Source organism: Leptosomus discolor, chromosome 2 (assembly GCF_034619465.1).
Source record: "Leptosomus discolor isolate bLepDis1 chromosome 2, bLepDis1.hap2, whole genome shotgun sequence".
Classification (NCBI taxonomy): Eukaryota; Metazoa; Chordata; class Aves; order Leptosomiformes; family Leptosomidae; genus Leptosomus; species Leptosomus discolor.
Window position 1 is genome coordinate 65,661,906 of NC_141392.1, and position 121,896 is coordinate 65,783,801.

Genomic DNA, 121,896 nt, shown 5'->3' on the forward strand with positions numbered 1-121,896 from the left:
TTTTACAGACATTTAGTATCAAAGTGCTTCTGATAAACATTATCAAGGTTCTTCAGGTAACATGTTTAATAAAAATATTAATTAAAAAATATTCTCTTTTGAACACGATAAAATAAGAATTGAAACTTCTTTTTGCAAAGTTTTGCTTTCCAGACAGCTATCACAAACACTTTCACTTCAGAGTACAGAGCAGTTAAATCTGTTTATTCAAGAGTCTGAATTAGGGTATTTTCACCCATCCCATCTTTTTAAGTTTAACCGTACATATAAGTTTTAAAGCTTTCATATGAAGTGGACCAATTACAGAAGCCCCTTGGAAGCGAAGTTATGCCTGTACTAGGCATGGCTCCAATGCTGAGCCCAACCGAGTGAATGCAGGAGCATTTTTAATTACAGCACTACCCTATGCATTTATGACTACTTAAGTGCACTTGATCCCACCAGTTGTCTAATCCTTCCTTTTAACTTCTCCACGGTCTATTAAACATCCCCATTTACAAGACTCTCTGCTGGAATCAGACCCTTGGTGGTTGCAATGTCTGCCTTTCCCGCGTACAGTGTTCTGACAGCCCTTAACATATTCCAGGCCAGATTTGACCTCTCAATGGTACGTGTCTAAATTGAGTTGATCTCACTGACAAAGATCAAACTGCTACTTAAAGTGTCTCGTGGCTGGATTTCCTTCCCAGCAGACCCACAACTCCAAGTCGAAGTAGACATGAAAGACTGCATGCAGCTGCAAGTGGTATTAGGTAGGAGAACAGTGCAAGCCTCACATGATCTGAGCAGCAAGTGCTCCTCTGGCAGCGGTACGGGGAGAAAGGAAGGGAAATGGGCGACAGGCTCCTGGCCCTAGGGTAAAGCCGTGCCTAGAAAGCATGATGATGATACTCAGGCATGCACGATGGTGATACTCACTCGCCGCACTACTCATGCACAAGATGATACAGTCAGCAGTAGATAAACAGGTTCTCTGAATGGAAACGAAAGATTTAATGCTATTTCCCTTCTTGGCGGTGTTGCTTGATTCATTTGTATTTGTGGCTCAGAACTCTTTACAAATACCACCCGGAAAACCAACTTCCCTACAAATCCAGGAGACCCAACAGCACAACATGCAGTATAGATCTTCTGCATGGAAAAAAGATTTGCTGCTTTCAAGTACATAGAGTAATTAATGAACACTGTCCTGAAGGTGATTGCCAGCTGATATTATAATAGAATAGAGAATACAATTCCTATTTTCCACAGAAAAGTCTCAAACAATGTAGACAAAACCACTGCTTCTGTGGGGTGATGAAGAGGCTGAGCAAAGGTCTATCTCATCCACAGTTTTATCTGTGTTTTCATTATTGACTTACAATGATGCATTTAATTTTCCCTTCAAGTTATACCCTCTTCTTTATGAGAAGTATTCTACCAGGGAGAGAGGAGAAAGCTCTTGATTTCACTTTCTTGAAAAGGCTATTTTGCCTTTAACATACTGGAAAACAGCCAACAGCTATCTTCTCACCGGGCCTACAGAAACAGAACAGAAAAAAAAGTCTTTGAACTAATTCTTGCAATACCAACATAACATAAAATTGTGTACTTGCCAGACAAGTTCTTTAGGTCTAACACAGCCAGAATATGTACTTTGAAAAAGAGAAGCGGTTTCCCAGATAATAATGTTCTTTGGAAACCATTCCATGATCCTAGAAATTAATCTGTGAAGTTTATTTTCTGGCTACGTGGGTGGGGGAACACAGATCCAGGAAATACACTCATCATTCACAGTGGATTAGAAAAGTTAATGCCTGTCTCATACAACTCTTTTAACCTTCCTTGTTCCTCTCCTTATTTTCCTAGCCATCATTTTTCCACTCAGTTCTAGAGTGACTCTGATCTCTTTGAATGCAAACTTGTCACTCCTGGATTTCTTTATCTATGTCCCATTCCTGAAGAAATTCATGGAGCTGTTATTCAAAACCTTCTTCTAGTGAGTCCAAGCACTAAGGAAAACAAAACCAGAGGCTTTATAAGATCTCACTGGGTGATAGTGAGGGGTTGGCACACCTAAGGTTTTCTCAGGTTCAGGTGCTAAGAAAAGATACCTTTTATTGTTCTGGTAATGGAAGGGAGAAAATTAAATTGAGGGTTTCAGAAAGCAACCCAAACAAATTACTGTGGATTTTGTTCTTATAAAGCAAAAATGAAACCAAAAAATTAGTGAGATCACAACTATCCCGAAGTAAATAGGTGAATAATTGCTCTGTACTATATCCTAGCAGTGGAAAAACCACTACCTCATTTCAAGAAATATAGATGTAGGTATATATGGCAACTACTGATACAATATATCCCCTAAGAAATGTTTCCTTCTTCACGTATTACACAATGGACTGAAGAGTTTTAATTATACCCTCCCAGACTTGTATTAGCTCTCCTCCCTGCCAGGATGAAAAACCCTGTGGCATTTCAATTCCACTCTGCAGCTAAGCATTTTCAGTACATATGGTATGTTTCTTGCCGCAGATAACAAAATCAATTTGTTAATTCAGTGGCTAATTCAGGGGGAGACGAGTGCCCTTTCATGGCTTCTGTGTAATTTTCCATTCCTTAGCTATGTCTGGTTTTCTTCCAAATATTATGTGGGGTTTGGAATTTGTAGTAAAAATGAGAAACTATTCTAGGATTTGCTTTTCCTTTCAAAAGGTATCTAAATTGAGGTGTCTGTCTAGTACTTAATAAAATTTCTTGCTAAATCCCATGTTACACCTGGCGCTATACCCTCAGTCACTGTGCTAAAGGAAAATGAGGGTGTTTCTGGGGATTCCACTAGAGATGTGCGAAGACTTAAAATTTCAACACACACCATATAACCAGTTCCTATTGTTTCTGAACTCCACATTTCGACAATACCATTGTCTTTCCTGCCCGCTATAAAATGACACAGGGTATAATGACAGTTAGCACTTCCCCTTCTCACATGATAAAAGGTGACGGCATCTGTCTGTAAGCACACACATAAATCTGCTGGAATTGTGTATTATGAAACATTTGAGGCAAGATGTCCAATATCTCTAGTATGAGAAAATTACGCTGTAGAAATAAAATGTAGAATAGGATTAACAGTATCTAAGATATTTAACAGCTCAGAACCTAGGCAGAGATGAACTAGCATACAGATTCCTTTGCACTCAGTATGACTAAGTCTTTTACTAATTTAAGCATTTTAAAAGCATTTCATGTGTATCTCATAATTCCAGGAACACAGCAAGCCTTCTGTTGCATTGCTGTTTGGATGTTTTAAGTGGTAAATCATGTATGCCATGTAAGCATCTGCTTCCATGACGTTTGTTCTGGTTCCCAAGAAGCAAAACCCTTTGCTTTCAAAGGCTTCCTCTAGTTTCTTTCCAATTCTTTTAATAACACTTATGGAATACATTTCATTTGCATAGAATTACCACATACATTTTTCATGTGACTTCTTCCTGGGAGCATTAGTTTTGACTGCGCAAAAGCAAAACATTTGTACATTACATTGTACATACAAAACATTACAGTATTAAACTCAACATAAACTGTCAACTTACCAGTTGATCTCTGACCTGACCTTCTTCTGTCAAAAACACGACCACGATAATGTACAACTCAACTACTGAGCTGTTCTTCAGGGACTTAATTAATTCTTTGCTGGACTCCTGGATAGGACAGAAATAATTATTAATACATATCACAAAAGCTGCTGTGATAGTTTTGACAGTTAGACCCACTGAAGGTGGAGTTTTCTGACTTGAACTTACACATTTTATCTGAGCTAGCTTTCTTGACTTTAGCAAGGCTTTTGACACTGTCTCCCACCACATCCTCACAGGTAAGCTTAGGAAGTGTGGGACAGACGAGTGGACAGTGAGGTGGACTGGCAACTGGCTGAAGGACAGAGTTCAGAGAGTTCTGATCAGTGGTGCTGAGTCTAGTTGGAGGCCTGTAACTAGTGGTGTTCCCCAGGGGTCAGTACTGGGTCCGGTCTTGTTCAACATACTCATCAACAACCTGGATGAAGGGACAGAGTGCACCCTCAGCAAGTTTGCTGGTGATACTAAACTGGAAGGAGTGGCTGACACACCAGAAGGCTGTGCTGCCACTCAGTCAGACCTGCACAGGCTGGAGAGAGCAGCTCTACGGAGAAGGACCTGGGAGTTGTGGTAGACAACGAGTGGACCATGAGCCAGCACTGTGCCCTTGTGGCCAAGAAGGCCAATGGTGTCCTGGGGTGCATTAAGAAGAATGTGGCCAGCAGGTCGAGGGAGGTTATCCTCCCCCTCTGCTCTGCCTTGGTGAGGCCACTTCTGGAGTCCTGTGTCCAGTTGTGGGCCCCCCAGTTCCAGAGGGACAGGGAACTACTGGAGAGAGTCCAGCGGAGGGCTACGAAGATGATGAGGGGACAGAAGCATCACCCCTACGAGGAAAGGCTGAGATACCTCGGGCTCTTTAGCCTGGAGAAGAGAAGGCTGAGAGGGGACCTCATCAACACTTGTAAATATCTAAAGGGTGGGTGTCAAGAGGATGGGGCTAGGCTCTTTTCAGTGGTGCCCAGCGACAGGACAAGGGGCAACGGACACCAATTGGAGAACAGGAAGTTCTGCCTCAGCATGAGGAAAAACTTCTTTACATTAGGGGTGACAGAGCCCTGGAACAGGCTGCCCAGGGAGGTTGTGGAGTCTCCTTCCCTGGAGACTTTCAAAACCCGCCTGGATGCAGTCCTGTGCAACCTGCTCTAGCTGAACCTGCTTGAGCAGGGGGGTTGGACTAGATGACCTCCAGAGGTCCCATCCAACCCCTGCCACTCTGTCATTCTGTGATTCTCCCATCTGAAGACAGAAGAACATTCATGAATCTATGAGGCAAGGCCTTCGTTGGTACGGATTTTCATAGTTCCTCCTTTTAGCTCTCACTTCCTATAATAAAGTGTTCATCAAAAGCTCTAGTCAAACCCTGTCTGTTCTTCTCAATAAATGAGCATTCAAGTAGCTGATTGTATTGGAAAAATGGGAATTACATAGAACCATGCAAAAATGTACTACTTTCTATATGGATAAATACTACACATCTATTCCTTGGAAAAAAAATACTGTAAAATTTCCAGGTTCTTTGGCTGGCCAGTTCAATTTGCTGTCACTGGACTCTAGTGATATTTTTTGCCTGAGTCTTTTTCTCCTTCCAGCCATTTTGTTCTGTTTTGAGAGCTGTGCTGCTTTGTTCAGTTAATGCTCTCATCTGAGGAACCCATATTTATTGCAGCTGATGAAATACAAAACAAGGGAAACAAAAAGTTGTCTTGGTTCCTTCATATTTTTCTGCCACTCTTCTCATTTTCTCCTCAAGAGTCTTTGTCCATGCCAAGGCAACAGAACTATTCTCTTTCCCATGTCATGGATCCCAAGAAGCCCTTTTTCTTCCAACACCCCTTCTCCTTGTCCCTAAATCCCTTTGTCCTTTTGGGACAATATTCCCCTTTGATTCTCCTGTCTATTTGCTTGGCAGGGAGACTGGCACACAAAAGCTGCCTCCTGCTCACATATGCAGTGTCTCCTGCCCCACCACAGCTCCTCTTCAGGTCAGTGCTACTTCCTCCCACAAAACTGGTCATTTTAACTGGTTGGCTAGTGAAGAAAACTGCCATATTACCTGCAAGGTGCAGTTTTAGCACAACAAAAGGACAAGGTAATCATTGGTCCTGCCTGAAGGAGGAACCTTCAATATCCACATTTTCATAGGAACTTCCTTGCATTTTGTAAGACCTTTTTATACATGTTCCCTATTTTCATTTCTGTCTAGGTCTCAAGTTTAGGATTCATCTGAAATAAATTAGATCAAATCAATGAACAATTTGCTTCTATGTGTTTCACAGCCACTTTCAAAAAAAAAAAAAACAACAACAAAAAAAACCCAAAGTTTTTTCAGTGTGTTTCCTGCAGACATAAGAAAGCAATTTGGCCTAGGTGAGTCATTGTCTATTCCTTTCCAGATTTGGTGCTTACTGTGAAAAAAATAAAGATTTTTTTTTAAATGCCCTGTAAAACAACAGTAGCTGTTTTCACAGACTAAGTATTGTACTCCTAAAGAAATATTGGTACAGGAATTGAATTGTTGAGACTTTCCTGTTTCCTGTATCACACACAAAACTTTAGCAAGTTCAAAACACACCATTTAAATACAGAACATTATTTAAAATTGAGCACATGCAGGAAGGAGCTCAACTGACTTGAGTCTGCAGAAGCACAGCTTCGAAGAATCCTGTCTCTCTCTCTCCTAATGGTAAGGCATTAATCACTGCAGCTTGCAAGGGCAAAGCAGAACATTAAGGCAAAACATGATCATATTACATTTACAAACTCAGGTCCACCCTGACTTTCTTATTTCTGCTTCCACAGGATCATGACGCTCTTTGTTAATCCTGAATATATCTATAACTGACTTCAGAAGTGGGCCTAACTGGGACTACTTCTCACAGTGGACCTTGGCAGTAAGAATAAGAGCAAAACCTCCAAAAAGACGTTTCTCACTGCATGGGGGTTGTTACGTGAGACTTTCTTCTAAGATGGGATACAGATCTAAAGCAGTCTGGTTCTTAATATCCAGGCTAAATCATCGACAACAGTACAAACCATGGTATTTCAATGGAGAAGAGTAAACAGTAATTTTCAGTCATGTTGATGCTCTGTTCTAACATGCTGTATGCTGTGGCTGAACCATCTAACATCTGGACTGTGAATATGATACTGCCAAAGCTGTACTTGGTGGCTGCCAAACTGCCGAGCCCACGTGTGGCTTCACAGCTTGATATCCAGGGAGCTCAACTATGATTCAAATTCTGAAAAATCACCAGGTCTATGGTTGCAATATGATTCAGCAGTTTGGAGGACAGCCTTCTTCAGGAAAAAAAGAAAACAGCAGCAAAAAAACCCACAACTGACCATATACGGCAATACAACTCTTAAGAAAGAAGAAAACTCCTTGAACACCTTCACTTCACAGCAGAGCTCCATAACTTCACCGGTTGGTAAAAAATATGGCTTATCACAAGCATGTGGGGCTAAATTCTGCTCCCTTAACAACTGTGCAAACTCAGATGAACTCCACTAATTTCAGTGGTACATAGTCTTTTCAAAGATGAATATATAGAAGCTCCTCAACATGTCTCTTGCTGGTGCTATTTGAGGTAAGCTTGAAATCATTAGCCTGGTAGAGAGCAGCCTCCTTACCAAAGAAAGCCCCTGGTGGTATCCCAGGAATGTAGTTAGAGAGATGGACTAAGTCCCTACCACACAAAGATACTTGATTTGTAAATGAATTAGCTTGTGAACTGACAAGGAACAAACCCAGGGTTCTGCACACACACAGAATGCACTGGGAACCTCAGTCTTACTCTTAATTGCTCTGTGTGCTCCAGGGATGTTTACACACACATAAAAAGTGACCACAGCTTGCCAAAATGAGGTGGCTACTGGCCTGGTACATGGAAGAAGAGTTCAGCTGCTAACTCACATTGCAAGGCCTATTCCTCAAACCTGGCTCCTTGCCTTCTTGAAGATAAAAATAGTCAAACCATGATTTTTTCTTCATTTATTGATCACTCAGGTGGGCCAACACTCTACCAAGCCATGAGAGCGCTCAGGCCTCATGCCGTGGTGCTCAGCCGTGCCTGGTCAGACAGGTCAGACACTGCCCATCCATCTGTACCGCCCTCATTCTTCTGGTGACGATGCCTATGCTTCCTTTGCCAAGCAGAGTGGCTTAATGAACATTCTCTAGTCCTTACAAAATACGTGCTCGGTCATTCGGGAAATAAAAAAAAAAAAAGTGGAATAAATGCCGCTCCAGTTCAAGTTGAACAATTTGTTCAGCACCACAAAACGTTGCTTTAGGAAAGCTCCCTTTTAATATAGTACATGAGACAAACGGAGTCCTTTTTTCTTATTCCCTTCTCTTTAACAGTAATTGAATGAAGTGGAGATTGTGAGGTAAAATCAAGCACATCTGGGTCAATTAGCATGGAAAGTCAATTCTTTAAAACCTGACGGATGTCTCTGGGAATCGCGCACTTCACAGCACGAATCTCAGCGCAGTGCCGCACTCTCAGCAACTCAACTCAATTAAGCCATTACGTGGTTCTTTAAATCTGGGGATCCGGGGGAATTGGTTAATTGTCTGCTTGTCATGGTTCCTCCTCAGGGAGCATGTAAATGTCTTCTGTTTCTCCTATAGATGTGCAGTGCACATAAGAAAATCCATTTTAGCTGACTTATTCAAAGCTTATTTCTCCCGTGGGAAAATTAATCTTTCTCCTCAAACACTGCCCAGAAGAACAAAACTCACCAGTGGAAACAAACCATGCCATCAATACGGAATAGGTTTTCAATAACTACAGTCAAGTTTATATTTCCTGTTCCTTGCAAGACTCGAGTATTTCTTCCCGCTTTCACTTGTTCATAGCTTTCACAACCAAACTTCTCAGGCCTGCAATGGGGTTTCACTGTTCTCTGCTGCCATGAGCAGCTCTACCACACTCTTGGATTTACCTACTCTTGGACTTACCTAATGCACTGTAAGTCACCCACTGACTTTAAAATCACCAGAGCCCAAGCAAGCCATCTAAGCATTTATGAAGCACTTTGTGGACAGAGATGAGTGTCTCTGGAGGATAACACATCATACATCCGGATAAGTGGGTAGGATGACACATCAGGGGATGCTCATCTGTGCCCTCCGAGAACTGCTCCAGATCCATTGAACCAAAGGGTCCACTAAAGAGATCTTGAACAACCAGCTGAAGGCAGACATCCCACTTTTAGACAGTAAAATTAGTGAGATTAATCCCACCCACATCTCCCCACTGCTGTGTCTGTGACAACCACCTAGGAAAGACAGACTGCTCTCCCTGTCTCACCACACCACATCAGTGAGCTCCTCCTCATGTGCACACAAGCGGCTGCTTTCACTCTGCTTTTGCTTCATGTTTCAGACTGCTGAACACCCAAATCTCTAGCTGGCCTCAGTGGGAGACAGCTACTGGGTGCTCAGGATTGTGGAAAACAAGTCGCTCCATTTAGCCCCTAAATATGGATTTGGAAGGCTAACTTTAGCTTCAGATTTTTTTTAAAACTTGGCATGGTATTAAATTCCATCCATGAGGCGAGTTAATTTTTTACCATCAAAGAGAAGTAAAACAACTTCTCCAAGGTCATACAGCAGGACGACTAGGATTAGAATGCCACAAATTCCATGTGCTATAACCAGAAAATTATTCTGTTTCCTAAATGTAACATAATTGGGACATAGTCTGATAAATGGAGACTGAGTAAGCCACACTAAATCTACTGATGTGTTCTGCAATGTCTGGATGCATCCCCAAACCTAGCTATGAAAGGAAATGTAATTATGGTAATGGGAAAGTGCAGTCCACCCATCATTTGGGTTACCACACACATACGTAACTGATCCCAAATATAGAACTGCAGTAATGTCTCCTACACTCTTATCTCCTTTAGACACCTTTTCCTTAAATTATAAGCTTGCCATCTTTTCCTCTGATAGGAGAAACAATCTATTTTGGTGCATGCGCACCAGCTAAGGGGCTGTCTCATCCTTCAGGCCATGGGGAACAGCTGCTTGATGGTCACCAGAGAGCTGCCATTGGTGGCAGACACCTTCACTTGCCCACATGGACGTAACCAGTGTTTACTCAGGCACAAAGCTGGGGGGTGAAGGAGGGAAGTTAAGCCTGAGTAAGAAAGTTCAACGAGGAGAGGAAGATCAGGAAGCCAGAAAATTTTATAAAGCACTCTTGTGTTTCGGAACATATGCCAGTTTTAAAAATGAGGCATATGCCTCTTAGTGCAGTCTCAGCCATGATGCAGGGCAGCAAAGAGATTCACAAGCCTTATTTGAACAGCCCAGTTGGATCTGGAGAAGCAGAATAGCATAGCACACAGTCCAGGCTTACTTACACTGCTTCTGCAACAGCAGTTTAGACCAGTCATCTCCTCGGGTGTAAAAAGGTAAATTTACATTGGTGTCCTTAGCACGTATCACTCACTTGGTTTACATCATCTGGAGGACCTGTCTTCAGAAATTATGCAATACGTGTGAGTAACTTAAAAATTGCAGCTGCAGCCCCAGAGTACGTGCAAGGGATCCTGACGACAAACTCTCTGGCTCTCCTGTCTGTCTGCAATCCAGGGACACAATGCCAGACACTTTTCCTCCCACAGTGGACTGGCATGCAATTATTTCTGTGCACCTCAGCTTGCCTCGGTTACAGAAGAGAGGAAATATTTTATTAACTTTCATGTCCTAAACCAGAGTGTGGTAGATAGCTAGACTTCCAGTTTCACCAAGTTTCTGTGGGCAAAGGAGAAATGGCTTATTGCCAGGTGTCTATAAAGTCATTCAGAGGTATCTAAAGTTGAAAAAGAGTTCTGACTCTAACTTCAAAATGTTAGTATCTTTAGGCTGTCATGCCTAGATGTTTACCATGAGTTACAAGAGTATAATCAGAGGCAGCAGTGAGAAGAATTAGAGAATGGGACTGTGACCTGCACATCCCCACACAAGGTGATCTTCTTGAAAGCACCTTGTTCTTGCACTGAGCAACAACGTGTCGCAGCAAAGTAATCCCAGCCATGGCAGGGGCAGCCGGTCCCAGCGCATTGGTGGCAGCTCCTTCAGCGTTCGGTGCTTCTGGACACAGTCACAAATCAGAGCTCCACTTTGAAGGGACTCTCTGTTCGTTTTCCACCCACAATGAAAACAACACGATGGTTCTGTTCTCAGTGAAAATAACACTTGATGCTCATGTACACGCATCTGGACCAGTCATCAAGCTGTTGTAGATTCAAGATACGTTAATTTCCTTTTTAGAAAAAAAAAAAAAAAAAAAGAAAGAAAAAATAATCAGCAAACTATCTCTTCTGCCTTCTGCTTTTCTTATTGCTTGGCAAGATGGTGCCTGACCAACCATGACTGGAAGAAGAAACATAGGGAAGGACTAGAGTAATCACAGTAAATTCGATCCAACCAACAACGGCTTGAAGGCTTTCTGGATGCTTTGCAATCCACATGCAAGGAGTTCCCCCAGTCCACTTTCTGCTAAAACTGTACTTGCATCCCAAAGTTAATGCAGACAGAGGTCAGCAGCAGCTGAATTGCCTCCTGACCATAAGGTACAGTAGTCCCTACAGTTGAACATACATTATATAGATGTTGAGGAAGGGACAGACCATTGTATGGCAATTGCATGTAGCTAGCCAGTTCCTGACTGCCCTGCATATTCTGTGCTGTAGTCTTCCATCCTGGTTCAGAGATTGCGTAAAATGCTGCTACCGTGTTTACACTGGCTTCGCTTTGATGTGAGGGACTACATGAAATGTCACACGTACACAAAATAAAGACAGGCCTCCATCCACAGCTGTTGGCAGCACTTTTGAAACATTGTATATATACACCTTAAAAAAAAAAGAAAAAAGAAAAAAGAAAAGAAAAATAAAAAGCAAAAAGCAAAAAGGAATCATAGTAAGAGCTTGCTTTTCTGATCTTTCTTTTGAAACAGCTCAGGACCTTCCAACACCCAGGGTAGCACAAAACCTGGTATGTTTATGGCATTACAAATACATACACACACATGAACATACATACACATACCTACACAGACCCAAAACCCTCTCCCCAGGAATGTGGCCTTCCCCTTTTCAGGTACATACCAGCAGTGCATACACTGAAGAAACAGAGGCGGAAAACAGTCATGTTTTTTTCACACAGTCGTTTTTTATTCTGCTTGCAGCAGTTCCTTCCTTTTCCAGCCACAGGCAAGGGTTGAATCCAGATGAGCCAAAGGCAGTCTAGGCGGGATGTAAATGAGACCACACCTTCCAAACACCCTCCAATCGGAAGGGAAGAGCATGGATGTAAATAAAACCACACCTTTGCTGGACCAGCCTCCTCTTCTTACGTAAAACAGTTTCCATGTAAATAAGACCACTCCCTCGGATGGCCTGCCTATTTCCATTCGTGATGAGAGGCATGTAAGCAACGACAATCCTTTTTAGAAACCCTTAAGCAAAACTGAAAAGAGTGTAAGTAACTTTTACTCTTCTCTTGCTCAGAGAAAAGCTAGTTCTTCCTTTGGAAAACACTTTCTTGCTGTGCGTGGAACACATGAGCCAGCACAAATCTTTCCTCAGCCTTCCTGTCAGGCACTGAAGACTGCTTTATGAACAAATTGTGTGCCTATAGGACATGGATACACATTTTAAGATGTAACTTTTACCTTGCACTGACAAACCTTCTCAGTCTTTACATGGACATTAGATGGGTGCCTTCCTCCCAACCGTGCAGAATTAAAAAAAATACAACAACGGAAACACTGAGATCCTCCTGCATTTTCTTATATCCTTCTTTCCACATGCATATCCAAAGCTGATTTTGAGATTTCCAACCCAGACCAAATGCAAGAGGCTTGTCCCAAAAGGTAAAGAACTAAACCGCAGCCAAGCTTCAGTGTAACTTTTTCCAGATGTCAGAGCTCACTACAATCATCTCTAAAATCGATTCTGGTTTAGGCCAACAACCAACATAATTATCAGTAAAACATTACTGTCACCGGAGAGTCACTTAACTACTCGGAAACACTTAAGATGTCTAGGTTAGAAAGGCAAACAACTTGAAGGTATTCTGAGAGGAAAAACACATCATCTATGCTCCTCACAGTAAGAAAGTCCTTGAGAATCGAAATAGGCAGACTTCAACTTCCTAGAACAAGATATATGAGACATAATGGAAATGCTTGCAATGGCACATGTTTTAGCCAAAAAGGTGGTTTTTAATAAAATTGGAAAAGGGTGTACTGCATTCCCACAGAAATGGTGGAAACACAGATGTTGTCCAAGTTTAGGGAAACAAAATTGCCCACATTTTTGATGTTTGCACCAAAGGAAAAACTACCACTTTGAACATTTGATGGAAGGCTATTGAAGGAAAACATTATTATTATCGTGGCTCCCACCAGTGATACAAGAGGCCAGGATCTGTCAACATTTTCCTTATAAATCCATCTTTCATAGAGTCTAAATTGGCCTGAAATAGCTAGTTGGGACCAAAATCTGAATTGTGTGATCTCTGGAAGCAAAACTGCATCTGGCTGTTTACAAAATTCTAGTCTAAAGAGACCGTGAGAGCGGAAGAAGGAGCTTTTTTAGTGGTTAAAGCTATCTATCTTGCTTGTATCACTTTACAGTGCTAATCAGCAATCAGTAACCGAAAAGGCAGTTCGGAGTCAGTGCTGATGAGCAGCCAGAAGTCTGCATGCACATGCAGCCATATCCTCTAGCATCTTCTTCTGAAATATGCAGCTGCCACATAACACAGGCTGTCTTATGATGTATCTGGAGCTCGTATTTCCAAGGATATCCTGGACAAAACCCAGCAAGGACCACAGCAGGAAAAGAAAGATTCCCAAACATTCTTGATTTTCAGCAAAGAATCATTTCATGCCTAGGCTTAAAACTAGACCATGTCTAAAGCACAATTATTATACTAATTAAGAAACCCGTTTATTAGGCTTAAAGGGTAGCACTCAAACCAAAGTGCCTACCCCAAAGCTGGACACTTTAACAGAAGACAGAGAGGAAGTAAAATGAGAAATGTAGTTATGCAGCAAGTCTGATCTGGTAGACATTTCATTTTGTAGACTGAGAATACTGATTCCCATCCCCTGCTGCTGCATCATTGCACTGTTCAATGGCCCAGGCCTCTCTCACATACATGGAGCATATCCCAGCTTTCCATTTGCTTCTACAGCTTCCTTCCACATTTCAACTTCCATAGCTGTAAAAAGGAAGAGTCAATTGTGAAGTCCACTAACGTTTCCCTGGACCAACCTAATTAGGTATTGGGCAAAACAGCAATGGGCCTTGGTACGAAACCTGCCACGGGCTACTCTTTCAGTCATCTGCCCCTATGTTTTTCCACTTCGCAATTTGTTGATCTTCCCCTCAGCATTTTCCTTTCTTGCCATTTCTGCTCCAGTTTATGCCAGACAACTCCTCTTCCTCAGTCTTCCTTCTTCATAATGCGCAGCCCCTTCCCAGTCTCCATGCTCCAGCTACCATGATCTTGCACTTAACCTCCACTCTCCTTTCAGCTGCAACACCCCCTAAAGTCAAACCACCTTACCTGCACTCTCATGAAATATCCATCCCGGATTATTGGTTCTCCCCTATTTTACCAGATTTCACAAGCTCTTTTATACAAACATGCTCTTAATCTGTGCAGCATAACTGGCAAAATCGGGACTGAAGTGTGGTCTTTTCAACACAGAAGCTGTGTTTTACTGTGCACTCCTGCAATATGCTGAACAATTGAATTCCTTATAATTTAATTAACTGATTAGTTAGATCCTTTAGGGAGACTGTCACTTAAACTCCTAGGCTTACAACAGAATTATTTTGTGAACAGAATCCATATAACAGTATCTGAGACAAACTCTGAAACAAAATATTACAACAGAGAAACTGCAGTTGGTGAGAGACCAATAAACACACTGTAAATTCTGAGGGTTTGCACAAGAAACACTGAGTCGTGAATGACTATTCCAGAAATGGAAAAATAAAGAGTCTCTTGACATCCAAATAGGGTGAGCAGGCAGTGCTCCAACAAACAAATCAGAAGTGGAAAGAGAAAAAAAATGTCTTCTCTGATCCAAATAGTTTCGAAAATGAAAACAGAGATTAAAAAAGAAGAATTAAAACATGGGAAGCTAGAGCGTATTCCCATATTTTATTGCGCCACTTGAAAGAAAGCGAAATGCAGGCTCTGTCCTGATGAGAAGCAACATTCTTTGTTTTTCTACCAGTGTTAGATAAGACTCACTGACAAAGACGGGGTTTAAAATAGGATGAGATTTAAATCAGTGCACAGAAAGAGAGGTCACGCCGCTTCCTCTTCTTTTTTTTAAATGCAAGGATGACTTTTCTTAACCTGTGCGCTTAGGAGGTGGCAGATCAGGTAGATTAGGCTCCCACACCAGCTCTTCCCTGTGCCAGTCTGCAAGAGCAACTGCTGGTAACAGTGACAAGTGCTGAATGCTACTGCCCTTTGCTATGAAAGGCAGGAAAACCCCTGAAGAAATAACTTGCACCAACTCTCAGACCTGCAGGCACCAGCAACACAGTCCACACTCAAACCCTCTGAAAACGCCCCTGGCACATCACCCTCCTGGAAGATGTTTGAAGGGTTATGGCAGAAACCCAACTATGACTACTTTGGAGAGCTGTTTGGTGTTAGATCCTTTCTGGAGGGGGACTTAGATCAAACTTGATAGATACAAAATGGTCATGAAGCAGCTGTGAGGGGAGGTAAGACCCTTGCGTGCACGTGCCATTAGAGGACAGTTTTGTACACTCAGGTCTCCAACGGAGCTCTCACTAGGCTCAATCCCTCCAGTTCTGTGTCTCAGGAACTCCCCCTGCAACCCCAGCAATGAAGAAGCATGACATACAACTACCGTTTCTTTACAAGTGGTGAAGATTTAGCCAACACTCCCAACTGTAATGCATACTCAAGCATGGGACACAAGTAAAAGCACAGAAGATGTAGAATGATGGCTGAAGGTCTCCAAAGAAGTCACCAGTGATAGATCCTGTTGTATTCACTGGCCTGGTATCCTTTGAACTACCCAATCCAAGGCTCTGTACTGCAGACATTCAAAACAATGGGATCTGTTTTAGAAACAACTACAGGAATAGAAAACAGTAAACCTGCATTACTAAATCTGCTTTTACACAATAGGCTTTAATGACTCTAAACGAATCACAGAATATTTTTAAAGTACTATCTGATGTGGGCCAGAAAATGGATTTTCTGCTCCTCAAAGAACACTAGGTTTCCAAACGTCTATTCAGCCCCACTTACAGTGATAGACATTAAAAAATGTCCTTCAAAGTGAAAATTTTAGAAGTGTTTCCCAGGCCAATCAAGACCAGTAGGTCATTGACACAAAGTGAATTTTGAAATAAACTCCCTCAATGTTTCTCCCTTCCAAAATCAAACCAGACCATTGACATGTTTAAAACCAAAAGAATTCCAAGTTTTTTCTGAGCTTCATTTTGCTGAAAATTAATGCAAGCAATGCACAGGGTCTATTTCATCAGGATGCCTCTTTCTAATGAAAATAAACTTTGAATAAAGCTTCTCAGTTGCCCTACAAATTTAAGGAGAAAAGACTACAAATGTTCCTGGTGACTCTTTCTCTCAGTTGAGAAAATGATAGGCTGTATAAATGCATAAGACAGTCGAATAGATAAGCAGGCAGACATCCCCAACTTTAAACACACACCAAAAAAAAAGTCCCAGAGATCTGAAGGGGATTTTTGTAGCCTGTCTGTAGTTCTAACTGCTTCCCTAAGAGGAAAACATGTATCTGACTGCCTTATATACTCTTGAAAAAAAAAATCCTGTCACCATTTTTAAGTGTGTTGATCATAGTTTATTTTTAGATCTGACAAAGCACAGAAACATCTCAAAAAATATTCTAAAGAAACATAGTGACCTTTCCAGCTTGGAAAGCAGAGAAGTTTTAACAAATTCATCCAAGCTATTGTACAGGCTGAACAAATCTCTAAGACCCCTCGATGGCCTACCAAAAAGCCCCCCACATTCACTTATACGCTGTCCCATAAAAACTTCTCCCCTAGGCTAGCAAAGGTAGTCTTAACTACTAACTCATATTCAGAAGCAGATCAAGGAGCCATCTATCAAAGAGGGGAGCATTGCTCTGAAGACAGAAAAAAAGGTTCGTGGGAACCCGAGCTGAAGGCGATGAGGGGCAACGGCTACCTTCACCTCTGTGCTGGAGAGGAGGCAATTCACTTACGACCCAAGTGAAATGGGAAAAGATGGTGAAAAGGAACTGAGACTCAGGCTGCTGTAGGAACGAGAAAATAATGGTCAGGAAAAGAAGAAATCTTAAAAAATTAACAGGGATTTGTTAAACAAATGATGTGAAGGTAAGTGAATAGTTTGCAAGACGCAAAGGGCAGAGGTGGGCAGGGAAGAAAGTTTTACCTCTCATGCTCTGGTGACCCCATGTTACAGCTGGTCAGGCAGTGTCACCACTGTCCTATGGTCAATCTGCTGAAGCTGTCTATAGCTGGGTATTGCATTAATGTCTGACAGTTATCTCAGCCCCTATGCTTGCTGACTGATTCAAAACTTCCTTCCAAGCAAGAGGATCACAGACCTTGGGCCTATTTTCACCAGAAGTCTCCCAGCATTGATACTGTGGCCCCGTATCACACAAATTATGGGTGCTCTACTGTCTTTGGAATTTTTTTTCTCTCCACCTCCGCTGTTATTCACATCTTAGTTCTCCCCAAAACTTTAATGCATTGGTTCACTTAGTCTAGGACTATCAAATATGCTCAATGTGCTGCAACTGTGTTCTTGCTTGGCTTTCTTGGTAAGTATCTGCGGGACAGAACTTCTTGTTACCTTGACTTTTTCTTGTTACCTTGACTTTTTCTTGTTGCATATTATTTTTTTTAATATAAAGTAAATGATGAGAATGTACTGCTTTGTGTGGGTCTGCAGGAAAAGCAGGAAAAATGAAGGAACTATGAGCAAAAACATAACTTTGGCAGGATTTGCTCTGATGGCCTTCAAGAAAGAAAAATTAGGCACCTCATCCATTCATCAAATAATTTGGCTTGAAATACAGCATGTGTGGTTTTCTTGCTGGAATTATATTATAATAAAATAAACTTTTTCAAATGTCAAAAGTGCATTATGAATCAGCTCTAGGCATAACATAAAATGAAGTCTCTGCAGGAATTAACCTGTGACCTCTAGCACCAGAAACACGCATCTATACCTTTTCAACTAAAAGAATGATTCAATTACACTTACGGTAACTATTCTGTCCATTCATTCTAAACCATGATGAAAAGCAGAAATAGAAGGGCTAACATTATCTAGTCATTGTCAGATGTCTTAAACCCTCAGAAAGGATTGCTCTAATTTCCCTGAAGCTTCAAAATATCTTTTTTTTCCTGAAAAGAATAAACTGATGAAAATGGAAAAGCCATAGACAGGGTTCTGGAATTACAAAACACATAATGCTGGTTTTGCTGGTTTTGTCTTTGTACATGTACTGATTTTTCAAATGCTACAAAACACACACCATGTCCAGAATTAATATCTCAATACTGTACTTTGCAAAAGCACTCTAAAACCAGGGTCTAGGTTTTTACATTGTTATCTGCCTGCCTTTTTATTCTCTGCTTTTACATATTCACACTTCGTTGCAAATTTCCTCAGCAAATGTTCTAGGAAAAAAGCTTTGACAAACCAAGCTGAAAGTGCTTATGGGACAGAAGTGTAGGTATCTTTAAGAGTGATTTATGTGGCACTGTGACACTGACTCAGTTCAGTGTTCTCCAGGTTTTTATTACTGCAAGAGTCCAGGTGAGTGCAATAAACTGTGGTACAACCCTCAGTATATTTCTGATTTCTATTCCTTCTATAACTCATAAATAATTAGAACTAAGGGAAAATTTTAAAGTTGCTCTGAATTTATTTAACTTTATCTTTTCCTGTTTGCATTTTTATCTCTAGTTAACTCCCCGAATTTGTAACAATCATCTCTAAGAAAAAAAAAACAAGAAACATTAGGTTTAGATACAAGCTTGCCAAATGTGTAAGTGTTCTTGTTATCTTAGATGTTTATTGTTGAACAAAACCAGCTTTTCATTCCTTGAGATTTTCAATATACTTAACATAGTTCCGTTCAAACCTAGATACACTACGTCCCAAAAGCATAAACAAATTCTGTATGTCTTATTTGGAAACTGGACCACTAATTCTCTTTTTCTGCGTATGTTAGGCACAAGGCTGTGGAACAGGAACAGAATTTATCAATATATTACACCAAAGAATGTGGGTTTCTCCCAGGTACCTTTTGATGATAGTTCAACAGCCCAGGAATCACAGACATAGAAAAAGCATAGAAAAATGTTACCCAAAGAATTGTTTTCTACTTTCACCATTAAAATCAAAAACAAAGACCTGCTTGCCATATTTTTCTCCGCACTCTAAACTAACACATTTAGCAAATAATACACAGCATTGTTATTTCCCAGGACAGGTTACAGAAACATAAATGTGACTTTTGCATTTCTCCTTTAATTCTTCCTTTTTCCTTGCTTACTCTATCTCATTACATATACGCGCACTCAGATCTGGAGGATTTATAAAAGAAAATGTGCCTGATCCCCCCCTTTTGGTGGCTTTCCTGCTCATTAAGTAGTTACTGAAAATTACTTCATTCTTTCCCCAAACTTGTTGACTAGGTTGTCCAGTGTTAAAACTCCCTAACAAAGACCCAAAAGGCAAGAAACACATAGTGAATCCACCGTGCCCCTCAACGCAGCCTGCTCCTGAATGCAGCAGGGCAAGTTAAAACAGAGACTGGCATCCAAAGGTGCTCAGAACAGGAGCACCCAGACTTCACTGTAGACACATCTCCTCTCTCCTTCTGGCAAACGAGTCCGCCCGTGGCTGAACAGACCTGAACACTGTTTCTCGGTGGTAAAATGCTGCGAAGGCGTTGGGAAGGAGGCTGCCAAGACCACCTCATCCTTGGCTGGTTCATTTACACCGCTCTCCTCATACACCATTTCCTCCACTTCATTCTGTGTCCTCCCCCCAACCCTTCCCACACAAACACAAACGTGCACCTCTCTCTTCAGCCTTGTTTACCCTTTCCCACTCAGCACCATGTCTGGTTTTCTCTGGGTACAGGCTCAACCCCGGCATGTGGGCAGGAAGCTGACAGGAAGGATAAGCCCCTTTCCACCCTCTCGTCATGCTGCACTACTCCAAAATCCCAGCCCACTCCTTCCACCCTCACACCTACATCCCCATCTCTGCCCACATCCCTCCACCTCAAAACTGCACCGGGCCCACTGGCAGGGCAGGACGGCGGCTGACAGCCACGCTGCTACCGCAGACCACACGCTGCAAGAGCAGCTGTGGTCTGACACGGGACGAGAGAGTAACCCCGCACCCGTGGCCAAGGGATGAGGAACGCATCCCCCTTCCCCATCCTCGTTGCACAAGACCCCCAGAGAGTCCAGCTTCTCATGCATTAAGCACCGACACTAGCAGTCCCACAAGAACAACCCTTTTCTGTCAAGTTGGCAAAACTTTCCTCGCCGTGTCCTCTGCCTTGCAAAGATGCCTTGTCTCTGCCTAGCATTTTTATTTCATTAGCAAATAGTCCTAATGTCGGAAAAGCCTTTCATCAGAACGACAGGGATTTTGCAAGTACTGTACAACTCCCACATGTCATCTTCCCTCCTGAGGCAGGAAAACAATTCAGTCACATTCCCTTTACATCTGGACAGAAAAGCTGGTTGGAATGAGTAAGAAAAACAGCGTGATTTTGCGATGCAGTGAACCATTCAGCGTGTCTCAGCTGCAGAAACCCTCCAGCTCTTTCGCCCAACCGACCATTTCATTCCTAGCACATCCACTCTTCTTTTTCAGCCCTTCTTCTTCTCGTAAGGGACTGGCCAGGGTACACACATGGAATATAACACTTGCCTCGGTGGCTTCTTGGGCAGCACAGTCCTTTCCAAACTTCTACTCCCCCCTGTGGCAGCTTGATGGCAAAAAAAGAAACACAAAGCATGCTTCCCAAGTCATGTCCTCTACCGTCACTCTTTTCAAGCCATTTATGAAGGAAAAAAAGATGTGTGGAGGCCTAGGCGAGGTCTCACTGAATTTAAGACAGTAAAATAAGAAAGCTGGTCCCGAGAAATTTGAAAATCAACTCTCTATAACTTGCGACCGACAGAAGGAGAAAGAAAAAGATGGGGCTAGTACATACATGTTTTTAAAACTCTCCTGCAATTTTTGTATTACAAAGTTCCTTACTCACAGGGTGAACACTGGTTAGGACAGTTTTAGGATTTTCAAATATCTTGCAAATCTTAGGTAATGAAAAAAGGCAATCGATGAACTGTCTTTTCATCCCATGTCATAACTGAAACTTAAACGATCATACAGATCTACCATGCTATTAAGGTTAGACTTTTCCACAAGATCCATCACGGGTAACTTCCTCACAAGAAATGCTCCACAAATAACTTCATAGACTCAATCTTCATAAAGTCTCCATTATCCAAAATGGTCAAAACAAACACCTAAGTACAGTAAAAACCTAGCCTTGACTTCTATTTAAAACCCTTTAATAAAAGGGTTATAAACGGAGTAACATGCTCAGAAACACTTGCTGTTAGTGTGAGTCCTACCACTTTTACAACTTCATGCTTATTACTTAAAAGCCACTCATCACCAAGACATTTGTAGTAACATGGTTGTAAACTCTAGACCTGGGAGCACTGCATTTACAACAACTACATTTCCTTGATTAGTTCCTGCAGGAAATTAAAATATCTTAGAAATGTCCCCACTTCCCTAACAATGCACATTTCTTGGAGTATCTGCTTTTCTCGGCTTCACGTGAAAAACGCTCTGACAGAGAATTTCCCACCAACACCAGAGAGATTAGCATTGTAAGATGGTTTTCAGACCTGGTCCGGTAGTTGCTAAATTTCACACACATCCGTGGGTCAATAAGGAAGCCACCCTGGCTGTTGTAGGTTACATCCTAGTTTCCCCGTCTGCGTCACTTGTACAGATGTATTTACACAGGTCACATACCACACATCACTTGCTGAAAAAACAGCCAGCCAAGCTGGCAGATGAACCATGGGGGACCATTTCCCTGAAAATCAAGCAGTCTCTAAAATCCTATGTTAATACGTTGAGGACATTACGTTCCTTTGCAGGTCAGCTGGTGCAGTGTGCTTATCAAGTCCTCCAGAGGCATTATAGACCTATACAGTAACCCAACTCCTTCATTTTTTCAGGAAGGCCTGTGTAAACAGAAACACCCATGCTACGCTATACCAAGGCCAGTGAACTGGTCAGCGAGCTGCATCAAAAAGGGGGCAAATTTTACAGACAGTGATGTCTCTTCTTCTCCCCAGAGAAAACACTCTATTCATCATCCCCAAATATACAAACATTGATCCTGCCCTACTGGACAACATGGACAAATGTATCCCACAGGATTCTCCACAGGCCTCTGCTTGTCTGCAGCAGCTACAATATAAATTAAGAGATCCCACCGTAGAGCAAACTGTATTTGTTAAGCGAAGTCCCTAATCTGGTCAAGTCTTAATTAAACATCAATGTCTCTCAGCTTTGGGGAAAAGCCCACAAAACCTCAGAATTTACACTGACAGCTCCTGAGAGAAGCAGGTTGGAAAAAAACGAAAATAAAATGACACGCATTTTAGAATAAGCAGATCTGACTCATTCCTGCCCACATAAGACATGACAGAGTCGGAGGAAGTGTTCCTCCAGCTGTTTTCCACGTGATTCCTCTAAAAGACAGATCCCAAAGGATTTCTGGCAGATGTTCTGAATCAAGTCACTGGCCACGTTTCTTCTCCAGCCACTAGCTCTTACCTTTTATGGATTGTTAACCATTTATAGGACAATTGTCAAAGGAGTGGTTAGTGACTCACTGCAGTCCTATACTAGTTGACTTACTACTGCAAGAGGTTGCAAACCTCAGTCAAATCTGAGAAATAAACAACTGAAAGTCTCTTCCCTCCTTACTCACCTTTGTGAGCTGTGGAAGGGCTCTGGGCTTCCCCACAAAAACCTAGGACACAGCCAACCTCTGTATATATGTAGTGAACACCGGTTCCTACAGTGCTGATAAGATCTACGGCAAATTTTTCAGAATAAAATCAGATAAACTGAACCTAAGGCTCGGTAAGTAAAGGACCTTTGGCTTCATGCTACTTATAATCTCTCTTTTGTAACAATACAAAACAAACAGTTTTACATGTGCTTTAAATACTCATTTAGATTATTCTACTTCCAGTAATCACTTTGCTGCTTTAAGACCACACACATTCACAAAAAATCCAGTTACTTTTTAAGAAAGAAGCCAAGAGCTTAAAGCAGCATTCTCAGTGACTCTAGAAGTAATAAAATATTACATGTTAGAACGCAAAGAACACAAGTTTAAACAACACGATTATGGAAAACAACTCAGAGCTGCTAATGGGAATCACATCTGATGGTTTTGCTTTGCCCATACTGCTGACCAGCTTTAGCACAATGGACTTGGACTTCTCAAGTCCAAGTATTTCAATGGCCAACAGTGCATCCAGTGAATCTGCCCAACTGACGCTAACCGAGAATCTGACCCAGTATCTCGAGGAACTTGGACTAGGTCCACTGGTTCAGCAGCGAACATTTCCATAGGCCCTATGCCATCCACTGCACTGACCAGCCTTCTCATTCTGGTTCACTCCGGAGAAGAGCTAATGCCTCTCATTGGTAAGATTAGCTGACGTGAACTGTCACGGCTCCCAAGCGGAAGGCTTGCACCGCGTGCCGCGCTCTAACAAAGCAATACAAATGGCACAACATGGATAACTTGCTTGACAGCTCCTGGGAAATGTAGTTTTCTATTTTGCTTTGCCTTTGTTGATTCATGAGCTCACGCATCCCTCTGGAAAAGGATCAGTAAAAGTCCAGCAAGCAGTCTACTTCAGAGCACTTTATATGCCTACAGATACATAGAATAAGTTACCAGATGACTTCTAAGAAAGACAAATACCAGGCAACCACATTCACGATGGAACAAATCTCTTTATTTTTATTCTGTGTCTATTTCTGAGCTAGCAGAGTAAGTCGTGCTTGGAATCTGCGTTTTAAGCAAAAGCCTACTAACATAACTTTAACTGGACCTCTCAGGATTTTGAGATATATTTGTTGCAATTTTTAAGACGTATCCTGGTGAGCATTTTGGGAAAGGAACTAATTGGCTTACTAAACTTGAGGCAAGCCAGAAACATCTGAGGCCAGCTACAAGCCTATCATGACGATAAACAGCGCAGGGTCCAGATGTCCATATATGGCAAGACTTCCTATAAGACTGACAGTACTGTATGTGCATTGCGTATGGTTGTTGGATCAGATTCACATTCCTTGGGTATGTTTCTCTGGGAGCTTTTGATTTCCGCTTTGAGGGCTGGCTCAGACCTCCAATTGCTCTTATAAAAAAATATCTGTGACTGAAAGTTGAAAATGTGCAAGATTCTTTCTTTAAGTACACAAACACTCCAAGTCTAGCCACTTTCCTGTAGTCTTGCCAGGTTTTCAGTATGTCTGATACCTGATCAAGTGACTTTTTTGGGGGGGGAAGGATGAAAAAAAAGAAGGAAAAACACAAGAGAGGAATGTAGCATATCCACACCTGTACGTTTTACAAGACTTCACCAAAGGACCTATACCAACTGAAGCTGATGTAGACACACACATACCGTATATAGCTGTGTAAACAAGTCTGCAAGGCTGGTGTAGTGAATTCCTTGTTTCAGCAGAAAAAATATACTATCTTAAAAGCATGTGCTGTATAAACACCTGCATGGAAGTCAAAATTAGTGCATTTTAACCATTTTATGCACCAATGCCAAGACGCACTTCTCCAACCCATGACATACTGTCATCAGAAAGGATAAGTTGAAGTCTCTGAAAGACCTACCTTTGCTTCCAGGTTCCCTTCACCCCTGTGCACGCATACACATCCACAAACAGGGTACCCAATGAGTCATATCTAACGACACAGAAACCATAGTAACAAAAAAGCAAACCTGATGGACCCTGATTCTTACCCATGTTCATGGGCTGGTACAACTTTCATTCAGTGGGCTAATGCCCGATTCACAAGGGTGCAAGACACGAATTAGTTTTGAAATCCAAATGCCTACTTCAGTCTTTTTTCTCTGGGCAGCATATGGATGGAGCTTGCTGTACTTGGCCCGTCGTGTGAGGACTTAGGACAGATTTATCCTTTAATTTTGGATTTCCTGGCTTTCTGGTGGTTTGTTACTTTTAAGCATACTTTTTCTGTCAGTGAGATTCTTAGGTTTTGTTTAATAAAATTGTTTCTCTGAAAAAACCTCTTACATGGAAAGTTATAAAACATGTCTAGAACCTCTCTCCCTCTCTGATGTTCTCCTACCATATTTAGGTATTTAAAAAAGGCATTCTGTTTACCTGGTTACATTTGCATTTTGGTATGCATGTCATACATAGTTCGGGACACATTATTTACCCAGCACTGAGGCCATTGGAGTCCTTCAAGTAAATACAGATTTCGGGAGGCCTCATAGGTTTGGGAACATACATTATTTATCATAACTGTTCCTCTGGGATTTTATTTTTTCTTTCAGAGCCAATCTCATTTCTTTTAACGGAGAATTTCAAGTAGAAAAAATTACATCCAAATTACTTTACCAGCCAAGGTACAGCACTGGCAGAATATAAATAACAGTTTTAAGACACAATATATCCTACCGGGGATTTACGCGAAAAAAATTCCTTTTTCCCTCAAGAATCCTGTGCATACATATTGCTGCATCACAGTGTGGAAGTACGGAGGGATGGAAAGAACATGGGGTATGGCAGTAGGAGAAAGCCTACATGCAAAAGATGGTATCTTGTAAGATATCCATCAGATTTCAATTTGCCTAAGAAGATGCACTAAGCTGGTCTCTCTCATTAAACACTAACATACTTCTACAGGTCAAAAGCCAAAACTCTGGCATTCCTTGTGTTAAAGCGGAGGTCAAACAACATGACATCACTGAATATTCAAATGATACACGGGGAGGTGGGGATAGAACCATCCCCCTCGTTAAAAAAATGAAAGAAGAAAACCATAACAGTTATCTGCAGTGATTTAATACAAACCACAATGCTTGGGTCTTGGGTTCGGTCAAATACAAACCACAACACTGAGGTTTTGGCTGAGTGCGGTGGCACGCCAGTCTCCTCTTGTAATCCTGGGCTGGACCATCAGCAAGGTTGGGAAGCAGGGATGTGCGAGGAACGTGTTGCTCAGAGATGACAGCTGCACACAGGCAGTGGGAAAATAATAGCCACTTCTTCCACGCTTCAGACTCCGTCCGCTGTGCCAAATATTTCAGAGTAAATAGGCACTCTCTCTATTCATAGAGAGCATCTATTAGGGAAGGAACACATTACAAATATTCAGTATGATTCAGTGGTACACAGAGCCAATTTATACCCGTTAGGGTAATTATACCTTTTTTTGGAGGTACCAAAGCTCCGGGACCGTTCGCCGCCGGGCACCCCGAGGCGAGGTCCCCGACGGCCGGCCGCCCCCCCCCCCCCCCTCGGGGCGCTCGGGCCACCCCCAAACCACCCGCCTCCCGTCCCCTCTGCCCGGGGGAGCGACGAGGGGCGAGCGGGGAGAACAGAGGACGGGAAATAACGGATTCCCCCGGCCGCCCCTGGCAACCGGCCCGCCGCCCCCCTCGCCCCTTCCAGCCCGATCCGCCGCCCCGCCTCGAAATAACGCGCTGCCGGGGGTGTGCGTGTGAAGGGGGGGTTGTGGAAAGGGGGGTGGGGGGGTGCCCGAGGGCCGCTGGCAGCGGAGGTGACTCACACTTAAAAAACATCAAGATGAAAAATAAAAAGACGGGGGGCGATGGAAGGGGGTGGGGGGGGCGCAGACGGAGGAATGCGGGAGTCAGGGGTCAGGGCCGCTCCGGGGCGGCGGCGGCGGCGCGGGGCGGGGCGGTCGGCGCGGCGCGGCGCGCAGGAATGCGCGGAATGTCGCTGTTTGTCCGCGGCCCCATTCAGCCCATTGGCGAGGCCGCGCCGCCGCCGCCTATAAAGGGGCGGCCGCCCCAGCACTCCGCAGTCACACAGCCGCTCTCCCGCCGCACTCGGAAGGAGCAGAGAGGAGCAGCAGCAGCAGCACCAGCACCGAGCAGCCACTGCCGGCCCAGCGCCCACCGCCCAGACAGCCCCGTCCGCGCAGCGCCGCTGAGGAGAACCGCCCGGCGGGAAGCTCTCCTCTCCTCACCTCCCCTCACCTCACCTCACCGCTCCACCGAGCAGCCCGACGCCGCCGCGCCGCCCACAAGCCGACGACCGCCGCGGGATGGCCCCTGTCAGCTTCGCTGTAGCCCTTCTTCTCGCCCTCCTCTGCCTGGTAAGTGCCGCCGCCCGCAGCGCCGCCATCCCTGCCCCGGCCGGCGCGGTCCCGGCGGCGGCCCTGACGCCCTCCCTTCTCTCTCCCCGCCGCTTTGCAGGAGACGCAGGGCCAGGAGTGCAGCGGGCAGTGCCAGTGCGGCCCGGGGCCCGGCCCCACCTGCCCCGCCGGCGTCTCCCTGGTGCTCGACGGCTGCGGCTGCTGCCGCGTCTGCGCCAAACAGCTGGGCGAGCTCTGCACCGAGCGCGACCCCTGCGACCACCACAAGGGGCTCTTCTGCGACTTCGGGTCCCCCGCCAACCGCAGGATCGGCGTCTGCACCGGTGAGTGGGGGCCGGGGCTGCCGCCAGCCGAGGGGACGGACAGGGACGGGGTCCCGCTGGGGTGGGGTGGCGGGGGGCGTCTAAGGGAAGGGGGAAGCCGGGGCTGCGGCCCGGCCTCGCTGCGCCTCCCGCCTCACCCTCCGCCTCCTGCCCCTCGCAGCTCGGGACGGCGCCCCGTGCGTCTTCGGCGGCATGGTGTACCGGAGCGGCGAGTCCTTCCAGAGCAGCTGCAAGTACCAGTGCACCTGCCTGGACGGGGCGGTGGGCTGCGTGCCCCTCTGCAGCATGGACGTCCGCCTGCCCAGCCCCGACTGCCCCTACCCGCGCCGGGTGAAGCTCCCTGGGAAGTGCTGCGAGGAGTGGGTCTGCGACAAGGCCAAGGAGCAGACCGCTGTGGGACCTGCTCTCGCTGGTGAGTGGGGGTCCCTCTGCGGATGAGAGCCTGGGGGGAAGGGGCACCTGCATGGAGGTTGAAGGCAGTGGGACAGGTTGACATAAGGCACCCCAGCAGCTGGAGAGCCGCGTTAAGTGGTGTCACCCCACAGATTAAGTGTGGCTGCCCGAATTTCTCAGGAAGGGGAAGAGAGCCTTTAGCAGGGTGTCAGGTCAGGCCCTGGTCTCATCTTGGTTGTCTGTCTCCTGCAGCTTACAGACTGGAAGACACTTATGGTCCAGACCCAACAATGATGCGGGACAACTGCCTTGTGCAGACCACAGAATGGAGTGCTTGCTCCAAGACCTGTGGCATGGGCATCTCCACTAGGGTCACCAATGATAATGCGTTCTGCAGACTGGAGAAACAGAGTAGACTCTGCATGGTCAGACCTTGCGAAGCAGACCTGGAGGAGAACATCAAGGTAAGTAGTCTCATCTTTATGTATGATCTACTAGGATGCTTCCATCCACTAGCAAAAACCTAGTGTCTTATCAAAAAACTGTGCAGTTCTGACAGATATTCAGCTTCAAGTGGCTCACCTTTGTAACTTGAGTTTTGCCCCAGTGGCGAATAGTTTAAATTTAATGTCCTTAACTTTCTCTCATGTTGTATTATGGCACTATATAAGACACTCTTGCCTAATGGAAATATAATAAGGATTAGCGTGTGTGCTTGCCTTTAGCTTGCAAGCTTGGTGCTGTGTGAAAGCCTGCCTTCTGAACATTTTGTGTTTGCTTATATCCTAACAGAAAGGCAAAAAGTGCATTCGCACCCCCAAGATCTCCAAGCCCATCAAGTTTGAGCTGTCTGGCTGCACCAGCGTGAAGACGTACAGAGCTAAGTTCTGTGGCGTCTGCACTGACGGGCGCTGCTGCACACCCCACAGAACAGCCACCCTCCCCGTGGAGTTCAAGTGCCCTGATGGGGAGATCATGAAAAGGAAAATGATGTTCATCAAGACCTGCGCGTGCCACTACAACTGCCCTGGAGACAATGACATCTTTGAGTCTCTGTACTACAGAAAGATGTATGGAGACATGGCATAAAGCCAGAAGGAGACGATAACTAGATTCTCAACTTGAACTGATTTGCATCTCATTTTGTAAACATGATTCAATAGCACAAGGTATTTAAATCAGTTTTTTTTTTAATTTCAACAAACTGCTCCATGTGACTTAAGACAGTTTTTCTACTGACCCCAAATGGTGGTTTGAAGAAGAAAGTAAAACGGAGAGCGGGACCACGGCAAGACACAGCTTCAGAACACGTTGTTCGTGAGGTGGTGTGAAGGGCTTAAGGGAAATAGGCAGGAAAAGGCAGATTCAAGCAAAAGCTCCCTTCATGTGGTATAGCGTGCTTCATCTAGTAGTGCAATTGAGAAGGAGACCGTTAGCATGTTTGCTGGCACTGGTTTAGTGACAGCAACAGCTGGAATGCAAACCCTCACCCAGCGAAGTGCTAAGTAAAAGGTGTTCTGTTAGTCAGGACAGTAAGTTTCAGCTCTGACACTGATTCGTATGGCTTGGTCAACAAGAATCAGAATCATGTCTATTAGACTGGACAGCTTGTGGCAGTTAGTTTACCTGTAACAAGCTACTTTTTATTAATATTGTAAATACTGTGTGTGTATATATATTTGTACAGTTATCTAAATTAATTTAAAGTTTTGTGCCTTTGTTTAATGCTTTGAAATTTCAATGATAGCCTTCTTCTTTGGAACAAGATAGGTAGGATTTAAAGCTTGTTTGACAATGCATTCAAAGCATGAAATAGATACTCTAGTGGAAATTGTTCAGATAGGGCCAAATGGTGAGTCGAGATCAAGACGGAGGTTGTTGGAATTGAGGTGCCTGTATCCTTACAAAACATTCATCTGACAAAATACACTTACTTTCACTTTATTGGACAAGAGGCTTTAAGGAGAATGGCTCTTCTGTAGCTCACCAGTCTCTCCACTTGAGCATTTGTTTCTTTCTTTGACTATGGCTCTTTTGGGACAGTTTGTTTGTTGAGAAGTGTGACCAAAAGTTACATGTTTGCACCTTTTTAGTTGAAAATAAAGTATTTATATTTTTTATATAAATGGCTTGGTATTTCATTTACCTTTAGTCTTCACTATCCTCTTGCGTATTCTTAAAAGGGCTTGGTTCTGCACTAGATGAAAATCAAGTAGTGGGGGGGTGGGGGGGGGTGTTTGTCCAGAAGCACATACACTTACAAATAAGCTAATGATTTATGGTTACTTATTCTTTCACTAGTGAACCAACTGTAGTTTGTTACTCTTCTGAATTTAGAATGGAGGGCAGGGCCAGGCTTGCCTTGCCAAGTTCTGTGTTGCATTGGAAAGTGCAGCAGGTTCCTCGTGCATCACGTGTGGTGGCTTTTAAATGAGCCAGCTGGTCACCATAGCATTCAACTCCTGCTGTAACACACTATGCAATGTACTTAATTTCACTGAAGTGTTCCACAGGTTAAGACTTATTTTCAACTGAGGCAAGAAAAATGTTTTAAAAGGATCTTCATGGAAGTGGCTCCTGACTCTTACGAGTCAAATCTGGAAGTCCAAAATTTGGTAAAATTTGCAGTAAGGAGTTAGTGAGTTGTACCATAAAAATCACAGGTTGGAAGGGGTCTCTTAAGATCTTCTGATGCAGAGCAGAGCTAACTTAGATGTGGTTTTACTTGAATTAAGACCTTAGCATGGTATGGTAGACAGAGCACTGAGCTCACATGGCGAATACCTGAGTTACCTTCCTGTTTGATGACTGGGGGCAAATCATTTTACGTGACAGTTCTGTCTGTAAAATGCCCATTGATTCAAACTCTTGGGCCCACAGATGAGAAGTGGTGCAAGAGCTACACATTTTGATAATGGTCCAAACATTCTTCTCAGATAAGCAAAAGACAGTCTAAGGACAGTTCTGAGTCACTATCTCCCTAAAGCTAAAAGGAAAGCTTCAGTCCTGTGCTGGGTCCTACATTAATAACAGACTTTTTTTTGTCCCTTTATTAAGATGAGGGGATTCTTTGAATTTAAAATTAACCTTTGCACTAGAAGCATTAGTTCTTGTTTTCAAAAAAAGCACGTACTCTCCAACAAGAATCCTTTTCAGGCAAACAAGTTCAATCTGGAATTTCCTGGTGGTGAAAGAGTGTTAGCTTACAAAAATGTCCATCCTTCCTGAGCACTTTCCAATCCCATTGATTTCAGCTAGCATTAGCGGCAGATCAGTGTAACACCAGCTTTGACTAATGATGGACAACAGAGCCCAAAACTAATGGGAAGTCAATGGGAGTCTTGCCAGTGACCTCACCAGGCTTTGCACAAGGCCATAGAAGCATTTCCTCTTCCTCTAAAAAATACGAGGAATTCTCCTGGCATGAGGAAGTGGCTTTCTGTATCCATATGAAATAGTTTTGGGTAGCCTCTGGCTTTTATACTCCCTGAGACTCTCCAGCATTTTTTTTTTTTTTTTTTTTTCAGATTATGAATATGATGCAGCCGTTCGGTTCACCCTGGAAACACTTCAGACGCTCGCACAACCACAAGGACCGGTTGTCCCACTGCTACCGTGGCTCCACCCCCAAATAACAAGAAAACTGTCATTTCTAGTTCCAGCGAGGACAGGACGTACGTGGACTTCATTCACAGCCATCACTATAGAAGCTCTCAGGATCAGAAGAACAGAAAGAAGCACAAGATACCTGGCAGGTTGGGATTAATGCCCTTAAGAGATGAGGTGTTTATGAGGGGATATTTATGATGCTGCTCAAGCCCGTTCGTTAACAACCCTGCCCTGCGTTCTTTTAGAAATTAGTATTGGGCATGATAAGGAACAGCCATGCCGTACAACATCGACCTCTTGAGCCTCTAGACCAGCTCATGAGGTTCGCTCAGGTTCTGCTCCCAGTCCTCTCCAGTGTGGGCTGTACTTCAGCCACCTGAGCTGCACAGTGCTGTGGCTTCCCCTGGCACTGGCCACCGGCTGTGCCCAGCGTGCAAGGCTGCAGGGCCAGAGAACGGCAGCAGTGCTCTGGTTCAGGAAGGGCCATCTCTAATTAAGGGGCTCCCCCAAACAGTTCGGGACCATGACCTGTGCTCTGCCAGGTAATGCAATGATGCAGCTGCTTTGCCTGCCATCTGACAAATTATCACACCGCTTCCCAGGCCAAGCAGGGGAGGACGGAAGAAGCCCCCTGTCAGAATAGTTTAATGGCGGTTTGCCGTTGCCACTGCGAATTAAAATAAGGAAGTATGCTGCATATGCAAATCTGTTTAGCGAGTTGTTGCTCTCCCCTGATCATATCAAGGATCATAACTCTCAGCTATCACTGCATTATAATGATTTGCACTCTTTTTTTTTTTTTTTTTTTTCCCCAGGAACACATGTAGTCTCCTGACAGAAGCATGCATTTTACACAACTCTGCAGGTGTTAGACCTCTGACAGTTTTACCTCTGAAGGTAAAGGAATTTAAATACTTTGTTGTTGTAAGGTCTCCTAGAGGTGTAGGTAAGCGTCATACTGTTTGTAAGACTGTCTTTCAAAGGTATCCTGGGAAAAAGGAACCCTTGTGTGGAATTCATGGCATCTTAAATGACAGTTAAAATGTGGGCCTTTCAACCGTAAAGATGTTTCCTGATTTCATTCTTTGTGCCTAAGATGCGTATATGCAAGAATAAAAACTTGAGTTCAAAAGTCCAAAGTCACTTACATGGGAGAAAAGATTGGTTCATGTTCCTTCCAAAATGCCTTGTTTTGGAAGTTTGCTTTTGGAAGTTCGCGTCCTCAGAAAACCCTGTTGTGCAGGTTTACAACTGTAGTTTTTAAGTATTTTATTCATATATGAAAGTATATTCATTCAAATGACTGGCTCCTTAAAATGGATCTCCAGCAATACTAATAATACAGTCGGTAAAGGACTACCGTAAAGTCAATACACATTTAATAAATGGTACTCAATTAATCATTAAATAAGAATTGAAGGTGGCTGGAGACCAGAGTATCAAATAATTTGCAAAATAACTCTAAGCCATCGTATTTCAGATTTTTGTACCATAACACTTTGGCATGGATTTGCAGCTTAGCTTTCTAACACAATACAGATGTGAACAACAGACACGGATTATAGCCCTTTCATATGAAATAGGCTCTACTCTCCAGATGGAAATTTGTCAGATTCCTCAGAGTTAAGAAACATCCAAAAGACACTAGTTAAGAAACTCTTCAAGAATGAGCCAGTTTTAATGATCCATAACCACACAGGAAGAAATAAATCTTTGAACAGTGTCCAGTTGTTTGTCTCACAAAGCTGGGGACTCAGCTGAGAAAACTGACTTTTTGGACACCACTAGAAATAGCATACTCTTAACTAGATCATTTGCATTTTTTTTTCATGTAGCACGGCTTTTTCAAACATCGCACTTGCAGGAAGCACTCATAACATTACACTGAAAAGGACACGAAATGTAAGAAGGTACAGTAACATTCTTACCTAAACATACAGTAATTCAGCCATTCTGACTTTGCATCCTACTACCAAAACCCTAACTTATTTAAAAACAGTGCTTAAACGTAGCTTTAACTGATGTTACACTATGCCTACATATGGAAGTAGTTAGCAAGAAGTTGGGATGAAATACCAGTGTAAGGCTTTGCCCAAAACCCAAGAAGAATCTGAGAGAGGAAGTAGTTCAGTTAACTTATTTTTCCTCTCATTTTCCACTTTTTTTCCTCCCTGCAGTTCCTTTGATTCATGCCCATAAATGGACATACTGAAAGCCGACACATTCTCACAGTGTTTTTCAGCCTGCCTGGAACCAGGAAATACCAGGAATTTCTTCAAGGAACCTGTTCCCAAACTGTACTAAAGCCTTCAACACATTTAGCGTTTGAACAGAGCTTAGAAGCATGACTAAGGTCCCATCTCCACCGCACGACCCAGCGGTGCTCCTGTATCAGAGAACAGCTGCTTGCAGTCATTGCTGCCAGCCCCGGCCGTTTCAGCTCTCCTCTGTGCCAGCCTGAGCCCACAGCCCCACAGCAGCGATTACAGGACAATTGCGGAGAGTCCCCCCAGAAACCTCTGACTGTGTATTGTGGCAGCATTCCTCAGCTCCTGTCTGTTATTGGGGCAGTGCCAAATGCACAAGTATTTATGTTTGCTTAATGGTAAGTAAATCCAACCCGAACAGTAGTATAATAGTGTTTATGCGGTGAGGAACAAAGCACTTTACAGCCTTGTGAGCAGCACCAAAAGGTTGCTTACAGGGTAGTGCAGTATAAACACAATCCAGTGGTGCCTCCATTCATTACTCAGCCCCGTTAATTGGGCCACTGAAAGAAATGCACAATCCAAATAAAAGTTTGTTGTTTTAAATTAGTCCTATTAAAAGCAGGTATTTAACAGCTTTCAGCAGCTATGAAATATGTTTTCCTGCTCCTGAGTTAAATGCTAAGAACCAGCCTCTCAGTCAGTTTTCAGGACTTAGGTCAGCCTAGCTAATTGACACAACTGCAGTCCCACAGGTTTAGACCACCTGTGGCCAGAAGTCCCGAGGCTGTATGGAGTTAGAGGAATTGCGCAGGGCTGCGTGCCTGGGAGGGCTCCCAGGAGGACACAGGCTGGCTCCTGTGGCATATGCCTGGCAATAAGCACTTGCAGGAGCACAAGTTGCACAAGAAAGTGTTCTGTGGACATCTAAAAGTACAACCTACTTGCGAAGTGTTAAGCCAGTGTATCTGGTAAATGAACGTGATGGACAAGGATTCAAAACAGATCTGAAATGCTCTTCAAGCTTTAGCCAATGTAACACCTGGGAAGATATTAGTTATAATCTTAAAACCCTGTGGTATGCTATGGTGTTAATTTTGCTTTCTTAATTACATATTTCTTATATCATGCAATTAAAAACAAGTCTTTATTCTTAACCAAAGAAGATATTTGATGTCTTCTGATGAGAGATCATCTCATCATGGACTTTGTGATTTCACACAACACCATGTTCTGAAGGAACTTACTTTGCTCTAACTCTCAGGCTTTGGTTACACGACATGCACTGAGCCATTCGCCTGTAACCGTGCTCTGCTCTCACACAGCTCCAGCCCCGGGTGGAAGCCTGGCAGGAGGAGAGGACTGGTAAAACAACAGAAAACAGATCAGCTAAACAGACGACCATCCCTCTGGGGTTCAGCTTCACAACCAACAAGAGCAAGACAGAAAGATAATACTGTGCAAAATTAGCACCTTCTTATCTGTGAATCAAGAGCACGAAAGAAATGCACATTTGGTGAAAAGCATGAGAATAGTTGAGGACCCCTACACGCTGTAAAGCCAGGGAGTAAAAGTACATGATCTTGCTGAGAAAATACTTATTTTCACAAATTTCCAATTTCTGCCACCCTGAGGAAGGTCAGTGTTGGAGTTTATTGATCTCAGTGGAAAAGAGTATTTGTTTTAACTTAATTCTCAAGAACACCATGTATGCAAGAGAGCAAACATGCACAGCAACAGAAATACATAAAAAGTCACATTTGGCCTTTTCCATTTATACATATTGTTCTCATTCTGGGCTTGTTCTGAGGTCAAAATTCCAAGGTTAATAAGTTGATCAAGCTTCTGAAATCTAACGTGGTAGGAGTTAATGAAGAAGGCCAGCTCATCTTATCTTGGGAACTGCCACGAATGTCTCTCAATGGGTTTTCCCATCAGCATCGTAGCTGTAGTTGCCCATCTCGGGGAATCTGCTCAACCAAGGTTTTTCTTCCGGTGGTGACTCCAAAGATTTTTATAAGATGGCATAGAAATGAAATGTTTCTTTCCTGCAATTGATCCTTCCAGCCACAGCTCCATAGCCGCTAAGTATCCACTTTGGAAAGTACTACATAGATCAGAACATGCCCCAGCCAGTGATCCCGAACAGATCCCAGCATTGCTAATGCCTACGAGAAGCCACCTGGGATCAGCATTGCAAGGGAAGGCAACATTTAGCTTTGCTTGCTGTGTTAGAGGCTCAGCATTGCTGCTCATCCTTATGTTCCATAGCAGCAATAAACAGCGCTGTAGAAGTGCCATTTTATTTTACAGGTGTTTGATTAGATACCCAACAAAATGCTGTTAGAGAAGAATTGGCAATGTTACCCACCTTCACCCAACAGCCAGAGTACCTGACTCAGAACTAGTCAACATCAGATACAGCTAGCGTGAGGATATCCTGTAAAGTCTAACCTTATGCACATGCACGCACACATCTCCATTGTAGCTTTCTGTATTATGTCATTATTCTCTCAAGGATGCAGTTATAATATAAATGTGTCATCTTATGCCGTGTTCCGCTCTACAAATGTGAGTATGCTCATCGTACCCTTTGGAAAACCATATACAACTGGGATTTTTAGCTCTGGCTGTTCTGGCTTCTGCAAGTATATAATGAGCACGGCAAAGCTTGGAAGCACAGCCAGCCTTCAGAGTGCAAGGGCTCTTTGGGTAAAAACTTGTTTTCTATATGAAGAATTCATAGACTTTCTACATGCAGAAATCAAGCAAGACTCTTCTATCCTTAAAAGTGCTTTCAAGTCATACAGTTAAAAAGCAAATTAGAGATTACTTATGTAATGTTTTCTTTGGCTTCTTTGGCATGGCATCCTCCACAGATCTTATCACAGAACAACTTAGAAACAGCATGTATATTTGCTAGCAACCTCACACGGACATCTATGATGGCCCTCTCAACAAAAATCACAGCCGAACAAGCAACCATAATGCTGGCTGATAAAAATCTCCTTGTACTGTATGGTGACTGCTGATTGTGAGACACAACAGGTTCTTGTTCCAAACAGTTAACAATTTTGTCTAAGATCTCTAAGATTATTTATTAGAGTTCATTAAACCAGTCTTTGAATTTGTTTGTGGTCTGTATATCCACACCAGGACAACCTGTGGGCTAGTAGGATTGCACTGAAAGAGCCTGTCCTTCAGTCAGAAAATAAAGGATTGTGCACTGGCACCTGCATTTTGTCTGGCTGCCTTTCTGAAACAAGGAGAAGGAAAAAGCCAGTCTGTCCCTTTATTTCAAGAGTGCGTTTAGATAAAAATTGCTTTTATAATGAGGCAAATTTGAAGCATGTAATTTGTGTTGTATGATGCTGCTAATTGATGATGCAGGAAGTACAGCAATATACTCTATTATTTAACCTCGCTAGCACATCACCTGAACCAGTATTAGACTAACAACTCCTGAAAGAGCAAGTACATCCTATGCTGGGAACTACCCAGGCCCGGTGGGGTCCCAGTGGGCATCCGGCTCTGCTGCTGGGGGCGGCCAGGCTCTGAGCCGGGTCCCAGGGAGGAGACCGAGCTCTTTTTCTGCATCACACTGACACCGTGTGGCTGGCCTGCAGCTGCAGCTGCCTTGTGCTCCAGGGATGAGCTTTGCCTCTGTATAAATGAAGATAAACAAGTTCATTATGCTCTTTTTGGTGCCTGGTATTTAATTTCTCACTTGAAACAGTTTATGCTGTTTTGTTAAGAAGGATGGTGTGAGCTAAGCGTAGACTTGTTTGGAATATAGGAAATCTTTCCCATTTTCTCATAAAATATTAAAGTACTATCTACACAGGTCTGAGCACTATGCATTACTTAGACATACAGTTATACAATCTCCATGTCATTGTTACCTATATTAAAGATGCAGAAAATAAAACACTCAAGTGTGCTGTTAAGATTCCTCTGGAACGAGCTGCAAGTCACAGGATGAGATCTCACTGATCCCCTTCCTCTCCTGCTTTGGGCTGCTGCCATGCTTTGAATGGACAGCAGAACAGGACCCCCTTGCAGACCCTCCTCTGACTTCCCAACAGCACTCAGCCTGTTGACACAACATCACAATATATCACAATTGTCACTAGCAGGTGAAAATTGTCATTAGCAGAAAAATCATCCGAAAGATAAGAGAGGTTTATTTATTAAAGGTAGTAATAAAAAAGGGTGTATTTTAAATGTCTTGCTTTTTATCTTGCATGCCTCTTAAAAATTAATCAGCCCTATGAGGTCCAAGTTTTAGGATGAGCAAGTCTTGCTTCTCCTCCTTAGGTGGGTACAGAGTCACACGTAGGCGTTGGGGATCTGTCAGAAATCCATGAAATTATCTTATATAATTGCACCTCTTTTTCCAGTTGACTAATTACGTTACAATAAACCTTTGAGTTAAATTGTTGAAAGGGAAACTCATTTCCCTCCTGACTTCTTCAACATGCATAGACAATGAGTCGCGTCCATTTCGTGTAGGCTTGGCCTGATGAATAGGACTTTGGGTCTGATGCTCTGGGTCTAACCCAAGCCTACTGTAAAAAAACCTCTGATCCAGCTCTTTACTTGAGACTCAGTTCTTTGAAATGCATTTGGACATAACAATGGGCAAGAGGGCTGCTGTGCCTCCTCCTCTCGATCCTCCCTGCTGCAGCTACAGCCCCCCCCAGCCAAAGTGCGGAGCAGAGCCTGGTACATGGACACCTACATTACTTAGACTCAAAAAAGTGGTAAGAAATGTCAAGTGTTTGTTAGGTGCATATACTTCCAAACAAACAAACACTTCTGAAGATTTTTTTTATAAAAACTGGTTTGAATGACACCTTTATTCAATAGTAATACTGAAGGACTGGGTGTTCTTAGTCACTCAGAACCAGAGATTCGCCTGATATTTGCTTTCAATACTTTGCTCTTTAAAATCACTGTGCACCTCATGTTCTACATAAGCAAAGAAAAGAGGCTTTTAGAGAAATGTTTCCTCACATTGCCTTTCTCAGGTGAACAACTTTTAACAAGGGGACTTCCCAGAACTTCAGACCTTTGCCACCGACTTCTTAGCTAACCTGGCTGGAATGCTCAGTAAGCCTCAGACCTGGTGCAGGACCCAGAGGCCTTGAGATATCAGTACCACTGGGTCAGGCAGGGGTCAGAAAAAACACTCCACTCTCCTAGTGCCAGCCTTCTTCTTGGAAAGGCGTGTGGACAGCCCAGCGTTGTGCTCACCATCAGCCCAGTCCTAACTGCCCAAATTCTTCGGCTTCTAAATCTCTCCCAAGAGTTATATCCCATAACTACTACACAAGAGGTGCTCTCAAGTTGCTGGTTTGAGAGTCCAGATGAGGCAAACATTTCCTTACATGGTTTGCTTTACACAGAAATCCCTCTACCCCCTTGTTTTCCTGTTAAAGGTGGTGGCTCAGCCAAGCAGGTCTAAGAACACATTCAGGTTAGCTTCTCTCCTGAGCACTGTATTCCCCTAGTAAGTATTTTGTGCTGTGATTCAGACTTAGCAGAGCTGTCCTGTTTTCAGAGGGCTTTGAAATTCTTACCAGCCACACACCCCAACAAAACCATCACCTACATAAAGTGCCATCTCTTATACCATCAAATTCTGTCGTATTATATTATGTGTCTGAGAAAACCATCTTCCAAAGAGAAGGCTCAATTCAATGTATGTTCTGTTTTCAACGATGGGGCTTTAGGAAGGTGTTTGCCATCTACCAAGTCCCCAAATCTATCTTCTTTTTAGTAGTGGAAAATACTTCCTTTTTACACATTTGTCCAAGTCTTTCGGGCTAAAACAGCTGGTTAACTGCTTTTTCTTTTTAAGAAAGTCATGTGATTGTTCTCAACTAATAGATTAATTTCCTCCAATTCCCAAAGCACTGCCCCTGTTTTGATGCCCTTTCAGTAATGGAACAGTTACTGTCTTGCTGAAACATCTACAACTCAGTGATACTTGGGGACTCCAATATTAAGCTCCACATGCCATTTTCTTGTAGGTAGGTCTTTTTCTTGTAATACTTCGGATTGACCATCTTGTCTTTGATGCCAAAAACATCCATCTTTCATATCCTTTGTTTTGGCATGGATGACACTTGGACAAATTGTCATTGCTTTGCAAAGTATTTATTCTGGATGTTGCAGGAATCTCTACACTTTCTGTATTCAAGGAGCTACATGTCAAGAAGCTGTGTGTTGAACACAACTTTCATCAGATGCTGAATCTGAATGGCTGTCACCAACAGTTTTCTCAGAGCTACAGCTATCTATGCCCTCAGACAACAAAACTATGAAGCCTGCAAGTCATTTTAACAGATACTCCTGATAAGGACATAGAGCCAGCTAGTTGGTATCACATACACACGCAGAATCACACAGAACATTAGGGGTTAGAAGGGACCTTGAAAGATCATCTCGTCCAACCCCCCGCCAGAGCAGGACCACCTTGTCCTGTCATTGGCCATCACCGAGAAGAGCCCGGCTCCATCCTCCTGACACTCACCCTTTACGTATTTATAAACATTAATGAGGAGACCCCTCAGTCTCCTCCAAGCTAAAGAGACCCAGCTCCCTCTGCCTTTCATCATAAGGGAGATGTTCCACCTCCTTCATCACCTTTGTGGCTCTGGGCTGGACTCTTTTAAGCAGTTCCCTGTCCTTCTTGAACTGAGGGGCCCAGAACTGGACACGACATTCCAGATGTGGTCTCCCCAGGGCAGAGTAGAGGGCGAGGAGAACCTCTCTAAACATACCATGTCGAACAGTTGGTGCCTTCTTCCTCAATGTGTTGTCTGATCTTCCCAAGGTTGTTTGCTTTGCCCTTTATACACACTGAGAAGTGTCCAATCAAGATAAAACTCCTCAATGTGAAGAGTGTATCAGTCCAAATCCTGTCCTCTGGAACTTGAGATCTGCAGCCAAATTTGTTGACTTTATCAAAATACAGTCTTTACCACCCAATCCATTAGTTGACTTTCCTCTGAAGTCACAAATGCTCATTGTCATAACAGCACATCTCTCCCATTTGAATCAGGGTATTTTATTTGCAATGTGTTCTGATCTTGCAGTATATGGGACCAAGGGACCTGGGTTCATGCTTTTGCTGGTTTTGTTTTTCCTTTTTTGCAGAAAGCTACGGACAACCTGTTTTATATTGTGTAAGCTCCAATATGACATCAATTTCTGCAAGATATCCCAAGAACAGTCATGCTGCATTTCTGCTCTGTTGAAGCCAACTGAGGGAGTTAGTGAGGCACATTTTATGTGATTTTAGCTCATTTGCACAAGGAAAGAGAAGTGTTAACATCTGCAGTGTAATTAGTTTTGCTGGCATGTCTGATACACAGGATATACAATTAATTTATATGAAAAAAAAAAAACCTTCCTCAGTCATTGGAAGTCATAGCACAAACTTCCTCTCCAGAATTAAATTAAAAATTGTAGTAGGAATGTTAGCTAATTATAAGAATGTGAAGTATTTCATTAAAAGCCTATGAAAGCCCGTTCTTTTCCAGGTGGTTTGCCTGGATTTCTGTTGTCCTGGGGCCGTATTTCCTTAGAAATCCTTTCCCCTGAGCAAAACAGATCTTTTCCCAGTTATCTCAGATCAGACCAGAAGAGGGCCAGGTATCATCAGCAAATGTAACTGCATTCACTATTTGTTTAAAACATATCAATACAGGACTATCAAACTTTGCACCTTCCTAAACAATTTATTTTGAACAGCAGAACCAAGTGTACGTCATTCTTTTCTCCAGTGTAAAGAGGCTAGGTACAGTTTTATACTCTGTTACAGTGCTGTAGTGGATTGTGCCATCTTATGCAGGCAGTGGGTACAAGAGTTAAAAGCAAATTCATCGTCCTCAAGCAGTGCACTTTCTGCCACCTAGAAATTCAGAGCTCCAGTATAGATTCAGGATGGCAAAGGCAAGGCCTCCAGCACAGAGTGGTATGAAGAGACATAAACAAATTCCCTATCAAGACCAGATGGAAGCTGGTGCTGAAGCGCAGTTTTGCCAGAGCGATGCGAGCACAGAGTCACATATCACCTAGACTGACTTTCAGCCATGCATATGTGCCTTATGGACATGACCAAAGGGCACTTCCTCTGTCTTCTCATCGGGGGAGATCAGCCGGCAGCTTTGGGGTGACTGAAAATTTTTCCTTCCCACTGTATATATTTCACCAGAGAAACTGAAAATAGAAAGGTCTAAACATGCAATAAAGGACAACACAAATTTAACACATGTTGCGGCTGAGGAAGAATATGATAATTTGCAACAGCATCTTCTAAAATCTGTTGCCAGGCTTCCGTAATTATTGCAAGTTTGTCCGTGGTCTCCTTAGCAGCGTTTCCTGAGGTTCGAGGCTGGTGTTGTGACTCACAGTGGCTCACTGAGGGACTCTACTCCTTTCCAAGGGAGTCTGAGTCACAGGATGCCAAACCTGGAGTGGTTTCCTGTAATATAGAGGTTCCCAAACTATGGTAGACGTACCACTCATGGTACACAAGGCACCTCAGTGTGGTGCTCCAACACCTCCCGGACATTGCCACAGGGTGTACAAGGATAAGCAGGAGACAGTGCTGCTGCTGCTGCCACTGGCAGTGGTGGTACCTGAACAAAAATATTTGGAAACTTCTGCTTTGGTAAGTTGCTGGGCTGACACTAAGTCTGTCCCTGAACTCCTCGGAAGGGTGAAACAAGCACACCACAGCACAGCAGTGAAAGAGCCGAGTATAGCCCTTGTCATGAGCCCTGGGATGGTTTCCTGGCCTCATTAGTGGTGCCGCTGTGGGCACAGAACATTACAGCAGCGGCCCTGCGACCTTACAGCAGGAGAGGTCCCTCACAGTGCTGTCACCCCTGAGCACACGCTCCGGAGTGGTACAATGGGCAGCTCGTCCTGGCACAGGTGCCTCCTCAGCAACAGGCTTGAGCTTTGCAGCAGATCTTGGAAGAAGGGAGGTCAGAAACGAGATCTTTCCTCCCAGCTGAGTGCCCTAACCACAGAGCCACAGATTTAGGCTTTCCTTTATATTCCTTTTTGCCTTCTAGTCCCCATGATTTCCTTTTCCTGGAAAAGTGAGTGCCCTCCCATGCAGCAGAGGGGTAGCTCCTCCCAGCTTGCTGAGCCTGGTCTATAACCTTGTATTTAAAGGGATAATTTTGTACTTTGAATCTCCTTAGACTAAGAAGAGGTCCAGGCCACCCACTCGCTGGTTGAGACAGGGCAGCTTCTGGCAGGTGCTGTTGGCGGACGGCTGTTGTGCACTGGGCTGGGCACCGTGGTTTAGTGGCTGCTGGATGCGTCAAGAACAGATTGTTCAGAACCGGCAAGTCTCAAATACAGGCAGTTAGATATTGCTTCATTATTTTTAAAACGCAGTGGTTCCTGATGTAAATAAGAGCAAGAAACCTGTAACACATCAGTCAAGCAAATTACCTTGTGGTTACTGATGGGAGCAGCTGGTGATTTAAGTCTGTACCACCCGAATACCTCTGAAGGCACAACTCCATGTACATTTTTTCATCAGCAGAACCACCCTGAGATGTCCTCTGCCCCACTGCTCATTCCTGCCTCACCATCCCAGAGCCATCAGCTTCTCAGGTATGTTAAGTCTTGCCTGCCCCAAATCATTCCACAACCCATTTCATTCCTTAAGTAACCAGCCCACCCCACTGCTTAACTCCTCCCACAGTTAGACAGCCCATGCCTAAACCAAATGTCCCCTGTTGCAACTTCATGCCTTTCTTCCTGAGCGTAACAGACACAAGGACTAAATTAGCTCTGCCTACCCTGGAACAATCTTTAATGTCTGCGAAGGCTCCTACAACGCCCTCCCTCAGCCATCCTTTACTTGCCCTAAGCAAAGATCACTGCTTTGGAGATGGAGACTGGTCAGCACCGCCCCTGTATCGGTGGGCACCAACTGCAGCCCTCAGCATCTGCTGGTGCCTTCCCTGAGAAGGCCTGGTGACATACGATGCCGCCAGGCACATCCAGACCGATGACCTTTACTCTGCCCTGCCACTGCCTCTTTTGCCTGCAAGGCAGCCAGGCTACACAGCAGCTGACGTTAAGCAGCAGTGACATTGGACAGTGCCGACAGTAATGTCACAACAGTAGTACTATGACACCTTCCAGCTTCACCTACCGAGAACGCTCAGTGGTGCTCTGATACCATACATCAGCTGAAACTGAAAATATTTTACATCCAGATAGACAAAGCTGTAGGTTTTTTGCAGAATTAGGAGTTTGATGGTGGCTGTAGCATACTCCTTGGGGCCCATAGGGCTTCAGAAACACAAGCCAGTACCTGTCATCCTGGGGTACTGCCAGCCACTCGATACCATGACTGGCAGCAGCATTTATTCACAATGTTCTGACACCACCATTACAAGTGTTCCTAAGAAGCAAAGACGAAGAAGTAAAATGAAGCAAAACTATTTCTGCTAAGATTAAATCAGGATAGCTCTCTTCCATGTCAAGGTAACTTGTCAATTTCTGGCAAAGCCACAACTCAAACCCCTCTTAGCCACTACCTTCCCTTGATAATCATAACAGCTTTCACAGCTGCTCTCCCTTCCAAAATCCTCACTAGGTCAAAGCAGCAGTCAGCTGCTTGAAACTTATCCTCTTCCATCTTTACCCAGGAGCTAGGCTAGGGCATGAACTGGCATTGCTTCTGTCATTTGCATTCAAGAAGCAGTACCAGTTCTAAAAAAAAAAAAATTAAATAAAATTAATAACATCATCTTGTCCATCTGTCTTCCTACCTTCCCCTTCCAATTATGATCATAACATCAAGATTCCAGTTGGAGGAGAAGTTATCTTCAACCCAAAGAGCAGGGATTCAGGCAACCCCCTCCCAACCCCCAAAACCAACATGAAATAGTGCACCAGTGTTTAACTAGCCAGTAGAATTTGGTACAGAAAGCATCATGAGCAGAGCATGCTACTTCTGATGTTTTTATTGGTCACAGGCAACGTTACAAAGCAGTTACACTGAATAATGCTGTCACAGTCATATCATGATGTGAGGTTGCTACAACACATTTAAATTTCACACAGTGAAACTACTTTAGGGAAAAAAAAATCATGCTTGTAACAGAAGATCAAGAAAATACATTTGGTTAAAATAAAATTGGTCCCAGGACTTCAGCCTACTCAAACTGAAGTTAATGGAAAAGCTTACACTGACTTCAGCAGGCTTTGAACCCAGTCTCCAATATCCCCTGGCCAAGCTGTAAGGTAAAATGCCTCTCTGCTCAGTCACAGGCTCTTCATTCTTCTAACATACTTGTGCGTTGACACATTTTCTTCTTTTTAAACGAGAAGAACACAAACATGTCATTGACTATGCCAAACTTTATATATAAACAGAGCCAATTTTGGCTCATCAGCTTTAGAGAGAGTGGGAGAATTACAAAGATGATAGCATGTGTAGTACTGGAAAAGGAGGGAGCTCCTACACTCCTGAGTGCCTGTAGCAGCCGTTTGTGTAACCTAAAAGCTTTCATGAAAACTTGTTACATGCTTCTTCAGAATTTGCATCTGGCAGTGCCTGCGTTCAAGATGGTAACTTACGTGAGCTGGAATTTGGACGATGTAGCGCTAAGAACAGCTACAAATGCAGCGAGATCTGGTCATTTGCTGCCAACAGGTAACTGAATGGCCTGTGGGCATTTACTGTAGTGATGAGATGTGCCATTAGAGAAGATGATCTTACCAGTCTAAGGCAACAACCTCAGTGCAAAATTACCTTTTCTTAACAGAAATGGGATTTCAAAGCCTCAGCTGACAATCATGCATCAAATTGAGAAAGACCTCTTTGCTTCAAGAAAGCAAGCTTTTTTTTCATCAAATATAAGTTTAATTTGAAGCAAGATAATTATTTCTGGGAGCTCAGAGATATTTCTGAATTAGTTTCTTTGATCTGCAGATGACTTGATGTTACACCTGCTCATTCTGAGCACACATATACCACATGCAAATTGTGCATCAAATTCTCCTTCAGCGTTAGAGACACCAGAGGGCAGCAACATACCAAGGCTTCCCAGCTAACAGAACTCCTTTAGCCAGGCGTCTTGTCCATGCCGGGGCAGTTTCAGTTACCAGTCTTACTAATCTCAGTATAGCTTCTTGAACCATAACGCTGCACTATTTTACAAGACCCAAAGCTCAGAATGTAATTCATGCCTCAAGGACAAGTGGAATGAGAGGTGTTATTATTTACATTTCAACAGTCACCAAGGACATAGTTATTTCCCAGAACTGTATGTGCTAATTATCTATAAAGTAGAATATTGATCACAACCCATGCTTTATAAACTTCTCCCTCTCCAGTGCATAAAAAAAAGATAACATTTTTGTTCGTGTCTCAGACTATGATGATCAAATGCTGTAAGCATTTAATAATGGACATGGTTCTACCACGTTCAAGTGGGAATGACAGCAGCTGCCATCCTGTGTTACATACATAGTCCATCGGGGTCCCTGAGATACAAATATGGCACCCACTCTCCTCCCTACTGGCATTTTGGTCAAGAGTTCTCAATAAATGTTCCAGCTTATTTAAAACAAAACAAAACCACACAAAAAAAAAAGGTTTCATTAATTAAAAACAGTCTATTTACAGATCAGTTGTGAAATGGGTAACAACATTCCATAGGAAAAGATCAGGCTGTTTCAAAAGTCGGTAAATATGTTTTTAACTGTAAAATCTCAGATACTGGCTGTTTTCTGTTTTGATAGAAGCTGAGTCCAGTAAGTAATTCTATATCTCTGATCCGAGCTGTGTGAAACTTCATTCTCTCTTCCACCCACATGGACTCAGACTTGCCATCCTATTGGGACAGAGGAGGAAAAAAAGGGTTTGAATAACGTCTTTTTCTCCTGACATACACTTAGTTGAAATGTCTTTTGCTAATTGATGTTTTATAAAGACAGAAAGCAGTAACTATTGGCAAAAAAAAAAAAATCTAACAGAGAGCACTGGATTATAAAGAGTTATAAGCTTGCGTGAATTTAGTACTTGCTATTACAAGTTCTGTGTACATGTGTACACGAGGAAGTAGCTGCACCAGTGGAAACTGGTGATGATGGGGAATGGCAGGCAAGGTTCAATATCTATCCACCATCTCCATGATAAAGCTATTTCCAAGAGCTGTGCCTGGCTTGGGTAGTGACTTGTGCAGTTCTTCGCTGTAGACAGAGGTCTACACACTTTCCATGCTTTGTTCTGGCTCACATGGAGTGTAGCTGTGTGCATTCCCACCACAGTGCCAAGGTACCTGAACCTGGTAGAAGCGACCAGTGCTCTTCAGCAACATCTGTGTCTTCTCCTTTTGGGTATGCATTTGGCCTAGCACTGACCCTTCTTTGCGGATGACTCCACTTCTCCTAGAAGCTCTTCATCCTTCTCAGCTGTTGCCTGAACATTTGCGCTACAGAAGTCTATGTATGTATTGCACTGATGGTCTCAAAGCACTCTGACTCTACCCCGCTAGCTCTAAGTTTTGCTCTTTGAACAGTGAACTTCTATTTTTGCGTTTGAGCATACATACAGACTTCAACATAATTCTGTTTATGAAAATATTGTCTTGTAACTCACGATGATCATGACAGACAGCACCATTTTTACAGTCTTTAACTAGTTAATCACTGATATCCAGGCAAAACAAGCTCAAGCCTGACTTCAGATGCATACGGGGAGTGAAGAGGCTACTTACTGCACAGCTTTCACTGTTGTCTTCTCTGTGAGGTACAACAAAAGACAAGGCGTCTAGAGACCCTTCACACTCCAAAGGAGTTTCAGAAGTATTTTTACAACTAGTCAGTACAATGAAGTAGTGAGTTGGAACTGGAACTTCTGAATTACTTTGTCTGAAACACAAAAAAACCCCCCACCTTTCTGTAAATCCACCAAGTCATGCTTGCGCAAAGAACAAGTGACAGCTATCAGCTATATTCTGGCATATCAATTTTAGCAAGCCACCTATTTAGCCGAAAGCAAGCTTAGGCCTGGAATGAAAATTCCAGATTACTATTTTGCAAGTCAGTTTTGGCTTGTAGGCTGATCTAAGCAACAAATTTGATGAGGTATAACACAAACTGATTTATCATAAAAATGTTAAGAAGCCAGAGTAGATGGGAGAGTTCAGCCTGAGCTCAGAAAACCATCTGCCTGCTGGCTTGAACCAATTTTGCTAACTGGTGTATTTGTACTCACAACTTTGTAGTGGAGCACTGCCAGCTCAGAAAGTATCAACCAAGACACCAGGGACAAGCCCCTGCCTCGTCCACTCCTAGAGGCAATGTCATAACATTTCAGGCTAGCAGATATTCTTCTGCATGCAACACCTTCTCTTACACTTCACCTTCAGGTTTTCAGTTGACACATTTTGAGGGTGCATTTTCTCTTTGTGCTCATTGCTTATTTCTTAGCTTCACACTTCTGTATCTGCTTAGGGCCATTTGACTGTGTCTCTGAACTGATATAACCTGCCAAGGGCCCATCTCCACAAAATGCTTTCCTTGATAACAAGGATCAAAATTACTTTTTGAATACTAATGGAGAAAAGAAACAAAGGATTAGAATGTGAAAGGTTCCCACCTTTTCACCTTTTCTGGGATATCGTAGAGCCCATTGGAGTCATAATCAAACACAGGACCACTGACTACATTGACACCGTTCCTGGCTGCAGCATATTCAGGTAGCAGGTACTGATGGAAGTAGTTCCATAACACTGAAACAGAGTAATGGAAGTGGGAAACATACTCTCCAAGGCAGAAGCTGTTAATACAACTCTACAGAATTTTCAGTGGAGTATAAACAGACATAATAAGCTAGGAAAATAATAAGCAATACAGGTGTTTACAGGTTTTAAAGGTTGCATCTAACTGAGCAGCAGCATGCAACTGCAGTATCTCCTGGCGTTGTGGTTTCACAGTCACCCTAACCACAAAGCTGACTGAGGCACAGTGGGGATGCTCCCTTGTGGCCTTGGGTTTCTTCCCTTGGAAACCAAATCACGGAGAGGCAAGAGGAGGGAAGGTGAGAGAAGACCATGCCTGCCTGTGTCTTGCCCCATTATCAACTTGGCCTGGCTAGCACGTACACCCACACCTATGAGCTCAGAAATACCTTACCAATATGGTATTTTTAATTACAGTTAAGAGTTGACCACTATTCCATTACAAAACAGGACACTTCTTCTGTCCAGAGGAAGTGCCATAGCTAACCACCTTTTTCACGAGGAACATGCTTAGTGTCCCTCAGCCAACGATCTCATGTTCCCTCTCACCCAGGAAAGCCCGGGTCTTCACAGCTTCTCTACTAGAAACATGACTATTTTCCTGCTTCCTTAGTGATTGAGACCCTAGATGCCTGCCTGAGAACTCATCTGAGTTTAGAAGACATTCCTAAACTGGAAATGAATTTCTCACACACACACACACGTTATCTGGGTTCTCTAGGAGATACTCAATATAAAACCCTATTTAGGTAGGTAGGAAAATGCAAACAAAAGCGTCAGACACGGAGACATACTATGCTCCCATATAATGAGCCAGTCGATTAGGAATCATAAGCTCACAATGGCAGGCCTTTTTCACAAGACTGATAATCCTACTTCAAGGAACTTTTCATTGAGGTAAGAATCCCACAGTTGAGGGAGGCCTTACTTTACAGAGGCAGTTGAACCAGGAATCATTTGTATGGTTTGGAAGCAAGCAAAAAGTCAGTCTTCCTTATGTTCAACTGTGCACACAAAATACACATATAAATAAAATACCTTTAAATGCAGGATACATTGGCACAATGTTGCTGGTAAGCAAGGCATCATAGTGAGGTTTCTTTTCATCTGTCATAAAATCTAAAACAAAAAACCAATTCATTACCTGGATTTGTTACTTTAAACCTGCATTTTCATACTTTTAAAGATCAGTGTAATAATGATAAGGTGGAAGTGGCATAACTTCACTTCCCAAAGCTGATGTGGGTTTAAATGCTAACTTCAGTACATGCTGGATCCCATCCAAAATAAATAATCTTATAAGCAGCAGCAGTAATTGCACTTGTTAGATATACAGTGGACAAGTTTTTGTGAGATGTAAAAATATTGCAACAGGCTTTTGAATTGTGAGGAAGGGAATAAATTCACTTCATGAGTGTCAGACCAACTTGTTCTGACTGCAGAATCCAGGCATAAAAACAGGAGCTCCACTGGAACTTTGCAAATTACACTTGATGTGGATGTTTAAACAAACTCCTACTCAGTCCTTTACGCAGCAAAGTCAATGTAAAATGCTTCCAAATCAGGTCAGGAACAGTTCACAAACAGTTTAACCACTTGTAAACTGCTAAGTGTTCTGTAATATGCTTGAGAATCAGAGCTATGTTCTTCAGATCAATGCTGAATTGCTTTACTAAAACCCACATACAGCACACAACACTATTTCAAATAAAAAATAAAACTTATCAGGGCAGCTTTTTTACTTAATGAAACATCCCTGAATTTTACTTTGGGTAGTTTCAACTAACGCCTGTCATACAAAGCAAATTTGCAATTTACTAGCTTGCCAGACTTGAGTCAAGGTTTATGTGTTCCTTTCAGTTTCTTCTACGTGATGCCACTTTAGAAACCTGACAAATTCCAAAGCTTTCAGGAAGTACTAAATGACTCTGGACAACCCACCAACTGCTGAAGTGCCTAAAACGTTTTTTTCTCATATGCTGAACTGTAACAATTCAGCATTTACAGCTTCATACTTTCATTAGTTACCAAAAACACCTATAAAAGACTACACCTACTACGTTACCAATTATTTAAATCAGATATGCTGTACAATGAAGGCAATGTACTTACTTGGAGGAGAAAGGAAGCCGTAAGTTAGGCGAGGATGATTGTTGTAAAACAAACATGTCTGGTTATGATTAAAAGAAATACGAACATCCTTGTGTAAACAGCTAGAGGTATCTTCTGTAGCAGAAACCCATTTGTCCTGTTGAACGAGAAGAAAGTATCATTGGTAAAACAGCTGACTTACACTAATTCTCTCAGTGTAGGGGACTGCAGAACTCTAAAAATTTAGCTGCAACTGTCTTTAATGGTTTGACGGCACTTAACTAAGATGCAAGAACTGCTGTTCTTTTGTCAGCAGAAAACAAGCTCTCCCATCCATTTCATATATTTTTGAAATAAAGTTAACAGAACTGCAGCATTTCAGTTGAGAATAACATCTTCCAAAAGAGAACCCAGAGGTGCCCATTAAAGATAACCTGACCTACTGTAAATATAGTAGTTTGTTCAGGCTAGGAATCAGAGGCAGTCAGATGTGGGTTAGCCATCTCTCTCCACTAGGCCACTTGTTACAGTAACCAGTTCCTTTGTACCACTACCCTCAAAATATTTAGGATCAAGTAAACCTCGCCAGAGTTTAGCTAAATTTAATTGTAACAGTCATTATTTAAAGCTTATTGATTCTCAGATAATCAGACTAAAAAGCATCCTCTACTGTCCTAATTCCTTTTAAGCGTGATGTGGCTTCTAAGTTTTCTCTGAACGGAAAAGGCCAACTTGAGAAAACTTTTCATTCGCCAGATCAGCGCTCTGCATGAACACGTGCATCTTAGCATAGGGTTCAAGACAGCAAAGACCAGATTTATCACCACCAGTCTTTTTCCCTGATCAGGATGATATTCCAAGAAGGACTGGATCAGGGCATGAACAGTTCAAGACAGTCCAAAGATTATTTTTTCAAAAGGATCCTGACACATTACAAACACTGCTTTAAGACCATGAAACCAGTGTTGAGACCAGACTTCAAGGACAGCACTGGCAGACTGCTATAGCAGCCCTACACCGCCAAGCAGTAAGCCAGTGCAGACTCACAGGGCTTCTGTATTAATGGCAATGGGCTCCTCACTTCCTTGTGGATCTGCTCGCTCTGGAAGCAAAACTTCAGTTCACTTCAAGAAACAGGAAAGAGTCAGAGCCAGTCCTTGTTAATACAGGAAAATGGTTCTACTTAGTTCCCTGGGAGATAATATCATGTGCAGATCTAAGAAGCATTCAGGAATAACTGACAATCAAGCTTTTTATCATTCAAACTTGCTTCTAACCTTTTTTCATATACTTACATCTTTATTAACAGTGTATGCGCTCCACAAAGACATTCTGTAGTCCTTGCTGTACCCACTCACGTAGCGGTAATGGTAAAGGAGGCAGTAATTATGTCTCTTCTGCAGAACCCTAGGCCGTCCATAGGGCAAATTAAGTTTCTCTGTCTTCTTAACTGCAGCAGAAATAGTGCTTGTTACATTTCAACCAATACTGATTGTTAAGCATCGTCCTCTTTTATACACATAAGCTTGCCTCAGTTTCCAATGGCCAAACAGAGAAGTCAGTGACAGAACAAAGAAAAAAAAAATTAAGAAAATGTTCATTCTTATATCAAAGGTATAGTTTCTATCCAAAGCAAAGCCAACATAAAGCAATCATTTAAACCTATACTGCACAAATTAATTTTATATTTAAATCAAAACCTTTTGCCATTTAAAGCAGGAGATGGATCCAAGTTGCAGAGTTAAAGTCTTGGTTAACTTTGTGTTTCAATTTAAATACACAATGTGGGATCTACTTCTACCTAAAATTTAGGTGGGACAGTAAACAACTGTGGTGCTTTGAAACCTGCTGAGGGAACTATTTTAGCAGAAACCAAAATCATATGTAAAAGTGACAATTAAAGGACTAAGAAATATAGAGATCTAAACGAACAACACAGTGAAGTACTGGTTGGATTTTCAGATGTGCGAGGACTCGCTTTATAACGAAAGCGACAGTCATAAAACCTTCCTTGTCCCTCTCTCTCATGGACCACACCTCTTCAGAAAGTTTGTATACAGAGAAAGCTACCTCTAAATGTTTTACGTATGATACTGCACTGGGTTTTTGGCAGACCCTTTCCTAAGGCATTGCCTCTTTACAACTATTGCATCCAATGGAAGACTGTTCCTTTAAAACTGTATCAGAAAGAAGCTATGTGAGATCAGCAGAGGGTAAGTCATAGACAGAAGCTTAAAAGTAAAGCAGAGCTAGCAAGTACTTCACAGTCAACACCATTTATCTTAAAAAAAAAAGTAGAAACAAAACAGTGTTGCAAGAAAAACATGGTCTTGCAATAATCTGCTGCAGTCAAATGTCAGCAGAAAGTTTCCATTTTTAACCCCTAAGGTAGTCTTCAATTTCATCCAAACACTGAATATCCAAATTTTTACAACTGGAAAGAAACAAAAATGAGGTTTTCAAGTTTTGAGTTCTCTGTCATAAAATAAAAAGTGATGAAAACTAGCACATCATGGAAATATTTGAAAGTAACAAGAATATTACTTTGCTGTTGAAAATGCAAGTATTTTCAATCATTACACGGCTGGAATTAAGGAAGGCGCCAAAGTATATTTTCCATTAAACAGGTCACTACCATCCACAAATTACAAAGAACTACAATTTCAAGGCAACTGTTTTAAATGGGAAAGAAAACGAGCAATGAATGCTGCAGGCTTTTTCCACAGTAATTCCACAACACAAAAAAGCGTCAAGATTATGACATTTATTTCTCCACCCCTGAGGGAAAAGGCAAACAATTCACAATTCTTCCATAAAACTAAAGACACAGTTAATATTTTGTTGTTCTTACAAGCTGTCAAGTTATGACACTCAATGACAGAATATGCAAACTGAGGTAACTAATGAACTCTAAATTGTCTTAAGGAGCACCTAAGCTGGTTACTAGGATTCTTCCATCTGCGATAATGCTTTTTATACCTAATCAGTAAGTGCTTAATTCATACAATTTATAAGGAAATTACTGCTATTAAGACCAGTGCTAAGACAGGTCTCACTGATAATGCAAGCCAAAATCCTACTGTTTCAAAAACGTAGGTTTAGAGCCTTAGGTTCCTATTTCTACAATTCAGAATTGAAATCGGTTATGGGCCTGGCCTTGCCATATTTCTTCAAAGCCGGGTACAGCAAGGCACTCTGGCGTCCGCCTACGCATTAGCAAGAGTGTTTCAGTGAAACCACTTACATGCTTAGGGGAAAGCACACTGCATCGTACTAACTGGATTTCATGTTGTCGCTCTCATGAGCATTACAATACCGAAAGACTTATTCTGAAAGGGTTCTGGGACACATTTTAAAAACGTGTCCATTGTTAGTGGAAAAGATTCAAGAAAGCTCTATCTGCTCTTTGTGCCGGGACAAACTACACAAATCAATAGAAGCCTTAAATTAGCCCTGAATAAGCAGCAAGTACTGGATCCTGCCTGCAACTGGCATTTAAGACCAGTTCTTAACAGTGAGCTACAGTGGGGTGTCGCCAAATGCAGTTTATTTACGTCAGAAACAAGGGTTCATGAACACACACGTGGCAAGGTCTCTATCAGCCTATTTCTCTTTCTGACAGTCTAATCACCTTGACTTCATCTTTTAAGGCATTACCATCAAGGGCTACATTCCATTTTGACTTATGGTTTTCAGGATTTACTTATGGCCTCACCTGCTTCATGCTCAAAATAGCTTATTTTGTTTTATGAGTCACAAGCACGTTTACAGCCTTGCAAACTGCACCTCAAACATGGCATGCGTATGTCCAAAGAACAGAAACAAAGTGTAAGTAAAACACGCAGCACCTTAAGACCATGTAACATACCCCTTACGCTTAATTAAAAGTATGCTGCCATTATAACGTTGGTATTTGCAGGGATTTCTTATCAGATACTTCCTCATACACTGCTTTTGCTTCCCATTCTGGAAGGCTCATTACTTCAGTGCTAGAAAACTGAAAAATATCACGTAATACATGTGCCATAAAGACACACATATAAGGATATACATTTATTTGAGAACAAATGGCTCAGTATGTCTGTATTTCAAAACCTCAGAACCCAGCAAGTATTTCAAAGAATTTTTACCTCATGTGCTTTAGAGTTCCTGAGAAGTTTAGACATCCAACATTTTATACTTTTAATAATTATCATTTTGTTATAATTTTATATTACTGTCTAAAGTTCTTACCTTCTGTTTCGGTGAGATTTAAACGCTGATGAAAATCCCTTATCGGCAAGCCCTATAAGGCAAGAACAAGGAGATTCTAATAAGTTTTCTACAAAGCATATTACAAGCCACTATGACATGTAAAGTACCAAATGTAACATCTGCCTTGCAAGTTATCCCTATACAGAACTCGCTGACATCTACTGAATTTGCAGAAACAAATTGGTTTTGCCGCAAGCAAATCTACAGCCTTGAGAAATTACAGCCCAAACACACAACATTCACAGAAGGGAAATTTCGACATCATTAAGTGAAGCAAGCAAGAATCTGTGGCATCTTCCACAGTCTTCAAAGCAGAGTATGACTTCACATAAGCAAACTGCAAAAGGGAATACAGAAACACAGGCTAGTACCCACTAACCCCAGGCAAGATCTGACTTTGAAACCAGTAGCAGGGGACTGCAAAACTAGCAGGTAAAAATAAACACTGCAGAATTCAGAGTTTCACTTCTTGAATACCACACCACAGACATCTGCCTCTACACCTTTAACCATGTCAGTACTTACCCCTGTCCTGCAGGAGCAGCCAAGGCTCACTGAAAAGGTTCTTTGTCCCACTGCAGAGCACTCAGAAGGATGGCTTGTTTCTTTGGGATGGTGGGGGGTGTAAACTGGGTTCCTTAAAAGATGGTTTAGGCGTCCATGAGTTCCGTTGTTTGGGGCTGGTTTCAAATCAAGCAAATCTATGAAAGAATTCAAGTGATATTAGCAGGATGAGAAAGACTGTAACACACTGCTGCTTGTATTGTGATTACAAGTATGGGTGAGTCAACAAAGCCACACTGCTTGCTGCTCATGACACCCAAGACAGAAAGCAATGTAACCCCTTTAAAAGAGAGAACAGTCTTAGCTAGGGCTCAGCATGGTATTAGTCTACTCGTAAAGAGGGACAGAACAAACTCAAAAAAAATGCCAGAGGCTTACATCTGAGGGGAAGTGAACTTGCAGCATCCATACTTGCAGTGGGGGACAGAATAGGAATCTCAAACACACGAAGCTAATGACTATGTCACACTGAAGCTTTGCAGAATAAACTCGGGGGCTTTTTGTGTTTGGTTTTTTGTGCATGTGTGTGTGGTTTTGTTTTGTTTGATTGGTTGGTTGGTTATCTGGAAATTAACTACATAACCTTCAGTTCATAAGCAATACTAAAGGGTAAAGCCGTAAGAGAACCTAGACAGAACATAGGTTTCAGCTTATTGCTTAAGTCTAAAAATGTTAAACTTCAAAATTCTCACCAAAGTATTCTAACCACAAAACCACCTAAATCTCTGCCATTAAAGTAACTCAGACAACTAAAAGCTGCCTACCACCTATGCTCAGAGACACTTCAGACACCTTCAAAACACTGAATAGATCAAGCCCTATTTCATGCTTAATCCTCACTAGCATTCATAGATTTGTTGTTCCTGCACTTAACCCATAGTGAACCTATGAAATAAGATGTTTTCAAAACATAGCAGGTGATGAGACACATTTGCATCCAAAAGTTTCATGTCTAGATCACTCATCTAGAGTGATTACAAGAGTTAGGAGCTGAATTTCCCTTCCTACAGGGGGAACCGAACACATTTCTCCCTACACTGTGCCACTCAGAAATGTTAATGTCATTCCCTCCAGATGAAGCTGGTTTGCTTTGGAAAGAAGAATAAAACAATCTTTCTAATCCTAGCAGTCCCTGCTCCAATGAATACATTACACAAAGCAGCAAAAAAACGCAAATCGGAACCAGTCCCAGAACTTGGGTCCTCACTTCAACAGCTAAATTACATTGCTATGTTCCTATTATTTTAAGGGGAGTATCCAGGAATTCACAAGGCCCCAGAAATCCCCAAGTCTGGCAATCTGAACACCTTGGAAAACAAGTTTAAATCCCCCAATTCAGACAAGACAGTTGTACATATCTGGTGTTCATACTTTAAGCACTAAGATGTTGGACAAAAGGGAAACTCTTCTCCAGCTGCACTTTGCAATAAGGTATAGTCAGGCACCTCCAAGAGAAATGCTAAAGCCCCAAACAAGTGAAAGATTATGCCCTTCCACAGTCCAGAAGGGACCTAAGCCCTGGGCAAGAAAAAGGTTGAGTAAATTGCCTCACTTCATTTTTTATTTTTTTTTTTTTTAATCTGAAAGTTAGTGTGCTGGCTTTTGCACATCCCATTCTAATTCTTTCTATACTGGATGGAGGAAATCTAGACCTCTATGAATGCACTTAAACCATCTGATCTTTCACTGAACTTGCTTCACTGAGATGTCAGTAAGGACTCTACCCCTCCCAGGCAGCAGACACAGAACAGATCATGGTGGCACGAGAAGGTGGCTCAAGACCAACCACAACATGAGAAGACAGCAAAGCATACAAGCCCAAGAGACAGGCTTCCTGACAACGGCCTGTTTCCTACTCCAGTAAAGAATTTAAACATATGGTTTAAATATGATATACCTGAATATTGCCACTGACTTCAAGCATGTGCAGTGCTCCCGTTAAGTGTTTTCTGGATCAAACCCTTTGGTAATGCTTTCTCTTTCTCACAGATGCAGATGTTAGAGCAAGTATAGGTCCTGGCAAGAGAGAGAAGCAAGCAGGAAACAATGGAAAACAGGTTAAGACCTCAAGGGGAATGAATGAGCAGAAAGTGGTAGAACTAGTGGCAGACTTTTGGAGAAACCATGAAATACAGAACGAAGAAGGGACAAAGGAACAAGGAGTCACAGTAACATTATGTTTGAAAGGGGAGGGAAAAAAAAGGGCCACAAGGTGTCTAATTTTCAGAAAGAAACACCACTTCTCTGGTGCAGTGTATGGTACGGTGTCAGAAAATAAAGTGAAGAATACTGTATACAGAGTGGGCTGTCTGTGATCAAGATACAGAAGTGGACTGCATGGAATAGAAATCAGCCATGAATTCTACAGTGACACCATAGAGAGGTGAGAAAAGGAAAGCCTGACTATTGCAGAGCCAGCTAGCTCTAGAGTGAGACTCCAAAGCAATGGGACTACAGACTAACAAGACAGTTGCAGTCTATCAAAAGACCAAAAAAAATAAAAAGCATATTTGATACACCTGCTGTATTAGAAAATGAGAATAGACAAGGAAACATCCAAATCTAGTAGTAAAAGATACAATACATAAATTGAACAACTGAGACACACAATGATGAATTTGGGAAGAGGTTCATTATATGAATTAAGTAAACAAAAATAGAAAAATCTAAATTTTATCTAAATTAAAAACCTATCTATATTAAGTAACTAAAATTAAAGATATGGTAAAACCAACAACAAATAAGGTAACATATGACAAAATATAAGGAATTGTTCAAATGCATAAAAAAAGAGGAGGTGACTGACTCGGGCTTTCTGGAAATGAGCTGCCTAGCAGCTGTACCCTCATCCATTACTATGCTTGTTATTTATTCTTCTGCCTGAATAAAGTCACCTGAGAGATTAATCTGATAGAGCCTCCAGTTAGATATGAGAGAAAAATATCTCCTTGATGGCAGAGAGATTGCGAAGCTGTCAGTTTTAGTAGTGGTGAGTCAAAACACGAGCTCTGGAGCAGCCAGAGGAACAGAGTGATCAGTGGAAAGGAGAGATACAAGGTGGCCTGACCAGGAGATCCTAAACAGCCATCAGTCATTTAGAAGCTGTACCTTTCTCAGAAAAAACAAACAGCTTTTTATTTATTAAAATCAGCAGCAAGTCTTGAGGACTAATTTCTAAGGATACTTAAAAATCTGTCATTAGAAGATTTACAACGCCCAAAAGATATTAGATTTTACTGAACAAAGATGATCCCATCAATTGTACTTACCACACATTAAATTATATACTTCAATGTTTTCAAATGGATCAACTTGAGTATGAGACTTGAATCCTGGTCCAAAACCAATAAAGATAGCCTAGGATTTACAGAGAAAAGTAAAGTGGAAGTCTGTTTAAGACAAGTTGAAATGGAAAATATTTTCACACTCAGATGGCATTTCCAAGAACTTAATCTTCACTTTACCAACAGTATGGATCAAGTAAAGCTTTTTTTTTTTCCTTAGAAAAAAAAGAAAATGTGCAAGAAAAATTTTTAAAAGTAGTAAAAGAGTATTAGGAAACCAAATTCGGTCTCATTGTTGTCTTTAAAAGGTTGCCTTCAGCCTTTTATGAAGCCCCTTAAAATAATTTTCTTAAGTATTTCAAGAGATTTAATTTAATGGAAATGTTGAGCCAAAATAACCATCACATTTCATGCCCTGTAAACAAACTGGAAGCTTTTAACTTAAGGCTATAAAAACATCTGTTGGTAGCACTGTTTTAAATGGTTTAAGCAATGGCAAGATCCTGGGCTTCTACGCCTGGTTTGCAGCTGTTCTCTCTTCTTCTTGCACCACTTCCTGAGCTGTACTGGCACAAGCTATTGCGTAGCCATACAGTGAACCTGATGAAGGACTGCAGCCAGCTCAGAAAGCTTTTTATTCCTGATGGCTCTTTTCCTTCTGGTTCAGTCCCCTGACCTACTTAACACTGCAGCCACCCAAAGCTTACACTAGCAGAGAGCAGGGTTTGCTGCAGGAATAAGAACAAGGAGGCAAGGGCAGCAAATGCTCCGACTCAACTACTGCCAAAAAGATTGTTTTTAAACTTGTCCCAAGATAGCCAGCTTATTTTTAATTAAGTGAAAGAGATTGCACCCATCTGTGCTATCAAGATACATGATTAAGTGATGGATGCTTTGCACTCTACAGCATCTTCCTGGGTAAGATCTCAAAGCCCTTTGCAAACAATGCAATGGTCTTGCAATGATCTCAGACTTCATAGCTGTGTGGCAGAGAGGCTAAAAGCTCAACTCTCAACTTTTTTTTTTTTTGAGATTAAAGCATAATGCAGGCTGTGATTCTGAAACTGTTGATATTAAAATCTGTAGGCTAATAATCTACTCAACAAACCTAACTTGAACCAGGAAGACACAACCTCCTTTCTGTTGAACTAGGTAATTACAGAGTATGAACTTTATGCTGCTGTAATGTTAGCCACAAAAGGGTAAGTTTTATCTGTTTTAAGACCAATTAGGGATGCTATTAAGTGACAATCCAAAGTCTGGCAAGAAGTTTGAATAAAGTCAACCTACTAAAAAATTTACACAGTCAAAACTTAGCAGAGAGAGAATATACTAAGCTGGCATTCGGCATCACGTGGCCTTCCTGGTTGTAACCCATTATTAGGTACCCCATGAACAAGTTTTCCATTGTCAAATTGGGGAAGAAGAGTAGGCCTGGAAGGGTAAACCAATACAAAATTAACACAAGTTTTGGCTAACAGGTTTTAAAAAAAAAAACCAACAGTTTGATGCCAACACTGCATAATTCCACAAGACGTGAAAAATAAGGCTTTTAAGGAAATCATGCTTTACATGTGGACTATGTAGGTCTTTTCACGAAACTTGTTTTCAGTAATTTTTTTAATACAGGGTTCTCTCTTCATAGATCAGTTTACACATATTCACTGTAACAGTACCAAGTATCTCACAACTCTTAGTGGATTTTATCCTGAAAACAGCTTTTTGACATGAAGATTACTGCCTTTCATTTTATTGATAGCAGAAACTAAAGCAAAGGATAGGTTATGTGACTTCCCCAAACTAGATGGGAGCTGACAAAGGATCCGATTTCGTGTTTCCCTACGATCCCTTCCCGTTTCTCATTAGAGAGAAGAATTTTGTGACTCCTTATTTTAAACATGACCAAAGTGCTCTATCCTGAACAGTCTACCTCAAAACAGCGATAGATAATCCATCATGACACAGCAGAATTACACTGTTGGCAGATCATTTAGTCAACTTTGCAAGAGACAGAATTAAAAGTAATTATGTTATTTCTGAAAGATTCTGACCAGTCGCTAGGTAATTCCGGTGGTGGACAGACTTCCAGGGCAAACTGTTGTACTCATTAACGGTCCAAAAAAAAAGTTTCCTAATACTCAAATCCACTCGTCTTTATTACAGTATAAGCCTGTTACTTCTGCTCTTAGGCAACCCAGAAAAAGAACAGATGAGCCTTACAGACCAGGGGACTGGCTGGTTAGGGAATAACTTTGTTTGCAAGGACCTGGGTGACATAGCAGACAGCAAGCTGAACACGAGCCAGCGGCACACCCTGGCAGCAAAAGGCAGCCAACAGCATCCCATGCTGTATAAGCAGAAGCTCAGTCAGCAGGTTGAGGGAAGGCATTATTCCTCTCAGCATTTCTTTAGGCTGCATCGAGATACTGCACCTCCAACGTAAGAATGACATCAATAAGCAGTCATTGCAAATTCAGTGGAGGGCCCCCCAGGTGGTTGGGGGCTGAAGCTCTTGCCCTGTGAAGAGGAACAGGCCTTGTTCAGCATGGAGAAGAGACTGCTTCAGGTGGACCTAACAGCAGTGCCCCAGTACCTACAATGAGGTCATCAAGGAGATGCAGCCACACTCTTCAGTGCTACGCAGGAGGAGGCAGAGAGACAACAGGCATAAATTGAAGTAAGAAAGGTCCTGGCTGGCTGTAACTAAATAAACTTACACCACGAGGACAGTCAGGCAGTGGAAGGGATTGGTTCGAAGCTGTGGAGCTTCTGCCCTTGGCAGTTTGAAAATGTAACTGTACAAAGCCCTGACTAGCCTGCTCTGATCTCACAGCTGTTTTGAGTTGGAAGTGGGACTACAGACCTCCTAAGGTCCCTTCTAATCTGAATTCTCTTAAGATCTACAATTACTGTATTTGAGGATTTGTTGAGATAAGTTTTCTCTTTTCCTGCTTTTAACATTACAACAAAACAGCTTGGCACAACTTTATATTCTTACCAGCACAGCAAAATCTCTGGGCTAAGTCCTGTTGCATTTTTGCTCAACTCTTACAACGCAATCCCACCCAGCATGTCACAACAGCTATCAAACAAATGCTTGATTTCTTTAATTGCAGATGGAATAGTGTCATAAATCTTAAAAAAAAACCCTCAACACACCCAGCACACACAACATTCAGAAACAGAAGGAGCAAAAAAGAAGAGCTAGCGTAAGTCTCACCTGCATACTGGGGAAGCGATTGTCTGAGCCATGGAACCCACCTGTGCAGCTTTTAATCTCAAGCGGTTTCCTATTAAAGGATCACAGTTTATATAGCTCACACTTTCCAAATCATATCAGTATAAAATATATTCAGTGATGTATTGTTTACTTGTCTATTTAAAGATTCTTAGAGGCTTGTCCATAGGAAATAGAAAGTCTTTAAGCTCTGGAAGAGAATGCCTTTAAAATCAGAACGACAGTTTTCTCTACAAATGTTATCCCTTTGGAATACTCAAGTGTCCAGAGTCATTTAAAGTCAAATATCAGATGACATGAACAAACTGGACTTTTTTCTCAGGATAAAAGATTTTTCACTTCACTGTCATTTGGGTAACAGAACTTTACAGTAACTTATAAGTAGCGTCTCAAGATTTTTTTGTTTGTTGTTTAATAAAAACTGTAATGTAGTTTTAGAGCATTCAGCTGGTCAAAAACAAAATCTCCAACATAAGCCAGGTCCACACATATTATCTAAACATTTACAGGTCTAGTAGCCCAAACCTGATTTACATGACTTGTACACGTTTAACGGCGTTACACAACAGGACTTAGTGAATACATGGACTGAAAAACTTTCATGATGAAAGCTCTGAAGTGTCACAGAGGTGTCAAAAGATTACATTATTGTAGCAGATACCATTATTCTGGGAGTTGAAAATTCATTGGTCAGAAGATGTAAGGTAATTAACGATAGTGGGCTCAGTAAGTTCAACCTATGCCAGTGGATCACGCACAAGACTGATTCAACCAAGCAGTTATTCATGTGCTTAGCTTTGACGACTCGCTTTGGAAATTCCTAAAGCATGGTAAGATATGCTCAAGTATTTGATAAAGGGAACCTTAGCTGCTTTGTGTCAAAGCCTGCCACTACCTGCGTACTCAGCAGGGAGAGTTCTACAGCTGCCAGTTTAGAACCGAGCCTCCTCAGGCCAGCAAAAACTGTAGAGAAAAGCATGCCTTGTTTCTTTGCCATGTCCCTTTGCTATGACAAACACAAATGCCACACTCCAATAGCTGTCATTGAAATCAAGCATCTGGAAGAGAAAAAGCTATGAGAAAACAAGAAATTATTTTATAATCAAGTACTGAAAACTGCAACTTACCTAGCAAGCTGCCATTGGGAGTCCAAATAAAAGTGCAATGGTTCAATCCGGTCGTTAAAGGAATAATGGAAACGCTTGGGTAGCAGCTGCTTCATGTAAGCTTTGAAAGGCTGATTTGGTTCTATGCACTGAAATGTTTAAATCAAAATATAAAATGTACATTTCACCCAACTTTTGCTTACAAAAAGTTCTTACAAAGCAATTCAATTGCAAAGGTCTGCAATAACTTCCCCTAAGGACAACAGGACTCCAGCAGGTCTGGAGTCATGTGGTTTGGGATAGAAATATTAAAACTATTTAAATTACAAATGCCGACTGGTTTTGCATTCAATAGATAGTAGAATAATATTCATATTGGATTATGGACATAACTTACTCTTTTTTTTTCCCTTACAGCCTACAATTGTACAGAACCAAACCCTACTGCTTAGAATTAATAATTACATTGAGACATAACATCATACTTTCAAAAGTGGTAGGACACTATCCAGTGAAATAATTATACAGCTCTGTAATACAGAAAGTAATAAATATTTAAAGGGTTTTTAAATTGGTCACTCAGGTACAAACAGATTTTTCCACCAACTAAGATCCATTAGTGATTTAAAAAAAAAAAACCACACAACAAAAACCACAAACACAACAACAAAACCAACCAACCAAAATAAAACCAAACAAAAAACCCTCTACTGTAATATTGGAATTTTTGAATAGTGAAGTCATCTATACAAACAGCATAGCTCTCACTGACAGTGGTGCCTGCACAACTGAGAGGCAAACAGACTGTGGTGTAGGGATGAGAATGTAAGCCAGGCATAAAGCAGAAAAGCAAATTCTTTAAGCTGGAACTGACAAAAAAAAAAAAAACAAAAAAAAAAAACAAAAAAAAAACAAAGAAAATCAATATCCTCTCTTAAAGCTGTTTATCAAAAAGGTGTGAGCAAGAAAATCTTCTGCTTGTTCAGGAAATGCAGCTAAGCTTTACACTGACTTGGTCCTCAGCCAGTATGGTCCAGATACACAAGCGCTCCAGTTTGAAGAGCAACATGATACAGTGCTAGGTAAGAGTTAGCGAAAAGAAACGAACACAAAACCTCGGTTAAAGCACAACCACAGACAGACGTAGGACACCCTACTGAACTTCAACCTTTGCTGTCCCTTTGTGGAACTACTGTTGTTGTTAACTGCATAGCATATGGGAGGTCAGTGATTCAAAGTCCAGATGCTATGTACGGAGCCCAGCAAACATCTGATGCTATAAAATACCTATAAATGTCAGTGGAAATTAAGCTAGAAGAACAGATAAGACTACACTTACTGTGAGGTTTCTGACAATGCCTTCATAATTAACTGGAAGAATCATAGGTAAGAATTAGTCACCTAAGTTAGAAAAAAAATCAGATGTAAAATGAAAGCATTCCCACCATGTAATACAATTAGCTTAGTTTCAAAAAAAGCTTCTGGACGTAAGAAATTATTTTTCCAGAATGAAAACCATATAGAGCAAAACCATATAGAGCAAAACAACCATTAAATTGTCAAGCTATTGTTTTTATGACATTTTAGTTTATAGCCTCTCCTCCCTTGGCTTACTTATTTACAGCTTTAAAATTTTAAACTATTTTAGCCACAGTCAGAAAATAAATCCAAATGGTAAATTTTCACAAAAGAGACAACTAAATGCTGTTCTAATCAAGCTGGATTTTTCCTGCTTGCTAATAAACTTCTAAGAAAACAGAAACAAATACAATTATCAGGCCCATTACATTTCACAGTTACTCTGTCCTGAGTCTAATATCCAATGCTTGACTAAAGTACATAAAGGATTACACTGGCAAGGGAACCATTAATCTGTAGCACTGCATACATCTATGCAGACAGCTATACTACTTCATGAAAACAGTACATATGTCAAAAGCAGGAGATACTCTGCTTTTCTTCCTTAAATTGTTTCTCCAGGGAGAACTGGGAACTACATTTGACTCCCACATTTTCCAAGAAATATTTAAAAACCCTGTAGTTTAGAATAGCATCAAGCAATGAAGTAAACAGCACGTAAAGTCACTGGGCTTGAGGCCTACAAGTTTTAAAGGGCATGGAGAACAATAATCTAAATAGAAAAAAGAAAGCCTACGAAATATGAAGGAATTGTATGCATGCAACACTAAGAAGTACCAAAACCAGCTGGCATTAAAAGTTCATCTAAAATGCAACTGCATAATGAATCAAAGTTTAAAATTTGTAAGCATTCATTGATTTCTACCCAGGTTTATTAACTTATTTATGTTTATTTGCAGTTTACTCAACTGGCATCAGGCCATTTTTTAATAACTAGGAAATATGACAGTCAAAATAACATGTAAAAGACTATAACAATCTAACATTCCTTTAAGACAGAAATATAGCAAGTCTATACATAAACTGGTAGATCAAGAAATGAAGTGACACATAAGGGGAGGTGGGATTTTTGGGCTGTCTTGAGTACTGAAAATATGATTCAAAGGAATGTCATTCACAAAGCAAGAACATTTGCATTTGGTCACTCTAAGGCAGTCTGCAAAAGCAATCTCTAGGATTCAAATACACTTTCAGACCTGCAAAGTCAAAGGGTCTTTAAAAACGCAGGTGTGCTACCCAGTATTTCCTCTTCATCATTATCCAGGCTGTCCCTACTTGACCTTCACTTAGGTTTACCAATGGGGTATGTGGATCCTAGGTTTATTTTCATGAAGTACAAGAATATATAATCTGAGTAACAAAAATTAGTTTAGCAATTACATACAAGAGAAATACTCATCTGGAACATTATTAGGTCTTAGGCGAGCTGCAGGACCAGGTACTACTAAGAAATCTTGAACATCGTCCAGATAGCTGTTTAAATATGCTGTTTTTCTGCAGCTCCCTGCTTCCATCCCTGCATAAAGAAAGTAAGTTTTATTTTAAAATGGGAATATCAATGTAGAGTAGCCTTGCTGACGAGACAAGTAACGTAAGTTGTACAAGTAGAAATGTAATTTCTCAGGTCTTTTTATCAGCAACCCCAAGATCCAAGGAGACCACAATACCCATGTACAGACAAAAATAAAACATTACATAGATAGACACAATCAGCCATTTCCTTGGCCAAGAAAGGCACTACAATTGAATGAATAGACAAATTTTCTTCTCTGAAGGGAGAGAAATCTTACAAGCCTAAGAACAGTTGTAACGGTCAGATCAAATAGCCGACCTAATAGTGTTCAGTTCCATGTCTGGGGAAATACCCAGTAAACATGGTAATTATGGACTGATCCTTCTCTCAGTGTTCCTTATCAGTTTCCAGAAGTCACAGGGACTTCACTTGCATATTGCATTTGAACTCTTTTAATAATTCTTGACAGGTTTACTTTCCATTAATTTTTAAAATATGTTTTTAAACCTGTGTAGCTGTTTGGCTTGGATTATGCCTGGTGGCAATGAGTTCTGCAAGTCAATTTTGTGCTGCATGGAAGACTGCTTATGTATTGTTTTGGCAGAAAAAGAAGCAGAAAAAGTTTATTGATAAAACTTACTATAGAAATAATTCCAGAAATATAGAAAAGCTATCAGAGAAATAAGTCAAAGTTTCATATTCACAGCCTTCTAATAATGGATAGGGAACTGATAACTAAGAGGAAGATATGGTTTGTACTTTCACATCTTCAGCAATTCTCAAACTATTGCTGTGTAGCATAGGTAAGAGACAGAACAAAACGAAATTTTTTTTTTTTTTTTTTTACAGTTCCTATTTTTTTTTTTTTTTATTGGCTGGTAATGATAAGAGGAATCAGAAATAAAATATGAAAATTACTTAATCCCTCCCTATGTTCTCTACTTCTCCCTTCCCCATAAAACAGTCTGATTCTCACCCACACCAATTATCCTTTACATGATCTTGATAATACAAAACATAATTTCTATGTATCAGCTGCTTTGTTAACCTTGACAGAAACATGCAAGTATAAAATCAGAATACATCTTTATAAAGCCAGCTCTTCAAAATTCTGATTTAATTTATAAAAACCAAATTTACCATGATCTGATATAAAAATAATGTTCAGGCATTTATGCAAGTTCATTTGCTTTAGACCATCCATCAGCATCCCTACTATGCTGTCCACTCTCTGTAATGCCATAATGACCTGCAGGACAAAAATAGGAACGTAAAGGAAATATTGATTATTTGACTTTATTTCCAGGGAACGTGAATAAATTTAAACTGCAACAGTATATGCTAATAAAGAATAAGGAGCTCTTCTTACAGACCACTCAAGGCTAGATGCAGTCCAGACATAAATAAAGGACACAGAGGATCTAACACTGTGCAGAAACCCCCAAACTCATGACAGGGAGCACATATAGTGCACACTAACAAGAAGAACTGTGAGGACATGAGACTTACAGCATTCTCAATACCCTGTTAAACCTGCTTTTTGCCTGTTCCTACTTCTCTCAGTTGTACACCCTTTAGATACAGAGTCTTTACGTCTACTGAGAATGGACTCAACAGGTACACCTATACTGCTAAATAAAAGTGGAAGCCTGCAGACTGCCTAGCCCCTGCACTGCTCAGGGCTACCTCCATCTACAGAAGGCCAGCTATATCTACACTATACAGCTCTTGGCTCCATTTTTTTCTGGGCCCCAGACCATACCAAGACACAGCTACACATTTTTATGTGTTCAATTGAAGATGTTAAAAAAACCCACAAATAAACCAGAATGAAACAAAACACAAAGCCAACCCAGATTATATCCAGTGAGGCTGATTTTAAAGTATGAAATTGAGGATGTTTGTTGTATTACCAGGGGCACAGTAGAGGACAATAGGGAATGCCTAAGGGTGCAGAGGCTAATGGGAGAATACCAGAGGGCTGAAGATAATAGAGGAAGCCAAGCCTGTGGCAGTCTTCCTCAAAATCCCTATTGGGAGAGACCCTGGAGCAAACTGTCCTCAAAACTGTGACTGAATAATAGTCTCAGAGCAAACTACAATTTAAAGGGACTGAAAAAGCCAAAGAACAAGCCACCAGTCTAGCACCGTTTGTGACCAGGGGTCTGGCCTTCAAGCTCACTTGCATAGGTATAGACATGAGGGCTACTTTAGAACATTTGCTAAGTAAACAAAACAAAAAAGTATTTTTAAATTAATTAATTCTGTTACCTCATTGAGCTACATGTATAAACTGTCTTGCTTTGTGTGAAAGTTCCTGGGGAGACTATGTACCAACCCTCAAGGTTTTTTCTCTCCGGAGTATTCCTGACATACAGAACTTTACACCCACTTATTAACCAAAGAAAAGGACAACCAATTTAAACATGTTCTTTATACTGCAGTTCTGATTAGTTGTCCACTACTTCACTGGGCACTTACATTCATCTCACACCCCAAGTGAAATTGCCAAGAGTGGTTTGTTTTGTTTTGGTTTTGTTTTTACTGTTGTCACTACTGAGGTTAAAAACCTAGTTAGGATGCCCAAACTTCTTGACTGTTCAAGACAGGAGAATTTTACGAAGGTCCTGAATTTCCACGAGCTTTTTCCTTGCCATTTTTCACTTTGGTTTGTTAAAGTGTAAAGCTCTTTAGTACTTTTGAAAACAGCAGCAGTCCCAAAGACCTCTTATTTATACAACAGGTAAACCACAGGCTGCTGTAGTGAATGTCCCTTTTATTACCCACTTCCCAAGAAGGCATAAAATCTAGCTGAAGGAAGATAAGACCAATATTCATGTAACCTTTGCACAAAGACTGGGGGAAAATAAGTGACAATTATAACATGAATACTTAACAACCCAAACTTGGACACTGCTATAAAAATCTCTGTCCTTGCTAAATCACAAGTATAGAAGCTCTCTCTCCCCCTCCCACCACCTCCCTTAAATCAACATAGAGAATTAGCAGGAACAGACAAGACATACCCAAACATGCTTTGGGAATTTAAAAGTTACTGAAATACAGAAAATAAAAATCAGACTTACTAAATAAGCTGTTTATTAACATGCTTTATATCAACGTTAATTATGGAGGGGCTGTCTATTCACAATTTTTTTTCCTAATAAGCATACTGGACATAGTATTGGTTAATCTAATATAAGTTACAGAAGTTTATTATACAGTCAGAGCAAAGCTTCAAATTAAAGAAAAACGTAAAAAAATTAAGAAGCTACAAAACTACTTACTCCGCTGCTTACTGGTCCAAACATATGGCCTGAGGAATCTGGTTCTTCTAAATACAGAGTGTAAAAGTGTGGTCTATATCAAACAGTACCAAAAACGTAATATTTTACATACATGTTAAGACAGTTTGAAGAGATTATATTTCAACAATAGATATCAAATATTAGATACAATGCTGTCACTCAGAAGAACAACACAATAAAGGGAAATTGAGAAATGTAACTTAATAATAGAAGGTTTTAGTCATAGAAACAGGCTTGCATTAAATAATATTTTAACACTGTTAGAATAATGCATAAGATATTCTTTAAAACAGAAATCATATTTACAAAGTAATTAATTGCAATACCACTCAAAGAGGAACTTATAGGAACTTGCAGTTGTATACCTACCTTTCATCTTCAGGCAACTGCAGCCAGCGAAGAACAGTTACCACCCTTTCTTCAAAGGGGATAGAGCTGTACCAGAACAATACAAGATCAACCAACCACGTTACTTCCAAGAGTTAAAAAATTTTAGTCACACATTACAGAAATCAAGTACTTTAGAAAAGTGAATTCAACTGGATGCCATTAATGGCTATTTATCAGGATGCAAGTTTATCTATGCTAATCGCCTGCAACTCTACAGGAGTTAACAGCCTGATCTAAAGCTCCTTGAATATTGTCCCCATTGATCGCAATGTGATTAGAATAAAGCTCCTAGTACCGCTTGTGTCTATTATACAAAGAGAATCATTGGCTTCTGGGTGCAAAATCATGTGCAGGTTTTCATTCCTGTACTATGCTTTGAAAGAGTTTTGGGTTGTGGGTGTGGGTTTTTTTTTGGTGGGTTTTTTTGGGGTTTTTTTGTTTTTTGTTGTTGTTGGTTTTTTGTTGGTTTTTTTTGGGGGGGGGTTTGTTTTTGTTTTTGTTTTTTAAATGTTTAAACAGTTTGAGTACAAGTTCTCATAGTTTGTGACAAAGTAGATGCTCTGTATCAATTACTGAAATGGACCAACAATAAACATGTTGACCTGTAACAACATGAGGCACCCACAAAGTTATTTAATTCAGCTACTTAACACAAATTCACGTAACAATGTACAAGTTCCTAGACGAAAAAAAAACAGTAGGTAGTAAGTCAAGAATCAGAATTTTCATATGAAATCTTTCTATATGAAGAGTGTAGGAAGAAAAAATGATCCTACAGAGACACAAATGAAAAGCCTGATTTCACAAAGGAGATTTGAGATTATTAAATAAATGGTGATAAACAGATTATGTAGAATTTTCATTAGGCAGAAAATGTTTAATTGCAGTGAAGAGCAATCACTGACTAAAACATGACCGCCTTAATGTGAAATATTTTCAAAGTTCGCAACGAAAATAATTTTACATTGGAACAATTTACTATAGTCAACAGTAAAACTTCAGTTTTCATGGACAGCACCACATCAAGACCTGATCCATTCACTGTATGATAGGTTTGGATTGAATGACTAAAACACACCCTCAAAAGATTTTTATGAAAAGTACTAGATCTCCAAAGCTGGCAGCTCTTGCTGCTGATTTTTCCATATCTTTCCTGTAAAACTTTTGCTGAGGAACAACAAAACGATTAGACAAAGAATCTATATTATACTGAAACAAAGTTAATTGGATCCTATCTTTTTTTCATGTTGTGTACAACTATCTAGAAAAGCAGGAAAATAATTTGTTTTGTCTGGCATCTGTCCCATTGTAACATTTAAAATTAATATTCATCCAAGACACAAGAGTTTACATACCTGTTGTATATTTCATATAGGTTTGGAAAGGTTCCATTAACTGCTACGTCTGACCCAGGCCAAAAGAACGTAGCCGCTTTTAGACCTTGATACATAGCCGTTAGCCAAATCTGCAGGAGAGCCATCGGCATCATTAGTGCAGGCGACAGAAATAACCGAGTAACTGCCAGATCCACTACGGCCCACACGAGCTCAGCCACCTTTCAGCAAGATCAAAACCTAAAAATCTAAGTGGAGCTCTCCAGCCTGTCAATCTTGCACGTCATCACTATTTGTCCAGATGTCTTGCAGCCTGATTCCTTTTGCATCCCTTCTGCTGCCACACCAGGCATAGCCAAGACAGAAGTAGGAACCATTGCTCTCATCGACAGAGCAGTAATGCAACAGTAGAACCATGGATGAACACCAGGAAGGGGCAATGTCTCACGAACAGTGTAGCAAGAAGGTGTGGGAATGTTCCAAGGACCTATATCCCACATACTCTGAAATACAGAAGCATTGACTTTGGCCAACAATTTGATTTTATTGCTGATCTCATGATTTGTAGATTGCTGTCTGCCTTGTGTGTGTTTTTCTCCCTGATTCGTACACACTTTCTTCTCATTGGCCCATAAAGTCTACACTTGCATGTTCTTTCCTCAAAAAAAACAGCAAAACACAACCAAAAAAGCAGTCCTCCCCACACTACTAAATATTTGCATTTGTTTCCTTGCTATTCTTCAGGCTAGCACTCATCCAAATCTTTCCATACCACTTAAGTTTTGATGGCTGTCTCAGTAGATTTGCTATAGCTGTATGATTGAACTGAGGCATTTTCTTTTAAAACTGCATCTTTAGACATAGTAGTCGTTTGGGCAGAGCGTAACACTACTACTGTTAATTACTAAAACTAACTGGCCTGTCGATTTCCTCAGAGAAGTTAACTGCAAGCCCACTTCATATTAAAACCAGAACAATATCTGGTATCCCTATTAGTTATTTTAAGCCATTTTTCTCTACAAGAAAATTCCATTTACATTCAACAAGATCTGTTACGCTCTGCTTCCTTTGTCATTTTGCAGCTCTAGTACTGCGATTCCTAATCATGCTGAGTAACGCTTCTTGGCTGACTTAGAAGTACCCTCTGTACTCTTTCAACATCGTTATGTATCCAAGTGGTATTAAGTAACATAACAGGCTGATGTACATTCTCAGCAGTGTATTAATACTTACAGGCTGTCCTTGGTACCACTGTGGATTAAACTTCTCTTCACTTTTAAGGGTGAAGGATGCATTTCTTTTGGGGTCATACATCTTGTTATCAATTATACCATGAGATTCAGGATACAGCCCCTGTAATTGAGAGTATACCTTGTCACAACGTTATAAAGAAAAAGAACCTTTGGGCTACACAAACATATGTCTGTTAGAGATTCTTCATGGGATATTTGTCTATGTGACTTCTACTCCACCAGTACCTCAAGACCGAATTTAACAGCATCACCTACTATCGCTACCAAGCCCTGACTTCCAATTCTTAATTGCTTTCCAGCGAGATTAAAAAAATAAAAGTAAAAAAAAAAAATAGTGCAGCAACTTGCTCTGGGATCAAACTGAAGACACTGTCTCAGTTCATGCATTTGTTGTATCCTTAGTACAAATGACAAAGCAATTATCTATGCTGGATCTTCATCACATAACCAAAACCTGAGGATTTCAAAGGCAAATTGCACAGCAGCAAATGAAAGCTCTAGCTGGGGACAACCATTACATAAGCAGTGAATTAAGTGCTCAGAGACACCAGCAGTTAGGTAGTTTTAATAGACTTTGTGCTCTGCCTTCAAGCAGACTAGCTCCTTTTTACATTAAAGGATATAACACCACCACCATTAGGACCCTGATAAACATCATGCCTGCTACTTTTCCTAAGAATGGGGAGCTGAGACAAAGCTCTATACTGTATTTAGTGACACTCTCACATGGCTGTAGGGCATGACTAATGCCTCCTAGTTGCATATTCCATCATGGATATCTGCGAGGATTACACAATTAAACGTTTCATTCCTGAATCTGTGCTCCTTGCTTATCAAAAGTCCTAACAAACTGGGAAGATGAGAAAGAAGGTGCAGATCTTCAAGTATTTGATTGAATTTTAGTTCTGACATGAAACTAAGAAGGATCTACTGGATTCCAACCCTGTATTCAGTGTTGACAACCTCCATTTTTCTTTTTCCTCCTATACGCCAGAGGTGATAAATTTACAAGATCAGTTTTATGACATTCCTAACCAGGCTTGGGTACAGTCCCTCACAGAGTCAACATCAATGTGATGCTCAAATCTTTCCTTTTATTTCATACCCTTCTTTGTGTCATGCCAAGCTACCTTAAAGAAGTGGAAGAAAGCTGGCAGTTTAAAGGAGCTGGGTGACTCTCACTGGAAGAAAGCAAGCAAGCTACACTTTAGTGGAAATATTTACACAAATGAGGAGTTGTAAAGTGATATGGCCTTCCAGCTGTATTGAAATTCAAGCAGCTACTCTTGGAAGGATTTGATTTCTTAATCAGATTAGATCTGACCACTTAGCTGTAGTGTTATATAGTAACTGTTAATCTAAAGAGTATAATATATACATTTTCACATTCTGAAGGGAAATCCTATTGTTTTAATAATCCAAAGAATTATACCATTCCCTTGAAGACAATTTGATAATAAACAGCCTCTTCACTAGTGGAAACATGTAATATACAGGAATTCTTACTGTGACAATGGAGTAATGATTGGGAAAGGTTTTTGAAGGATACACTGGTCTCATACTTGAAGTGTATGTTCCACATTTCTCTAGAGGGAGGAAAAAGAAAAATCAGCAAAATTACAGAAGTAAAATCCGTTGCAAGTTTCTCTCATGAAGACATACACCTACTAAGAAAAAGAAAAGAGAAAAACAAAAGATATTTCCAGAAAGTTTTCATTCTTCAGAATTCTAGAGTTAATACTTCATTTTTCCCCCACGTTCATTTACAAGTTGACTAAATGGCTATTAATACAAATTTTACATATTCCTAATGAGTGACTTCAATAGTCGCATAAGCAAAACCGACAGTCCCTATGAGAAGCATGCATAGATAAGAATCAATGATCAAAGAAATCACACCTTCCACAGTGGCCCTGGTAATGCTGTAAAGGAAGTCTGCAGCTTGAGACCAGCTGGCTCCTTTGCCCTGGGGGCTCCCAGAGAGAAAGTGGCCACTGGCACAATGGTGCCCTGGCTCTCTGTCACCTGTCAAATCACTATTTATTTTGCAGTCTCCTATTTGTTTGTGGTTGTTTGCAGTTTGTTTTGCCCCCCCCCCCCTTTTTTTTTTAATAAAAATAAGGCCTCATTCTAGGATGAATCTCAGTTTTCTTTATCTTGATATAAAAATCATAGTTTAAGGAGATTAGTGCACAGTATTTGATACTACGAAGAGTAATTAGCCAGGCCAAAGCACTTAAGTAAACCTTACTTAGGTGCCTAAATTTCCACACACAAATGTATGGGCTCCAATTTTCAGAAAAGAAAAAGAGGGGAAAAAAAAAATAAAACCTTCATTAACGACTTCAAAAATACTATGTGAAAACCAAAATAACTTCAACTTATGCTAAAAAGCCAAAAGTAACAACTCTAAAGGCCACCACTGGGCTGTCTTCACTGGTTCTCTGGGTCACTATATATAATATAAAACAGAAATTAAATGTTTGATAACATAAAAGTATTGCATTAAGGCACTTTGAACTCATTGGACTAGATCTCAGCTGAAATAATCAATTTGAGCTAATTGAGATTAAAAGAAGCCAAGTCAGAAATATAAACCTGCTGAAGTTACACAGACATCCCCTCCCACATTTGCTTTCTGTAGTAACAAATCATCACTTGTACCCTTTTTGCTAGTGCAACACACTTGACATATTTCAACCATTTCCAAATCTGTTGTTGAGGCTGTTTTCCAAAACTCTAGTTTTTGGTGGCGGAGACTGTGGGGTTTTTTGTTTTGTTTTGTTTTTAAAGGAAGAGAAAAAATACACTTAAAAACTTTTGTTTTGTCCAAAATCCTAGGGGTCTTTGCTGGAACTTTCTGTAAGAGTTACCTTTCTTCTTTTTGGCTTGTTGCCTTAGTTAAAGACAATTTAAGACAAAAGGATGATTTATCTAAAAAATTATGATATTACAGCATAGAAGTACATGAAAACGTCTTCTCTGAACCCCATATGCACACATGGCTATGTGTGGATTCACTGGAAACCCTCAGCTGCACGCCGAATTGCCCACCTTTCAGCAGGTAGCAGAGAGAGTGAGCATATAATAAAACTTGCTAAAAATGAAATTATGCTATTGTCTTACAAGCACCAACTTGTAACAGGTTTCATTCATCAACTGTGTCTCTTTTTGAACATTTCCTAGTCTTGTAAATGGATAACTATGAACTTCAAAAGGATTCAATACACTTCTTCAGCAGTCAAGCAATTTATCCATTATTGTTAGTTGTCTACCACAGAGGAACAGATTTCATTACACTTTCCTGCACAGTAAAATACTGTAGCAACATTTACACACTCATAGAAATGTTTATCTTTACAATATGCCCACTTCCACCATTTTCAGTGCCTAGACACATAGGACACTAAGCACATGGAGATCGGAAGCCACAGGCCCTCAGAGTGTCATGTGATATATACCACAGTGACATCAATTTTCATTCATGGGACTATTTTTCTCATAGTGAGAAAAATTTGCCTTATCTGAGCTTTCCACATACCATTTTACTATGAGGAAAAAAGCCTAGAAAGCAAGGTTTTGTAACAAAAGAAAGCTAAACATCCTGTATCAGATTTCAAAAAAATGCTCCAGAGTAATGTAGAACTGTAGACATAATGCAGAAGTGATATTTTCCCCCAGATAGTTCCTAATTTTGTTGTGTATTATTAGACATTCTGGTTTTAGAATACTTTAAAACGTAAGTTTTGACCACTAAAAAAACTCCATGGCTCTGGAGCAATGAAATGACTTCGATGAAGATACTAAGAAACTTGAATTTCTTAGTGGTCAGAATTTACCATGGGTTCAGTGGAAAGAGAAATACAAGTTTATTACAGAAGTCAACAACAGGAGTTGCACTGTGGCCTATTCACATGAAAATCAAAAAACTTTACATGTGGAAGTGGATGTCACAGCCTGGAAGTCCTACAGAAGCTTTCTGGCACAGTTATCTCAGCCAGAGGTATAACCATTTATAATAGCCAGCCTCTCCTCACAATGCCCAAGGAGCCTTCTTCAGTTGAAATTTTTTTATAACTGCATCTAGTGAAATTGTTTCAAATGCTTCATTTTATTCTAACATGGAACAACACACATAAAAAAAAAGCTAAAGCCTCAAATACATCTGTGAATTGTTACCCTCTGGAACAGATCAAGTTGTAACAACCACAGTACAAAAAACCAAGCATTTTTACTGATTTATTTTTAGTCAAACTGAAACCAGCCACCCCAGGTACTAATTTATGAATGACAAGAAGATTGGAGTTATTTTTCAGACAAGAAATGCCATCAGCTCTTTACAGACCGCAGCCAAAATAGAGACAAGAAAAGTAACCAGTTACTTAGACACTACAAAGTTAAGTAAGATACTGCAAGAGCTAGGAGAAAAAAAATATGTACTTAGGAGGCTCTCATTTCTTCTCAAAAATGTTTGTTAAATGAAGGTTCTCTCAGATTCAGCACATTTCTACCAGCCCTTCTATATCATCTGTCCCTAATCTCTTCCTTCTCTATCTTCCTTTTCAAATATAATCAAATGCTTTCTACCTTACTTTCAATTTTCCAAAGCCATTCCACCTAAATATGAGACAATATGCAACATTGAGTAAAAAGTGGGTCTACTTCTATTTTGAAGAAATACAGTAAGCTCACAGCAAAAAGCATCCACCTACTAAATACAGCAAGGGCTAGTTAATATTTTTTTAAGATTTCACTGGAAATCCAAAGGGCCCTTTCCTCTTGTCCTCCCTCCCTGTGTTTGTCTTTTCTCCCTCCCGCACCTCAAGTTCTCCTTGCAAGGTTGTTATTTAGGGCAACAACTTCAGTTTCCATGGAAGAAGAGCAAGGATTTTAAAGATTAAGCATAGATGCATCTATGGATTTTTCACATACATCATCACGATATTGCTGAAACAATGAAACTACTCACGTAATTTGCTAATGACAGGTAGAAGTCCACCCCAAGTCTCCAAATATTCTGCTCTGAAGCCGTCCAATGAAAATAGTAACACTGGAGACTTGGTAAATCTGAATAAACAGAAATTTAAGTATTAAAAGACAGACTCTGAGAAATAATTTCCTATCACTTATTTCAAGAAAGTTTCCCCCAAGTCACGGGGATGTTCACTACGGGCCTACAAACCAGGCCAAAGTACTAAGCCTTCCTAAGCAGGAAGGTTCGCAGGCTGGCACAAGTTGAGACCTCTGCTCCAAGGCTGGCATGGCAACCCTGCCCAAAGAGGCTGAGGGGCATGCACAGGAAAATCGTGACAAGGCCTGATTTCACAAACACCCTAAAACAAAGAACAAGACAAAATGCTAATGTAATCTGTAATCTGTTTAGTGGGTTTTGTACTCCTTATCTTGAAATCAGCCTCACTGGAGCAACACTCAGCCCCTCCAACCCACCCCGAGGTAAGAGCAGGGAAAGAGAAAAGGCAATGTGAAGCCATGACTTTCCTTTATTCACTTTGCTCCTGAACAACTTGTAATCTAGCTGAAAAAAAGCAATTTATGTTTTTACATATACAGTGTACAGAACTGTAAGAAAGTCTAAGATACAGGATATGTTAAATCAGCAACTATAACACATTTTCCCTTTCATCTTAGAAGCCTTGTTTAAACAATAAGAACTTGGGTCATGGTACCAGAGGTACTACCGATCACCAAACTGAAAAACACGGCCCTACGACTGGAACACTGTAACAGTATTTCTGCCTGGAACTTGACAGATAAATTCTGGAACTGTTTTCACTGAAGCTAGCAAAAATAAACTCTCCCCTTCCAGTCTCCACAGGACCTATGTTTTCCAGCCTTAACTTGTTCCTAGCTTCAGCCCAGTTCAAACAATTTCCCTCCAACTGTAAGTACTTAAAACACTGCATCACAGACAGGAATAGTCATCAGTAACTTCTTTCTTGAAGAAAATATACCCTATGTTTGAACTACAGATATGAGGATGTGAGCTGCAAAAAAAAAAAAAAAAAAATCATTGCAGTGCAGCAACAACCACTGGAGATACAAATTCGCATAGAAGAACTGAATATATTTTATATGCCAACTGGAAGCTCATTTTCCTTTTTATGTTTACAAGTTGCAAAACAAAAGCATTTTTAAAAACTTTGTTGCACTTTAGTTTCCCAAAATAAAACAGTGAGGATGGAAGATAAACATTATTTATAAAGCGTTGACAATTTCTTTAGTGAGGTACTCCACAGAAAAATCCAGTCATTTACAAGTGAAACATTTATAAGAATTATTTCAGTCAAACAAATGTGACTACACTAAACTGAAGACTAGTCAAGAAATCAAAACATGTCTATCCTAAGAAAATTTTAAACAACAATTTGGGCAATGGTTCAGTCACAAGGACTTCATTAGTCAGAACCATTACATAGCCTACCCTACACTTCAGATACAAATACATCTTCGTGTTTTATCCTAAGACATGTGTTTTTATTCATATGGTATATGTAATACCATCTTTTGAAAATGGTAGTGGGGCAGTTAGCTGGGAACAAAAATGAATGATCTTCAGACCAAGACTAAAGTCCTTTGGCAGAACAGAGTAGTGAAACTTCATGCGCTACCTTTGCCCATATTATAAGTATTTTTTGGACCACAGATCCTGATCTCTGCAACTTTTGCCAAGTACCTTCTCCACACCTCACCCCCTCCCCCCAACAAATTGATTCCCTCCATGCAGAGGTCAAAAAATCCTCACCGCAAAGTTTCCTGCAATAAAATATGAACTTTGAGACAAAGACTGCTCAATATTACTTACCAACAAGTTGGGAAAAAAAAAAAAACAAAAAAACAAAACCAAAACCCAACACCAAACCAAATTTAAAACAACTCCTTAGAAAGGGACTTTGTGCAAGTTTCTGGTTTGGTATTTACAAGTAAACCAATTGTTAAGTACATGTTTCAGTTGTCTGCAAATCCAGCTACTGACCCGCTTGCACATGTAAAATTAAACTTGGCAAAACAGCCCATTGTCACAACCAGGGAGACTGGCCATTCCACTTCTCATATACTCTACACGTGCTGAAACTCATAGTTAGTGACCTGCCCTGTGCTCAGGGAAGCAAAGCATGACAGACTATGTTAAACCATGCTCTCTTTGGAACAGCTCCAGTAAAATCCCCAGACAAAGTGACCTGAGCTCAGTTCTGAGATATATCAGCAATTTCCTTGACCTTTTCCTGTCAGTAGCCAACATCACACTTGCCTCTTCAAAACTGTGCTACCATGAGCAAGCAAGCCTGGGAAGCTCAAGTTTTGGCCCTGCCAGTGATTCATGCTAGCTGTGTCCAAACAGTATGACAAGGGTGTTTCACAGCTCTTGGATAAATATGTGTGCCACAGTCACATCCTGACTCCAAACTGAAGGAAATGCAAGTGGTAATTATCCCCTCCTATAAACTGGCTTCTATGGAAACATAATACAGGCAACACAGGCTTGCTGTGGTCTAGCAGGTTCACCAGTCTGGATCGTCAAGAGCCCAGAAGTACAGACCACATTGCCAAGCTGACCTGCCTCACAATTAAAGGAAAAAAAAAAAAAAAAAAACACCCACCACAAAAAAAAACCACCACAGAAGAAAGAAAAGGAAAAAAAAAAAATAAAAGAAAGTCCCCTTGAAAAGCTAAACATATTACACAGGAGTTTCCTATTCCCCTCCACACACATACACTACTGCCTATATACAGCCATAAAGCATAGAAGTAAAGCTTTCTTTTCTGCTAAATGTCCGTAAAGCCTCAACAGGAGGCATAATAGCAATCTTCAAATAGATTGCAAACCTTCAAAAGATTGGCAAAGAGGAAAGGAATCAGCTGCTCTTCTAGCTCAATGAAGACAGAACAAGTAATAATGGGCTCAAGGTACAGCAAAAGATACTCAGGTAAACCACCTAGCTAAGCACTAGGATAAACTGCTTAAATAGGTCTGAATTCTCAGAGTATTATTTCACTCCTAGAACAGTGGAAAGGATTACATCACTTCTGAAACCCTATAGCCCATTACATTTATAACCCTATTAAATAACATTGAATCTAGTCTTGGAAAGACTTAGGTGTGTACTTAACTTTAAGCATTTCAGTCTCATTGAAATCTGTGGGATTTCTCAGATTAAGCACCTCAATGAACACTGCATTGCCTTTTGTCTATTCTGCACCACAAGAGCAAACCCAATTAAAAACTAAACAGAATAAACTCAGCAATTTGAACCCACAATACATGCTGTATTAATATGCACAGAATCAGAATTGATATCATGAGGCCTCAAAATGAGCACTGAGCTAAAGTCACCTGGACTCCTGCCTACACCACCATAGGATTAAGTGGATTGTTTACAGAGTTTTTTGTTTTGGGAGAGGCTTGTGTGCTAATAGTCCAAGATGAGCCTTCAGTCACTGTTGGATTCAACTTTGACCACACATCAGCTTTTCCTAGGCTGGGTTTTTCACATCGTTTCTGGTTTTGACAGGATTAAAGCAATTTTAGTAGAGTAACCATGTACCTCTTCAATGTACTCAACAGAAACAATGATCAAAAAACCCTAAAAACAAGTTAGCCAACAGGAGTTGTGCTACAGCATTTATGCCATTATCTTTGACTGTGGAGCTGCACAAGGCTCTTGCTTGTTTATCCACTCCTTGGGGGTAACCCTTCCTAATCCTGCATTAGGGAAATAAGCATCCTATAGTCAGCTCCCAGCACAGAGTCCTGAATGGCCCCTGACCTCAAGAGAAGTTAGCAACAAAACCTTCCAGAACCACCTGACTACCACTCAGCTATGTAGGGGCTTATCAAGGACTTGGACTCCAAGCTGGACAGAAGCTCCAATTTCTGTCTTGACGAATGTTCTGAAGTGTCAGCATTTGTTACTGCTCTGAATCCGAATGAAAAGTACTCATTTGGTATAAAAATATTCCAAAAGGAAATGTATTTTGTTTGACAGTATTATAACTCCAATAAATAAATATAGCATGATTTAAATATCTTAACATAAGCCAAAAAAAGTAATGACATAAGAACAAAATGAAGTGTTTTTACTTACTAAAAATAATCCCAGTACACCATAATTTCAAAATCATCAAAATGAAAAGAGTTTTGATTTTTCTGACGCTTTTCAGAGAAGAATATAACTGAATTCAACTCATGCCCACCACAGATCTACAAATGACTTTCCAGTGGAACACTTTTCAATCGAGAATGTAAGTCATTTATTAATAACTTACACATACAGTCACAGATCGCAGTCAGCTTTAGCTTTAAAGTTAATTTGAAGATCCCTCAGCAAAAGCAGTCCAAGAAATGCAGGCCTCCTCCTGACTGGGAGCTTTGCTGTACTATTTGAGCCTGAGTGCTGATGACAAACCACATGAGTCATCCCTCACACAGCACATACATATCCTGCAGGAGCGGGCCCAATGTAGAGCTGAGGCAGAGAATACAAGGATCTCATGGCCTTTCACATCTTTTAGAGAAAGTATTTCAGACAGCTTGCAAATAATGCTGTCCCACTGCTGGTGAAACTGGGACAGTGATCTGCCCACGTTTTGCAGCTCTGGGGCTGGAAGAGGCAAGGAAGTGGAAAGATCTTTAGAAGTGACTGGGGACAGAGGCAGCCCTCGGAGCTCGAGACTGCTGGATGGGTCCCAAAACATTTGGGACAGTGGGTATCGGAGCACATGTAGGACAACGAGGCTGGCACAAGGCAGAGCTGCCCAGAGCACACACATATGAGAGACAGCAGGGTTCAGGAACAGGCAGGTCTTGCCAGGCATGCGAGCGCAGGGATACACAAGTGCTGCTGGGATGGAGCAGCCTGATCTGTTAGTAAGCACTATCAAATGCTGGCTGAACAGGTGTCCTTTGTCTGGCAGCTGCTCTTACTCTGGATAAGAAAGGCAAGCAGGCCCCAGGAAGGTACAGTGGGGAAAATAATCTCAAAAATGAAACGTAAGCAAAGAGCAGAGCTATGCAAATGTACAATATCCTCACCCTTTTGGACACTGAGGTTCAGTAATGTCCTCACACTCTTCTTCAACCCAGCTTGCCTCTCCTTAAAACAAATGAGCGCAATTTATTTAAGACAGTATATTCTTATGGATAAATGCAAGATTTTCATTTTACTGGATGCTTTTAAAATTATATTATGTCCTTGCTCCTTTCATACCAATATGGGTACATACATTAGAGACTGTAGGAACTTGGTGAGGAAGTTTACCTTTACAAACAGCATGATAATTGACACAGCAATCTTTATTTTCCACACAATCATCCGAGCAGGAACAATGATATTCTGGTCGCCTCTTCTCTCCACACCTGAATTTATTGCAGGTCCATATGTGGGCTAAAAGACAGAAGAGAGAGGGGCAGCACAATCATTAGTATCAGCATAAGCGCAGAATTAATAAACTGAGTATTAAGTTCTGTCTCAAATGTGTACTCACTGAAAAACAGTCCTGAGGTATCTCATGCGCACATAACATTGCAAGCTTTGGCACTTTGGAAAACAGAAACACCCATGGCTAAATACTGCAAGTGCATAGCTATCTGAACACAATTATGCAGCATAAGGCTATAAATATTACAGATCAGAAAGAATTCCTTTTACAGATCTCCTTAAATATGGTAATTTATGTGCGTTTAACATGGCAAATGCATACGACAGAGGCTCCCAAACAATTCCTCCAGAAAAACCTCAAACTTGAGTCTGATTTTGGAATGCCTAAAAACCACTGAGCAGCAGTAACTTATTCTGACTTGCACTAAAGTTGCAATGGATTTTACCAGTCACCATCAGGCACTCCAGCTTCTTTCAGCACCTCTTCAGCATAGGCATCAGTCTGTCACTATTGGAGACTATATACATAAGCTCACAGGAAGACCTACTGACTTCAGCTTCATTGATATTTTTAGTTGAGGGTGTTTTTTTTCCATGAATCATACTGATTCTCCCGAACAGAATATTCCAATACATCATATCATTTAAAGGTGATCATTTTGTTATCAGTTGTAAACACAAGTAGATTCTTTGCAGTCAATGAGGATAAACATGAATGAATTTATCAACTGAGTAAATATCTAACTGAAGGTCTTAATAGAAGCCAAATCTAAATGTCTGAGTAGAGGACAGTCAGTGATCTTCATACATGACTAGCAATTAGAAATCCCTAAAAGCATTCTCAGGAGGTTAATCTCACTTTCAGGAATACTAAACTTCAGCAACTCGCTAATGTCGGTAGAACTTTATTTCTGTGAGAGACAGAAGAACCTAATATGGTTCTAGTTACATGACACTACTTGGAAATTTGATTCAATTCTTCACCGATGTTACAGGTAATTAATTTAAAAACAAAACAAAACAAACACCAAGCAGTGAATTCCCATCCTTAGTCCTAAGACAGACTCTCCGGTTTGTTTTTAAAGACTTCTTTAAACTGAGCGAGAGTGTTGTAATGAAACAAAGTGGAGAGTAAATCTCATGCAACTATCCTATAAACAAAAAGCTTTAGGCAATTTAGAGGACCTTTCTGTAACAGTCAGTTGAAGCAGGGATCTAAGCTCTGTTTAGTCACTTCATTTTAAAAGTCAACACTGGAATTTCTAATTTCAGGGTGAGCCTACATTGACACATTTTACAACTAGACATAAAGAGGAGTGAGAAGAAAAAGTTAACTGAAAAAATGCCGCATATGAAGCATTAAGGCAAAACTAAATTAGAGAAAATAGTCAGGTTATGTCCTCAGTGTTACCACCTGCACTAACATCCTTCCCTGTAAAATTTCTCCATGGTACTTTTCACACCTTTGCCTATCTGACCTTTGCTTTCTAGCAAATCATGAGAACTGCTTTTCATTTCACACTAGTGGAGAACAACTGCAATCTGTTCTGTCATCCTGCCTTGTCCCAAAGGCCAGTACGTGACCCTTGCTTCACACTCAAGCTGGGGAGTAACAAGGCAGGGGGCTTGAGTAGCTGAGTAGGGAGAGATGGCAGCTTTCACAGAGCTGCTCTGTCCTTCCCCTTTTTCACGCAGGCGATGACAGAAAGACACAATATGCAGAATGCACTATTTCTGGCTTGCCTGAGAATGTAGGAGCTGTCCCTGATGCCAAGACAATGCAGGTCACTGTTCTCTCACCCCCAGACAGAGAACAAAAGGCTGGCTGAGGCCTTGAGTTGCATTTGTTCCTTCTCCTCTTTCCAAGGGCAAGGGCAGCAGCACAGCTTGCAGCCCCTCTCCCCACAAGAGTTATGGGAAAGCCAGCCTACAGGCTATGTCAGCTCCTATGTCATCCGGATGGGTAAAATACAAGCTTTGTTTGTGCACATCAACAGCTGCACCACAGCCCTGATGTTTCCACAGGAGTCCCCAGTACCACCATCACCGCTGCAACTCCACCTGTGGTTGCACTGGAGGAAGCATGAAGAGGGGGAGACCCCTGGCATCAGAAGCACCCTGCTGCTCAGCAGCCCTCCTTTGCAGTTGCAGCCCACCTGAAAAGTCAGCTGTTACAGCCACCTGACCACAACAGTACTCGCACATACACAGCTGTCCCATGTCACAGAATAGGAGAGTTCGCCGCCATAGCTTTTTTCCATCCTTACCTGGTTGTATACAAGTTTCCTGGTAATCTAAGCAGCAGTTTCCAAGCTTGACACAATCTCTATCACAACGGCAGCTTCCAAAGGTCCTTTCAAAGCAACGACCTTTGCAGGTTTTCACTGTAATATTGGATAGTGTTAGATGTCAGTGGCTGAGCCCAAATCAGTCAACATGCAAAAGAAAAGAATAAGGTCAGCGTGTGGAGTGACACAGCTGATCATTCCATGACTTACATGATGGCTGCAAAAAACAGTGATAGCCAAAGGAAAAGGAAAGTCTTGGCCCAACTAAATGTTTATTTTCTCTTATTGAGCAATAATAGTTCATCATCATATTGAACAAAGGGTTCTGTTCTATTTTAGCAGGAATATGGTGTTTCATTATTGGCAGAAACAAGCGAAACAAAAGACTGCAGTTCTAGCGGTGACTATCCCTGCCTTTCTGTATCACCAGAAGATACAACTACAGTCATTCAGAATACAGACGATCTCTATCAGAGGAAATCTGAACCTAGGTTTTCAATGAGTGTGTCCTAAACAGTGAAATGCTTTTGCAGAGAACACCAATATTCATTTTCATGTCTGAGAATGTTCCACTTCCTACAAATAAACATTAATTAGAATCTAGATTGCACTGGCTATGCTTGCAACTCTCCCAGGCTCATGTCCTGTTTGAATTACTGTCTTCATAGAAATCAGAGGAACTGAAAAAGCGCCAGTTCTGCATCCTACTGTACTATGGTCAAGGTATTGTCTGAAGACAAAGGAATGGCTGTTCCAAACCAGACATGAGAGATACAACCTTCAGTGTACTGCTCACTGCTTAATTTTTGTTCAGTTTTAATGTAAATAAAGGCATAGCATTCTTCCACTAGACTGGGACGCTGTCTGAAAAAAAGAGAAACTAGTGATATGAAGCATTAACAACACTTAATTAGTTGGCCAGCCTGTTTCATCCAGTGCAGTCACCAGAAGGGAGTGAGGGAAACCATTCATCATTCGGCTCCTCAAGAATCTTGAGGTGCGTAATATTATGAAAATAATGATGAGGCAATATTGCAAAGCTGTAATGAAATGAAAAAAATACCTAAACAGATTCTAGTGGGAAATTAATAATCTGAATGTTAGTTAAAAATCAGTGTAGGACTGTGTGTTAAACAGATCAACTCTGAAGTTATTCTAGATAGTTGCTCCTCAAGTAAAGCTTGATTTCTTAAAATATCTTTTGTAACCTTCTACCTGAAGAAACTTCACCATCGAAAAAACCACATATTTTTCAGGACAGAAAACAGCCAGAGGAATTCCACAAGGAACGTTTTCAGACTACTGTTCTAACCAGCAAAAAAATAACTTCCCCCCCCATAATTGACTGGAAAAGATGAAAAACAAATGTTCCAGGACAACATGAAATAGAAATTGTTGGCTTTTTTTTTTTTTTATAGTGAACTGAGAAAAGCCAGCCATGTGACATCACCACAGTGACAGTTGGGATACATGGAAGCTGCCAGACCAGACACTGAGTGCCAAGATCAGTTTACTTCTCAAGTGAGTACACACAAGTACTGAGTACACCTGAGGTTTATTTCTGGGTATTTTCCTTCCCCTCTAACTGAAACGGCTTTAAGCAACACATGCAATTCCCTTTGTGCAGCAAGAAAGCGTGGCATTCTGATAATATCAAAACTAATTTGCAAAAAAAACCAAAATAAAACAGAATTGCTTAGAAATATTACTAAATATAAAGCATATTAGTTACCATCTTTTGAACAGCTAGGCTTCAGACCAAATATACATCCTAGGATTGTTGTTAACATGCAGACACAGAGTACCTGTGGGACAGGAAGGAAAAGAAAGTAATATTAAATGACCACTGAATGCTTTTGAAAGCCCTCATTTTCACTATAAAGCTATACAATTGTACTGAAACTGTTAAGTATGCAGATTAGAAGGCTGATTTCACTGCTTTCACAAGCGGTTTTCACTCACCCAAGAAGTTATGTTTGCAATTAATTACTGGTGCATGAACATGGATATTCTCAAGACTGGGGCTGTGTATTTAATTTCTTATCAAGTTATTTAATGTCGACACAATTATATATTTCTTTCTCATGAACAAAAAATTAAGATGTTTATGGTTACACACATATCAATTTTACAGAAAACTTTCTTTGCTCCACTTCTTCCTTCCTCCTAAGTTGTTCTCAGAAGGTGAAGCGAAGTTTTGCCATTGACCACAGACTACAAACAGAAGGCATGACCCTTAAGTGATACCTTTAATTTTCTTAGTCAGGAAAACCTTTTCCCACTTCCTAGTATTCAGTTCATACTAGATGTTGGTCCATACCATGGTAAGCAACCGTGGGATGTCACATTAGACTGACCACAGTGTCTTACACTGACGAGAAACTGTGGCCATGTTTATTTTGGATTCTGAATGCATTTAAGTTATCAAACAAGCACCATATTGTCCTTGCCCAGCATTTTAAGGCAAGATATAATGCCTACTCAAATACAGGGAAAGATTCCTTTTAACCTCATTAAGTATTGGATTTGGTCCATAAACTGTTTAGAAAGTGTATATATTATCAATGCATATACTGTAATCAGGGAGTCCATGAAAGTCAACAATGCACTTATGATGCCTATTCTATTGAAGTGTAGAATGTAATAAGATAGTTTGCCAAAAGTCCTGAAGGGGAAGGGACTGTAATAACACAGACTTTCTTACTCACAAGTATTTGGGGAGGTATGGGTAGGAAAGCATGCACACCAACTTTCCAGGCGCTGTTTTCTGAGGAAAAATTGGTTTCAGGCAATACTTCAGTAACTTTACTTGCACGCCTACGCTAAATCTCTCCCTTTTTTCCTCCTCCCCCATCACCAAAAGCTGCCGAGTCTTTTGAGTACAATACTTCAGTCATGTTGTGATGTGGCAAAAATTCCTCCCATTTTAAAATGTACCTAATTATTTCTCAAGCTTACTTTTCTAAATACTGTGAGCACTTGACTAAATCAAAACTATTTGTGTTGTTTTTAACAAATATACAGTTCACTATACAATTTTGTTCATCAATTAATAAAGACAGCAAGAAAGCAATTTGTGGGATGTGCAGCATTGAAATTCAGATATTATTCTACACTTGTGAAGTGCAAATTATCACAAACAATATTAATCAATATAAAAAATATTACATATATAGCATTCATGAAAAAAGGGAGTGATAGGCTGCACCTGATGAAACTTTCGCCTAGAATTCTGAACCAGGCAAGTTCAAGTTGTTCAACACAGTGTCTAGCAGAGAAGGAAGTACTTTTTGAGTTCAAATCTATCTTTGAATCAAGAGGGAAAGAATGGAAATAAAAGAATAAGGAAAAAAAAATCTGTCATGATCACACACCCATATACACTACAACTGATAGAAAGGTGCAAGTATCCATTAACTGAGCTTCAAGAATTACTACAACTGCAGAGCTTTGTACTTGATTTTTTTATTTATTTTTTTAAAACAGCATACTAATGCAGGCAGTATCAATGACATTTTCTGTAAGTCAATATCAACACTATCATCTTTGATGTAAATTGTTCTGGACCTTTAAATCTTCCATATGAAATATCACCTAGATAAGAGCACATCAGATGCAAGATGTCAAAGCCCATCAAAATCAGTTGAGAGCGCAAAAACTGCTATTGTCTTTTCAACTTTAATATTATTACTTGGAAATTACGAGTTGAGCCATTTGTTTGGTTTTTTTTTTTTAAAAAAAAAAAAAAACAACACAACAACTTGAGAACATTTTATTTCAGGGTGACACTATACTGCTTCTCTACCCCCACCAGGCTCTGCTACTAAGATCAAAGAGTAGAATGTCCTCTGACATGTAACCACAAACACACTTCAAAACAAACAAAACCCACACTTAATCTATCTGTAAGAGCTTTATTCCCATATCTTCAAATAGCTATGTGAACCTTGGGATTTACGCCACCTAAGGCATCCTTGAAACAAACAAAAAAAAACAACGACCAAAAATCAAAAAAAAAAAAAAAAAAATCACACTGTAGTGTCACTAAATGGACTATTATTATTCCCTTATGGAGCTTCAGTGTAGGCAACACATGTTTAAAAAACAGGAATTTAATTGTGACACCAAATTAATGTAAAAATAAAATCTAAATAAAACCCATTCCAAAGTGGTAGTGTTATACTTCCCAACTAAAACTGGTAAATCCTAACTAGGGTTCTCACAAATAAGTCCCGAGATTTTGGCACCAAATGTTACAAAAATCAATTTTGTATTCTATTCCAGTTTTTCAGTTTTACACTTCCATGAACATAATTAATTTCAACAAGCAAAAACATGAAAGGATTATGTTCACTGAGGCACATGAATGGCCTTCTGGGTAGGAAAAACCACAAATCTGGTAATATCACTTGATGCAATACTGCAAGTTGTGTTTCCTGCAAGCAATATTCTAGAAGCATCAGTGTCACAAATCACAGCATACCACAAATGCTCTCTGTGTCTCTACTACAATTCAGTTCTGCTCTCAGATTTCTTACATATACACATGGGAAATCATGGTCCAGGTCCTTATCTGGTATGCTATGTCCATTCATAATAAATGAAGATCTGGGAACTTCTATCGACTCATATTCCAGCCTTTGCTTTCCTAACATTAGTCCCACTAGCTAAAATTTTAGTCTTAAAAATATTTTACTGCAAAATACTAAAGCTTCCCCATCCACCTTCCCCCCCCCCCCCCCCCCCCCCCCGCCTTTCTTTCTTTACTGCTTAATAAAGAAGCTTCACAAAAAGCGTTAAGCTTAGAGGTAAAGCCTTGACAATGTTCTGGAATAGCCAACTCCAATCTAGTGGACTATACCATGTAATTGCAGCTTAGTGTTTAAGGCTTTGAATCAAAGCTTTCTCTTGAGTCTGAATGACTTCAGTCATGTGGATACTATCCACACAAACGGCACAAATGTTCAGCTGGAACAATGTGGAGCAACTAATACTGGCCAACAGCAGCAGCAGTCCTGACTAGGCACAGCAAGAGGTGTTACACTAGTAGTTGACCTATTGTCAGTGAAAGGCTCTAAGATTAACAGCTCTGCAGATGATGAGGAACATTCAAGCTAGCTTTAAAAGTTGCCCAGGTACAGAAAGTCATCTCACTGCTACAGCCCAAATGTGGGCTAATTTGCTTTGCTTCTTGCTGTATGTGACCTTGCTACAGCAGGTTACTAATATTACCTGAACCATTTTACATACAGGTAGCTCAGGTTTAGAATGCTGCAGTCTGCTGTGTAAGGATTATACTTTTTTAAATCTATATAAAGGCAAGTAGCAGCACATGTAGGTTAAGGTTTACTATCAAGAACCTTGTTAGAACCCTGCAGCATCCTGCTGTAAGCACCAGACTCAAATCTCTAGCTGCTATCACACTGTCAACCTAATGCCTGCCTTCAAGGTTTAGGCTTTTTAAACAAAAGGAGAAAATCTTACTTGTTTTCTCTCACACATATTCTTCCCCTCAAAAGAGAAAGCAAGAGTTGAAAAAAGGGTGCAATTAAGAACATTTAGTAGGAAGGCAGATTTAAAGAACCTGGCTTGTAATACCCAAAAGTAGCACATGAACTTTTTATGGTCTGTAACTCAAGAGATTGCTAGGACAAAATGTCAAATTCGGTTTTAATATAGTATCTGACAAAAGTTTTTAAACCAACACAGTAACACTGCAGAGAAGAAAGTGTCCTTTTTGTTTCAAAAATATTTTTTAGAAAGTTTGTTTTGGAATCGAAAAACGTTGTCATCTAGGGATGAATCTGTCCCATCACTGCTTCCTTTACGTGGGAGGAAGCAATAAAAGCTTTGCTTTGTAAACATTATAGTGGTTGGGAATAGGTGGTTGAGTGTCTGGAAAACTGCAATCCTGAAAACATTTCAAAAGCCTTTTATTTTGAGCTAGGCAGATGGAAATATGATAACAAGGTTAGAGAGCAGAATCATTTCCGTCACTCATCTCTAGAACTGCAGCTGCAGAGAACTTCTCCACAGTGATTTCAGGGAGTTGGTAGAAGGGCCACAGAGCCAGCCAGCACGCAGGCTTCGGACATCAGATCCCAAAGAGACCAGGACAACTGTGCAGGTCTTAGTGACATACACTGAAACCTCCCACCAGCCTTAGCTACTGTCACCTTTCCTTTGCTATCATGTTTTACTCTTCCTTTACACAGTCAATGTTACTGTCCCTTTCCCTTTACTCTTCCCTATCTCTGTCCATCTCCCCTACTCCTCCCTCTACTCTTCTATTCTGCATTTTCTTTGGCAAAGAATGCATTGGTATTTCTTTTAAGGAAGAATCATTCTGAATTGAGTTTCTTTCTGTGTTGAACTTCCTCACTCTTTTCCTACCATGTACTCAGCTGTTTTCCACCTTCCTTTCTTCATCCCTGGTGTCCCATGGCCAACAAAACTAGTCACTCCAAGGTTTAAGGCACATCCATCACAAACTACACAATTAATAAAGCAGCAGTGCAAAGTAGTGGCTTTCCATCCTAGTCTCCATGATTGACTCTCACAGTTGTGTCATGTCTATCCATGAAGGGAGAACGTATAGACGGGGTTTGTAATGCCACTGTTACAAAAACCCACGGAATTTTCCAAAGCCACTGGGATCCATGAAGGGCATACCATGTTTTCACTGTTTTGTGCTCCTAGAGTAGATAACTAATGACCTGGATCTTAACACTGAAATCTCTTTGAGAAAGAATTTCATCTGCAAAAGTGTAAAGAACGCAGTAATAAATAATGAACTATAAGTAAGAACAGAGTCACTTTCTGTCTTTAAAAAGGCATTGTTAAAAATGCAGAAAGCATACTGTACAGAAAAAAAACCCCACACCTTATTTGCACTTGCCAGAGGCAGTGGAACGGGTATTCATGCTTGTAAAAGTTACTTTTAAACAGGGATAACCCCTCAACAGCTCAGTTTAAGTATACCCTGCTTTTGAATAAATGAAGTTTACTAAACTGTAAGGAGGTAGATACTTTACTCACACCAGCATAGCTACATACTTAAATAAGTCACCTAAAAAAATAATTAACAGCACTGACACAAGGGCACCACCTCCTTCTTGCACCACTCCTATCTTCTTTCCACATTTGTAAATATTTTTATGTTCTTCATAGACCTGATTCTGTTGAACCACATTCCACACTTAGGGCCCAGGAGGAGGAGAGACACTGAGGCTCTCAGGTCCTGGTTGTCCTGACATACTGAACATGACTGAATTATCCTGAGTCAGCAGATAGAAAAGCTGGAGCTTACACCAAAAACCTTTTCAGAACAAGAAAGATTTTCTCTAAAAATCTATAGGGACTATTGTTTTTCTTCTCAAAGCAGCACACTGGTGGTCTACTCTTTGTGTTTCTATTGAACATTCTCAAGACTGTTATTACATATTATTGCAACTTAAGGTCATTCAAAGGACAAGAATGTTTTAAAGGTAGCTTGAGCCACTGTAAGATATTATAAAAAGCCTTCACAGAGCTTAACAAAGAGAGATAACTGTTCATTCAGCAGGGAATTATCAGCAGACGTTATCATACTATAGCTCTCTAAATACATTCCAAAACTATTCAAGCACCTGGTTTTTAACAAGACAAAAAAAAGAGAACAGAGTTAGCATCTGTCAGGTAGGATCTAAAATACTGTTCATATTTGTTACTTGACCAATACATTGGTCAGATACGTATTCTCTTCGAAGGCGTTAACACATGAGCCGTTATCAAAGCACATGCATTTTGCCCCTGGTTGTTTTGTTTTTCAATGCATTTTACATCATGGGAGCATTTAGAGAGAAACTGAAGTGCAACTGTGTGCTAGCCAAAAAAGAAGAGGAAACATAATTTCTGGTTAAATTCCCATAGAACAGATAGCAGTTGAGACTGCTATTTAATCAGCAGGTAGGTTTTTGTAAAAACCTAAGGATTAACAGGACTGAAAACTGATATTTATCTAGGAGAAAAAAGTAAATATTGTACCGTCAAACACAGTTCTTTTATACAGCACAGCAGACTATGAACACAGAACAAAGACCATCACATGCCATCTGCTTTAGTGGCAACCACATCTGAATGCGTGGATACATAGAAGGAGAAGAAACTGACAGTATTATGCCAACTCAAAACTGTTGTCCAAACAAGCTGCACTTGGCCCATGAATAAAAGCAAGAAAATATGGCCTTGAGCCATCTTCATGCTCTTCCTATTCCAAAAATCCCTTTTCAAGAACAAAGCTAGAGTTGTTCCAACTTCTAGTACTGTCATGAGAGTCGTAATAAGAACAGTGTACAAAAGAGGGCTGCTTCTAAGTACGGATAATACCACCAAATATACCAAGTAGACCTATATTCACCCCCATTTTTCCATGGCAGATGCTGTTGCTACCGCCACCATGATGGCAACATTAGGCTGAGCAGGAAGCCACGGCAGCCCTAAAGATCAAGTGAAGAAATCCTGTAAAACACTGAAAGAATGTAAGGAGTGTCAAAAACTGCAGAAGCACAAAACAGTATGGGAAGAAGATGGAACAAATAAGGTTCCAAAGCTATTCACTATGGGTGAATAGCCAAAGGATTCAGGGCAAAGGTGCGTCTGTGATTGGTAACAGCGTGCTTTGTATTTTCCCAAAATGAAGGCCAGGGCTGACAGAGAGGCCATTATTTAGATCTGCACACATTGAATACAGCCCCTTAAAAAAACGAAAGGCAGATTATCAATTTTTCATGCTTCACAACATGGAAACATATTTCATCCAGAAGACAACTCATGAGTTGACCCACTTGATCATGCCAAAGATAAATGGCTGGGTTTGATCAATTACTTTTCTGCAAGCAGCTGTAACAGCATTACACTTTTTGTTATTCTATAAACAACAAACAAAAACATTTAACACAAACGTGTACCCAAATAATACCACATATTAGAAGACATTTATATAGGTTGATTTGCCTATATGCCGTTACACAGCAGAAGTGGCGACAAGGTCATGCTCACCTGACTTTCTTCAGAAATGCAAATATTTCATCTTTTCCCTTTACTTCCCTTTCCTCCTTATCCAACTTATTCAGTGTTGAACAGTTAGTTAAGCAATAGCTTATCTGCCAAAAGTCCTTACCTATACTACTTTCCTTTGCCCTCCACCACATCCCATTTACAATAAAATCCACTGCTGTCTCCACACTGCCCTTAAAGGAAACATTTTATACAGCTGACCTGTGCAACACCTGTGCAGAAGAGTACTTCGTTTCTCAGTGCAGAAAGTATATTTTTTACTTTTTTGCTGTATTTCCTGTCCTATTTTCAAACTACTATTCCAATATTGATCATTGTAAAATAGCTTCTCTGAAAATTGTAACACTACTGTTTCATTCAAAGGGGACACTACTGCAATGTAGCACACTGCCAAATTCTTTAAAACAAGTATTCATCCACTGCCCATAGCATATGGTCACAGTGATGTTCGCCAATATATTAATTTCTAATACTGGCTCCAAGGTGAGAAGCTTTTCATACTTTTCATGTTTTCAAAGCCTTTAATTTGTCCCACTCCTCCTTTCAGCTGAAAGCAACAGAAACATAGCTTCCACAGTAAGTCAAATCGGAACAATTCACTCCTTGTGCAATTCTACTCGTATTAGTGAAAGAATGCCAAGGAAAAATTTTCAAGAGCAGGAGTTGGAAGAAAGCCTTGCATATTTCTTATATCTTTGGCCTGAGATCTAACAGTTTGAGCACAGTAACTAAGTTGTTCTGAACTCAAACTAACAGTTATCTCTACAGAAAGTCTATTCATTTATTAGTGTGTTCCTTATTATTTTAGTATTCGAGAGCCTTGCAGAACTACATGGATGTGGTGTTCAGACTGAGAGCACTCCGCTCTCACAGGAGTCTGGCTGCCTGTGCTTGGGGCCAGTTCTCCAATATTGTTTCAACTGCTGAGAGCACTGCTTCAGAAACCTCAACCAGCCTTGAAGACAAACACTCTTCAACAAAAAGCTGGAAGGAGCCTCAGAAGAGCCATCCCTTACCAGCTCTTGCCTCTGTCCCCTCCCTGAACTGTGTTTACAGCCACACTGCTGTCATGTCCATCCTTACCAAGCAGCCTACTGACCCTGACCCTAACTCAGAAACTAATTCCTTCCTTGACCTTGGACCTGCCTCATCACTATAGACTTGTTTGGCAATCTAGACTATTGGCTGAACCTGGTTAGCATCCCCAAACCTGCTTTGCTCACCTTGCTCAGGTATGGTGAGACTGTCCCCTTCCAATGAGGCCACTGCCTGTGTTTGCCTTGTCATGCCTGGATACAGTTTTACCTTCTCTTTCAGCACGACCTGCCCTCATCTGGTGCCTGACAGGTAGACAAAGACTTATTACTACAAAATTAAAGAAAGGTAATGAAAACACTAAGGCATGGATTGAGTCAGAGCTCTGAATGCTTGAGCACGAAGTCTGAGCACACCTGACACTAAGCACAGCCCACATCACTCATTTGTTTTGCCTGAACGGACCAAATGGCTGATCCTAGCACACTACAGCCTAATCCATCAGCAGATAGGCCACACTCAAATCCCTGGGCACAACGTGGATGTTTTCAAGCAGGCAACCAGCCAGCAGTGTTGACAGAAGCACACAAGTCACACAGCTGGGTGTGCTTCAGCCTGTTCCAAGCTTTGCACTCCAGCTGGAGTCCAGGAAGCCAGAACCATTCACACACTCTGACTGAAGCCTCCCAGATGGCTTAAATCTTCCAGCTCAGCTACATAAGGGAGTACATTGCAGCCTGTCCTAAACTCCACACTGTTTTGTCTATGCTGAAATGCAATGCCTTAACTACCCAGCTTAAAGCGAGCTGAAGAATGCTTAGCGAAGTCACAATCACACCTTTGACTGTAGCACAGCCACACCCAAAGCCAACCTAGTTTGTCAATAAAATTTAAAATAAGTTCCGAGTACATTTATAAAACAAAGGCACTCCCTACTTTCCCTTGGTGAAGATTTTTATGTAAGTGGAATTTTTGGGGTTTGAGGTTTTTTTAAGCATAGACAAAGCTTCAATTCCTGCAAGTGTTTCTCTGGATAATATTTTTTATTTCATATCAGCTCCTGTCATCTAGGATAGGAAATGCTGACTAGCTCTGTGAAGTAAAACATAAGTAAAGCAAGAATACAAATTAACCCTGAAAAATCTTCACAGTTAAAATGGCTAAATATTTATTAGCTTTTTGCTGTACGAGAGCAAGATCATGATTTTTGTCTTCAATACCCAGCATGAAGGTACCCACTTGAAGAAAAGTAAAGAAGTTGTGGGTTTACAGCTCCCTGTGTATAGTGAGAATTATTTGCAAAGTCTTCCTTGAACAATCAGTTGACTGAAGAGAAACATTAAAAGTTACAATGATCTTAAAATTCACCAAAGCCTACATTTTCTTTTAATGGATTAAATTGGATATCAATGTATTTATATTTACAATTGTATTGTAACTAGATGCATTTAAGCAGTATCGACAGCAAATGCAATAAAATAAAAAAAAAAAAAATCTTTTGCAAACACATTTTTACTGCTTCTTCAGCATTCAAAATAAGCCACCATTGGAGCTGGAGAGCTGTAATGTTGATGGAAGACAGGCAAGACGCTTACTGTAAAACACCCTTGTTTCCAAACATTGGAACGGAGTTTCCTACAAAATATTAAGATGTTGCAGATTGGCCAAGAACTGCTTTAATATTCCCAAACCAAAAAGCACTTTAAAGTCTGTTTAAACTACGGCCATCCTGTCAATGTCATTTTTTACTTCATATTTCACCAAAGAATGTTTGATGTTAAAAAAATTAAATCGCCTAACAGCCAGACACTTTAATATTACTGTGAAGCTGTGGGGAGTTTCTTGGAACACAAAAGTCCCACCTAAGGTCAATCCAGCATTCTCTCAGGAGCAAGTAATTTCAGCAATGACTATTTTTCCTTACTGCAAAAGGAAAAAAAAAAAGGCAAGGCATATAAAGCAAAACAGTACAAAAGAGGCTGAAATGGAGTGCTTTGCTGAGGGCCAAAAAAGGTTAGAGGAAAGATTGAACATGGTGTCCAGGTCTCCCAAACTCAGGCACAAAGTGCAGTGTTGAATCCAGTGCCCAAGAACTGCCCGATACCCATAAATATACCCACACCGAAGTTGGCTGAAGTCAATAACCATGTTCCAAATCACAAGGCTTGGGCACGAATGCCTTCCTGTCATTGTCTTTACTCTCCTCATACAAGTTGCGTTCATTCCCAAGCCTGTATGATGAGCACAAAGGAAAATCCACGAGTTTGGAACGAGCTTTCTACACAGTCCCTCCCCTGGGAATCAAGACCACATTGCAGCAACGGCAGAAGACATTTTGGGGAGTTCATCCAGCAATCGCACCCCTCTCAGGAGCCAAACCTGAGACTAGAACAAGCTTATGAAGGATCTGGGACAACACTCTGCTTCCCTACAAGTCCAACCCATTTCTGACCTGCTCTGTCACTCACTGCTCCTCATCTTTCCTTCTCCAACAGCAGATGTAGAAGAGAAAGCAAGATTAAGTTGACAAGTATATTAAATAAAATTATTAGATTTTCACATCTTCTCCGGAGAAAGATTATAGAAATCTATTATTCCAAAAGAGTACTAACCTATACAAAGGTTCGGGCATCCTCAAACATATTTAGGAGTAAAACAATGGGCATTATAACAACCAAACAGACATGCAATCTTCCAGACACCTACGTAAGAAAAGTTTGTTTCCACACCTTCATCTCTGTGGGGGAAGAAAAAAAACAAGCCAAACAAAAAACCCAAACAAACCTACAGCTGTCTCCAAAATCCTTACACATCACACCCATCTTTCCCTGGGTAAAGAGCAGTAAGCAAGAGTAGAAAGTCAGCAGCTATGGGTTATTTTGGAAGAAAGTCGTGAAAAAGTTTCAGGACTGTCATATAAAATACCTTGATAGCTAACAGATCTCTCCTATAGTTACTCTCTCCTGACTGCAGCAGTGGCAGCTAAGCCATATTACCCAATAATGGGTGATGGTTTCCAGACTGAAAGAGGGCAGATTTAGATTAGATATTAGGAAGAAGTTCTTCACTGTGAGGGTGGTGAGGCACTGGAACAGGTTGCCCAGAGAAGCTGTGGCTGCCCCCTCCCTGGCAGTGTTCAAGGCCAGGTTGGATGGGGCTTGGAGCAACATGGTCTAGTGGAAGGTGTCCCTGCCCAGGCAGGGGGGTTGGACTAGATGACCTTTAAGGTCCCTTCCAACCCAAACCATTCTATGATTCGATGCTATTAATTGACACGAGATAGTCTCTGCCCAAGGGAGAGCATCTCACTTATTTATGAGTGTTTACAATTCATATGGTAAACACTAAACTTAATACAGGAACCAATGGACAACTGGAAACAGATTTATAGAATCATAAGACTAGAAGGGACCTCATGAGGTTTTTAGTCCAATCTCCTGCCCAAAGTTGGGTTAAAACTGAATTCAGACCTAGCTGCTCAGGGCTTTATGCTGTTGAGTCTTGAAAACTTCCAAGGGTGGAGATATCCAGTAAGAACCTCTCGTTTCAATTTATTGCCGTTGTCTCATTCTCCCACTGTGCACATCAGTACAGAGCCTGGTTCCATCTTCTTGATGATGTCCTTAAAAGTAAGAGAAGGCTGCTGCTAGTGGTTCCTCACTCAAGCCATATCTTCCCTAGGCCGAAGAAGCCCAAGTCCCTTGGCCTCTCCTCACAGGACAAGAGCTCCAGCCCTAGACCACCTTGGTGGCAATCTGCTAAACTCACTCCAGTTGGTCTTTCCTGTACTGTAAGGCCCCAGCCTGGCCACAGTATTCTAGGTGGGATCTACCAAGTGCTGAGTATAGGGAAACAAAACAATAAAACAACCACAAACAAAAACAAAAACAAACAAAACAAAACAAAAAAACCCAACAAACACCAAAACCCAAACCTTATCTTGGCTTACTAGTTCCTGGATACAGCCTAGCACACTTAACCTTCAGTGCTAGACAAAGATGAAGCAGAGATCAGTGCAGAGGCTCCCAAGGACACTATCTTTATCATGGTATCATTCACGGGTTTCAGTTTGCAGATGATTACAAGGCCTTGTCCCATCCACTGCCTTGGGCTGACCCTCAGGCTGATCGAGTTCACTAACAAACCAAAAGAAAAAGTAACCAAACCTACAGAAGTACAACCACATACCTAGATGGCTTCTCAATGTATCTGCAACTAGCTGTAAAATACAGAGCAGCTTTCTGGGAGTATGTACCAAGAGTTACAGTGTCCTAAATTGTTACATAAAACTGTTTTAATTCACAGGTATTATAAAAGTTCTACCTACCCTCTCAGTAAACTGCAGAGGGCAATTGAACAAAAGAAAATTTCAGAAGACTGTTTAGTGTTTGGCACATGCATAAACCACTAGTCAAAAAAAAAAAAAAAAGACTGGACTGACTTAATGAAAAAAGTATAAGGAAAATATAATCCCAGACTTACAAAATATTTTTAAGAGTATTCCCACAGCATTTTTTAAAACTTCACCATGTTTTTATCTTTATGCACTCTGAAATGCTCAAATTACTCTTTAGAGGAGACTAACACACTTTCAATGTCTTGGTCTGGACTTTACCTGCATTTTTTTTGATACTTTTTTTTTTCTAATCAGGAATTCTCACATTGCAAAAACTGCTTAAGAAATTTTCTAACAGAAGTGTCAAGTTTAAACGAGTTTTCCAGTTCTGACAAAGAAAGCCTGAAACTGTTGAAAAGAAACATTGTCTATTTTGTTACTTAATTGGCAAGACATTAAATGAAAAAGGTGTGCACAGAAAATACATAAATGTATAAAAGGGTTGTCATTTCTCAAGATTACTCAAAGCCGGATGTTTTCATTCCGCTGCCTTAGGGAAGCATCACAGGTTAGTAAAGCCCTGCAGGTTTGTCCCACCATTTATGGAATCCTCCCTGTGCAGCAGCAGAGCTACCTGCATGGTATGAAAGCCTACAGCTGAACTTAAAATTATGCCTGCCACAACAAGCACTGCTAGAAGGGGACATGACTCTTAGACCACTTCCTTATCTACCTACATCCTCCCTCAAGCAATGTACATTCAGTCAACAACTAAGTACCGCCATGTAACACAGAGGCTTCTGGAGCAACCAACAAAACCCATGGGTAGAGTCCGCACGGTACAACCTCTTATACATGGGAACTCTGTAATTCCTCTGTAATTGGGTAAGGTTGGCTCATAGACAGAAGCTGGGAACATTGAGGTTGTGTTCACAAATTGTACAGACGTCTACAGGTGGCAGGCACATGGACAGGAAGACTGGAATGCAAGTCTGTGCTTCCCAGAAAAATGAAAAAAATAATTAAAATATTCTCTAATCACCAGAAATGTATTCATCAGTTTTTACAAAAATTTCAACATTAGATCTTACCTGAAACCAGAATTTCTTCTACCGAAATAAAGGAAGCAACAATACATACAACTAGGGTAAATGCAAGCAAAGGGAGTTTACCTATGTCTAGTCACTTTTATAGTTCCACATTGCCCAACCCAAAACACCAAGCAGATAAGCCTTCTCACTTCTTTCTTGCACTAATATCATCAATGCATTAGCAATGTGAGAAAGAACTTGAATGTCCAACTTGTGAGAAAGAACAAACTTGCATGTCCAACTCCACTTTTCCACTTCTTAACATGATGTTTAGGTTAAATATATTCTTGGTTTACCCAATCCAGTATCAGTATTTAGAAAGTTTTTCAAGCACTCTGAGCATTCTAAATCATCTCAGTATGTGCAACAGCCAAAAACAATACATAACCGCCACAGAAGACAACACAGTAATGAAACAAGCTACAAACTGCTACCTTTATTTAAGGGGACTTTTCATCAGAATAGGTGCCAAAAAAACCTTCTACATGGAAACTACTATAGGCCCTTATATGAATTTTGATATTTTTCTTATAACATCCTGAAAAAAACCCCTAGAACTGCAACTTACCACCCATTACATCAGAAAGTATGGCCAACACGTAGTTGCTATGATATGGCGGACAGTTCATTTGAAACAGTAACCACATCACAAAGCTATAGGTAGATTTGGAAAGGCATCTTGATCCTTATGCTTTAATGCACTGAAAGAGGACTACCTATGGATATATACATATAAAGTCTGCTGCAGTTCCACTGAAGCTTTTGGACTAGATGATCTCCAGAAGTCCCTCCCAACCCCTGCCATTCTGTGATTCCTTCCAAGAATGCTGCAGTTCTTTCACCTTGATAGTGATTTTAGCCTCATAAGCATCACTCGAAGCAGTCTGGAAGGCCTTATTTTCACATCTCTACAGGAAGGATAATTATAATACAGCAGCATGGCTATAAGTGGAAAGTGACCTACCAGCTAACAACGGCCTTGGCCACTGGGGCCTCCAAACCAGGGCTGAAAGCAGCTCCAAGCAGCACTCGGGAGACAAACTTTCAGTCCACAGTACTTTAAATTCAGTGAAAAGCAAGTTTTTACACTTCCTCTGTCCTTTCAGCTCTTGAACTCTTTTTAGCTTTTCCAGCCATGTTTTCCTGTTTAAACCTGTTTTTTGTCTCTCCTGGTGGATCCCCTACACCAAACAGCTAAACCCACGTGTCAAGAAGAAGGGACAGCCATTGACACTACGAAAGAATCAAGACGATTCAACTCTGAGCGCTGTCAAACGAGCAAAATAAATCACACGAAGGACCAGGAGCCCCCTTCGGGAATGTCGGGGCCTGTAAGCGATCACGCAGGCACCAGACCTCCGCCCGAAGGGAGCTCCCGGGGCGGGCAGGAGGGAGCCGTCCCGCAGCTCGGCTGCCCCGGCATCCCGAAGAGCCGCTGACCCCGAGGGCGGTTCCCCTCTCCTGATGTCGCTCCAGACCGGCGGGACAGACACACACACCCCCCCACCCCCCCCCCCACCCCCCCCCCCCCCCCCCCGGGAGGCCCCGAAGACCCCGCCACGGGCTCCTCTCCCGTCCCCGAGGTGCCGGGAAAAAGCTTGTCCATCCCCAGCCCCGCGGGGCGAAACACCTGCCCTCAGCCGCACCGCTTCCTCACGCACCCGCCGGCTGAGGGAATCCCGCCCGCCCCAGCCCTTACCAGTGAGAGCACTTTGTAGGTGTTGGGGTCCTTGCTCTTGCCACCCGGAGCTTTCTCCGGCTCCTCGGCCAGCTCCATGGCCGGCAGCATGGGCACGGCCGCAGCCTGCAGCCCGCCGTCAGCCGCCCCCATCCCGCCCAGGTGGTCCTCATGGCCCTTCCCCGCCGCCGCTTGTTGCCCGTTGCCCTGCATGGTTCCTACGGCTCTGCCCTCCGCCGCCCCGGCCACGGCTATTAATAGAGTGGCGGACCGGCCCCGCCCCGCTCGGGAGTGTGGCCACCGGCGGCCCCTGCTCCCCCGCCGTCACCCCCACCGGCCGCGGCGCGGAGGAGACAGCGGGTTATTCCCTCCCTCCTTCCCTTCCCTGCCCGCCCGCCCTGCTCGGCCGCCCCCCCCCCCCCGCCTTCCGCCCCCTCCCTGCAGGTGAGGGCGGGCAGGGCGGCGGCGGGGCAGAAGCCGCGGGGCCCGGGGACGGCGGAGGTGCCGTGACATCACGCCGCTCCAAAATAGCGGCCGGGGGAGGGCGCCGGGCCGTGTTTACGAGGGAGCGCGGAGAAAGTTTCCGCTGCCCGACCCCCGCCGCGGGAAGCGGGCGGAGGCGGTGGCGCGGCCTTCCCCGAAGCCGCCCGGCGGCGGCACAGGTGTGCGCGGCGGCGGGTGCCGGTGCCGCCAGAGGCACGCAGCAGCCCCCGGTGCCTGTGTGCGACCCAAGCTCTTTCGTTGCCGGCTGCTGGACTCCTCGGCGGGCTGAAGGTGCTTCTCCCCCCCCGCCTGCTAGTCCTCACCCCTTCCCGGCGGAGGGCTTCCCCTCTATCCACCGACAGCCGGCGCCGGGGCGCCCACGGAAACCCCCCACGCGGGGCACCGGGCCGGGCGGGTGCCCGCACAGCCGGAGCGGGAGCTCAGCGGGCGGCTTCAGTGCCCTTCCAGGGGGCATTTCTTCTCCTCCGGGGTGACTCCGGGTTAACTGCCGCCAGGCCAGGCCTTGCTCAGAGGGTGCGGCGGCCTCCAAATTAGTATTTGGGGACCCTTTCTGGGTCTTTGGGCAGGCACCGTGTCGCTCCATGGTGTCGCCGCCCGCTGGTTCTCACTGAAGTCAGCCCTGCTGCTTGGCAAGGGAGGGTGCGCTGTTAGCGGCTTTGCTGACCCTGTCTGCCCGTGGGGAAGGCCGTTACTGCAAGGCTGTGACCGTACCGCACTTGAGGAGTCTATGGAAGATTTATTTTAACTGTCGGTGTACTCAGCGAGGAGTGGCACTTGCATAGTTTCTGACAAAATCCGTATTTTCTGAAAAAAAATAGCTGCGGTGAAATGAAGATTTCCTTTGGAAGTGATTTTGATCCCTGTCAAAATGTTGTTGCTCTGTTTTCTGTTTCAGCTGAGTTGCACAGTCAAGCTGCCACTACAATTTTTGCTTAAAAATAATTGTTAAAATAGAGCATTTGCGTAACTGCTAGTCCATAGTGTTACTGCAGCTCACGGCGTACTGAAGGTTACTGCAGAGCTGCTTGGGAATGCCTGTTGCTATCTAATGAGGTTCTGTAGGTGTGGTATTGCAAATTTCTACACCGGTATTTCACTTGATCACAAAGAAAAAGGCAACAAAAACTAAGAACTAAGCTCTTGAGTCTGCAGTAAAAGTTATTTAAAACACTCATGAAAAGTGACGTAGCCACATTGGGGTGTTTTTTTTTCAGTCAATGTGGTTTTGATAACTAGCACAACAAGATGCAGTAACAACCTCGCTATTTTTTTCCTAAAAAAGAAAAGAAAAGATACTGCAATCACATGGGTTTAAGTTAAAATCTTTTTCATTCTGTTTCCAGTCACACTGGCGGGAAAGAAAATGCCTCCCCCCAGAAGAAAAAAAAAAAAAAAAAAAAAAAAAAAAGAAAATTAAAAGCTTGCGGGTGTTTTTTTACAAGTAATGAAAAATTCATTTTTCATTTCCATGTTTTTTTTATGTAGAAAGATATTTTCTGATTAATTTTAAGTCAAATAGAAATCTCCTTTCTTGTCCTGTGTAAGTCATCCACTCAAAAGTTTAAATAGCACACGCTGTGTACTGATGATTCAATGGAAATTATGTATAACTACATCACATCTCTTTTTCCATAGAAAGAAAGGTTACTTTACAGCTGGAGCTGACTTCTGAGTTGTTCATTCAGTAACTGTTCATTAACAGTTACTTTCCTATGTACTAATATCCCTGAAACACTCTGGTTTATAATTTCTTTCTGTGTCAATACAAACAGTTAAGGTGCTTCAGGCTAAGTGTGGAAAATAATTAACCAGCATGGAAAATAATTAACCTACCAGTGAGAAGTACGCTCATTTCAGCTGACTGACAGGGTGTCAAGGTACTTTAGACAAAAAGATAATGGAAAACCAGAAAGGACTACGTTTTGACGCTGAAGAAATCAGGTGAAAAGTCTTTTCTATTGAATACTGGGGGAGGAGACAAAACATTTCTGATGTTAAACCTTCAGAAATCTACAGCTGCTTAATCTCTTTGGGAGGAGATTGTTAAATACCAGTCAATACCGTTTTAACAAATCTGTGACAAAGGACATCATTGTGCAACAAATTAATTGCAGGGATTACTGAGGTTGCAAATCCAAATTCCAAAGAATTGGCTGTGGTCATTTCAACAGAGAGAGAGGAAGCTTTTGAGGAAGCCAGGGCTGCTGCCAGTGCAGCTGCCAGCCCCAGCTGTGACTGAATCAAACTGCCTCACCAAATGTCAAGGGACAACAGCAGCAAGACAAGCTTTGTGTTTCCAGGCCTTATCTGCAAAGGGAGTCATCAGAGAGTATAAATTTTATCATTCAGCCATTAGCAGCAGTGGGGAAGACAAACAAACATAAACGATGTAGTAGGAGAGGAAGGTAAACATAGGGAGATTTCCACGCTGCTGCATCTCAGAGCTTGTAACGCTTTGATGCTTGCATTTTTTTAACCTCGATAAAATATTCACCAAATGTCTGTTTCTTAGAAAGACCAGGGTAAACACCAAGCACCCGCATAACCCTCATCTGACCCCAGTTTGCGAGGTGGCTATGGCACAAATAGGAGCTATGGGGTGCCAACAGAGGGTGTAAATGGCACCTCGTTGTGTGAGTGGACTATCTGCTCACTCCAGCCAGCGTGTGGAGACTGGCTGCTCTTGCAGGAGGGGGACAGGCTGATCTTGCAGGCAGAGGAGGCCGTCAGGAGAGGTTGCCTGTGATAATCCGCCCCAGGCTGCCTGGGTCTTGACCCTTAGATTGCAACATAAACCTTCTCCCGCTGTTGCTGGTCGTGGCAACTGTTCTGTGTTGCATTTTCTCTAATCCTCAGCAAAATTTCTGTAGCCGTAAAAAAGGCCAGGAGCTCCCGACTAAAAGCCTGAAGCTGCCTGTTGAAGAATGTTGCTGCTCGGCGTAACACCAGACTCTCCATCTCGCGGGAGCTAATGAAGCCCTGTTTCTCAGCTCCTGCTGTGAGAACTTCGCTGGCATTGTTGCATGGGAGCTGAATTGTAAACTATTCTAAAAATCAGAGAAAAATCAGTGATTGACTTAGTTTCAGAGATATCCTTATGAGGAGTTTTATTTAGCACTCAAAGTATGTCTAAAACTGTAGAAAAATGGAAGAAGTCCTTAATAAAAGGAACAAATGAAACTGGAGGTATATCTGAAACTGTTTTATCATGTCTGGCAGTAATGCCTAAGGTGAAGTCAGAAATCCTATGGCATTCATGGGCACATCAGACCGTGTGGACTGAACTGTGCTTTTCAGATTTATATTTGTAAAACCAGCATCAAGGGATGGTACGTAGTGGAGCAAAGATCCAAGACACAAGGGCAAGGTAAAGTTTCAAGACACACATTGCCAGACTCAGGTTCTGAACTTTCCATCACGATGTCTCTTTGTCAGAAGAAAATGACTTAGTCCTTTGTAACTACTTGTTGCAGAGCCTGTTAATTTTACGCTCCAACATGCACCCTTTTAGATCAAGTACACAAAGAAAATTGCAAAGAATTGTCCGTTTTTTGGCTATTTTACTGGTCTTCAAGAAAAATATGATCTAGGGATAATAAACTGATTACCTACTATTTTCTGTATCATTGAAAAATGGCATAATCCTCCCTGCTTTCAGTCTTAGTTTGGCATGTATTATTGCAAATTTAATAGCCGTTAATCTAACAGTTGTTAGATCTCTGGCAACAATACAAGCAAACTATGAAAAGCCTTTATTTTAGCAACAGGATATACTTGCTTGATAGTGATTGCCTGTCTCTCTAAGCCATATAAAAATGCCTTTATTTGATGTCAGAAAAAAAATGTGTAAACACCTTTAAAATCGTGACATGCTGACAATGTATTGGCAGTATTTGGTGGGAAGCACATTGTAAGATGTTTGGATAGTGTCATGCTACCCAAGTAGACATTCATTATGCTGTTATCAGTGTAATCTCTCTAGTAAACACAGTTTTAATACCTAATCCACCAACCGTATCTAAGGTGTCTGCACAAGCAAGCCTAGTACCAGGAAGCATACTTTTGTACCTACGGTGGAGAAACTGTAGGATGTTCACCAACAAGAAGGAAAAAAACAAGGAAAAATACTGTATTAGAGTAACTAGTCCAGTGGTTTCCTGAAGACCTGAAAGGTTAATCCAGTGCTGCTTCTAGTGAGATTAAAAGCAGTGTTTGTCAGTCTGAGAGGAGTCCAGAACAAAGCGATAGTGTGAGTGCTGTAATATCCACTGCAGCTCGCTGGTGATTTAAAGAAGATAAAACATTCTTTCACAAGTTAAATGTTGTGTTACATTTTAAACTAGGTAAATAAACAGAAGGTGTACTTGTGTTCTCATCCATGTTGGTCTCTGCGTGATACAGACATGCTACAACCAACTTCTCTTTCAGTTACTGCCTTAAAACCCATTTCTTCAATGACAACTCTAACAACTTGGTGGTGCAGAAGGTAACATCTAGAAAGGCTGCTGTGAAATTACATCAACTAACTCTCCTCTGAATCTGTTAGATGTATGCCTAGGGTCCAGCCACGCCACCCTAAATCAGACTGAGAAACCCCTTTACATCTCATTGATTTTTGACAACTTGAAATGAGCAATATTCAATAAAAACAGGGAAGAGGGAAAAAAACCTTTTGAAATAGATGGTCAACTTGGGGCAGAGATTTTAAAAAATGCCTAAGGAACTTAGAAACAAGCATCCTGCATCTCCAGACAGATTTATGTTCCTAAATCATATAAACAGTTTTGAAATCCACCTTTATTTCATGCCTAAGAGTACAACCACTGTATTAAATCAGGTTAAAGAGCGGTCAAGGATCTACAGCTGAGAAGATCTTTGAGCCAGAGGGAAGGTCTCCTGCTCAATACTGTTTTAAGATAATTTTTCATCTTGTCTAACGACTTTTTGAACACATGCACATTTTTAGTGTCTACCCCATTCTGCACTAGGAAGTTTTGCAGTTTAGATCTTGGTGCCTAAAGAAATACCTTTAAATGTTAGTATTTATTGTCATCGTCTAAAATACGTAGGTCAATATAATTTGAGAAAGCCCTATGCCCTCTATAGTAGCATTACCATACAGATGCTGCATGTCTCCTTTTCAACAGCTACAGGCATTGGCATTCCCTACCTTTTTACTGGAAGCAAGTGCGTGGGATGCCAAGTTTGTATTTCACTGCTGGAACATCTATTTCATATGAACATACTAAAATGTCATCAAACCAAGGTTCTGGAAAATATCTTTTGAAAAGTACCCAGAATTAGTCTTTAAGACTGGCTGCACTGAATTATCATGAAAAAAAGAAGTTTTTCATTTTCACAATGCAATTTGTTTCTTCCAGTGTTTTAACGGATCACAGATGATCCTGGAACTTGTTACACATTTAAGGAAACATCTGGTATTGTAAAATATGTATTACTCATTAAAATCCACACAAAGTTAAAATACAATGTGCAGGGATAATGACAGAAGTACCACTTGTTATTCCTTTCAGAAAAAAAAGCTAATGAAGGCATAAGACAGAAGTTTAAACATTATTAACATTAATATTAACATTATTAACATTACCATTAATGTTATACTTGACAAGTATAATGTGAAGACCAACTGGAAAACTCAAAGATCTCCAGAAGGGAGGGAGAGGAGAGGAGAGGAGCACTGGAGAAGAAAGAGAGGGGAAGTTTTATCTTTGGTTTTTAAAGCTGCAGATGCTGTTTGTCATTCATCTGAATTTCAGTGCTGTATCTGCAAGCATTGCAAGTTCAGGAGATGGTCAGATTCAACAGAACAATATACCTAAGGAAAACGTTTTGTTGTTTGGATCAAATTTCACCTCTGTAAAAAGGACATCCATAAAGCCTCCAAGTAATCTGAATAGCTGTCGCATTTCTGTGCTTCGGAGTAACAACAACAAATACTCCATGTTTCTGGCGTCTTGACCATCACAGCCTTCACTGGATACCTGGTTTTTCAATCCTGGCAGGTCTGTGCACAAACACTTTTGAAAGCTTAAACACCATTTAAGAACAACATCTGTATATAAGTTTTAATCAACTGAAGTCTGCAGGCGAGGCTGGCAGACCCCATCTAGGGAACGTGTGCTAAACCATCCTAAAGGGACACATGGTGAGTCAGGCAATACTGGTGCCACAATCAGTGTAAAGGAATAGTAAAAACATCAATCTTCCAGTCTCTACTATTCTCCTTTCATACTTTCCTGTAGCCCATAAGAGAAGTGGAAGGCAACACTCCTGAATCTTTTCAGGAGTCAGAACAACAAAAAGCAGGTATTTTACAAAGCAGCCAGTCCTCTGCTGACTCCAAGTCTGCACTGGGTATTTCGGCCGCAGACTCTCAGCTGGTTCACTACTCAGGCCTCTCTTTGTTCCTGCTTAATTTGCAAATGAATCTTCTGAGGAGTAGACTTAAGTATCCTTTATAAAACTCCCGAATCATTTATGTCAAGTTTGTTAACAAACTTTTTTTTTGCAGATGCCTGCATGAAACCAAATCAGCAATTCCCTTATATGAACATGCCACATCCAGATTATCTCAGATGTCAGAGACAGACTTGTGCATTCTGTGTTTGCTTCCCTTGCCTAAACTTGTTTGTCCCCAGTTTCTCAGTAGTCCATCAGTTATGAGAAAGGCTGTATTACTCAGCAAATCTTGGCTAAGCATCACTTACTGTAGGATCTGTAATGCAGACTGTGCAAGTGCTGCCTTCTCATACGAGTTCTTCCTTGTGGCACTAAGAAGCTGGAAAAAAAAGTAAATATCTCAAAAGGCAAGTGTATGAAATTTACCTGACAAAGAACTCCTCCAGAGAAAAAGCTTAAAAGCTCGATTTTTCTAATATTTTTTTCTAGTCATTTGTCTTTTTGACAAGAAGATATGAAGAAAAAAAATAACGCTTTTTTCATCAGGTCTTGTAGAGGTGTTTCTTTTGACTGTCAGCATTTAAAAGCGAATATGTTCAACCAAACCCAACTATGTATTTTAAGGGAGGTTGAATTGACTCAACCAGGATGTTAGTGGTGTCTAAAAGTCAGTTTATACTCACCCCAGAAAGAAACACGATGTATTTTTGGTGAATGTTTATTTTTGTCTGGGGTTCCTTTTTCATGGAAAGTTCCAATAACTTTATGTATCAGATATCTTGGCCACATACTTTACACGTTATTGGTAAATCAGTTTGTTTTAGACTAGCCATTTAAGCTTCTGAAGAATTGCTTGTCTCTGGAAGTATCTTCCTATAACACTTTCAGGGTGTTAACTCACCACGGGGTTATTACACTTAGTCACCCTGGTAATTACTCTTATCTTCTGAATTGTAGCATAATTCGCAGAGAAAGCATCTGAAGAGTAGTGAACACTGACATTTTGAAGATGGCAAAGCATTCTTTGTTAGTTCCCCTTTAGACTTGTTTAGTGTTGATAGTCGATAGTCACCATAGCGTTCACTGACAGCAAGTTGACTCATAGCGATGCCCTGTGACACATGGTTAGAACCGTTAATGAAACAGCTAGGCAAGATCTTATATTTTGAATTTCAAATCATGTTTTTAATCTAGCCTATTTAGAAAAAGGTCCAGACTTTACTTTGAATTGCTGTCCATGGAGGAGAGGGGTAGGGCAAGCAATTCCTTCAGGTGAAGTAATGATGTGCTTTAATTGACAGTTGGAAGCCATTGCCCGTATTCTTCTAGCTTAGCCATCCACCGTGCCCCATGGGCTTTCAGAGCATGTACAAACAATCATGAAACAAGGAAAACTTTGGGCATAGCTCCATGTTGTTCTCGGCATTCTTAGAGAGCAATGGGAGTGTCTTAGAGGATTCTGTAAATGCGTTAGCTTTTCCACAGAAACAACACAGACTGTTTCCACGTGTAGACAAGCCATAGTTTCTTCACCTGATGCCTCACAGAGACATTTCCTCTGGCTTTTGTCACAGCCCTCTTTACTAGTACAGTTTATAGTACAGGATCCCCAAGCCTGTCTCTTTCCATGGCTTGCATCTCTCTAACATGAGGAAATCCAACTCAACCACCCTGAGATCGATCAGGAAGACTGCCCCAATAAGGAGGCCTACTTACACAGGATCAACAACTGGGGCTTTCACCGTGACCTGGTCTCTCACCACAACTGCCAGACCCAAAAATGAACTAGTCAGTTGGCACCAGGTAATAAAGTGGGATGAATCCCAAATACTGGTGACCAGACCCAACAGTGCCACTGCCTTTATACTCCATTCAGTCTGTACTTTGTTTACAAACAAAAGCCTACTTGTTAGCAAATATTCTTATTGTTTAGCTTCTTCGCTAATTATTGAAAGATAGATTTTATGGAATGGGTTTTGAAGATGCAAGGAAAATATTACTATGCTCTTTTCTGTATGTGAGCTTAAAGTCTGAAAGTACGTGCCAGACATCTATCTTTTTAGAAGTTTTATGTGAAGAGCAGAGATAAGTAAGCATTAATTGTACCCTATGAACTATGTAAATACTGAATCCTTGCAAAGCTTACATGAAAAGTATTTGGAATAACCTTTTTATAAAAGCTAGAAGGCAGTAAATCTGCTCATTCTTCCCCTTTATGGTATAAAAATCCAAAGCTCCAGCATATCAGTTTCAGCTCATCCATTGGCTCAAGCATATAAACCAATTTCCCTCTGATCTCCTTTCTCAGGTTATTTCTTAGCCATTGGTGTTTATCTTATACATTGTGTGTCCCCTAGATAATTGAAAGCTGGTCAGAAAGGTAGATTTTTTTTTCCCCAACTAGTCTGGAAGTCTGCAAATGATAAAACAGGCAGGTCTTTCCACTGTCCAGCATCCTAGGATAAAGCTGAGTAGTCTTCTGACACTAATGAAATAACAATGCTGATGAACAGCGCTCAACAGCTGCATCCTGTATCCAAAACAGTAAAGAGGCAGGGACCCAGCTATTATGATAGTCATGTAAGAGTGACTCAGTCAATCAGCTCTCACACCTAGATAGTTTAATACACTTAATTGCCTTTAGCCTCCTGCATTTCTTCTCCATCTTCTGACTGACTACTCTCAGTGGATGTAAATGGAAATGACCTGCAAGGCAGCTTCTCTGCAATGAAAGCTGAGCAGAACCAGTAACTACCACATCCTCCATCATGTGCCTGGGCTCCTTTTAGCGAGGCTGCACTGCACCAGTTGCTGTATACATTCCAACTAAAATTCACATATCTTTTTCTTATGAGGAGTTGGAATAGGATTTTGGCAAAGAAAGCAAGGACAACAGCGTGAGTTTTGGATGTGCTGAAGAGGAGAGTCATGGCAGAAATGCTGTGCTGGAAAAAATTTCCTGTCCTCAGGGAGTTTTTAGGACTTCAGAAACTCTCACATTCTGTACCAGGTCAGAGCCATCTTTCAGATGGGGAGAACAAACAGGCAGAAAGGCAACAAAACAAGCAGCAGGTTGGTTGTTAAGACGGTCACTCAAGTTGCACAAAATCCAGCATCAAGCTTGTACCTCCAACCTCCTCAAACTATGAATTTTGTCAGCTCAGCTGGCCATGGAGCAATATGCTGTCAGCCAGGACTCAATGAGTTCAGGTTGTTTGTCAGCTCAGGAGAAGCCTGAAAAAAAAGGTCATGGAGAAGATATGTTGGCGTCTAACCTTGTTCTGAAAATGGTTTGGCTGACAGTTTGTTTTTGGACACCTCTGAAAGCAAGTTCAGACTCTGCTAAATTGTTTCGTTTCAGTGAGCTGACCAATTCATACCAAAAAAAAAAAAAAAAGAAAAAAGAAAAACCACCAAAAAACCAACTAAGTTTTATTAAGCTTTTTTTTTTGACCATCCATGCCCTTTTTTCCCTAACTAGTCAAAGGCACTTTGTACAGACATTTTCTGGCTCGGCATGGCATCTCCTGTCGTTACATTTCAGAGAGGCTCTCTCTGGCACATTCTTACAGATGCTGTGCAAAACAGTCAATAAAGTCAATACAGGAAGGAGGTATTGATGAGTTGCATTACAACTCCACCCTTGGAATAAAGGATCGCGCCACCCTCCCACTGCCTTTCCTTCAGTCATCCACACACATACTTCCCAACCTCACAAACACAGCTGGAAGTAAAGCAAGTAGGGAACAGTTTTCCTATCCGAGTGTTCAGGAAGATGATTCACAAGCAGTCAAAGCAAAGTGGGAGCTAGGACTGCTGAAATGGCAGCACGAGCAATGCTCATACAAATCCTGGCAAAACAGATACTTTTTTATTTAAATTGCAATAAACCCAGGTAAGTTTCTCAAGTTCCGGACCATGAGGTGTTACTCTCCGTTAAATATCCTTGAGCACTGTCTCAATCAAATAGATCTTGGGTTACCTTTCCACAGTAAAAATGCCTTTTTTTGGTCTTGTCTTTGATCATTATTTGTTGAGGCAAAGAACACAGATCCAACTGAGTCATTGAGGCAGTTCCCTGTTATCGTGGGTAACTCTTTAATTCAGGCTGACTCATAGGTTGACCAAGCTCTTTCTTAAAAGTATTTTTGTTTATCCCTTGCAGTTTCCATTGAGTAGCAGTTCCAGAAGCTTACTGGTGAGAATCTGTCTTCCAATTTCCAGCTGGAATCTACTGCTAGCAAATTTATATGTCATTCTAACTATTGGGTGCCAACATTGTTCTATACCATAGATGGGTCTTTTTTTCTTTCTCTGCTGTTCATCACTACTATTACTCCTAGCAATACAGGTAGAAAGAGTTGTTCATCTCCTCTCAGGTTGCAGGTTTGCTCTGCTAAACAAGACAAGCTTTTAAAATCTCTTACAGTTTGGGAAGAGTTTAAAGTAAGTAAGAACATAGGGACTTGATTTTCCATATCATAGCAGAAGCCTTCCTTCACTCCGGCTCCAAATTGAAGCCACCTCTTCAGTAATTGGAATTACCATGTTCCCTTACAGTTTGAAGCCCCCTTCACATACTAAGCAGCAACAAAAATGTATCATCGATGTGCATTAGCCAGCCTTACATAAGCTTTACTCTGTCTGTACCTACAACAAGTACCTCTGGAAACCAGGTGGACAACTATTTGACAAGCTGCTTAGCTGGGGAAAACTAGCAACCCAAGACAGGGCCGTGTCATCAGAGACAGTCACACGCTTTTTCACTTTGAAGCAAGCTTTTGGTTAGGGAAGAGACTGCAGCAGCTCTGGGTGAACCCTGTACAGGCTTCAGGATGAATAAGACCTCCTTCTTGGAAGTTTCACTGCCACTGCTGGTCATTCCAGATCTACGACACCATCTTTGTGCCATCTAGTCTGAGCTGGCCGAACCTGTAAGTAGCTATATGGGAAACCACTGAGAATTAAGATCAGAATTAATAAAATATGCAATTCTTTGTTTCCTCTCCTCTACTTGGCCATTAAGGTATCACTGCAGTTGTCACTGAGTCCAGCCAAGCCCATGTGGCTATGTAAACACCAATAAGTGTGGAACACCTCATTTGTATTCAGAGTGATATGTAGAAGTTGACAGCAGTTCACAAATTGCACTGAGTATTTAAAAAGCAGATGGATTATCAGAGATCAGGAGGAAATCATTGTTTTCTTCAGTTTAACCTCAAACCTCAGTAAACAATCAGATATGTCACATAGGAAAATCCCTGAGCACAAACAGCACACCGGTGCGTCATGTCCCATATATCATTATCCCATGCTATAGCTGTCCAGAACATTGTGCAGCTCTGTTGGACAAGAAGTGGACTGTGGATTCAGTGATTCATAAAGCAAAAGCTTTAGCCAGAACTTACAAAGTTTGTCAATGCTATTTTTCTCTGCAGTTATTCTACACTAATCACAATATAGAAACATATCATAGAAAACAGAAAATCAACACGTATGAAGAAATACAATCTTTCTTACAGCAGATCTCATAAAGTTCCTGAGGTATTTGGTAGCTTTTCAATAACTTTTAAAATAGAACATTTGGTAGTACCGCTGACAACATTTCTGCTGGATTATTTCTCTTAAACATTTTGCATGTGAGGAAGACACTGAAAGAAAGACTATATGTACTTCTGTAACCCATATAGTTTTACAGCTTTTCTCATACAATGGCTTACTTAGAAATTCTCACCCATAAGATATCCAGACCAACAGAAATTTTCCATCTGAGCATCTTTGTACCAGTACATTAAAAGAAGTCAGTACATCAGAGAAGTTATAATGACATACATGTCATTATAAAATGTTAAAGTCTTTTGTTATTGAAAATGCTTATTTCAGTGCTTCTTATAACTCATCTTATTCCTTTGGCAGAAGCCATGTGATTTTAATTACTGAATTAATCACTTTTACACTAAGCTTTCTGAAAGTCTTGGGTTGCAGGAGAAGCATGATTTCTGGGCTGAGGAATCATGTGTGGCAGTGATCACAGTCCCAAAGACGGTGCAGGAGCAAGTTTACATGCTGGTTTTATTCCAAATTAATTGTTTAGGGACCATGGTTGGCACATGAACAGTTGGGCCAAATGCTAAGGGCCAAGTTGGAGAAAGGAATGGGGACTCCTTTCGTTGCAAGTGGCAAGAGCTGGAAGAGCCAAAGATCACATTGAGCCACAGGTGCTGGGGAGAAACATGGCAGGGGCTGGGAAGCGAAGACGACACACACTGGGGTAAGAGAAATGATAAGCAGGAACTGTGGGAAAGGGAAGATGCTGGACAGCAGATACAGCCAGTGACACACTGCACAAAAATTAGAAACTGATGTGGTTTCTTCTTATACCCATGCAAAGAGGGGTCACTGGCCAGTCCTTGTGCCCTGCACAGCCCACAGTCTCTTAGGGAAACGTTAGCAGTCCTTTCGGTAACATGCCTCACTGCCATCTTCTCTTTTCTCATTCCTCGGCTTGCCCACCAGGCAGCACACTGTTTTCTGTCACTCCATCTGACTGCGCCTTTAGGAATCAGGGTTATAGGGCACTATCTGCTGCCAAACAACCAGAAGCATGTTTGATATGCCAAACAGAGCCTGAAAGTTGTTGGCAATGTTTATAAATAAAAATTTATTAAAACAGATATAAGATCATATCATGTGCATTTCCTAAGCCTATGCAGCTAAAATATTTTTAAAACTATGTATTGCTCTTAAGATTAAGTCGCATAACACATAAAATGTGATCTAACTCATAACTGAGGAAAGGAAATGAGGCGAGATTTCTCATTCTGTGGAAAGAATTAAAGCAACAGCTTGAACTCACCTTTCCCATGGGTCTGCAGTTAAGCTTTTAAAAACGCCAAGGAACAAAAACTTGAATACCCTATTTTTTCTGCATTCGGACAGTGTAGTTTTTTGCCCTTCTTCCTCCTAGTAACTGAAGACTGATCTGAAATGCTTAACGGTGCTAGGGAGATATCCAGTGTCTGTAATCTGAACAGAAAATTTAGAAGAATATAAACCGGGGAGATGAAAAGATGTGGACGATGCCCCTTAGGGAAGACTGGAAAGGAGGGCTGCACACTAATCTCTTTGGAATCTGCTGCTTCATGAAAATGTGCTCCCAGATACAGAAAAGGCATCCTTTTGCCTAAAATGGAGGAGAAATTCATAACGAGAAATTAAAATCAACTATCATTTCTGCAGCATGTTTTGCATTCTTGGCTGATGGGAATATCCTTCAAATGCTCTAGAGATGATAGAAATAGTATTCACAGCTGTAGTTTTGGTAGTTAGATACAAATCTGTCAGCTTTTTTCCTAAAAACAAATAGCAATGGGGAAAAAAAATCCAAACCAGAACAGCTGAATGGATGGAAACTGCATTCACTGGCTTGCCTGCAAAGCAAAATGAGCATTCCTTTCCAAAATGCTTTTTCTCTGTCATTCGCCATCAGTCTTCTTTCTTCCCCTGGAGAGCTGGTTACTCTGAGATTTGAGAGAGAACTCTGTGTCATGTCCTGCATACAGTAATAAGAAAAGGTCAGGCAGCTTGTTAGTTCCCATAGTTATGAAAAGTTTTTTTGCTTGATCAAATGGAGTGTTTTGTATTTACAGCTGACTGATGCAGCTTCCATCTGTGCTGATGAGTGCTAAGGTGCTCATACAAAAAAGTCCTGAAATGCAGGACTTCTTTGAGAAAGCTCTTTTATCCTGCCTACAGAGTAACAGACTTGTATTCTGCCACTAAGAAAATTTCGTAACAGTAAATAAAACCACTGGCTTCAAAAAACCCTTCAAAAAGGGTTCCTGAAAAAGCACAATGGTCAGCCTTGCAACCTTTGAGGCATTCCCATTGCTAAGTAGCCACTAGTGGTCTATACTGGGTCCAATAGTGTTCAACATCTTCATTAATCATCTGGATGATGGGGCAGAGTGTACCCTCAGCAAGTTTGCTGATGACACCAAACTGGGAAGAGCGGCACACCAGAGGGTTGTGCTGCCAGTCGTAGGGACTCAACAGGCTGGAGAAATGGGCTGACAAGGTCCTCATGAAGTTCAACAAGTGGAAGTGCAAAGTCCTGCACCTGGGTAGGACCAACCCCAGGCACCAGGATACGCTGGGGGCCACCCAGCTGGAAAGCAGCTCAGCAGAAAAGGACCTGGGGATCCTGATGGAGACCAAGTTGAACACAAGCCAGTGATGTGCTCTTGTGACAAAGAAGGCCAATGGTATCCTGAGGTACATTAGGAACTGTGTTCCTGGCAGGTCAAAGGAGGGGATCCTTCCCCTCTGCTCAGCACTGGTGAGGCCACATCTGGAGTTCTGGGTCTGCTTCGGGGCTCCTCAGTACAGAAAAAACATGGACATACCAGAGAAAGTCCAGCGAAGGGCTACTACAGTGATTAAGAGACATCTTGTCTGCAAGGAAAGGCTGAGAGAGCTGGGACTGTTCAGGCTGATGAAGAGAAGACTCAGGGGGATCTTGTCAATGTGTATAAATACCTGAAGGGAGGGTGCAAAGAGGACGGAGCCAGGCTATTCTCACTGGTGCCCAGTGACAGGACAAGAGGCAATGGGCACAAACTGAAACACAGGAAATTCAACTCAAGCATAAGGAAAAACTTCTTTGGTGTATTAAGATCCACTATGTTTGCAATGCTATAGAAAATGCATCTAGACTAACCTTCAAGTTACAGGTCTTTTCAGGTTTTTCCTCCATCTTACCCTATAAGAGGTCCTTGTAGGCCCTCAGAGATCCTCCTGAATGACTGTGAATGTCTTGCCTAGAGTCTGCTTAGAAGAACACACATTGCTAAAGGGCAGAATTGGGGAGACATAGCTAGAGGTTTTGTTTTTAGGGAAATGAAAGAACTTAACTTTGGCTTATCATGCCCCTATCAAAGTGTGGAGCCTAACCAATAGCTCATTTCTCTTTCAGCTACATGGCACTACAGACAGTCATGCAAATGATTAAAAGCCCTCAGTTGCCTTTCTTGTATGCCTTGCAAGCACAGCTGGAGTTGGTATGGTTGGCACGTCTGATTGTGAACTATTGATCTCACTGAATGTGGTCGAAATTCACTTGTCCAGCCGTGGCTCTCCTAAGAGTGGTTTCTAAATCATCTCCTGCTGTCACTGTAACTGTGAACAGCATCTGTTGTTGAGGTACAACCAGCCAGAGAAATGGCTTCCTTACTGTCAAATATCAGATTAGTTGAGCCTGTTCTTTGGCAGGAAGGAAAGACTGTGCCTAATATCTGCCCAGACGAGACCACCCTGCCTCTTAGCTCGTAACACCACTCTTTACAGTCTCTAATCTTGTGCAAAACAACACATTCCTTTGATGAGTGGTTCCATCTGTTAGGCAGCAATCTGACTTGGTGATAAGAGGCAAGCTAGACAGCAAACAACACCGCAAGCTTGCCTTTCCTTGGGCAGCCTCCGGAACACCGGAATCCTCTTCTCCCCAGCCATGTTTCACTCACATGGAGTAAGACATGGAGATCTGCCTTTGCCTGAAGCCAGTCTTGGGAAGCACTTGCTTTCCTTTCAACTTCCAGCCATTACAGGCAAAGCAGACTGTGGCTGAGTGGGAAGTGTGGTTTGTGTGCCATATCAGTTTCCATGTCTCTTTGATGTACATTCATAAGTAGTTTGGGTCCTTGGCAAAAGACTCCTCCCACTTCATGTCATTCCCACTGGTTGATCTCAAACCCAAAGCTGTCCTAAGCCCTGACCCTGGCTGATACCAAGTCACATTCCACCCACCACTTTTCATCCGTCTGAGGACACTCCTGTTCTTTGGTTCCTGCTCCAGGGACTGGGAAGGATTCAAATTTCCTGCAACTTCCAGACTGTGGGAAGGAAAGTCATTCCAGTAGTCTTCGCTTCCCAGGAGAAATGTGATGGGGGAGGGAAGTGCTGCTTGATTAAGAGGACACTTCTGAATGAACCTCCACTTTTGCCACGACATCAGGTCCAGAGCCATGACTGATTTACCCGCCTCTTTATTGACAGTTCTTCACCCAGGGGCAGGAACTCCACACTCTGCACAGAAATGGCACAGTTACGGTAGAAAAACATCTGTACTTATGAACACAACTGCACATTTTGCATAAGAAAAATCCCATCGTCCTATGTACAAACATTGCATGACCAGAGTAGGAGGTAGTTTGAAAAAACCAGCCCTTTCTGTATCCATTAACACTATTTTCCTTAAGGAAGAATGCCCAAGGTAGGACTCAAGAGTATTCTGTGACATTTAAACATCTGCAGTCAACTTTGAAGGTAGCTTTCAGTGAGGTACTGACAAAAAGCCAGCGGTCTCTATAATAAATATTAAGGGAAAAAAAAAAGTTTGTTTTATATGGAGACAGACTTTGCAGAGCCAGGGCATGGTGTTAGGGAAGCACTTGCTAAAAAAAAAAAAACAAAAAACAAAAAAACAGTTAAGCTTTTCTTTGCTGTGGCTGTAGGATTTTCTGGAGCAGGGTAGGCTGTGTTTCCTTTGACTGCTCTCTTTTGCCATTACTCTGCCTTGCTACAGAGACGAGACTAGCTCTATAGTTCTATAGTTGTGCCAAATTTCTATATTTGCTTACAAGTTTGGTTCTAATACTCTAAAAACTCTTAAAAAACCCCAAGCATAAGAAACGAAAACAGCCAGATCCTCCTTAGTTCAGATTTTCAATGGCTCCAGGAGTGCTTAGTTTCTCAGCTTCCATAGTGTTCTGTGGAAAAATCACGTTTTACAGAATGTACATTTTTAATTCTGACACATCAGGTGGCTATGAGAGCAGGGACACAGCAACATCTGCTTTTACAGTCAGCAGATTGATTTACACCTATTCCAGTCCAACTTCATACTTAGGGGTTCCAAAACTGGCTAAAACCCTGAGAAACAAAGGGGTTGCCATTTTTGGGAAATTATACCCACATCCCCTAGGAAATGGGAGAAGTTTGAAACTTTCAGAAACAGCATTATTTCGTAGTTCTCAGGACAGAGCAGAGTGGTTATCAAAGGAGGAGTATGTTTTTAAAATAAATATTTGCCATATGCTGGTTTTACTGCATGTTATTGTCTATTTGTTGTTACTTTTACTGTTTCTTTAACTTCTGAATTTCTCAGCATTTCTGTGTACAAAAAAATAATCAATTTTATACATTCAGTCAACTGTTCTTTTGTCCTGCTTTTCCAGAGTAAGGAACGTGTCCCAGATAAACTTCTTACAATGTCACAGACAGTTTCACTGCCTTTGAACAGCAAGATGCAACTTATTCCCTTCCTGCTCTCCTCTACATACCAGAACTTTTATATATTTGATAGCTTTAATGAATAATAAGTATTCTTTGCTTTTGAAATGCAAACTAGGACAATCAGTTGAGAGTCTTGAAATATAAGTGGCTGAAATGTTCCAGGTCAATGTTATCTGAATAATTTTTTTTTTTTTTTTTTAAATTCTCAGAATGACTGTGCTGTAGTTTGTACCTTTGGTGGCACATGAATTCTGTTTGAGGCAGCTGTTCATTTCCATCTCCATGCAAATTGCAGAAGCTACACTATTTCAAAGTGGGAAAGATTGATATAAACGTCTTAGGAACTGCCTAAGTTTCAGACTGTATCTCTACTGGTAATGCAATCATATGTACACAGTATTGAGTGTTTTCTTACGAACTGGAAAGATTTTTTCATTTTTTATTTCTATAAATAGATGAGGCATTGCATTTATTTTCATATTTAAACAAAAATGCCTGTGCAAGCCTATGAACCTGTTAAAAATTTTAGATAAGGTCACCAAAGCCCAAATACTAACGAATTTCACTTGCATAAATCTCCAGGGTTTGAGAGCTGCACTTCCTGTCATGTGCAGCTTTAATCAAGTGACACAAGGGTGGTACACAGAGCTAAATCTGTCCCTTCATCGTCATTTTATCAACTTCACTACTAGTTCTCCCAGTCTCCAATGCAGGCACTGACTCACATAACTAGGGAAGGGAAAGCAAGAAAAGTTAACCCACAGTTTTCTACCAAATCAGTCAGAAATCCAGACGTGTTCTAAAGCAGGCAATGACTAGGCTCCCTGGTTGAACTTAGTAGTGATGGGGGAAAGAAAACTTCCCACGATTGTTCCTGCAAGTAACACAAAATGCAGCAGGTTTAAGGAGGCCTGTGAAACCACAAGATCAACTAACAGATGGACATTACAGCAGCTGGGGAGAAGGAGAGGGAACACCATGCTGCCAGAAGCAGTTTATAGCAGGGTTTATGTCACAGAGTGTGACAGAAGCAGTATGATACTGCATAGAGAACTGGCACTGAGGAAGCTGGAGACTGCAATGTGAAGAAAGTATCCAGGCATCAGTGCCAAGGGAAGAATAAGGGGCTAAGAAACAAGTCCTTTAATCACAGAAAATTTTCAGTTAGATGTTCCTATGCAATCTCCATACTTTTATCTGTAAATGACCCACTACACTTTTGAACGCTAGATATTCCGACAGCTGAACCAATAGTAAGGGAAATAAATATGACTATAGCAAAACCACTTTCATATTTTCTTTCTTAGAGCAAGCGCAACTTCAGACTCCATTACCACAAAAGTTCATGTAAAACGCAAATCAAGATCCTCTTGTGTTAGCTGCCACACAAATACTGAAAGAGAAATACAGTTTTTGTCAGCCTGGTAGGCAGGGATCTTTACATGGAAGGGGCCAACTTTTATCAGCAGGGTGGGGTGCTTTTGCGGGGCGGAAGCTAGACATTTTGATAAAGAAGAATATTAAAGAATCTTGTGAAGGAGGACAGCAAATTAATTCTGCTGCTAT

At 41.3% G+C, this 121,896-nt stretch overlaps 2 protein-coding genes across 2 annotated transcripts; one reads left to right on the forward strand and one right to left on the reverse strand.

Annotated features, from left to right (window-relative positions):
- The first annotated feature begins 27,100 nt into the window (after positions 1-27,100).
- Positions 27,101-28,956, forward strand: CCN2 (cellular communication network factor 2). The gene is made up of 5 exons (XM_086461228.1): positions 27,101-27,151; positions 27,252-27,474; positions 27,635-27,886; positions 28,120-28,331; positions 28,660-28,956. Exons 1-5 carry the CDS (start codon positions 27,101-27,103, stop codon positions 28,954-28,956), a joined length of 1,035 nt encoding a protein of 344 aa, XP_086317354.1.
- A 17,443-nt stretch (positions 28,957-46,399) lies between these two features.
- On the reverse strand, positions 46,400-102,327 carry ENPP1 (ectonucleotide pyrophosphatase/phosphodiesterase 1). The gene is made up of 25 exons (XM_086460444.1): positions 102,136-102,327; positions 86,650-86,722; positions 84,897-85,013; positions 82,510-82,635; positions 82,284-82,344; positions 77,202-77,299; positions 73,739-73,818; positions 72,213-72,332; positions 71,001-71,110; positions 69,625-69,690; positions 69,235-69,307; positions 67,088-67,196; positions 65,819-65,950; positions 64,355-64,386; positions 63,037-63,164; positions 61,892-61,961; positions 58,657-58,744; positions 55,349-55,524; positions 54,803-54,854; positions 51,865-52,019; positions 50,591-50,726; positions 49,517-49,597; positions 48,337-48,469; positions 47,453-47,606; positions 46,400-46,567 (listed from the first exon to the last, which is right to left on the reverse strand). Exons 1-25 carry the CDS (start codon positions 102,325-102,327, stop codon positions 46,400-46,402), a joined length of 2,730 nt encoding a protein of 909 aa, XP_086316570.1.
- Positions 102,328-121,896: the final 19,569 nt, after the last annotated feature.

Excerpts from the sequence above, each read along its gene's own strand:
- CCN2 (XM_086461228.1), top strand. The coding sequence starts at position 27,101 with ATGGCCCCTGTCAGCTTCGCTGTAGCCCTTCTTCTCGCCCTCCTCTGC. Across the intron at positions 27,152-27,251 it reads TTCTCGCCCTCCTCTGCCTG|GAGACGCAGGGCCAGGAGTG; the intron begins GTAAGTGCCGCC and ends GCCGCTTTGCAG. Across the intron at positions 27,887-28,119 it reads TGTGGGACCTGCTCTCGCTG|CTTACAGACTGGAAGACACT; the intron begins GTGAGTGGGGGT and ends TGTCTCCTGCAG.
- ENPP1 (XM_086460444.1), bottom strand. The coding sequence starts at position 102,327 with ATGCAGGGCAACGGGCAACAAGCGGCGGCGGGGAAGGGCCATGAGGAC. Across the intron at positions 73,819-77,201 it reads ACCTGTCATTAGCAAATTAC|AGAAATGTGGAACATACACT; the intron begins GTGAGTAGTTTC and ends TCCTCCCTCTAG. Across the intron at positions 72,333-73,738 it reads ATCATTACTCCATTGTCACA|GGGCTGTATCCTGAATCTCA; the intron begins GTAAGAATTCCT and ends TCTCAATTACAG.